This window comes from Scleropages formosus, chromosome 4 (genome assembly GCF_900964775.1).
Source record: "Scleropages formosus chromosome 4, fSclFor1.1, whole genome shotgun sequence".
Taxonomy (NCBI): domain Eukaryota; kingdom Metazoa; phylum Chordata; class Actinopteri; order Osteoglossiformes; family Osteoglossidae; genus Scleropages; species Scleropages formosus.
Window position 1 is genome coordinate 11,409,577 of NC_041809.1, and position 105,556 is coordinate 11,515,132.

The 105,556-nt window shown below is 41.0% G+C and overlaps 2 protein-coding genes across 4 annotated transcripts; one reads left to right on the plus strand and one right to left on the minus strand.

Moving 5' to 3' along the window:
- Positions 1-11,070: 11,070 nt before the first annotated feature.
- LOC114909055 (pleckstrin homology domain-containing family A member 1-like) lies at positions 11,071-40,603 on the minus strand. Of its 3 annotated transcripts, none has more exons than XM_018749252.2 (13): positions 40,463-40,603; positions 26,370-26,583; positions 24,058-24,114; positions 23,916-23,961; positions 20,702-20,799; positions 18,719-18,850; positions 18,195-18,335; positions 18,021-18,089; positions 14,926-14,990; positions 14,401-14,464; positions 14,132-14,221; positions 12,780-12,820; positions 11,071-11,201 (listed from the first exon to the last, which is right to left on the minus strand). In XM_018749252.2, the coding sequence occupies exons 2-13, from the start codon at positions 26,508-26,510 to the stop codon at positions 11,195-11,197; spliced, it is 951 nt and encodes a 316-aa protein (XP_018604768.1). In that variant the 5' UTR covers positions 26,511-26,583; positions 40,463-40,603; the 3' UTR covers positions 11,071-11,194. The 3 variants fall into 3 exon arrangements, with proteins under 3 accessions (XP_018604768.1, XP_018604767.1, XP_029106632.1); XM_018749251.2 differs by having other exon boundaries at positions 12,750-12,820; XM_029250799.1 differs by lacking the exon at positions 12,780-12,820.
- Positions 40,604-49,272: 8,669 nt separating this feature from the next.
- LOC108932914 (wings apart-like protein homolog) lies at positions 49,273-76,152 on the plus strand. Its single transcript, XM_018749633.2, has 20 exons — positions 49,273-49,430; positions 51,325-51,815; positions 59,202-59,901; positions 60,348-60,643; positions 61,398-61,519; positions 65,627-65,722; positions 66,169-66,330; positions 66,586-66,722; positions 66,817-66,928; positions 67,173-67,400; positions 67,729-67,840; positions 68,222-68,319; positions 68,954-69,030; positions 70,133-70,275; positions 71,336-71,451; positions 71,633-71,794; positions 72,137-72,344; positions 72,949-73,037; positions 73,768-73,863; positions 73,957-76,152. The coding sequence occupies exons 2-20, from the start codon at positions 51,347-51,349 to the stop codon at positions 74,020-74,022; spliced, it is 3,489 nt and encodes a 1,162-aa protein (XP_018605149.2). The 5' UTR covers positions 49,273-49,430; positions 51,325-51,346; the 3' UTR covers positions 74,023-76,152.
- The last annotated feature ends 29,404 nt before the right edge of the window (positions 76,153-105,556 follow it).

The following is a 105,556-nucleotide window of genomic DNA, read 5'->3' on the forward strand; positions in this document are numbered from 1 at the left end:
TGAGGATGACAGAGGTAGAAGCGATGAAAGTTTCCCCCACTGAGGATAACTCTGCATATTATGTTTTAGATTTAAGTACACACAGAACGGGGCGGACATGGTCTAAATTACCTAAATATAAGTACTCAAATCCATCATCACTGCCGGTTGGGTCTTGTTGTATGAACGACAAAAATCAGTTCAAGGTGAATCGATTTTTTTTTTTTTTTACATTTAATAATTAACCAGATTGCTAAAAGAGTTTTTGAATGATCATTGTGTGGGGTTTTAGTTTTGGTCTTTGGTCTCTGTGCAAAAACTGTGATTAACTGATCATGTTTATGCAAAGGCCAGGTTGTACATATGAGGAAAACTAAACATCCATCCCTAGATCCTCGGAGAAGATTTTACTGGGTTGCCACATGCTTGTGTGTGAACATGTAAGACTATGCATTGTGTTACAACTAATTTAATCATCATTTGTACATAAATCAGTCATGCAGGAAAAATATCTATATATAGATATAATACACTTCAGGGTAATGGTAAAATTTTATTTGTAATACAGAAGATTTTAGCATTCCACATATCACATATCGCAGTCATATCCCTTATCCAAAACAACATGAGCTCAGAATACTGGGATTGCATTGCAAGTTTGTCCAGCAGGTATGCAACCACCCTCTTTTGGATGGTAAAAATTCAAATAATTCAAATAGAAAAAGAAATACAAATGCAAATACAAATGGATCTTATATACTGTAGCCTATATAGTGAGTGTATACAATATGTATTTTCTATATGTATGTATTGATAATCCATTCCAAAATCTATTTTTATGCATTTCACAATTTGTCCAAAAAAGTATCAGCTACAACTTGAATAAGGATTCAAAAGATTTTATTTTCACAGTCCAGTCTTCATCTGATGTCTTCTGCTCTGTTTTTAACGGCTGGACCTTGCAATATTGTGGTTCTGCTCTGGCCACATGAAAATATTTTAAATTCCTCATATTGCAGTGTTCCACTTGCCTTCCTGTTTTTGACGTGTCACCGTTCCCAGAGCTGTATCTCTTAAAGTGTGGCATTCTGAGCACTTTGCCTGGACCCAAACGAAGAGCTCAGGCTGGACTACACTGGAATCAAATCCCTGCATGCCCTGTGTTTGCTGGCAGCTCTCCTAGAGCAAGAAGCCAGCAGACCAGGCCACAGAGTCTGTAATGGTTTATTTTACTGCATGCCTTGAGCTGCAGTGGAACAGCGACTTGGTCCCCAACAGCGGGGAATTCTGTCTTATTTCGGACACTTTCACAGCAGCCAAGAAACAATGTCCATTTTAGATCTGGATTTGTTTGCATCAAAGTTAGCACAGAAGCCCGGTGGTCATCTATATCTCAAAAAAATATATACTGTATATTTCTAGGAGGGGGTGCGGTGGCGCAGTGGGTTGGACCACGGTCCTGCTTTCCGGTGGGTCTGGGGTTCGAGTCCCACTTGGGGTGCCTTGCGATGGACTGGCGTCCCGTCCTGGGTGTGTCCCCTCCCCTTCCGGCTTTCCGCCCTGTGTTACCGGGTAGGCTCCGGTTCCCCGCGACCCCGTCTGGGACAAGCGGTTCTGAAAATGTGTGTGTGTGTGTGTGTGTGTGGATGTGTGTGTATTTCTAGGAAAGTGATTGGAATCGTCGATATTCAGAAAAAGCTTCATGCAGCTAACTCGTGTGATGAACATTGGTTCATATGGTGGAAAGAAACTAACCGTACTTTAGAATTGCGCATCTGCATCTAAGTGTTTCTTTCTGCTAATGTAGTGTACACATAGTATTTTCTATGAGATGTACATTGTTGTGGAGAAAAGCATCTGCTAAATGAATACATGTAGGTGTATGTAAATATCAGTTGTGCATGAGATGCCCTGACTGTACAGTTTACAACGAGGCAGCTCTATTTGCAGCTCTAAGGTATTGTTACAACTCAAAGTTCTGCTATTTCTTAAATAAGACTTCTTCACATTGGCCACAACTTATAATTTTACCCATGTGTGTATCAAGCTTTAAGGAATGTAGCACCAGTCAGAAGTTTGAGTGCAGCTGGGCAGTACTTGGATGGACCGAAGAGTGAAAGCAAAGCCCAAAAAGCCTCTTTCATCTTTACAAGTTACTGCAGAGGAGCCGGGAAGATATGTCAGCTCATTATCAGCTCAAACACCACTGTGAAACAAAACTGGTTTCCAGCACATGTACTTGACCGGTAGTATAGATAGTAGACAGGACAGCACAGTGGTACAGCAAGTTGCACTGCTGTCTCACAGCACCTGGGGGGTGTGAGAGGACATGGGTTTGATCCTTGCTCATTCTGTGTGCAGTTTGCAATGTTCTCCCTGTGTCTGCATGGGTTTCCTTCGGGTGCTCTGGTTTCCTCCCACAGTCCAAAGACATGCTGTTCAGGTTCACCCACAGTGTGTGGGTGACAGAGAGAGTGTGTTCCACTGAGGTATGGATGAGTGACCCATTGTAAGTAGTGTATCTAACAGTGTAAGTCACCTTGGTGAATAAGGTGTGTAGGCTGATAACATACATAGAGTTCATTGGAAGTTGCTTTGGAGAAAAGCATCTGCTAAATAAATAAATGTAGGATGTGAGCATATATCCTGAATGCAGCTGTTTCAAGCCCTGTTCTCACCACTGCTGTAGTGCCTTCAAGCAATGTACTTTACCTGAACTGCTCCACTAAGATTCTCAGTTCCATAAAGGGTAGCGTTTGTGAGTCTTTTTCATAGAAGTGTCAGCTATGCAATAACTAATACTGCAAGAATTTTCTCCCAGGGTGCCATGACATGGGCCCTCCTTTATGCCAGACTAGTAATCTTCAGGTCACATGTCCATGTCTTTATTCTGTGTATTATCTTCTGTCTTTCCCGTCAGCTCCCTGATGTGATTGCGGAGCTGCCAAGGAGAAACTTCACAGAGGTTTTTGGAAATATGTTAAAATGACTGGAAAATATACATATATCTGAACTTGGGAGAATCATAAAATGCATTGGTATTAGTGGAACGTTGCATTTTATTCCCTTTTTGACCCAATTTTCACAAAAATGCAGCATAGACAAGATTTTAATTAATATTATCATGGGAAACGTTGCTTTTTAATAGCATTAGAGTAATCGTGCGGAACCTTCAAATAACACACTCAGAATTTAAGACCATTGCTAATTTTTGTGGTTTCAGCACAACATATTGGCTTCTCACCAGCTACGATTAGTCTATATAGGAATCAACTAACTCAGCAAAACAATAAAATATTATAATCAATATAATGTTAAAAAATGAACATAATTTCATTTAAAGACCGTTTAATTGTCATGAATATATGTGCACACACTTTGGAAAGTTTTACCTAACTTTACATTTGTCCTTGTTGCAAAACAAATACAAGCAGACTAGTTAGAGGCAGCAGGCCAGTGTACAGGTTCGATCCTTGCTCTCGAAGGACACAAGTTTAGGACTCCTGCTGTGGTACTCCAGAGAGATACTGACGCTGAATTAGGCCGGACACAGCTGGTAGCGTAGTGGTTTGTCCTGCAGCCTTTGAATCTGAAAGTTGCACATTTGAACCCTAACCTCCAGCTGTTGTACCCTTGAGCCAGATGCTTACCCTAAAAATTGCTCTGGTAGAAATTAACCAGCTCTAGAAGTAATTGTAAGTAGTTTAACATGGCAAGCTACTTTGGAGAAAGTGTCAGCTGAACATAATGTAATTAATGCAGTAAAAATGGGAAAATAACTAAGTAGCTTTGCACGAGGGTAAGTCAGAAAGTATCTGCAGTGATTTGCATTTGACCACATATTTAATACTGTAGGCATATTTTGACTTAACCTCATATGTAAACCTCACATTGCAAGCTGCTTTGGAGAAAAAACGTCAGATAAATGAAAAACGAAAGTGGCCAGCTAGTAACTAGGAGAAAGAATGGTGGCACAGAGAAGGAGGAAATCATCCGGTTTTTATTTTTAGCTGAGCTGAGCTGAAACCTTTCAGTACATGGACGATGAGTGAAATTTGCTAGTTTTCAGCATCACTGTCGTTGTCTGGTACCTTGTAACTGAGGGATGCTGATGAGCATCCATGAGCAGTGCCTTCACCCTCCACACTGATAAGTAAGGTCTAAATTCCATCCCACAGTATTTACTTCACTTATCCCAGTTTTTCTCTGCTTATTAAAAGGGTTAAGAGGACTGAAAAGTTCAGTCTGCATATACAGTACCATACTGTACATAGGACTGAAAACTAGCAGTGTAGGGAGGCATGACTTCTCCAGCAGGCAGCTGGTAGTGTAGTTGTTACAGCTACTTCCTGTGGATCCAAAGGTCATGGGTTTAATTCCCACCTCTGGTTGTAGTACCCTTGAGCAAGGTACCCTAAATTGCGCCAGTAAAATTATCCAGCTCTACAAATAGGTAAATAATTATAAAACGGCTTCACATTGTAAGTCACTTTGCAGAAGAGCATCAGATAAATGTAAATGTTCCACAATACCACTGGCCTCAGTGAATTTATTTTATTTTAATTGTGTGTTGGAGTTGTGGGTGAAAGCTGATTTTGCAGCAGAGACACGATGTTGGCTCTCTGTGACCAAATGCTGTTCCAGAAGTACGAACAGTATCCCCATATGTTACTGTAAACAAACTGCTGGATCTCCCGTGATGGCCTTTCCGAGAAGGAGAACATTCAATGCTCTTGGCCGATCACATTCTGACCAGACCTGTTTAGCATAAACGGAGCAACAAGGCAAAGATCTGCTTGCATTTTATGCTTGTCAGTTTTGTGTTCCAGCTAGTCAGATAATTTTATTAGCATTGATCTCTAAGAGGCCCCAAGGATAAATTGAGGGGAAAAAAAAAGTATTACATTTGTTTTCAAGAAATGTTCTGTTTGTATTGATCCTCATACAGCAACATGCATTACAAATAGATTTTTACTGCATATATTGACAGGATTATAACTTCAGTTGTACATAAATAACACCCTGTGTATTAATTTATCCATCCATCCATTGTCAATAACCTGAAGTGCAGGGGTCCTGTGATCTGGAACCTATGCCAGAAGCATAGGGCCTGAGGCTGGGTACACCCTAGATAGGATGGCAGTGCACACACAATTTGGAGTCACAAATTCTCTTGCAAGACATTTTTTTTTTGTAGTGTGGGAGGAAACCAGAGCACCTGGAGAAAAGCCATGCGAACTCCTCACCGACAGAGCCAGATTCAAACCAAAATCCACATGTATAGCATAGACACTGAGAGGCAACGGCACTATCCGCTGTGCTACCCCTTAGAAACTGTGCATTATTGAGAGCGGCAACTTCTAAGTTCAGAAGCATTTCACTACATTTCTTCATGTTGATCCATGTGAACTTTATTTTCTTTGGCATCCATATATATTAAATTACTTGAATATGTGTTGCTTGTGAAGTTTCAGCTCTCGTAATATTTTTAAACGAACTTTGACCTCTAAAATAGGTCATGACGACTGAAACAGACCTTTCCCAGTTGTTTATTTGAAGGACGCAAACTCCACATCTGGTTAACGCAGCTTTCCCTCTTCTGTACATATCACACACACACACACACACACACACACACATTTTCTGAACCGCTTGTCCCAGACGGGGTCACGGGGAACTGGAGCCCACCCGGCAACACAGGGCGTAAGGCCGGAGGGGGAGAGGACACACCCAGGACGGGACGCCAGTCCGCTGCAAGGCACCCCAAGCGGGACCCGAACCCCAGACCCACCCGAGAGCAGGACCCGGTCCAACCCACTGCACCACTGCGCCCCCCCTGTACATATCACTTTTTTCCAAACCGACCTTTGCACTGCTGAAAACTGAGTTCAGATTATAGATACCCATAAGATTTTGAATAACGAGCCTTTCCGATTTAACAAAATAAATAAATAAAACACACACACACACACATTTTTTTTTTTTTTTTGCACAAGCCGAAACTGCCAACAGAAATTCAAGGGTTTTATGATACAAGGGGTTGAAAGCTCCTGCAGTACGTGTCCAAATGTCTATTTCTACACATTTCCTCCCTTGCTTCCTGGAGCTTTTTTGCGGTATGAAATTCTAGTGCAAAAGATAATATTTAGTCCCTCAGAAGACAGGTTGTCTTTCTTAAGAGGCCAGTTTGTGGATGAAAGGTGCTTTTTCTTTGGAAATGGATGGAAGTGTGCAACTACGCATTTGCACATGTGAGGAGACTTGAGAAAAGACACTCCCCTAATTAGCTGGCATCTTCTTAGTGCTTTCTCATTTACTGAGGCTGCGGTAAACAAGTTCTTTCTGTCAGCGCAATAAAAGATGGACGGGCACAGCATTGTGGTGCCAGCACTGTTCATCGCTTCTCCAAAGTGTCACAGCAACAACCATGTGGAAAAATCTCTGCCCTGCAATAAAAGCACCTGTAGGGGGCAGTATAAACCTTAGCTATTGGCCACATGTATCGGTGGTGAGAAAGCCCTGTGTGAGAGCACAGCAAATGAAACTCAATAACATACACCCATCAATCAACAGGAATAACCAAAAGAACACGAAAAAATATGCAATGCTGTCATGCATATAGCAGCGGATAAAAATATACTTTGATTTTTCCGTCGAGACTGATGTGGCCTTGAGAACCTTTTGCGTTCTTAAAGATCTTAAGGATTTTTTTTTACATGTACCAGTATTTTGTCGCAGATGAATATGATTTGCAGGTTTAAATCGGAATAGTTGTGGAGAAATGGATGGTCAGTTCTGCTGGAGAAGTGTGTTACCTTGAAGGGCAGAAGCATATGAAGAGATTGAGCATCCAGGAACACATTGAAAGGAGCTCCAAAAAGCTCAAGTTTCAAAAAAGCAAGACATCAAAAGGGGTTTGTGAGACAAAGGAAATTCGGAAGCAGCCACGTATAAAAGTTAATTCATTTTTAAGTGAGTTTTTTTAAAACAGGGAGTTTTGGAAGGAGAAGTGTGCATGTTTCTGCCGCCTCTACACAGATAGGTAGCAGGATGATCTAAACCCATCCGTGAAAAACGGATGTCCATCTCTGCTCGCAAAAACAAGTGAAAAAGAAGACCACTATATTTATTCATTCACAGTGCTGCTTGTAAGTATGCAAACCCCTTGTTTCCCCTAGTTTTATCCCAAAATCACTATTTAATGGTAAGTATTTCTCATCTTACATAATGTGTAATGACCAATTCCATACGATGCTTTAGAGGAAATCATGTGTACAGTAGGAAAACAGCAGTGCAGGTGGAAAAATAAGTGAATATGTTTTATAAGTGATACTTTTCACCAAAGCAACTTCCAATGAGCTCTATGTAGTGTTATCAGCCCACATACTTTATTCAGCAAGGTGACTTACAATGGGTTACTCATCCATACATCAGTGGAACACACTCTCTCTCTCTCACTATGGGAGAATCTGAACGGCATGTTTTTGAATTGTGGGGGGAAACCAGAGCACCCAGAGGAAACCCACACAGGCACGGGGAGAACGTGCAAACTCCACACAGACTGAGCAAGGTTGAACCCACATCCTGTAGCAACAGCAGCGCTATACATTATGCCACCGTGCCACCACCACTACACTACACTACCTGATACCACTGGACCCAAATAAACTGATTTGTTAATCTGATTAACAATTTGCAATATTGTTGTTGGAAGATATGTCTCCGCAATTCAGAACAGTCCTTCTTGGTCCAACTTGACATCAGATGTGATTGACATCGTCAAACTTTATCTCAACAAATTAATGTTTTTCTCAATATAGACCTATTTAGAGAGCACCATAGTGGTGCAGCGCGTAGAGTTGGTGCCTTGCAGCTCCTGGGCTATGGGTTCGAACGTGGGCTCAAGCATGTGTGTTCTATGAGATGTACGTCACTTTCGGAGAAAAGCATTTGACCAGCATTTGCCATGGTTTCCTCCCTCACTGCAAAGAAGCGTTTCAGGTGAAACTGATGTCTAAATTACCTGTGAAATTACCTGTGTGATTGCCCTCTGATGCAAGGTGTGCCCCTGCCTGACACCCCTGGCTTTTGGGAGGAAACTGCACGCATACTGAGCTTGATTTGAACCCAGAGCCTCAGTTAAGCTGTGGAGCACCAGGTCTATTTGATGCACCACCGTGCAACAAAATAGAGTAAATAAAAGGAAAGGGGATGTAAAAAGGAGCACAGATGTTTTGTGTAAGAAATCTGAGTTTTATTCCTGAATTACAAGGAGTCTGCAACAGTAATATGCTGGTCTTGGGTTTTATTTGATTTTTTTTTTTTTTTTTCTTTTAAACACTGCAAAAAAAAAAAAAAAAAAAAAAAAAAAAAAAAAAAAAGATATTTCTGGAATTTTGAACCTTCTGTAGCTCAGGAATACATTGGCATTTTAATGAGTGATAATTAAGGTCGTTTTAGGAAAATTCACCTGTCGAACACATTTCAGAAACAAATTATGCTCGTTATGCAAGGGAGGCTTGTAATACTGATTTTGCATAATTCTGGTATTTTAAAATTGCTTCACTTGTCTAACTTTACCAAACATGAATGCATAGGTCAGTCATTTAAAGGCACAAAAGATGACAAATCTATCCAAAATCAAATGGCAGTTTTTAAAAAAAAAAAAAAAAAAATGTGATGAGAGTGACACCAATCACCAATTAAAGCCACTTAAAGTTTACATTATAGCTGTGGTTTATCCAGATGTTCCCAGCAGCCTGAACTGTGAACAATAATACAACTTGACAGCTGTTCCATCAGCAAACACTGGACTGGAAAAAATTTCCAATACACTATTTTAAAATGGTTTTTATTTGTTTTCAGTTGCAAACAAGGTATGCAGTTATTACAGGTTATAAAAGAGTTACAGTATGTGTACAGAAATAAAGTAAACCGGTTAGAACCAGCACTGAGTTTTGCTCTCAGTATTACAGGTCAACTCAACACCAGAGTTTCAAAATGCCTGGCAGTGCAGACACAGTGATCATCTCCAAACAACATCCAGAGTGATGCAGACAATTGAAATGGTTAGAAACAGAAATGGCCCTGGCTGGTGAAACTGACTGCTGACCGTTTCCTCCTTTGGCAGCTCACAGCGGTACTCGACCTCGAGAGTTGTGCTAGCGACGTCTCCGTCTGTTAAGCGTGTCAAAGGCACAGTCGCAGGATGTGAACTGCCTATGTGTTTATTGCTAGGAACTACAGAACTAGTGGCATAAAAATAAAAAATTATTTAAAAAAAAAAAAAAAAAAGCAGCAGGCTTTTCAATCTAGAGAAATAACAGAATGACAGGTCCTGGTAGTTTTGCACTTCACAGTCATGGAGGGGAAAAAAAATAGGGTTTAGCCATTGCATTATTCTTCTCCATGTCACACTAAGTCTTGTACCATGAAAGAAAATAATTCAACCATTCAGCGACACTTGGATCAAGACTGGATCAATAATCAATCACTGCCCAGCACTGACACCAGTGTAAGCTGAAACACAGGGCCATGACCTGCTTACATTGTATGAATATAGCAGTTTGTTTCTGGATTTAATGCAGTTTTAATCTTTGCTGAAAAAAATATTGCTTTCACAAATTTCTCTTGAAAATTTCAGATATAGTACTTTAAGTTGATAAAATCCTTAAAATCTAAAATATATATCTTATTTATCGCTGTGTCTACGGCTGGTATTTTCCCTAAAGTAATCAGCATAAAGAACTTACATTTTCTAGGTGATAAAAAAAAAAAAAAATTCCACAATTCCTCAAAAAAAGCACAGACTTGAACAAATTCTTTGGGAATTCAGCCTATTTTCTCTAACCATCTTTCCATCTGGAGTGAGACCCTGAAAGAGCTCGGTCTCCCCTTTGTCATAAAAAACTTATTTAAAAAAAAAAAAAAAAAGGGGGGGGGGGGCACACCTTCCTGAGGTTGGCCACTTTCAGTTCCTGAGCTCATCCCTGCATTATGTGAAGGTTTTTCATGCAGATACATTGAAGCCAGAGTGACAAACAATGGCGGAGGACCAAAAAATATATATTTTTTTTTATTTTATTATATATATGCGGCGTGGTGGCGCAGTGGGTTGGCCCGGGTCCTGCTCTCCGGTGGGTCTGGGGTTCGAGTCCCGCTTGGGGTGCCTTGCGACGGACTGGCGTCCCGTCCTGGGTGTGTCCTCTCCCCCTCCGGCCTTACGCCCTGTGTTACCGGGTAGGCTCCGGTTCCCCGCGACCCCGTGTGGGGCAAGCGGTTCCGAAAATGTGTGTGTGTGTATATGTATATATATATATATATATATATATATACACACACACACACACACATATATATATACACACATACATACACACATTTTATATATATATATTTTAAACAGCACAACAAGCCCTTCCGTACCATGGGACAAGTACACTGTGGAAAAAGATGCCTTTGCTTGGTTTAGTCCAAACGGCTTGTTCAGTTTACTTCAAGCCTCCATTCCACTCTCCTCCTTGCTCTTCTTTCAGGCGCTCTTCTTGCGAGTCCCCTGCTAGCCTGTGTCCGTTTTGGGTGCAGGGCTACGGAAAGTAAAGGGGATCCCTTCACACTAGGCTGACTGGCAGATCAACGTCCTCCAGATCAACGCAGGGAAGAGGAGTAGCCGGTGAGCTCTCCCCGAAGCTGCTGCGCCGTCTCCACGGCGACTCCGTGCTGCTCACTTGGACAGCCGTGCCTCCTGCAGGGAGAGGCGTGCGGCGCGCCCCGGCGGCACCCCCCCTGGGACGGGCCGGGGCAGCAGGCTCATGAAGTGTTCGCTGTCCCAGGCCAGGCTGTGCGCAGAGAGGGCGCGTGTCCGCGATGCCGCTGGGCTGGGAAATGGCACCCTGGGCGGCGGTTGGCACGGCGGGTATGGCCGAGCGATGCCCGGGAGCACCCTGGTCGCTGTGGTAGAAAGTGGAGGAGGAGGAATGGTCACTGAGCTCCTGCAACGAGTGGCGTGTGCCCAGAAGACAGAGAAAGAGTCAGGGTGCGAACGGTCAGAAAGGTCAGTGAGACACACACACTGTGCCAGAGGAGGCGGCGGCGGCAGCAGCAGCAGCAGCTGGAGAAACAGCAGCGCTAATAGCAGGAGTGGCACTAATGATGGAGGGAGGAGGAGTGCTTGGTAGTGCTCATTTCTGGAATGTTAGTATTTCAGTGTCCGATTTTACTCTCTGAAAGACATAAAAACAACACAAAAGCGTCAGCAAAGTAGCACCAGAACGCGCAGTCATGCAAAGCCCGCAACGCAAAAGCAAAAAGTGCTTAAACACTTTTGTATGTCCTGCTCATCACTGACACCTTGGCAGCAGAACAATGTCACTTGATGTTGCGCTAAGGGTCAATTCAACCATAAAAAGGTACTTTGGCAGTTGGTCACGGGAAGCCACAAAACTTCCAGTACATTTGCCACACATTTTCTCTAAGAGGAACCGCTTTTACATTCAAACTGCTTTCCCAGCATATTCCTTCTGATGTGACATGAGATTAACTTGACTCCATAACTATGACAGCAGTTAAATTGGTTAGTCCCAGTACCAGTGTAATAATTCTGGAAGCCACAGGATACAAGAGCTACAACAAATCCAGCGGAAGGTGCTCTCAATATACGAGCGGTTCTAAGGACACAATTAAATTCCCGTATTGATGAGAACATCAAGCGAGTGTGGAAAACAACACTCATTAGGATGATGCATCACAGCTGACAAACAGAAGGACAAATAAAATTCTCGTTCTTTTGCTTAACAGGGTGGAAACGTACAGGTTCTGGAATATAAATGCTCTAAAAAAATATCCATAAAGCAAGGATTTTACCCTATTGGTCTATAACGCATCAGGACCTCCTTAACGTGTGACTGCCATTATAAAATGGTGACGGTAAACCCTTCAAATTCGATCTGAATGCACAAAGCATTTCATAGCTAAAACTGATTCAGAAGTGTCAGAAGAGGACCAAAAAAAAAAAAAAAAAAAAAAAAAAAAAGTTTCCCATTGCTGCAAGTTGGGTTGCTGTTCTCCAGTCTTCACTGCAGCAATTCACTGGGCATTAAATCACCTCACTAGGTATTTCAGGTGTACATGAGGTGCTGATTAATAAGATTTCCCAAAAGTCTGCAGGACACACCCACTGAAGGAACAGAAATCACAGAGGAACTGATGAGAGGTCTTTGTGCGAGCGCCAATACGATATGCTGATGGAGATCTGGACTGGCAAAGGAATGGAAGCTGTGGCACGCCAACTTGGGTGATTTGAGGGCACGGGCACAGTCAGCGTCCAATTCTGGTGAGATTTGAAAGGGAACTTTCTCGCTGGCACACCAAAGCAGACAACAAGAACGCAATGAAAAAGTGGGAGGAGTCTTCAGGAGCACTCAACAGAAGTTTGCCTTAGAAGACCCCATTCAAAAATGCTCAACCATCGTTCTTCTCGTACGCTAAAGGGAGGAGATGGGACACTGATGACAGGTCCCTGATGGGGGAAAGAAAAAGGTCAACGCACAGGCATGGTGAGGTTGGCAGGAGAGAACAGGTGAAAGTGGGTGGGGCATGGGACAGGTGATAGTGAGATGCAGCTGAACTTTAGTATGGGAAGGTGGCTTATGTGTATCTTTAGGAAGCACAATCAAAAAAGGAAAAGAATAAGCCCTGAATCTATGCAACCGTATTGTGACTGCTCATATATGACAGAAAGAGAAGCTGTTTTGGCATGAAAGCTCACATACGTGCTGCATTTGCCATTTCGGGATGTATACCTCTGTATACATGGGTTCGACAGCCGCCTGGCCTGCCGCATCTGCAACAACACATCGCAAAGCTCCATTAGAGGGGAGAGGAGTAGGACCACTCAAAGTTCTGAGGGTGGCAGGGAACTTCTTTGGGTCCTACGTTGCCGTTGACAAGTAATCTCTTCGAAAGGGGACCACTGGCACAGATGGTTAACCTTAAAGCCCAGTGGCTGGCGATGGGCGTCCGAAACATACTGCTTACTTCACACTGCTAAAAGTAAGCTGCTTGACATGGAAAAACACGGAAAGCGTTTCACTCAAAGTGCTTCTCGCACTGCAAAAGCGGACATAAGAACCTGTCGCGGCAACTACGGCTAACGGCGCATCTCTGACTGCACGCCAAGCTCTATAAAGTACAAAGAAAGACATGTTTACATACAGCCATCAAGCAGACAGTTCGGAGGTTTCAAGGAGACAAAGAGATGCGTTCAGATTCGCCACCTGGAACATTTTAGGAGCATCAGTCTAGTCGCGCATCGCTGAAAACATTCTAAAAACGGGTTATTTGCTGAATCTCTGCATCAACTTATGATACACACTGGCTCCTAATGTTACAAACATGAGGTATGCAGACGGTGCCAACATTTTCCCCATTTACTTACTTCTAAGTATATTTTCTTATTTTATAAACACTGTTGCAGAGCAAAAGTGACCTGTGGTTACACACCCAGCTAAAAGTTGGCAGTAAAACACACCCAAACAGAAGAAACATTTAGGACCGACTTATTTCAGCTCAATTCTGCCGTTTATGACGCATGTTTGGCGCTTATAAATACTGTTGATCAGTAAGAAGATGACGGAGAGAGCACTTTAAAGGGGTGTATTGTCAGCAACTGACAATAAACAGGAGTTTATATTACATTGTAATGTAGCTCAGTGTTAATAAAATACTAAAATAACCTCATACAAAGTACATTTATTGCAATATATAACCTAACCTGTAAAGGGAGGCATGTCTATTATTAAGCTCTTGTTGAGCGTCAGTAATGAAGTTGTTGCCGTCAGCTCGTGAACGTCGTGCACATTTATGGGATGAATCAGTAAGCAACTGCGACAGAATATGATGTTGTGGAAATAATTTATTTTCAGTAATTTAAAATTAGTCCTAACCGTAATGTTTTTTGCACTTCCGGTCCCCAAGGCCTGCATGATTTTATGAGATCCATAATCGTTGTGTACTATGCTTTTGGTCATTTTATCAATGTTTCTAGTGAATTGAAAGCTAGCGGAAAATACGACCACAAACAAGAGCCAATCTGAAGGCACCTCAGGTCTCTCAGGTCCCAAAAGATGGTGAGAAGAGGGTTATAGGTACATACAGTGGCTGCACATCGGCCTGGTCCTCGCTGGGCCACAATGGCTCCTGACATTGCCTTGATCCAGCTGTGCATGTCCTCTGGGCTTTCCGCCTGGCAGAGGTAGAGTACATACACACACAGACAACAGGAAGACACAGAGTGAGGAACTGTACAGAAAACTTAAAGGATTCTGCTTGAACCAATACCGGACCCACTTATAATGGTCAAGAAAATCTGTCATGGAGCACAATCCTATTGGAACAGTAATAGCTCAGTTCCCTATACCTCACCTGTATATAAAAGGTCCTAGAAGTGGTAACAACTTCAAATAGGTTGTCCCTCATCAGTATGTCGCTGGAAATAAACAGAAAAATTAATTTACTCGTCTATGCATTTGCTCACAGAAAACATACGAAAACAAAAAGCAAAAGGTAATATTTATATTTATTTATTTTGCTCACACTTTGCTCCAAAGCAACTTAGGGTGGTACTTTAGTAATTTTTTTTCTGGAGCAATTTAGACTAGGTACCTTGCTCCAGGGTACTACAGCATGAGATGGGATCTGAACCTGCATCTTTTATGTGCAAAGAAGCAAATCTAACCAATACACTCCTGCTGCCCCATGTAATTAACAGCAATACAAGGATCACATGTGATCTTTGCACAAGTATTTTACCTGAATGTTTTGGAAGGATCATTATCTCTTTTTAGACCGGCACCTTTTAGTCTTTCCACAGTTCATCACACTTGGATGAGGTGATTAAACTCACAGCACAGTGGGTCATGCACATAAATTATAAATTCAGTAAAATACCTTTGCTTGCACTCCTGAACTTTGTGGACTTCCTTCAGCGGGATAACACGCAGGGGGTCCTTCTCCTGTTGAAAAAGGGTACAGTCACAGAAGCCCAGGTGCCATCACCAACAGCCACCCACCACCTCAGCGTTCCCTGAGACTCTAGTCCAAAGTCTTGACAAATTAAAATCACTGCTGCAGCTTCCATCACATGAAAAAGATCCTCTAGTAAACTCCTTTATGTTAAGAAGATATTGCAGAGAGCTGAGGGGGTATCCCACGGTGGGATCACAGCAGATGGTGGAGCTTCTTTTGATAGGCAGTTCCCAAATACCAGTCCCATTAAATTTAACATAGATAATGACCAGCTGCCTTTAACGAGAGAATGAAATGAATACCTTACAAAAGGCAGCTTGTCTGCAGCTGACAATAGACATTACATTTATTCATTTAAATTATGCTTTTTACCCAAAGTGATTTACAATATCAGCATTATAATACCAATGTACTTATAACAATTTACCCATTTATGTAACAATTTTTTTTACTGCATCAATTCAGGGTAATATGGTGTTTAAGTGTATTGCAGCAGGGCTAAGTTTCAAACCCAGGCCTTTTTTAATTATTTGAATGTAAAGGCTCCAAATGTTACTCTACCTGCTACTAAAGCAAAAAAAAAAAAAATGAAGGGGACCTACAGTTCCCAGATTCAGATGTCTTTGTGCACTGTTGCTTTGAGTTGTGTGGTTATTTTGGGCACTAGTTTTCACTTTTGAGAGCTAATTTAGTTGCTTTACAGGAGCCACATCTCCTTTTTCTGTTTGGATCTTTGTAAATGAAGCCTTCCATTGTCTGAACCCTGCTGTCCTTTACTTTTATCCTGCCTTTGCGGCTGCCTCGACCCCAAGAATGGTCAGTGTTCATCTTTGCTTGTCACTGGGGAAAGTGGGCGAGCACAGGAAGTTTCCACGTGTAGTTGCACAGAAATGTAATTTAAGTAATACAGTCATGGTAGCCCCTTAATTATAAAGCTGAGGGGTGGTTTAAGGACAATTGTGTCCTCTCCCCTTCCAGCTTTGCGTCCTGTGTTGCTGGGTTAGGCTCCGGTTCACCGCGACCCCACTTGGGATGAGCATGTGTGTGTGTGTGGAATGATTTAAGATCATTAAATACAAGGGTCAACCCCAACTGCAAACATGACCCGGCTGTACAACAAGGGACATAGCTGGAAGTCAATTATCTCTACCATGATTTCCCAGAGGCTTCCTTTTCTTTTATCATAAATTCCTAACATTATTTTGAGCAGAGCATTTCATGCACAACCAGGCTGTTTCTAATAATAGTAGCTACTATGAAACAACCTCAGAGTTACTCAAATGGATATTTCCTGTGCTTTCATTCACTCAACGCAATACCCTCAGTCTATATTGTGTTCTGTATTTGTTATTAACCATTACTTAGCAGACACTTTGTCCAAGGCAGCTTACAATGTTAGGATTGTATACTAAGCTAGTTAATATTTACATTTATTCATTTAGCAATTGCTTTCTCCAAAGTGACTTACAACAAACACCATGTAGTATTTAGCTGGCACCTTCCTCATCTCATCATCCTGGAATGTCCATACAGACAAAGCAGGGATCAAATCCACATTTTCTTGCACCATCAGGGTACTGTATTTAATTGGAGCAATTCAGGCTAAGTACATTAAGAGTACTACAGTAGCAGCAAGATAAAGCCACCCTTTCCATTTACATTTATTCATTTAGCAGATGCTTTTCTCCAAAATGACACACATCTCAGCAAAAAGACTATTTGTGCATTACATTAGGAGAAAGACAGTTGCAGACATGCAATTATTCTTCTTTCCATCTTTCGTTGTTTCCATCCATGTCCTATTCTCATCCTAGAAGATCTTCAAACTGAACCGCAGTCAGAGTTAAAAAGAAATTAAAAGACAAGACATGAAATTGAGACTTTTCACTGTTTTTCCAAAGCATGGGGAAAAATTGTACTTGAGAGAAACAAAACCACTGCAACAGCCCCAGGAGTGACGCAGTCAACCGCACAATAAAATAATCTAGCAGGGTGTGCAAACAAGGCTAGGTTAGTGTTACAGATTGTGTATGCTGTTTACGTGACCCTCTGTATATACAATATTGTGTAACTGCCACGGCTCGGTGTACGAGAGGGCTGAGCATTCATGATGAGACATGTTCTGCATTTACACCAGGCTGTGTACAGGAATGCAATCCAGGAGACCAGATCTCAGACATGCCTGGGCAGAGTAGGCAAAGCGAATGGCCTGCTGGCTACGTAATGAAGAAGGATCATGGGCTGGCTGCTGGCGAGGAGCCCGTGAACGGATGGATCTCATCCTCCTACACCACTAGACTTCATGTCCTCCTGATGAATCTCCTTCCTGCACCAATTCATTTATTAGATACTATATCATGCTTCTGAGTGGTTTTTGGCTCAGGGACGGTGTTAATGTAATTGGGGGGGAAGACTAAGAATTCATCGGACACAAGAAAGAATCAGCTACGGAGGACATTTCCCAAAGCCATTTCCATCACCAGCTTGACTCCATGATCAGGCAAAAGTGTGTACAAACAAAACATGTTTCATATCATATCAGACAAAGTGTTTACCCATGTTGGGTAGCACAGTGGGACGACAGCTAGAGCTCACAGCTCCTGGGCTCTGGGTTTGATTCTCATTTACTCTGTGAGGAAACTACATGTTCACCTCATGTTTGTGTGGCTCCCCCCACCCACCCAAAGTCCAGAGACATGCATTTAGGTTAAATCAGTGACTCTCAATTGTCAACAGTCTGTGTAAGTTTCAGTACAGGAGATTGTTCTCTGAGGGACTGGTGTCCCTTCCAGGCTGACACTATACTCTAGGATGAGCTCCTGACCATTGAATGGATCAATGTGTGCACATGTTCATATGTGTCAGAGGAAGATCATGGCCTGTTTTATGTACAAGGTGCATCACTGCATCGGCCATCACTGGGTACTGAGAAAGCCCACAAAGGGGGAACTGCCTCATACTGTATCTGTTAACAGAACCCCTTCACGGTGTACAACGGCGAATTGGGAAAAACTTACCAAATCCGACTTGAAGTAACTCATTGAATTTTCATCCAGCACAAAATATCTTCTCTTCCAGTTCTTCATCTGAGAGATTACAAAAAGGAACAAGTGAGAAACCTAGGAAACCTGACCACTGTAAAGCACCCCCCCGCTTGGACTGTATACTGAGCACAGATGTCCAGGACTCACCACAGCCCCTTGCTTCACGCAGTAGCCCGCCTTGATGATCGAGTTATCCTGCGCTGACTTGCCCAGGAAGTATGGGAGCTGGCTGTGAGACCTCTTCAGACCCTCATGATCCGTCCCATTCTGCCCATCACCCCCCTCCTGCTGTGGAGAAGAAAACAAAGGTCTCAGCAAAGTGCAGTATCTGAGAATCTGAAATAGTCACCCAGTGGAAACACCACATGATTACTCCATATAACTCTGGGAGCTGATGACATTTTTCATTTAGTGTAGCCACCGCAGCAGGTCCCTAAGACTGCTACAAATCATTAACACTTAATCCACTGATACAGCCTGATAGCTTTCCCAAAGCAATCCACTTTAAGTGACTTAAAGGTGTTGCAGGGTTACGTAAACTCTCAGGACTCGAACCAGAAACACCCTGGTTGCAAATAAAATAAAACTTCCTTTGGTGTACTCCCCATTCTTTTAAAAAGGGGGGGGGGGGGGGACCCAGTTCTCACTGACTGACTCAGAGGAACGCCAACCTGTGTCTGGGTGACGATAGGGACACCCCCTATGATCTCAGTCCTGTATGACACCTGCTTCTTGGCACCCAGAACATCCAAGAGGGCCTTCTGATTCTCAGAGTTCTGCTGAGCATCACAAGACTTTGGCACCTAAAAAGAAGAAAATAAACTGTCTAAAATCCAAAGCTGAGTAAATGCAAGTTGGTTAAGGGTCAGGTTTATGGATAGTATGTCTCGGAGCTTTGCAATTCTCTGCACTTCAATACGGGAAGTCATGCAAAAGTAAGGAAGTAATGGTGACATTTCCACTAACAATACAGAGAGAGTTTCATCTTTATATTGTAGTGTCACTGGGATGATGCATTACCACCTTTTCCATTTGAGCAGGTCTGGCACTTTAGGTTTCTCAATTAAGTAATAAATCACACTCCGCCAACAGTATATCTGTCAAAATGATACACCTCTTCAGAGCAAAACATATTATGATGTAAACTATGAAATGCATATACCTTTTACTATGTTGAATACACACACAGACACACAAACACCATAGATAAACTTAATTTGATTTACTAGATGGTTGATTCTATCACTGATGACATGAAGCCAATGGGACCACCAGTGGGTACAATACGTAACAGACCACTAACATCTGCATTCAAGCCCTAACTAGTCCCATTATTGCTGCTCTGTATGAAAGGACCCCAAAGCCTGTGGAATGCACTGAAGCCATTTCTGGAATGCCAGCGAAAACTGGGGGATAAATCCACAGCAGGAACAAGAGCAGAGACGCACAGGAAAGGCATGTTCCACATTTTACGGACTTTGATGCTACCAGAAACGAGACAGAGGAACTGCAGTTTATGTCTGAGTACAATGCAACATGAGGAATTTGTTCATTGCAGGTATTCAGACTGCTGGTTTCTCCTCCCCTCTGCCACTTTAAACAAGCTGGCTGGATAGAGGCTAAACAATTACGGATTTTAACTGACTGCTTAAACATGCATAATGAAAAGGTACGTCTATTACAAACGACAATAGGTGCATTGGCATGGAAATCAGCAAAGGCCGGGGTTAACTTTAATCAAAAAAGTGACCTCAATACAGACAGGGGGTTTTGTGGCTGTAAAATATGGACCTTACTCACTGCTAGAGTTAAAACAAACCGATTTCCCAAACAAAGGGACAGGACAGATGACATGTCCACTGGCCATTAGCTTCCACGGGGGGGGTCAGTATACAAGGTCCCAGCCTATTGATCAACCCTCAATTGAAACAGCCCAGATTCCACAGCAACGACCAGGCAGCGATGCTCTCATGCAGAAGAAACTGATTAAAATGGAAAGTGCAGTGATGGGGGGGGGTAATAAAACTGTGCCCAATAGTCCCCTCCTTATAGAAAGGCTGCGGAGAGTGGTGGAACACATTTCATTTCTGAACCAAGGTGCCCCAACCTGATCAAAGCAGGGCAGAGACCTGCAGCTTCTACAGAATTCATTTAAATTATCATCTGACTCAAATCTGAAACACGAGGAATCAGAATTACCAAACAAATTTATATTATAATTATTATTCATGTGAAAAGTGAAGACAAAACAGGAAAAGGGGATTTAACTGAGGGGGAATTCATCTTTAGTTTTATTTGTAAATCAGAGATTTTATTTACAAATATTTTCACTATTTTATTTTTATTTCAGGGGTTTTACCTTAAATTCCTATGCAGAAAAAGTACGTAAAATGTGGCACTGCAGCACAAGATTGATCAATCTGATCATAGGTGAAGTAATATAATATACAAACAATTCCTTCTGACAAGCAATTAGAAGCCAAGTTCTCTTTTTTTTTTTTTTTTTTTTAAAAAAAAAACAAAAAAAAAAAAAAATCACCACAATCTACATCAGGCTGAGCCAGTATTATTCAATGGGATGGGAACAGGACCCCAAATATAACAATTCCCATATGTAAAATGCATCCTCTGGAAGCCTGAGCACAGAAACTCACTGTGATTTTGGTGGCCTTGTTCAGCACATTCACCCACTCCACCAGGTCCTGCTGGTCGTCGGCCTGCAGGAAGAATTTCCTCATGCCAGCGTTGATGACTTCAGGGATAGCAGAGGGACAGAGGGAGACAGAGATCATGAGGCAGACATCCAGCTGGCTATTGAGGGTGAGGCCAGACAGCCCAAGCATAAAAAACGAGCTACAGTGATCTGGCCAATTAACTGCATTTCTGGAGCAGCTGGTCCAGCAGGATAGGGGACTAATGACTGTGACGAAGCCTCTAACCACATGGAGCTCTTCATATCAAACAACAGCACACTTACACCCTCAGTAAAGCAAGAACACAGGGGACGTAGAGTTTATACACATTCCCTATGGTGTCAGCATTAGCTACCTTTTTTTTTTTTTTTTTAAACCGAAAACAGAACACCCCCATGTATAAAATACGTCATCCTTTCATCCATCAACCTTGGCCTTCATAGCTCGTCCATGTCAAACTGGTGTAAATAATACTATGGTGGTGTGGACTGGATGACACAGAGACTGAAATGGTCCTCTCTCACGCTGTCACTCTCGAGTGCTATGAGGTCTCCAACATACAATGCCCGCTTTCTTCCTCAGCGCTCAGAAGGTCCAGTTGCTCCTCCCCAACAAGGCCGCAGTGTTTCGGCGTGCCCGGCGCATTGAAGAAAGGCCATGAGCAAACTGCCCCTTCCCAACAGACCCTGACTCTACAGGAAAGATTAACTCATCCAGCACTCATCCCGCTCCATACGGACGGCTTAATCCACATTCCCAACTCCCCACCGTTGGTGACACTCAACAGCTGTGACACAACCAAACACACCGATCTCGCTGCATAGGGAAGTAGCCGGAAGGAAATACATCAAACACTAACTGGGTTTGGGTTTAGACCAAAGAAACACAGCAATGGCAGCGATGGAATCTGCTGCTGGATGGCACACTTGTACGCTTGTAGACGGAAAGTTAAGTAACCGTCCAGCTTTTCAACTGTTTTTTTTCCCCACCTGCTGTTTAGAAGAATCGGGTCTAGTCTGGACTTCATTACCCTCTTTTGGCCATATCTTATTTTTCCCCTGGAGAAAAACACTTTGGGGTAGATTCCCAGCTGCCATTGCATGTGGTTCCCCCATGCATCTGGCAAGCAGGTCTTTCCCACCGCACTAAAAAAGCTAGAGCTGGGAATCACACGGAGGCCTTGGCTTTTGTTACCGCAAAGCAACCTCGAGAACAGCGCTCCCAGACACAGTGAAGAGGCTTCTACTCAAAAGACTAAACAAGGGCGCAACGAACATTTAGCGAGCAACCATCTAAAAATACCCGCATGGGTTCCGATTCCGGATCTGGCATTGTGCCGAGGAGCCGGTTTCCCTGGTGACATAGGCGGCTTTGCCACTGCGGGTCACCCTACTGCTTCCTTCCATTGAGTACCGGCAAGCAGCGATAGGACAAAGGAGTCTTCCTCGGAGTCACGTCCTTCAGGAAGGCTGCACAGGGAAGCTCTAGCAGATCTGCAAGAAGCGAATTCTTGACTACTGCAGAAGTTCTAACGCTTACTTGTGAAACTTCACCAGATGAGCATGCCATCAGACCCTGTAACAACTCAATTTTTTCTGTCATTTGTACTGTCACAATCAGTAAATACTTTAATATCAATATCTTGATTTATTCACAGGTTCTATAAACATTATAGACCGTTCTAATAAATAAAATTACCACTTTCTGCAAGTAATCTAACTTCAAGCTACATTAAAACTAATTAAAATAACTGGAAATTTAAATTCCTAATGTCAGATGGTGACTGATCCATTCCATAAATGTGGGGTTACGGGTTACTCATTAAAGCCACGCATGACTGTAAACACTGAACAAGAGTAGAATTAAGGTAGGCTCACCCTCCTACACTGGGCTCTTCACTGATACCTATCAGCCAGGTGTGCAAACACAGGTCATGTTTGCATTGTAACATGGACAAATTTTACTCAGTCACTTCCATTAATCGTCCATCCTTGTCAGGGTCATGGTGGTCTGGAGCTTATATTGGAATCACCGGGCATACACACTATGGGCAGTTCGGTATCTCCAATTCACCTGAACTCTATGTATGTGGCCCATGTGAAGAAAAACAGAGCACCTAGAGGAACCCCAAGCAACATCCAAACTCCACATAGACCAAGCTGGATTTCAACACATGCCTGAACAGTCCAGGTGCAATAAGGCAGCAATGCCACCTGTTGTGCCACGGTGTTGCTTCAAGAAATTTAAAAAAAAAAAAAAAAAACATATTTAAAGACGAAACAGTAAAATGTTAACTTATTTTGAAAATTAATAATTGAACCATTCTAATGAAAGAAGCTGGGGGTAATTTCTACATAGTTAGAAAAACCTGATTTAGAATGGATTCATAATTAATGATTTCCCTCTACTGGAACATACTGCATCTCATGACAACTGGAATTCATGACCCCTAGAACTCATACTACAAATTCAGTCTGGAATATTATGTGCCTCAATGAATACAGAATTGAACCTACACAATGAAAAGCTTCTCGACCCCTGACGGGAACACCAGAAGTTTCCATGGGCAAGAAGAGGAGGAACATTTCACAAGTCAACAAGTCAAGTCAAATCAGCCTTACAGAGGGCAAGGTGATCAACAGCAATGCAGAAGATCATACCATCAGGTACAAGGAAGGCAGATTTTCAGAGGTGAGAACACAAAACAACAGAAAGAACCCCATTTGGTCCAGGTTAGGGTTCAACAGTGCTGCCGAAACCTCTGTGTATATTCACTGCAAAACATTGGCTGGGGGTCAGCTGTATCACAAAACATGTCACAGCATTACCTTTTACCATGTTCTTTCACAGTATTTCATCCAAGAGTCACACAAAGACAATATGGAAAAACACCACCTGTTGCTATGCAACATGTTCCTAGATGTTAGGTTGAAGGAAACACCAAACTCCATCAGGTAGAATTTAAACAGGCAGCGCACCCAAATTCAGACATGTTCAGAGTCGCTTCATGAATGTTTAGCTGCATCACAAACAAGTGACTTGGCAGTGAATTCACAAATCATGACAGTTATGATCAGATTAACAATTATCCATGAAATCCAGCATGTTTCCAGAAGCAGTGAGTTAACCATCTGAAAGAAGATCGAGTCCAAGACAACGAGGGGGGGGGACTTACCAAAGCAAAATTCAGCCTTTGGCCTTTGCTTGGTGGCATCACTGACCTGCAAGGAAGGAGGAATCAGGAACTAAACATTAGCTGGTTTCAAATAGAAAAAGGGGGGGGAGTACAATTCTGACAAGCAAAATCTACCAGTGACCTTGGAAATGTAGGTGAGCTTGAGGGAGCCAACGCATTCTGTTCCTGGAGGGAGGTTCTGGAGAACAGGGAGGACATACAACTGATTAAGAACAAGTTCTGCAAGTCTTTACAGTTGGGCATGAGAGGTTAACAAAATGAGCACAAATGCTTTTAAAAAAAAAAAAAAAAAAAAAAAAACTTCAAGTGTCTTCACTGTCAATAAAATTACAGCTATAATGTTATATAGGCCCAACACAAGCCATACATATCTTGCATTTATATACAGTACTGTGCAAAAGTTTCAGGCACTTGGTTGGGGAAAAAAAAGCTGTAAAGTGAAAATGCTTCCAAAAATAATGCTCTTAATTAATAAACTTTCTACAAATCTTAGTAACCATCCATCGTCATCAACCGCTTGTCCCGAGTGGGGTCGCGGTGGGCTAGGCTGGGTCCCGCTCTCTGGCGGGTCTGGGGGTCGAGTCCTGCTTAGGGTGCCTTGCGATGGACTGGCGTCCCGCCCTGGGTGTGTCCCCTCTCCCTCCAGCCTTGAGCCCTGTGTTGCTGGGTTAGGCTTCGGTTCGTCAAGACCCGGCTTGGGACAAGTGGTCTCAGACAGTGAGTGTGTGTGCGTATATATGTGTACTTTCTTTAACGACATACAAAACCCTTACTGTAATACTGTAACTTTTTGCAAAAGAATCCTTGGAAATCTAAAATATGCTCTTTCCCATTGACATTAATGCAGAAGACAGTAAATCATCTAAAACAAATATTTCTGTGAAACATCTAAGTACCTAAGACTTTTGCAGAGTACTGTATTATACATTTTTTTCTTCTAGAAGCAGCTAAATATTTACCGGAGAACCTTTAAGAAGCTTGTTCACAGGTAAAACAAGAGACCCTCCAGGGTCTTTCAATGATGGCTACAAGTGCAGAACGCCAGTGATGTCATACTGCCTTGGGTAAATAGTGTTCCCAGATCCTCAGCCTACAGCAAACTTCAACAAGGCCTTGAAAAGAGATGCAAACTTGTCTGGGACACCAGTTTACCCAGGAAAGCCAACGTCACACAAACAAGGAGTAACTGGCAGGTGGAACGTGAAGATGCTGATTCATTACCACTTGAGCAAAACCACAGTGACCACAGAGGACTCACAGCATCCTTCAACCCACCTCCCCACCCAGACCCTAATGACAATTCATCTCATTCAAGTGCCACGACTGGGAGGAAGGCATGAGCGGATATCGATACAGTGCCCCGAAATACCGAACACAAAACACTAATCATCAACTCCACACCTGTGACCACCAGGGAAGTGTCAGAATCAGGAGCCCATCCCCACCAAACACATGCTTTTCAGGTAATTGAAATGCATTGATTTGGTCTTCTCGGCTGCTGCCAGACACCTGGTAGAACACCTTCCTATGGAGCACAGACACACTTGTGTGTAGTATAACCTTTATAACCGGAGGGCACATGTTAAAACCGGTGCCTTATGGGAAACAATGTACTCAGAGTATATCATACAAATTATCATACATGATGTGTACAGTAAAGAAAAGTAATTTAATTGATAAGTTAACCTTTCATTCAAATCAAAACCTGCACACACAGTACTGGTGCCACACAGCTCATTGGCTGTACGAGAGGACCTGGGTTCGAATCCGGCTCATTTTGTAGGGAGTTTTCATATTTCCATTGCATTTACATGACTGTACACTCGTGTACATGTTTCTTTCATGCAGATGCTCTGGTTTCCTCCCACTGTCCAAGACGCGTTTCACGTGAACTGGTTCTGTTCAGTTGCCCATACTATGTGTACGCATGTGCTCTCTTTCAGAAAAGGGTGCACTGTAGTGACTTTAATATATATAGTTTCAGCTAAATACTAGTCACTCGGGAGGAAACTATGCTAAATGAATAAATGTACAAGTACAACCAGATACCATCAACAAATGGGAGGTCTTCCAAAGTGCAAGCAACATGTTTCGTTTTATTTTGAAGCAATTGTGTTATTATTACTACATTCATACAACTGCATAACTCTTGCATTGCTCCAACAGACAATGAGATACAGATGCAGACAAATGATTCACAAAGTACAGTCACTTAGTCCAATACCACCATTTTTGCAAGAATATTGCACTAATGGCTGCATATAGAATTTATGGGGAATATCCCCCCCCCCCCCAAACACATTAAAAATTTATGGAGCAGATATGAGATCGGGAGCAATGTGGGTCCAAAAGAGACTTTTCTAGAATGTACTATTAATTACTGAAAACTAGTATTATTTTTCATCAGTTAAAGTGTGTGAGGTGTGTTCCTACCTGTGGGTTGTCCATATACCACACCAGGCTGCCCTCCTGCGTGTCCAGGATGAAGTAGCGGCGCAGGAACTTGCCGCTGTTCTCATTCTCCTCGATGTCCAGGAAGCCACAGATGCGGTTCTGCCGGTCCACGTAGGGCATCTTCCGAAGTCTTGTGTCTTCTACTGCGGCCCGGCGGATGCAGCACAAGGCAGGTGGTCAGGGAGGGGGAGGCCTGGAGGAGCCCAGAAGACGGTGAGCGATGAGTGGGTGAGCGATCGGCTCTGTGGGCCTCGTGTGCGGCGACGCCTGCCCTTCTGTGACTCGTGGAACGCGAGTTTCAGTGCACACTCCCCTCTGCTCTCTTCTCCTCCCTCCAACCCCTTCCCCCACCTCATTCCACTATCCTTCCTCACTTGCCCCCCCCCCCCCCCTTCCCAGTCACATCTGGCAAACAAGGACAAGAGGCTCCAATCCTGAGATCTGCAACTTATGCAAATGACAGAAGCAGGTCGTTCGAATCTTAACGGAAAAGGACAGGAATCGTCTTCAACGCTTTTAACCTCAGCAGACGTTCATCTATCGAACCCCCCCCCATTTAACCTTATCTGCAATTTTTTTTGTGCTATGCCACGCTTCTGAAATGACAAGCAATCTGGTCTGAACATCAGATCTGCTGCTGCACCCTCACGATCTGACAAATACGACTATTAACCACGATCCTCCGTGGTGGCGGCGACTCCTCCCGTATGAAGGGGGGTGAAGTCCCTCGAGAGCAGCGTGATGTCCATTGTGAGCAACGGCAAGCAGCGGAGCTGCGAGCCAGGGTTCGGGGATTTTCCCAGCTCTGCCGTGCCATCTCTCCCCTCACGGCTGGCTGCACCCGCCAGCGTATGTCACGCACAGCTCCGAGGGGGGGTGTTTCACTAATGCTGGAGAGGAGAAGCGTCCTCAGCAATCCCAGATGGGCCCCAGAGAATACATCGCAGCCCTTGCCTGGGTCACTCTCTTGCACGCCAAACCCCCCCCCAACAAACAATCGTTCATTAATGGACTTATCATGCAAAACAAGTACCAGGTGCCCTATGAGGCCTAACACACTGACAGAGGCACGGTGTGAAACCACAGTGGTGCACTCTAACACGATGAGCCCAGCACCCATTAAAGAAATAAAAGTGGGCCCTGCAGAAGACCAGGGTGCAAACATCTAAATGAATAAATCTAAATTTAATCAAGAAGTTTGATCCTGTACTATTTTTATTACTACAAGTCAATATTTGCTGAAACTTCTGACCAAAGTGACTTATGAGAGATGATCGGCTTTACAATTACTTTACTACATATTCAGCAGGAAATCCTCTCTATCCTTTCCAGACATCTTCTTAATCTGAGATCTCTGTTCAAAGTGATGCACAATGTAAGTAAACTTTGTAATATACCCATTTATACAACAAGGTATTTACATTCATTTTGGGGTAAGTACCCTGGAGCAGGAATTTGAACCCAGGGCATTCAATTGGAAAGTGGTGGCTCTAACCACTAGATGACCAGCTAGTAAGAAGATCTTATATTAATTGCTGTGCTTTCCCAATGTTATGGGGTCGTTGCTTACCTAATACGGCAAAATATGGAACCGCCTTCAACTTCCATTCCAGATGCATAAATAGGCAAATTATGTTAAGTAGCTTATTACAGTACAAATTATTGCAAGTCACTTTGGACAAAGGTGTCAGCTATATAAAGGCTGCTAGAAATAAATAACAATAAAAATGATTTTATATATATAAAACAAAGTATTAATAAGTCAACATCTGCACAATCAAAGTATAGTAGCCTAAAGGTCCAATAGTTTTCAATGCTGGGAACCATCTATACTGGTCAGACACTGGGGGCAGGATGTGGGTAAGAGAGCCAAGCAGGCTACATGGTTAATGATCAGCTGCCAGCGCACAATACAGGACAGGGGACGGAACCATGGACGGGGGAAGAACGGACTCTTTGCAGACACGGGGCAGCGGATCTCAGCAGGCCAAAACAGCACTGTGAGCGCAGAGGGGGAGATGCAGCCAGCTGGACGAGTGGGAGTCCGCAAAGGAACAGAGGAACATTATTCTTATTAACCACAGAGCCGGGCTGAAAGGTCGAACCCCGGAAAAGGTCAGCACACGGGTCCGATTCTGCAGCTGACTCACTGCCCGGCTGCCAACAAACCACCGATTCTCCAGGAAAACAGCCACTCTCGCTCCAGTGTGAGAGTGCTTTTGTCCACCACTAGCACCATGCCTGTAAAATGCCATAAATAAGGGGCGCATGGGGGTGGTGGGGGGGGCACAGGGCTCCAAAGGCTCGTTCTGGACAATGAAGACCACGGATAACAGCAACATTATCGCCATTGCAACTGGAGGCAGACCAATTTATAGCTCATGAGCAAAAGCGTAAAAGCTCGCCGTTTCAGAAACACGCCACTGTATCGTCTGCAGTACGGGGTGGGGGGGTTATGGGCGTTGTATTAAAGGACAATTCATCTTAACTGATGAATCTTATTCATTTCCCGCAGCCTCTCTGGTTTAAACTGAATATTTGGAAAATTAGGCCTTTGTTTCACTCTGCAGTGCTACATGGTTCATGGCACCAGTTCAGATGGCAGAATGGGGTTGGGGGGGTCAGAAGATGCGTTCTTGGCCCTTTGTTACGAAGTTCTGCAGCCCTGAAGGATGATCAAGGAAAAGGAGAAAAGTGAAAAGCTGTCACATCAAACAGTTATGGTGAACAGCCTCTTCCAAAGAGGGGAACTGCCATTGTACCCGTGAGTGCGCTCCTCTTAAATATGAAATTATGGACGCAAGTAAAGTGTTGTATACATTTTTGTAAAAACACATAGGGTGATGAATAAATAATGGTATGCTAGACCATCAGCGGACCTGCTCCCTGATACTGCAGGATGTGATCACATGGAACACCCCAGCAATACTGCTAGTCCTCCACTTGTGACCCCGAGCTCTTCCCAAGATCTCTTGTGAGTGAACTCCAATGCCTGGAGCTTGTCTACTCTAGAAGGATCTCAAAACATCTCTTTTGGACTCGCTTCTTTCCAGATCTCCGAACTACTCCGTAAACTTGCACATCATTGCCCGTCTACCAAAAAAGCTACGGTACCAATTCCACGTCAAGGTAAAACAGGCTGGTTTCAACAGCGACGTCAGATAGACAGACAACTTTGAGAATCGTACGTATGCGTCTACATCTCTTCATCTGTTGGAGAAACACACTTTTGCTTTCTGTGAGCTGTAAATGAAGAAATGGAAATATACATATACAATATATGGGGTTTCATACCAACTCAGGTCCAAATGCCTCCTCCTGCTGTAAACCCCTAGACCAAGGTACTAACCCCAAATTAATATAGTAAAAATACCCAGCTGTATAAGAGGTAAATAATTGTAAGATGCTTACTAAGTCACTTCGGAGAAAAGCATTAGCTAATATATATATATATATATATGTATGTATGTATGTATGTATGTATGTGTGAATAAAAACTAAATTAAAAAAATATAAATAAAATAAAGTATTTGTGAGTTCCACCCCCAAAAGAAACTCCTACAGGGATGTAGAGCATGAGAAGCTCTGGAACAGTTTGCCAGGTGCTGTCCTATATCAGGCCCCTTTCTGTCTCATAGTTACGCCAAGGAAGTTAAGCATAAAGCATCAATAAATAAAACCGAGGCCATTTCAATATTTCACGGGCCCCTCCGAACATGCACAGTAATAGTGTTACTTTGTGAGTGCATTCTAGGGAAATGTGACACGACTAAAAAGGGTCAGTCTTTGGCCATCTTCTGAGCAAACTGTGGCCGTTCCGACCTGGACTGGGTGGATCGGGGCACGATAGGGGGGATGGCGGTGGGGGGGGGGGGGGGACACGGGCAACAGACCGTCTCACACCACAACTATCCCGAAACAAGAAGGAAGCTTTTGGCTGTCCGGTATACTTGTCGGAAGCACAGATAAGACCCATCCGAGTCACACCACAGCTATGAGAACTATGTCTTTAATTCTGTTCAGATGGCGGTGAACAACAAAAAATGAATGTAAGCCGTAGCACAAATAACCACAATTTGGTTTCCTTGTAAAACTATCTTTTCTCTGTGATCGGCATCAGACCAAGGCTGTCTAGGTCAGATCTGAACACACATTTATCTAGATCTATGTCTAGACACACACACACACACACACACACACACAAATATTAATTCATTTAGCAGATGCTTTTCTCCAAAGCCACTTCCAAAGAACTCTGGTGTTATCAGCCCTCACACCTTATTCACTAAAGTGACTTACACTGCTAGATACACTACTTACAATGGGTTACTCATCCATATATCAGTGGAATACACTGTCACTCACACACTACGAGTGAACCTGAAACAGCATGTCTTTGGACTGTGGGAGGAAACCAGAGCACCTGGAGGAAACCCACACAGATACGGGCAGAACATGAAAACTCCACAAAGAAAGAACGGGAATCAAACCCACGTCCTCTTGCATCACCCAGGAACTGTGAGACAGCAGTGCTACTCACTGTGCTGCCCAGGGCTTGTTAGTTTGGATCACACATGCATGTATGGGATCCTTGGACACACAGACACACACAAAAAAGCTATGAAACAGTATGGAAATAAGTAGCAGGAGAGAGTCATGCTCAAGGCGTCCCACGCAGTACTTCAAACAAACTTGGGGGGAAGGGAAAAAAAAAAAAGGGGGGTCATATTTGGGCTCAAATAACACCCCCAAAACTAAATGCCTAACTGTGCAAATCTGTATTTAAAACAGTAGAACTCCAAGTGTTTGCCTAACCAGTGTCAAATATGGATTGACAACTTGTAAAAAAATAGAAGGAATAGGGCAAGAGTACAGCACAGTGAAAGGATCTGAACTCGGATGCCTTCAGCCTCTGATCGCTCCCTAACCTCCACAAACAGCAGTAAGTTCTCCACCTGTGGCTGCTCCATGCTCTCTCTCTGCAGACATCCAGAATCAAAAGTTGGTAGGTTCTCAGTTTTGTCTGCAATACAGTGGAATAAAGTCCCTCTGTCCCTCAGAACTGCTTAATCCCTTTAAACATTCAAATGGGGTCTTAAGATGCATTACCTGTCACAATCACCTTTGCATTTACTATCAGTTCCAGAGGCTGCTGCTGGTGTAATGTGTGCCGGCAAAAACAGTGCTCCTGGACACGCTGCCTATGCTTCAGCAATAAAGTGTTTGCGCCTAAATCTGTCTGCTGCAAAATTTATTTAATCTAAGTTGTGGGTGGCTTTAGGGAACAGTGCTGAAAAATTAATGAAAGAAAATGTAAGTCGCCAAGAAAATTGTGTAAATACAAAGTCTGTGACGTGTTTTGAGTAAATACCACAATAGAAGCTGATGACTACAAATGAATAACTATATGTAAGATTTTTTTGCTAACAGCTGGTGATTATCCTACAGGTTTTTATTTTATTTAGCCAAAGGTTCATAGCAATGTGAAGCAAGCACATCTTAGAACTTGTCAGTAGCATCTACAGACACCCCTCTACTCAAGTAAATTTCATTTACGTAAATCCGGATTTACGTAAAAAATTCCCGGCATACACATTACTTACGGATAGCGCTTTTATTGTACGCAAAACATCTGAAATACGTTAAGTGCAAGCTGGCATAGCCAAACAAGGCAAGAAGCTGCATCTTCCAAGTTCGTGTTTTGAGCCGTGAACACATCTCTTCTTGTTAGCGTAGTGCTTTTGCGTATTTTTTTTTTTTTTTTACCCATTTCATTATTTATAACGCCTCGTGGTGAATGTGCACTTGAAGGAAGACGAGAACCGTCTTGGAAGCACACAGCAATCGATTTGAAGAAGAAAATGGAAAATAATAAGCAAGTGTGAAGGTGGACAAAGACTATCATCTATAGCACGGGAACCATGTTTAGCCAAATCGACTATAAATACAATAGCGAAGGATGCTGCACTTATAAAAGAGCACGTGAAAGGAAAAGCTAGCACGAAAACAACAATAATGAAGAAATGTCAAGCTACGATAACGGATAGAAAAATTATTAATGTTATGTTGAATGGTGGAGGAGGGGGAATTGACATACGTAACTTTTGACTTACGTAAGGGGTTAAAGAATGGTCTATTTGCGTAAGTCAAGGGGTGTCTAATTGATAGCTTAGAGTTTTATTTTGTTGCCATGTATTTTTTTTCAATCATTTATTCAATTTTTTGAATGTTTTATGTCTAATTGATTTTAGAGGAATACACAGAGGTGCAATGCTCTTACTATGATGAAATGAAAATATTGATGCTTTCAACAGATGTTAAGGAATACATACTGATCAGCAAATTAAAAAAAAAAAGTTAAAACATTATTGCAGATACTTTTGACTTACCCTTGCAATGTATTGTGGATGTTTTTATGGATGAAATTTTTATATGTTTTCTTTTACTTGCATTTACTTTAATAAAAAAAAAAGTTAAAAATAAATTAAAATGCTCAAGAGGAATGGATCGAACTGTCCACGTCAAACAAAGAGGTTCATTTTAACCTGGATCACACACCGCGCCCTTGGCTGTCTTGACAAGCCCACCATGTCTCTTCTAAGCAGAGTGTTCTAAAACAACTCCCTGGAGTCTTTCCGCTGGTGAAAGGGCTAAAGGGCTTGTGGGTTTGGACCCAAAGAGGTCACATGGTGCCGCACCCTTAATGGGTAAACTTGTAAGACCTGCAAACAGCTGCTCTGGATAAGAAGTAAACCCTTCCTTCGTATAACGGGGTCCAACAAAACGTTACATTTTATGAAAATGTTTTTTTAAACACAGAAGAACTTACTATTCAGCACAACGCAGTAGTTTTACACCTACAACAAGTGTAACCAATAACAAAATCTACCATAATAACCCTAATTCAAGTATAAGATTGCAAATTTCTACAATTAAGCTTCATAAAGGGATTAGCATGTAGCATAGTGTTTATGGCTTCTGTGTTTGAAGGTCACATGCTCAAATCCCACCTTCTGCTGCAGTTTCTGGTCAAGGTTTATACCCTAAATTATTGCAGTAAAATTACACAGCTGTGTAAATGAGTAAACCATTGTAAGTTGATTTACATAAGTTGTTTTGGAGAAGCGTCAGCCTCGTAAAAAATGCAAATAACTATTCAAATCAAATAAACGGATTTCATAACATGAACACCATTACAGTTCTATAAATAAGGCGTTTCTTCCGTAGTTTACAAGTTGGAGTCTGAAGGTGACACTGATGGTCTGAAAATAATTTACTTTCATGGTACCAGTTTCACAAATTTTTCGATAAGTTACAGAATCATAGGCATATATTATAAAACATGATATTATAATTGTCATGCCTAAAGGTACCTTATATTTTGGATTATTTTTTAAGATGACATTTTTCAGCCAGGAACTGATTGGTTTTTTTTTTTTTTTTAAACTGAAAAAATACGTTAATTCGATCCCCTCACCATGGCACTTGGGCTGATCTCTTGACTCAAATGAAGCTTCTTAGGCAAGGGATGGGTGTATTAGCTAAGCAAACAAAAGCAAAAATGCCTTTTTCTCCCTTGGAAAAGTCGGGGCCCAGCCCAGCACAAAGCCTCTGTCCGCCCCGGATCGTGAGAAGCGCCAATACGTCGCTCAGATTTCCACCCAATCTTTCATTCTACAGCCGTTAGATTCTCTGAAGATGAGGAATGTCAAGTGTACGCAAACACTAGCACTGCATTTATCTTTTATGTTGCTGGAGCTTTGAGACGCGTAGCGTGTGGGCACGATGCTCCAGTTTGTACCGAGAGGCAATGGAAAGTAAGAAGGAATGTCTGCATGCAACTCAGACACCAGCAGCTGAAATATTAATCTAATACGAATTCCCTGTTGGACGACCGTAGAGGAAAGTTTCTGGTGACTAGGCATGAGTTCGCGATAGAAGCGCGGGACACACTGCAAAGTTTGACCCGGTTCTGGCTTAGTTTAAAAACCATCAGAATGGCGAGCTGCTCCCAACAAGAGGAATGATGACTCACCTCTACTCTCCCTGCACTCTTCTCTACCGCTATTACTGCCATTATTGCTATTAATGTCATCATCGTTATCAGAATTATCATTATTTTAAGGCAGTAAATGGCATTGCTCCGGCTTACCTTTGTGAGATTACTGATTCTTATATTCCAGGACGATATCTTCGTTCATTGGATGGCGGTTACCTTAAAGAATTTGTGATCAATAAGACCTCAGTAGGAGGTCACACCTTTAGCTATAGAGCACCTAAACAGTGGAATAGTCTACCAGTTACTGTCAGGAATGCCCCATCTGTCACAGTCTTTAAATCCAGGCTTAAAACTTCCATGTTTACTCTGGCATATCAATAACCAGTGAAATTTTGTTGACTGTGCTTCCCCCTGCGATGGTGCAGTGGGTTGGACCACAGTCCTGCTCTCCAGTGGGTCTGGGGTTCGAGTCCCGCTTGGGGTGCCTTGCGATGGACTGGCGTCCCATCCTGGGTGTGTCCCCTCCCCCTCTGGCCTTACGCCCCATGTTGCCGGGTAGGCTCCGGTTCCCCGCAACCCCATATGGGACAAGCGGTTCCGAAAAAAAAATGTGTGTGCTTCCCCCTCCAGGGGTATTAACTTCTATAATCTCATTAAGTCATCATTTACTAACAATTTTTTTTCTTGTTGACTTACTGAGCATTGTTTTCCTACGACAGGACCCGAGGAGGCCAGCCGGTCATCATACCAGCCCCCTATGCTGACTGAAGGTGATTCCACCTCCTATGATGGACAAGACGCACCTACATGAACTGGAAGATCAAATTATTACTACTCATCTACAATGTTATTATCAGTTGTATAACTTAATTCTTTATAATTCTACAATGCCCAGGAGGGGTTGGTAGCCACTAGCACTTGGACCCCCAGAGGTTGATTTTTTTTTTTTCCTCCTTTGACTTTCAGTTGAGAATTTTTTGTTCCTTTCCTCTGTGGCCAGTTGACATACTTACAGCTTAAATAATTGCATGGATAATGTAGTACTCCAGTATATAGTCAACTGTCTTGTTTCTTTTTCTTATTCCTTTGTTCAATGGTCTGTGTCACTGCGTGAGAAGAACGCGCTACAAAAATAAATTGAATTTAGGTCATGTATAAATTAACATGACTGATATGTTGTATCTCATTCTTCACTAAATTCACACAGTATTCATGTTAAAATAATGTCAATATAAAAAAATAATTTACAGTAGAGCATTATATCTTCATGCTGCACTACACATTTCCAAATCTGTTTTCCTTCACCGTTTCTTTTCTGCAGCACCAGAACACCCACCTTTTTCACTTGCTAGCCATTGTAAATAATAAAAAGAAAAACACCTCAAAGAGAACCACAAACATGTTTTGTAAACAAGAGCGTTTTCACAGATAAAATGCAGTCGCTCATAGACACTCCGACGTTGACTGAGACCAAAACAATAACAAATATGAGGGCCTTGCGGCAGTGTGGCCCGCCGAAATCATTGTACAACAGATGGAGCGGTCGTCATCAGAAGTTTCGACCAAATGTCAGGACTCTAAAGAGTCAGGGTTGCCACAAATTACGTCAGAAGTTGAGAAATACTTATAGTGAGGACTACTTATACTTCCCATATATAAAGCAGGGTATTCTTACTGCAGTAATTTAGGGCAAGTACCCTCGATCAAGGATACAAGAGTTTGAATCAGAGACCCTCAGATTGCCAGGTTCTAGATCTAAGTACTACGGCACCTTGTAAATGAGAATCGCTGTCAAACATCTACTCTAAATACACAACACATAGACTAAGTGTAAGTCACCTTCTTGGTAATGTACCATGTATTCCCCTTACCATTGTTCTACCATGTTAGAAAATGGTAGCACAATAGACTAAGAATATGCCCCAGGACTCTTCCTATGTGTGAAGAGTTAAGGGGAGGTTAATTTTAGCACCTGATGCATCAGGTAATTTGTCTACAATGGGTTCGCCAGGAGGATCATCAAGGTTTGTAACAACATTTCAAGCAGCTGCAGCAAACAATGTAAACACCATTCCGACCTGTTAAATACTAGCTTGTCCATTCGGGCTTTACACATTCACCAATGCTCTGGATTATTGCATTACAAAAGGTTCAATTATCAAAATGGAAACATTTATTTTATACGTTTACCACCTTATTAAAACAATGAAAGTATTTAATATCTCATAGAAGCAATGAGACCTGCAGCAGAGGCCTATATTTGCGAACCGCCGGCGGACTGAGCAACGTTTATCAAATAATGTGGACGCAAATGAAATTCGTTGTGGCCAAAGCGCGGTCTACTGAGCAGAGATGTGCCGAAGAGCACGGAAGAATTCCTCAGCGATATTTAGAGGAGGCACGTCGAGCCAGATAACAGGAGGGATGGCTACTAAGTGTTAGCGCAAACTAAGCGACGGAGCCACCCACGGAAACAAACAAGGCTTTACAAACAATAGCTCCGAAGCTAGGAAGTTCTGCGTGCTTTAATAAGCAGACCTGTCAATGCAGAAAGAGGAAAAATACTTAGTCTTATCGGTTTCACATGGTGCAAGTTACGGCAAAGTTTCCAAGGTGTTTTTTTTTTTCTCCCCCACAGACATTTCAGGGGTGTTCCTTGCAGGGTCTTGCTAATGGTAGCCAAGAAGTGAAAACATGACTAAAACTTAAAGAGCTCTTGTGCTCCGTTTCATTCTTGTGGGTTTGACATAAATGCATTGTGACTGCAGTGCGTGCACGCGCACGCACGCACGCCGAAGCTTGAGCAGGACTCAGCAGTCAAACAAAAGGCACTAATCAAGTCACCTGTGGGTCACCAGCTCTGCTGAAGGACAAGAGCAACAGGACTTACTCTGCCCTCAAAAAAAAAAAAAAATCCTAACGGCCTATTATGGTCTTTATGAAACCGTTTTTATTCGCTCAACAAAGAGCTCCAGAGCATTTCTCTGCCGAGCCTTTGGATGATAACGTGTGTGTTGTGCAACAATCTCTTTTCCTTAGCTGCGACACCTGATCTGTTGTGTGTGACCTGGGCACTCGGAACAATTCCGCATACACACTTCTACTTTATCTGTCACAGCTTTAATGTAACGTAACCTTCTGGTATTACACACACATCCAATGACATCATATGGCCAAAGTGTAATTAAATACTTCCCTCTATTTACATTTACATTTATTCATTTAGCAGACGCTTTTGTCCAAAGCAACACAGTACATCTCAGCAAAAGCACAATTTACGCATTACATTAAGAGAAGGAGACATAGCTGCAGACATGAGTCTCAGGCAAACCTAGTTTGTTCCCTACCACTTGCTACACCAAGGTTCATCGTTCAAGCAGGTGCATAAGACACAGACAAATCCCCAATACCCACACCATTTTTTTTTTTTTTTTTTATTAAATATTATAAGATACACAAATGAGCAGAACAATACCAGAGTAATGGCTGAATTAAGGTTGTATCTGGGGATGCTTCTGGAGTTACGATGCGTGAACAGTTACACCATAGACGATCTGAAGAGATCTTGGGCAAAGTGGATATTTAAATTACCATATTACTTTATTTTGTATTAACTTTCCTAAATGACATTGGAAAAGCTTTTTAAACTGATCTGTTAATTTCAATATCAGGGTATGAGTATGTGTTGATTCAAGGTAAGTATCGAGAACTAGAGCACTACAGCAGGAGGGGAATATGAAGACTGCAAAGCTACAGCGCTACCAACTACGCTACCTTCGCGACAGCTGGTAGTGTAGTGGTTAGAACTGCTGACTTTGGACCTAGACGTTGCAGGTTCAAATCTCACCTCCAGCTGTAGTACCCTTGAGTAAGGTACTTACCATGAATTGCTCCAGCTGTTTAAATGGGAAAACAATTGTAGGTAGATTAACATAAGTTGCTTTGGAAAAAAGCATCAGCTAAATTAATAAATGTGAAAGCTGCCCTAAAATCCATTTTAAATGTATTAAAAACTGTTTTGCAACCATCTTACATTAAGCTTTAAACAGTGAGTAAAAGATGCAATGTAATAAATCTTTAAAGCAACTATACCTACTAAAGTCGCTGGTAATTATACTGGAGCAATTTAGAGTAAGTACCTTGCTTAAGGGTACAACAGATGGAGGTGGGATTTGAACCCATGACCTTTGGGTCTGAAAGCATCAGCTTTGACTGCTATGCTACTGGCATGTGGCCCTTTAGTTCAGTTCAGTTCAGTTCAAATCATAATGGTGAACAGCACTATGGGTCAATGTAGGTTAATTAAAATTGATCTGTTTCTTTCTGACTCTCTCAAATCTGGCAGAGTACCAAGCTGTTCCTGTACTTCTGCTTATAGGTTCTTTCTAACCCTTGTTTCTCTTTTATGCTTTTGTCTAATCTCGTCTTTCTTTACAATTTAAGAATATTCAGAAGTCAAACGCTGTAGTATAAAGTATTATAGTTCATAAAGTATTATAGTTTTGAAATTTACGTATTGTGTCATAAAAAGTTTGGTCGGTTGTAAATTGTCCAGAATCCGCAGCAAAATAAATCAATTGTTACATTTTACTTTGTTAAATGATTGTGTGTTTTGGGGACTTAATTGTACAGACAGTATTGCTTGTAGCTATTTAATAGTTGGATGAGATGTATTCTGTTAGGAAGAGCTGGTAATGTAGTGATTAGAGCTGTTGCCTTTAAACCCAATGGTCATGGGTTCAAATCCCACCTCCAGCTGTAGTACCTTAGAGCAAGGTACTTACCCTAAATTGCTCCAGTAAATAACCCAGCTGTATTAATGGGTAAATGACAAAGTGGCTGAACCCCAAGTTGTTCTGGAGAAAGCTAAATAGAGAGATAAAAGTAAATGTAACACAATACAAATTGTATAAATGAATGGTGGAGAGTATTAACATAAAAGCTCCAAGTTTAACACTCAAACAAATACACTTTCCACTGGATTGAGGTAAAGATGAGCCTATTCTCAGTACTCACTGGATTTATACCTTCTTCATGAGCCAGTGCCCCCCCCTACAAATGACAAGGAGGATCTGGTTAAACAGTCCAGCCCCACACACAATACCCCAGTTTCCTGTGTTTGTGAGAAACCTGCACTCTTGCCTGCTAGAGAGTGCCGTACTTCCTACTAGACAGGTGCTCGTCCTGCTCCTTTGGAGCAAAGACAGGACACCCCCCCCCCCAAACACACAGTGGCACTGCAATAAGTCGCACTCATCTCTGATTTTTATAAACATAAACTACTTTTATGTTCTTTCAAAAGCAGTTATTAAGTAATTCATAACTGACCTTTGATGCATTCATGTCCCATCCAAGGTGCACCCCGTCTCACACCCACCGCCTCCAGGAAAGACTCTGGACCAATGTGACCTTGCAGTGGATAAGCAGTGATTGCGAAACATCCTTTCTATTCATCTTAAGTCAACTGCACCGCAGTAACAACATCTGAGCTCCTCACATCATGTGTCTCATCATGGGCTCGCCTTTGGAATCGCTTGTTCCCAGAGGAGGTCAGGGCGACATCATCATGGATGATGGAGCATGGATGGAGCAGAGATGACTGAGACACGAGGAGCTCATCCTTCACCACGCACGTCATCACAGATGACCAGTGGCACACCACCAATCGCTGTTGTTGGTCACTGTCACCAGTCACCACAAATCACTCTTCATTTACAAACACAGTGATCGCCGCTCACTCATCACTTATTATCATCACTCATCCATCCATCTGGTCACCAATCATTCATGGAGCTCCATTACCAGGCAGTAGAAGCTAGTAAATAAGAAGTCTCGCAAAACGTCGTCGTGCGCTATTCAAACTAAGCACTGGAAATCCACTAGATCCTCCACAGATCTCATGTTAATAAGAAGAGCCTAGCTGCGAGCTACCGAGCAGTCCGACTACCCGCGAGAACTAGTCACACGCCGTCCGTCCTCACAAATCATGCGTTTCCGAAATACACACTGACTCACTGCGAATCGCGATCAGGCCAGGGCAGGGGGTGTAGCGAACAAACCGCACTTCACTTACCGAGTTTGTGTTCTTTCTGCGAGTTTGGAGCGAACCTGCCGCCGATCTGTGGATCAGCCCATCGCCCTCCGACTTCCTACAGCCACACAGGCGAGCAGGGTGGACGAGCGGAGCGCGAGGAGCTGGGCGTGGAGACTAAACTTTCTGCTACTCTGCAGAGGATTGTGGGAAATGCAGTTTTTTTATGGAAGGGGGAACTCGGCGCGACATGAACGCAAGACGGAATCAGAAGGAATTATGGGCGATGAAGTCTTTACAACTGCCGGCGATATTGATTAGTGAAATCATAGATCAGAAAGAGTCACGGGAGAAGTCATTTTTAATGTTTAAATGAGAAAGAACGTGAGAAGAAGGTATCATGAGAATTTTTTTTAATTTTAATAATAAGTTACTTAATTTGTACAAATAACAAAGTTTAGTCATTTATAAATGTGAAATTTCCACCTGATACCATGGTTTAAAGTTGCGGCAGCTGGTTGTTACTTATGTGCTGTATTATTTGTTTGATTCTGTTAAAATCCTCTTCTTCAGATGTGAATGCAGGTGACTAACAGTGCAGGTTTTATTTGCCGTTAGTGGATGCAGAATTCTATGATGGCCCTACTAAGACTAACAGGCCTCTTGGTGTCTGGCTCCACAGTTCTGGGATCAGGCCTTTGAAGGATGTGGAGGCACAGTGGTGCAGTGGGTAGTGCTGGTGGCTCAGAGTTCTCGGGCTGTGTGGCTAGATGTAAGATCAATCTCCTCCTCGGTCTATGCAGGGTTTGCATAGAATACTCATGTTTCTCTGGGCTTAGTGTGGGTGCTCTGGTTTCCTGCCACACTCCAAAGACCACTGTTTCAACTGAGTTGTGGACTTCAACATTGCTGTATTATATTAATAAGTGAATTGTTGTAGGCCGTTTACCATAGTGTATCTAACACTCTAAGTCACCTTGAATGAAGGTGTCTGCTAGATACTTTTTTAATAATTTTGTACGTCACTTAGGGGAAAAGTGTCTGTTAAATTCAAGGGGGATGAGTGACCGGTAAATAATTAATTCATTATCAGTAACCAGCAAGACTGCAGTGGAATGACAGGACAGTCATGTACACTTATTCACTCATTCATACACACACCAAGAGCAATTTAGAGTCACAAATTCCTGGAATAAATATGTGGATGAGACCCATGCAAACTCCATACAGACAGTGTCGAATTCGAACTGACAGCTGAAACCACAGCCCACAGGCGACTGTGCTACCCAATGCACCACCGTGCCAGCCATAAATATAAATTAAGAAAAACTTTATTTCAGAAGTCATTTTTTGGTATTTGTATTCATTTGTCTGCCTTTTTTTTTTTTTTTGCATAGTGACTTACAGTCCAGAATGAACATATTGTGCAACAGACAAAAGGCTTCAAATACAGGCACACAGCCAACAAAAGCACAGTTTTTTTTCTCTTATGTTTGCACTTCTACGGGTGCTGATTTCTGGCATGACTGCTAATAATACTCCGAGTTCAGTAAATACAAATAGAAACGTAACATCATTCTGCCACACAGAGACCTGCGTTTTGTGTTCAGGAGATTTGTCACACACTTTTTTGGAACTCTGACAATTTTTTAAATGCAGGGTTCCCTGAGTAGTTTCAACACAGCTGCTAAATTTACTCCAAATACTGTATGATTATATCAAATGCCAATTTATTTAGTAATGTGTTGCCTCTGGCAGAATTTGCTGTTATGATATTAAGTCATGAGTTTGAAACCTGACTGAAGGCCTCAGTGGGGCTCTACTTTTTGACCTTGAGCAGGGTACTTATCTTGACCTGCTCCAGTAAAATGCACAACTGTACAAATGAATAAAGTCTAGAAATAGTTTTGGATCAAATCCAAAGTGCATCCCAGTGTTTATGCCTGGAGTGTCTGTTTTCTCACATTGAATTCTGCACCTGCGCCACCTAGCGGTGTAATGTGAAATAACAGCATCTGGCCCATTGCACATGACTACAATTATAACAGCGTAAATTCATACTTTAATACCTCATTTTACTCACTGTTAAAATAGGCCTTTCTGCAAATTTCAGATTTGGCCACTACAGTCTGTCAAGGTCTCAATTCAGTGTGATCTCTTTGCCTCAATGACATTTTTACCTGCTCTGTGTGTTTTTAAATTCAAATATATAGTGTTATACATAGTATCTCTCTTTTTAAAACTGGGTCTATTAATGTCTGTTGAGACAGTGGGGATTTCAGTTCCAAGCAATTAAATTTGAAAGGTTTCTTTGCTTCAGGTGTTCCTCTCTGAATGTCATTTAATTTCTTCAATGACACCTGCTGCCCCTATTAAAAGAAATTATATTAAAATTATAAAAGAAATGCAACCTTTAACATGTGCATATGTTCTAGAAGTCAAGGTAACTCGCTCAGTGACACAGCAGGTCCCCTCCTACAATTAAAGTCCATAGTATTGTGATCACACAGCCAGGTTAAATTCCTTGATCCTTTAACAGTATGATTTAAAGATTTTTCAAATAGACTGCTAAAGCTTGTAAGAAATAAAAAATGTACATGGTAATTATGCTGATAAACCTTTTATTAAAAATACTTCCCGGAGGACAGATTACACAATCAGCCAGCTTCGTACAGACCAGTCTGTCTACAACAGCTATTCCCGCTGAGCAAACGAAAACAAATTTAACAATAGAACACTGCAGAAAACCAAATGAAGGACCAACATACTTCTTCAAGCAAAAGATATTAAATGCAATGCAAATGAAATTCACCTGCTGTTAACATACAGGTTGTGTAATTAATTTTTATACCAAATAAGGCAAGAAATGCAACATGGTAATCAAGGACTTTTCAAAGAATTAAAACATTTATGTACCTCTTCACTGCATTTAATTTAACAATGTGTGGATTTTTTTTTAAACCTGCGGGTTGTTTCTTAATCAGGTGACTGACATTTTTTTTTTATTATTTCTTCAATGTTTGTACATGCTATTCTATGAAAATTCCAAAATTCTCTGTATACTTACAAGCGCATACATTTTTTTTTGGAGATTAAAGTCATGTGGGCATCAATAAAGTGCATTCTTCTTCATTTAATACATCTCCAGATTTGAAGGGTGTGTTTTTCAAGCCAAACTAAGAAATATGAGTGTGTTGTTTTATTTTCTTAACAATTTTACATCCAAATGGCAGAATGGCAGCTTGGGCCATTTGGGGGCAATCCAAGGAACACAAATCCCAGACCAACTATCACTGCAGGTTAACAGCATTTGAGTCTTTTAACATGAAACAGAATATTTAATGCTTAGTACAATTAGTAATAAGCAACTGCAGAGAATCTGTACATTATCCTACTTCATTCCATCAGCCAAAATAAAAACATTCATAAACAGCCCTAGGCTGCCCTAAAATGTTATTTATAATATCTTGGCTTTCAGATATGTATGTGGTGGCCAAGACAGCCATACTATGCACTTATATGGCAAAAAGTCTAAAAATGAAACAGCATTAATCAAATACACAATGCACGTTCTCCCTGACATTTTTTTTTTTTCTGGTGAAATGTTACAAGCTGTACTTAAAAAACTAATATATTCATTGTACCCCCATTCTTAGTTTCTGATCTCTGTACATTTAACTTAATGAACTTGTTCAGCTTGACAGCATGAGTGCGTTTGCTATTTTTGGTAATAGCATGGACTGTATTCAAACCGCCTTGAGCTTCCCATGCAAACGTCACCGAGGCCGTCATCTCGGTGACATATTGGACAGCGAACCTTGCAGTCTTGCTTCATGTCCAGATAACACACCCTGAGCTAACAAGCAATGAAACCACCCGTCCCAAGCAGGGTCACAGTGGGCCAGATCTTTGCCCAGCAACACAGGGCGTAAGGCTGGAGGGGGAGGGGACACACCCAGGACAGGACATCAGTCTGTCGCAAGGCACCCCAAGCAGGACTCAATCCCCAAACCCATCACACAGTGAGTATAGTTCATACCTGCCGCACCAGAGCTAACAAGTTACTCAACAAAAAGACTGATGATTATCAAAACAATGTGTTGTCACCCTAGGGCTCTATGGTGAACCAGAAGGTAACACTGGTAATAATAAGTGACAATACACTGGAAATAATAATACATTTAGAAATATTAACAAAATGTATTTGCAGTTAACATGTAGAATTACATTTCTTATTTATATTTCTTGGATAAATGAGAAATCTTTTGGATACAGCAGCAGAGTTATAAAGGCAGAAGAACAGCCATCGCCAAAAAGGTCAAGACGAGATATCATATGACCCTTCTGTTGTGCTAGAACTTTTATGGTTGCTCCCATTGCACACTCAAGCCCTCTCCCCCACCCATATATTTTACATTTATTTATTTAGCAGATGATACAGGGAGTGCGGTGGCGCAGTGGGTTGGACTGCAGTCCTGCTCTCCGGTGGGTCTGGGGTTCAAGTCCTGCTTGGGGTGCCTTGCGGCGGACTGGCGTCCCGTCCTGGGTGTGTCCCCTTCCCCCTCTGGCCTTACGCCCTGTGTTGCCGGGTAGGCTCCGTGACCCCGTAAGGGACAAGCGGTTCTGAAAATGTGTGTGTGTGTGTGTGTGTGTGTGTGTGTGTGTGTGTGTGTGTGTGTGTGTGTGTGTGTGTGTGTGTGTGTGTGTGTGTGTGTGTGTATATATATATATATATATTTAGCAGACACTTTTCTCCAAAGCAACTTCCAATAAACTCTATGTAGGGGTATCAGCCCAATCACCTTATTCACTCAGGTGACTTACACTGCTAGATACACTACTTACAATGGGTCACTCATCCATACATGAATGGAACACACTCTCTCTGTCACTCACACACTGTGGGTGAACCTGAACAGCATGTCTTTGGGCTGTGGGAGGAAACCCATACAGACATGTGGAGAACACGCAAATTCCACACAGACTGAGCGGGGATAGAATCCACATTCTGTCACACCACCCATGTTCTGTGAAACAGCAGTGCTACTTGCTGTGCCATTATGCTGCCCATTTTGTGACAAATATGTATAAAATTCAATTATTTGATATCAGTAACATTCAGTCATAAAGGGCAACAGGTAAGATGGAACCCTTAAATCCACTGAAAAACCGAGTTGCTGTTAAGTTACATCCTATAATTTGCAGCATCTACAAATCACAGCGAATGTAGTAAAACTGCGGTCCGCTTCAGTACGTTACCGTAGATGCAAAGGATGTTAATTTCTTCTGAACTTGCAAATGAGCACATGTATAGTTTTGAACTTTCCTAGTGGAATATACAAGAAATTCTTTTCTACTTTCCTTAATTATGACTGCTTTATACATAAAGAAGTAATCAGTTTAATTGGCCAAATAGTCCCTTCATTATGTGTCCATCTAAGTGTGCAGACTCAACTCTCATAGTCATTCCAAATTTCATCTGTCTCCCCAGACAGAAAAGTCAATAGTTCACTAACAATTCATCACAAAAGAGTCTTTCAGATGAACCACTCTCAATGGCCCCATTGACATTCAGCAAAATGTCTCCTATGTGATTTAGCACAATATGTTAATGGTACAGTAGAGCACTAGAGAGGCATTTACATGTAAATGCTTTTTCTTTCTTTAGCATGACATTTTCCACTGTGAAGTTGTAAAACAAAAATTCACATTTATAGAAAGCAAATGGAGGGCATGTTCTTACAGAAATTACATGCCAAGGACACCTAATGTTTGGAGAACTGTATATTTCTAATCAACTTGAACTTGTCTTTCAATATTGATCACTCAGGTTCTTTGCTATTTGCTATGCAATAATTTCATATATTGCTGTATACTACTAGTTTCTACTTCAGGTTCAAGTTTAATTTTTATGATCCTCTCAGTTGAGCACTAAGAAAAAGTTGTAAACTCAAACCTTCACTGATATATGCAGATGTAACATACATGCTCAGTATTTTAGACATATATATATATATATATATATATATATATATATATTTTAAGGAAAGCTTCACAATCTGATCACCATTTGCAAGAGATAAACTTAAGTCTTTTTTTTTATTTTGTCCTGCTAACTGGCAATGAAATGAAAATACAATTGAAATTCTTCAATTTAAATGTTATTAAAATTTCCTTTTGATAAAGTGAGCTGCAATGCTGTGGTGTCATCCTGTATTTTCAAAGGAGTGAGTAAGAGGGGAAGATAATGGGCAGTAATTAAAAATGACTACATTTTGAACTGATCCCAAGAAACATTAACGCTACCAGGGCTGCTGTCCGTGGTAAAGTAAGAGACATTAGTCTAATACAAAATTGCCCAAATTGCCTGAGAAATTAAACACAGCACAGGATGCTGTATGCCTTGAAAGAATGCTGGCAAATCCACAGAAAAAAACATCCTTGACATTACATTTATTTATCAGACACTTTTTTCCAAAGCAACTTCCAATGAACTCTAGATAATGTTATCAGCCCATACACCTTATTCATCAAGGTGACTTACACTGCTAGATACACTGCTTACAACAGGTCACTCATCCATATATGAGTGAAACACACTCTCTCTGTCACCCAGAGACTACAGGTGAACCTGAACAGCAGGTCTTTGGACTGTGGGAGGAAACCAGAGCAAATCCACACAGACACAGGGAGAACATGGAAACTCCACACAAACTGAGCAGGGGATCGAACCCACATCTTCTCGCACCTCCCCAAGTGCTGTGAGACAATAGGACTATGCACTGTGCCACCATGCTGATCACATTCTGCTTAAAGGCAGAATGTCAAATATATCATCTTTAAGTTACATTTAACTCAATGTTTTACTTTCGATGTAGCAACTCAGCTGTGCAAGTGGAAACAATGAAATTTGCTAGTGATAAACTGAAAATATTTTCTCAACAAAAATGAGATGCTTGATGTCTAATGTGTCCAAACCCAGGCGCAGAAGAGCACAGCATGTGTTTCCTAGGAAAACTAAGTGCCCCCCAGGGGGAAGATCTGTACCAGCTCTAAATAAATATGGACAGCTCAAAGGCTTGCTTCACCATGATGAACGGTGAGCTTTCACCACAAAATAGCCAACTGAGCAAAATATCCCCATCCTCCGATGTGGGCAAACAGCCCGTGGCATACGGGAAGCATTATGTTGGCTTCAGTCCTGCAGCAGAAAATGCACTCCAAGTGTTTAATGGGATTTTTATTCTCTTTCTTTTGACAGCACTTGGTTTTTGGACCAGGTACTGGAGCTGGTGGGCCTTCTCTGGGTGTGGCATCCTTGTCATCGTGAATTCGCCTCAGGCAAAGAAGGCAACCGAGTGAACGGAGACGGACCAAGAGGGAAAGCTCGTCCAACTGGATGCTTTGTATAAATACTGCAAAGCGATGCAACCGCAGGACATATCCGGACACCTGTCTCTTCCAGCACATCCTGGTTTCTGGGCTCGAAATTGACTCATTGGACAGATTCATTTTGGTAAGAAAGGTACTAACCAAAATAATACTAACAACTGTAGGGTATGTATGGTGGTGGTTGAACGCCTTTTCCTTGGACACACATCTCATGGAAAGATTGTCTAACAAGATGTTTATTGACTTGGTTTCATTTTCTGCTGTCCAAACTGTCCAGAAGAAGCCCTGACCTGAGAGTTCCTGCACAGTCCCCACAATATCCACTGGCACACTTTCTCTTTATTCCAGTAACAAACCCATGAAACCAGAATAAAGAAACTATTCAGGTTAATCAAAACCACAAACAAAACACAACACAGTAATTTCTGGAAAAAGAACATAAACATGTAAATATTAACACAAGATTAACTACATGATTTAAACAAAAAAAGTGTAACCATTAAAAAAAAAGTTACTTGAATGACAGTAAAAGATGAGTTAACATAAACAGTACTCCATTCCACATTAGTGACATTCTGTAACTCGTAACAGTAGGCCTAAACAAAAACCATAGTAAAAATGTACCCCTTCCCTACAGTTTTACAAAGACAGTGTCTTAGCACAGATACAACACTTAAATAAAAATACTTTGAACTAGCACGCTGCATGCAAGTCCAATCTGGTACTAACATTAAAAAAGACAGTGAAGGCACAGTGGCAGTAACTCAATAATTAACTATAAAATAATCACCGCAAAGCATGCTGGGAGACCACAACTGAAACATTAAAGCGTGCGTACCACTAGTGGCATTAATTCCGCTTTGTTCAGCCCTAATGAAATGCAAAATTCCGTCATATAAACTTTTTTTTCTATCGGAAAAGTAACACTTACAGAATCACAAGTGATTAAACGTAAGACAAAACACTGTGATGTGCATATTAATCCAATTAAACGCAATACTGTAATGTATTTTAAATTCCATTCGTGTTGACAATTTCCAAATAACGCATTGACTACAATTCCCTGCAGCCCATTCGACAGACATCCGGACATTCGTTTTGAGACTACACCCAGTTTTTCTTTTCGCCACACCTTCTACTTCTTCTTCTTTTTCTGGTTAAACCCGTATTCGTCCCGTTCTCCCCAATCCAAAATCGGGGATTAATATACTCGCAGGATTGTACTGTCATTTGACAGTTTACATGTCAATAACAGGCAGTCCTTTCGCTGATTGGTTTACGAATTGTTGCGGCACGATGACGTCAGCTGGTAGCGACCGACGGTGGGAGTGGGAGCCTCAATGGCCGGGATCAGCGGAAGGAGATATTGCTGTACTGTGTGTGTTGAATAAATAGACAGGAGCGCGACTCCCTCCCCCCTCCCCACCCGGCCACCCACCCCCCCCTCCCAGCCTCGCTAGTTAACTTCATGTCACGGGCGTTTCACGTATTCATTTGCTTCTCAGCTGTCTCTTTTTCCAGAAGTTGCCAGCTACTAGTTGGTCGCGCAAGCGCAGCCGGGGAGGGCCCGTCGGATGCGGGCTGGAGGAAGAGGCAGCCGCGCCGGGATTTGAGAGAGGTGAGTCCGGTGCCGTCCGCGGAGTCTTGGCCCTGGCCTGGGCAGCTCTCTGCGGCGCGAGGGGGTCCAGCGCAGCGGTCGCTGGGGAGGGGTTGTTTCCCCCGGAACTGAACTGAACTGAACTGAACTGAACTGAACTGAGCTGAGCTGAGCTGAGCTGAGCTGAGCTGGGCTGGGTTCGCACACAGACACACGCGTGTTCGCGTGAGTGGAGGAGCTGACAGGACGGGACAGGCCGAGCCGAGCCGCCCGGGGGGCCGCCGCACGGACACACACCACCCGTATGCGCATTATTTTTAGCACCATTCATTCAGTGCTTTTTCAGTACCGAAAATTTTAGTACCGGCGGCGTGCGTGCGATGCAGTTTTGCTCAGAGATACAGGTAAACACCTCAGCTGACAGCTCTCAGTCTTTCTCATCATCCGATCCGTACTGAACTTGGTGAGTCTCTGTCTCTCTCTGCTTCACACTTGCGTCGTGAGGCGACCGCACCGATTTTTTTTTTATTATTATTATTATTATTATTGTAGGGGGCGTTATGATGGCATGAACTTGTATCTCAGCTGATAGTGATTAATAGGGCTGTTGCCTTGGAGACCGAAGGTTATTGGTTCACATGTGCACTCCTGCTTATGTACAGGTGCTATTGTGCTTAGCCAGAATTGCTACCCTGAACTGTTTGAATAGAGAAATCACTGTAAAGCTGATTTGTCCAAGATTCTAAATTGCTTTGGACAAAATTACCTTGATCAATGTAGTAATAGTAATCATTACTTTGAAGTATTAATAAGTATAGCATTATAACATATACTGCTTAGCCTGAATCACTCAAGGAGAAAATGCCCAATTATTTACTATGTCAAATACTGTAGGTCTTCTTCTTGGGTAGATGTGGTAAGCAAAGTTTTCATAACTGTGTTTACAGGTGTTGCTGTGTGGTGCCCAGGTTATGAATGGAAGGACAGAGCACCTTGCTGGTTGAAATTTCCTGTATGTTTTTCTGCAGGGCAGTTTTCCTGGGGTTGAACCTAGAAGGTCACTCCTGTTTGATCTTTAGAAGGCCATCTAACCCAGTTTCCTTCAGTTCATTTACATTTATTCATTTAGCACATGCTTTTCTCCAAAGTGACGTACATCTCACAGAAAATACAATTTCTGCATTAACTTAAGAGAAAGGGACATAGCTGCAGATGCGTGATTCTTAAGTACAGTAAGTTTCCTTCACCGTGTGCACCGACGTTCATCACACAAGTAACTGCATAAAACTTTACCAGAATATTACCGATTCCTAATCACTTTCCCAGTAGTTAGGTAGATCAGTAGATCCCAATCAGTGTGTTTTGCATGACCTTTTTGGCTTTGTTGATCTAATTGATGGTAGTAAGGGGCAGAAAATGGGGCACTTGTTCGAGCCACCCTTGCAGTCAAAAGACTAAATTTTGAATTTGAATCCTCTTGCTGTAGTACATTTGACTAAAGTTACCAACCCTGACTTGATAGCAGTAAAATTTACCCAGCTATATAAATGGCTGAATCAGTCTAAGTAGCTTAATAATGTCTCTTTGAGGAAGAGTATTAGCTAAAACCTGGAAAGGAGAACATGGCTCATCATGTTTACTGCTAAACAGTCACTCACCTCTTGACTTTGTTGGCTTATTGTGATTGTGCTGTCTCTGCTACAGTGGATTTGCTTTTCATTGGATATTTTCGGTATTCCCCATCATAAAAGAAGTATGGGAATTGTTAAGGTCTCAGACAACTTCCGAATAAAGTTTCTTTAAGCAATGTTTTTCAGCTTCTTAGAAAATTGTTTCATGAACAATGCAGTTATTAAGAAATGGTGGTTGGATTAATACATGTTAAGTGTGAAAATTATGTGCTTGTCCTGTGCAGAGAATATGTGCCTGGAACAACAATGACATCAAGATTTGGTAAAACCTACAGCCGGAAGGGCGGTGACAGCAGCTCCAAGTTTGATGAGGTGCTGTCCAACAAGAGAGCCACTCTCAGCACCAAATGGGGTGAAACCACCTTCAAAGCTCAGCTGGGCTCCAAGCGGCCTGGCTCTGGAGCCGAGGTGACCGATACAGCCAAAAGGGCCAGGCTCACTGAGGAGGAGGCCTCTGAGGACCCGTTTGGTTTCGACAGTGATGACGATTCCAAGCCCGTGACCTCTCGTGTCACTCCGCCGGTCAAGACTGCACCCGTAGAACCTCCACGGCCGGAGAGATCGAGCCTTGCACAGGAACACGACACCCATGTCAGTCATCTGGTTAACAAGGAGAGCGTCTCTCCAGTTGTGCACTCCTCCATTCAGAGCAGCAGCAGGAACTCCTGTAAGACAGAGGACTGTAGCAGTGGCCTTCTCAACAGCACACCTGCAGGTAAGGGCGACATACCAGATTGCACTGCTGTGTTTAATAACTGCCTGACGGTTTCTGATCGTGTGAACCTGCTTGTCAATTTAGATGCATGTAACCCTTCATTGCATTTCACAACATATTCATTAAGACTTTAGACCTATTTCAAAACATGAATTAGTGTCGTGCCAAAGTCTTGCCTATTGGCACACTCAGCTGTCATCTGACTGCCTGCTTCCCAAGGGTTCTGATGAGCTGTTTTTTGTTTCTGTGAAAAACAGAATCCCATGGTTGTAAGAAATACAGCTCATGATAATTTTGGAATTTTATGCTTTAAAACATTCGTTTCATGTACAGGCAGTAAGAAGAGAACCGTTAAGAAATGAGATGATTTATAGAAAATCCATTGGGGGGCAAAAGGCAATAATAACAAGAACAGAAAGAATACAGCATTATTGGCTAAATCTAATTTGATTTTATTGTATTCTCAAGACAATCTGTAAACCAACCAAGTGAAAAGGAGAGCAGCACTACATTATAAAGTCAGCTGTTATAGCTAAATTTTAAAAGAAAAACACCTTTTAATCTGTTTTACAAAAATAGATGTTTAAGCTTTACGATGCTTAACACATGCAATGATGTTGCTTTCTGTGCTCATTTTCACTGCTCAGTTGATATTGCTAAAGCTAACTTTCATAGTAGCTAGATGTATGTTTGTGTCGTACACCAATAACAAACCAAATAGGAAAGGACAGCTGGTAGCATGGTGGTGAGGGCTCCTGCTTTTGGATGCAAAGGTTGCAGGTTTGAATCCAGCCTCCAGCTATAGTACCCTTGAGCAAGGCACTTGCCCTAAATTGCTTCAGTAAAATTACTCAGCTGTATAAATGAGTAAATTGCTGGAAGTAGCTTAACAGTGTAAGTAGCTTTGGAGAAAAGCATCAGCTGAATGAATAAATGTAGGTATTTTTACACAGGTCCCTAATATAATTATTTCAATACTGTGCAACGAAAAACACTTAAAATATGTTTTCAGGTGTCATCGAGTCCATCTTTGTAATCACATGGACGGAGTGTCTCAAATGTTTTGTTCTCCACTTGTATCTTCAGGCTTGAAAGGGGTACTTGCATTGCCGATGTGCCTTCATCCATCTAGTTCCTGGCTACCCTCCTCATCTTCAAGTTAAAAATATACCCTGTAGCTAAATATTGTTTTCAAAGTGTGAAATTCAGTGCAATTATTGAACCCAGACTAACCATTTGAAGTAGTCTGGCCTGGATCACATTAAGAACAGTTGATTCTTCTGTTGCATCTCTTTCATGATTTCATAGCGTGAAACTTAGGTGCTGAGAAGGGAATGGGATAGTGAATGCAGTAGAGGTACCAGGACATGCTTCCATGTTCTCTTCTGTACAAATGTGTCTCTTTGAGTAAGTACGTATATGGAGTGTGGCAGCTGATTCAAGCTGTCCCAAGAGGTAACCAGGCAAGGCTGTAAAATGGGGTTTTAGCAGGTTCTTTCAAACTCATTGAGTTTGCACACAGCCACACTGCTAATATTTTGTTCATATTATTAATGTTAGCTGTTTAGTTGACCCTTGTTTTATCCAAGGGGGACATACAATGTCAGGTTTGTATACTTAGCTACTTACAGCGATTTACTCATTTACACAGCTGGACAGTTTTTACTGGAGCTATTGAAGGTAAGTATCTTGTTCAAAAGAATGAGACTGGATTAGGGATTTAAACCTGGGAACTTTGATTGTGATGTCATGACTCTAAACGTTATGCTGCTGGTTGTTCCCGACACGCACTTAGTACTTCCCTTATGAATTTTGGATTAAAACACTATTAGTAGTGTGAGAAACTACTCTGCTGTACTGTATGGTGCTGTAAACTGTATTTGGTCATCTTGTGCACTACCTGAGATTCCACACAATATTAATCAATTTTCAAGCTCCAATTAATGATCAGTGTTTGAAGGTTAGACTGTAAAATATTACATTGCTTGTGTGTATTTATTTTGCCATACATTAAATGGTGTGATAATGTATTCAAAACCATTAAAGCTATCTTGTGAAACACTTAAACACATACATGGGCAGTAGATGCCAGAAAAAATGTTTCATGTGGCAGCACATCTTTGAATCTTTTGCTAGAGGAGATAATTTTTGAGAAACCTGTTTTTGTAAACAGTTGATTTGAATTTTCTAGTGTCTGCTTGATCTGTAAGTTATTAATTGATTTAGCCGAATCTTTTCTGCAAGACGGCTTACAATGTAAGGTTTATGTGTTTACCCATTTATACAACTATATTGTTTTCATATCATGCAGTCTACTGTGAATTCAAAACAGTAGCAATTCAAAATGTCAGTGATGAACAGTCATAACGTTTTAAATATTAAAGAAGCACAAATATCAGTAACTGCTTCAAATGATTTCTCGATTTTTACCTTTAGTAATCCCATTACTGGTCAACTCCTTCACTTTAAATTTCCGTAGTTACCTAGTTAAACATCCAAATAGAGAAGTAATGTCTGCAGAGAATTCAAGATGTGGATGATGTTTACACAGTATGGAGATGGTGTCAGCTTGAAAAATTATTTTTGAAAAATTGTTCTGTTTTTGTCTGAAATCAGTTAAAAACAATTTTTGCCTTTTTGTCGAATGTTTATTTTTAGACGTAGACCATGCATGGTGCAGCGTATGTTTTTCCAAGGTAGCTGTCCTCTACTAGTGGATCTGTGCAAGGCTGTGAGATGTGTATGGCTCTGCCTCCAGTTCATTCTGCAGCTGGTGGTTTTGCCTCCTTTCTGATCCTGCAGCCCAGTGGGCTTGGGTGGGATTTGGAACTGTTGCCTCATGGAATCTTGAATTGCCCGAGTCATACCCCTGGAGTCCTACTGTCCTACCAACACCTCTCACTTCAGTCTTGCTGTCCTATTAATGGAAACAGAACCATAAACCTATATAGAACTGAGACGCCTCCATGCAGGGGCAGTTCTGCTTCTAATATTTACCCACACTAGAGTTTGACCGGGGTGGGTTGGAATCTATAACAATCAGTAAAGCATTTTCAGTCCATCTGCAGAACAGCGGGCAGCCACTGGGGAAAAATACATTTATATATTTTTGTGAAATTAAAAATCAGCAAATACACAAAAATAGTCATTAAATTCAATAGAAAATGTACAAATACAGGTGTACTTACTTAAATCTGTATGTTTTTATGTGTCTGTGAGTTGGCGGGTGGAGGGCACAAATATTTGCAGACCGTGCCTTCAGACCTATCACAGCTTGTGTTATATATCAGCCAGTTCTAACACGATCCAGGTTCAGTGCCTCCCCCTTCACAGTTTGCAAGAGAATGATAATGTTATTTATTGAAGCAAAAAAAGTTTTCCAATACCAAATGGGCCTGTGTGAAAATGTATTTGCCCCCGTTGTAGATTTCCTCAGATCTATGAAACTGTATTCATAACGGGGTTCAGCGGGACTACATGCAATCAGGCCTGATTACTGTCAGCCCTGTTCAATCAAATCAACACTTAAATAGAATTTTTTCAACAGCATGAAGTTGCTTAAAAGGTCTTATGCAGTAGTACACTATGCCAAAGTTGAAAGAAATTCCAGAAATGATGAGAAAGAAGGTGATTGAAATACAATGGTCTGGGAAGGGTTACAAAGCTATTTGAAAGGCTCTGGGACTCCAAAGAACCACAGTGAGAGCCGTTATCTCCAAATCGAAAGAACTCGGCACAGTACTGAACCTTCCCAGAAGTGGCTGACCTTCCTCAATTCCACCAAGAACACAGCGATGACTTATCCAGGAAGTCACAAAAGAGCCAAGGATGGCATCAAAGGAACTACAGGCCTCTCTTGCATCAGTAAAGGTCACTGTTCATTACTCCAGTATCAGAAAGATACTGGGCAAAAAAGGCATCCATGGAAGAGTGGCAAGGCAAAAACCACTGCTAACCCAGAATAACATTAAGGCTTGTCTGATTTTGCCAAAATACCTTGATGATCCTCAAACCTTTAGGGAGGATTTTCTGTGGACTGATGAGTTGAATGTGGAACTGTTTGGAAGACAGGGGTCCCGACATCTGATGTAAACACCGAATTGCACAAAAAACATCATATCTATGGTCAAGCATGGTGGTGGCAGTGTGATGATGTAGGGCTACTTGCAGTACTTGAGGGAAATATCAATTCTGTTCTCTACCAGAAAATCCTAATGGAGCATGTCTGGTCTTCAGTCTGTAAATTGAAACTCAAGCGCAGCTGGATTATGCAGCAAGACAATAATCCAAACATCCACCTCTGAATGGCTCAAAAAAGGCAAAATTAAAGTTTTGGAGTGGCCTAGTCAAAGTCCTGACTTTAACCCAACTGATACACTGTGGCAGGACCTTAAACAGGCAGTTCGTGTTCGAAAACCCTCCAGTGTGGCTGAACTAAAGCAGCTCTGCAAAAAAGAGTTGGCCAAAATTCCACCACAGGGCTGAGAAAGACTGCTCTCCAGTTATTGGAAGCGTTTGATTGCAGTTATTGCTGCTAAAGGTGGCACAAACAGATTTTCAGTTTAAGGGGGCAATTAGTTCTTCACATGGGTGATAGGTGTTGGATAACTTTTTTTTTTTTTTTTTTTGGCTTCAATAAAAAAAAAAATCAAAAATGTATTCTGTGTTTACCCAGGTTGCCTTTGTCTTATGTTGTATTTTTTTTGAAGATCTAAAACCATTCAGTATGAGATATACACGAAAAAAGAAGAAATCGAGATGGGGGCAAATAGTTTTACACAACACTGTAAATACAGATATATGTATACACAGATATTTATGCTCAGTGTTTTTTGTATGAAAACGTGAACAAGTATTTACAAGCGGGTGGGTGCAGTGGTGCAGCGGGTTTGGCCGGAGCCTGCTCTCTGGTGGGTCTGGGGTTTGAATTCCGCTTGGGGTGCCTTGTGACCGACTGGCGTCCCGTCCTGGGTGTGTCCCCTCCCCCTTTTGCCTTGCGCCCTTTGTTGCTGGGTTTGGATGACAAGCTGTTCCAGACAGTGTGCGTGTGCGTATATCATTTATATGTACGCGTATATATGATTAGTACAAAAAATACAAAATGTTGAGATTTTCTAAGCGATAGACACTGCCTTCCCCCATACGGTAACTTGAGAACTGTAATAGTGTAGTACCATCGCCAAACCTGTCGTTTGAGGTGATCGGTTTAGAGTATATGCTTATGTTTTTTTTTAATACATTTTTGGCTTGCAGCAGCTAGTTTGAGGCAGCAGGTAGTTTAGGGTTATAGGTCCTTTACTGTGATATTGTGAACCAAAATGAAGTTACAAAGATGCCACTAAATGGACCTGACAGCTGTTACCTGAAACTATTTAATATCATCTCCAATGTTAAACATTACCTTGCTGCCTTATTCAAGTAGTCTACTGGTTAGAGTTGTAGACTTGCAGTTGAAACGCTCAAGTTGGAGCACTATAGTACCCTTTAGTAATGTAACTACCCTGAACTTACAGTGAAAATTACCAAGGTGCTATATAATTGTAAGTAGCATTGTACGCAAACCTAATATGTCTTTGATGAACAAATGTAATAGGTGCCACTTTGAGATATGCAAAACATGCTTACTGGCAAAAGGGAAATACATGTAGCAAGTTTGTGTTAGATTTTAATTGGGTTTTATTTATGCATTTATTTAGATCTGATTGTTGGCAGCAACATTCGTCATTAGGCTTTTTTTCCTTCCAATTTCAAGTTACCTCCTTATGAAAACAATCAATACTGACAGAAAATGTGATTGTTCTGTAGACATGAATGTTTTCCAAATTAATTATCTTTATTATGGAGAATTGCAAATAAAGGGTTTTATGCTGCCAGTGAACCTACAATGTAAATGTATGGAAAACAGTCATGAAGTTAGTGTATAACAATTTGAGAAAGTGAAAGCTGCACTGATTCTTTTCTTTTTATATAAATTCAGAATGTGGAAGCTGAAGAGGTTCTGTGGTCTCAGAAAGCAGGAAAGCTGTCAGAGAGTGGGCGGGGTGATGACCAGTCTTGTGAGAACTGTCAGAGCGTTGGCGTTACTTCTTGCGTTGTATAGTCTTGATCTATCAGTGCCAATATATATACCCTTGGTGCAGTTACCTTTCACAATGAATCTGACAATAATTTGTTGTTCTTGCAGAAAATTTAGAAGCCGTCAAGCTTCTTTGTTCTGCAAAGCAAACTCTACCTGTGAATCCTTTCACGGGTAGGATGTGTTCCGTCAAAATGGAGATGGTTTGACTCATCCCAGCATTAGACTGAGATTTCTGCAGGCATACATGACCATCTGTTTACTGATGGTGACAGCCAAAATTTGCAAAAAAATTTGTATATGGTTTTGAAATGTTCCCAAAAATCAAAGATACATGATGTATTGTAGACCCTTACCCAGCCAACAACATCTGAGTTGGCAAGACCTTACTTTTTGTTTATGAGCTACTTGACCTGGAGATACCTTAAGAGCAGTAAACTATAACTGTAAAACTATGGCATAATAGAATGTATGAGGGCCATAAACATTGTGCTACAACATTGTGCTCCTTCATGAGGATATGAAATGCACAGAGAGGGAGAGGGACATCATATGAAAACGCCAGAATCCTGCAATTGTGATGACTAGCAACACATAGACAGGTTGAGGGGTCTTTTAAACCACCATAGAAGGATCTTTTTCCTGCTTTGGTTCTTTGTTTCTTGCCATGTCAGCACATGTAAGCCTCCCTTAAGGGGAAGATTTATTTTGTGTTTTTGTGATTTTGCGCAATTGACTTTTTTTTGTTTAAACAAAACATTCAACAGAATTTTATACCCATGTTTTGTAAGTTTTTTTTTTTTTTTTCTTTCCCCCCTTTTTTTCCCCCCCTTCTTCAGGGGTTATCGTTTTTTTTCCTCACAAACCATTAACTTCAGGAAATAGTTCAGTGGCTGGATGTGAGCTTTTCTAGGCACGTAAAATAGAAGTTCCGAGTTAGCTTGTGCCACGGTAACCAGCTGTAAGTACATTTGTCTTTTCTGATCTTCGGGCTGTAATATTTTTTTTGTGTTTAATTTAGACCCAAGTTTTTGAGAACTTATGAGCAGTTATCAGTATTACGTTAAGCTCATTAATTGTGGTAAGGGTGAATTTTCTTTTAACATTTCCATAATTTTGCTTCTATGCTTTTCTGGCTTTAACATTTTGCATGGTAGGTGCGGTGCTGCCGTAATGTCCCCGGAGGTATCTCTGTAAAAGATGAAGCTGAAACATGGACATTTTAAGCTAACTTACGGAAAGCACAAATTTGGTTGTAAAGTCCTGGGTTGTATAATAGTTTTCTCTTCTTGTTTTCTCCCTTTCTACAGACAAGACTGTGCACTCATGGGGAAGTGAAGGTGCTGAGAATAACAGCAACTTGTGGTACAAGAATGCTTCTGAGAGGGAGAGGAGACCTGTTTGTCAGGCCTCCAGCCTGAAGACGGAGAGCAAGGACTCCTTGGAGAACTGGCAGTCTGCCTCTGAGAGGCCCACCCTCCACTGTTTGGAGAGCATGAAAGTCTGTGACTTTACGTGGATGACTGGGTTTTCCCAGGAAGGCAGCATCAGTGGGCAAGACAGTGGGGAAGAGCTGGTATGTGAGACACACACTGAATCTTCTCATGAGTTGAAAAGTAACGAGCCCCTGCAGGGTGCCCCAGAGCCCCCACCAGAACCCTTGGATCTGGAAGCCCTGGCCCAACCGCTTTCCAGGCCCCCTAATTGCCGGACGTACCGGCGCCCCAACAGATGTCGACACCTTGCAGCCGGTGGGAATGGAGAGGGTGTTTTACCCGGCACCCAGGCAGTCCCCACGAAAGTGGTGACAGAGAGCCAATCGGGTGGCAGGGGGAGGACACGGGACTATACAGTGTTGCATCCGTCCTGCCTGTCTGTGTGCAACGTCACCATCCAGGACTCCATGGACCGCAGCATGGAGGAGTTCACCACAGCCAGTGCTCCAGCAGACCTCGGGGAGGCAGGCCGGCTGAGGAGGAAAACGGAGACACTGCCCAGCAAACCTGCAAGGTCTCTGTTTGCTGTTTTTCTACACCTTTTTTTATTTTAAATAAACTGCCCATCTTTTATTACTCCTTACAACCGAGGCTGAACTCAACTTGCCTCCATACAACATTTACACTGATGGCCTCTTTTATTTTATGCACACATTGTTCTCATATGCAGTTGATCTGTAAGTATACTAAGTAAATAGTTACAATGTTTCAATGTTTACAGTGTGTGCTTACCCTCCAGTACTGCTTATACATCGGAGCGACAAAGTTTAAAATGAGTGTGGCAGTGCTGCTGAGAAAAAATGTCATAAATAATATATTTGTACTTCCCTTTGATTTACGTACAAAGTTCTTTGCAATTTAGAGTTCTGCAGCTTCCGAAACCAACAGCAACTACTGAGAAAGCACTCCAGCTCATGTAAAGGAAGCAGTGACAGTACCTCTCTCCTGTTTTGACCTCAGATTTAGGCCCACCCAGAGCAAGTCCAAAAAGGAGACGAAGTTAGAGTTCTTTGGCTTCGATGAAAACGAGGGTCAGGAAGCGGACGGCGATCCCATGCCCTCGGGTAGCACGAGCTACAAAATCAAGTACTTTGGCTTTGATGACCTGAGCGAGAGTGACAGTGATGAGGACGATGATGCGGCTGCAAAGAGGAAGGCAAAGAAAATTTCAGCACCGGCAACCACAGCCCTGTCCATGGGTGTGGATAGCCCACAGCCCAGTGACTCCCAGGACAGTCAGGCCAGCGCCAGTACAGGTCAGACACTAATCTGGTGCCTTCTGTACCACACTGTTCTGATACAAAGCTTTACCATTTTACATCATCTCTTGATGTTATAACATGATTGAAAAGTTAATGCTAAAACTCTTTTCCTGGAAGACCTCTTTAAGTAGATTGGTTCTTTGTCATTTCCAGTCTATGGTGTGAAGTCTAACAGGGTGCAGAACAAATTCAGGATTCTTACACAAGTATGAAGAAACAATATTGAGTGTAGTTTTTCCATTGTAATACTTAAATCTCCAAAAAGAGAAAGAGACTATGGTGTTCCATGAGGCGAATGTGTGGTGCAGGTTTGATATTTTCAAAGGGGGCAAACTCTGCTGTAGGGTGTCATAATGATTGGAAGATAGGGTTTTCGCCTCAAAGTGGTCGTTACAGTTCTAAAAGAGGGGCACCACTGCAATTTTGTTGAGTACCGTACCTGAATTATATAAATTATAGTGAAATACTTTGTTATGCATGGATCAATTTGATCCACTTTAAGGAAGATGTATAAGTCAAGTATGAACAATAGCAATTAGAATAGTGCTACTGTTTCTACTGTTGCTAATAATAATAGGAGTAGTAATAATAATAATCGTTACTTTTATTGATATTGTTGTTTTTGTTATAAACAGGCCTTTGGAGTGTAGTGTAGTCAGTTTGGTTCAATGGATTATTCTGCTGCTTCATGGGATACTGTGAGTACCTTCATGGTGTAATTGACACTTTAGTTTGTCATAAACTTCAGATATCCTTGAGTTCTCGGACGACTCATCTCCTGCTGTGCCAGAAATCCCAAAGAGGGCCCAGGGAAAGCAAGTGGATAAATCCAAGGACAACAGCAGAAGGATTTTCAGTGCCCCCAAGAAGGTAATTACAGTGCTAGATTTTGGGTGTGTAGTACCGTTTATCCTTCTGTCGCTGGAGCAAGACAGTGCTACAGTAACTGTGGTTAAAGACATCTTGATTAAGGATCACCATTATAAGGGAAGATTCAAGATATTTTTCTTTGCTGACTACAGCATTTTGCCAAACTCTAGCCCATTATTTCACAGGACTGGGCTGTCTAATGGAATAGGACATTTCTTTTTAATACATTGTGGAAGGATTAATTTGTTTTTGGTATGAAAATCTATTTGGTCTTTACATACAAACAACAGAGCTTTAGGTGTAACTTAGCAGGCTTGCTTTCTGTTTATGTTTTTCTGAAGAAATGTAACCCTGGCTAACAGAAGCAACACTTGCTCTTTCTAATGTATTCAGGCTTGTCTAGCTCCCATATGGTTCAAAATAAAATGAAGCCATAAGGAACCTTGCAAATTCCATATTTTTGCTTGTATGCCATGCCTTGTCAGTATTTGGACTGAGAAAGGAAAGTCCAGCCGTGCCAATATCTTGCCTCTGCCATATCCCTTGCTCCTCTTTTATGTAATTTGATAACACTGCACTCTTGGGCCTTACGCAGCTTCAAGGTATTCTATTTTAAAAGCCTGCTCTACAATATTAGTTTTATATTTACAGTATGCTGAATATTACCCCACACACACACACACGCTAAAACCGCTTGTCCCAAGCGGGGTCGTGGCGAACTGGAGCCTAACTCGGCAACACAAGGCTAGAGGAGGAGGAGACACACCCAGGATGGGATGCCAGTCCGCTGCAAGGCACCCCAAGCAGGACTTGAACCCCAGACCAGCTAGAGAGCAGGACCCAGCCAAGCCCGCTGCACCACCGCACCCCCTGAATATTACCAGTGAAATGGTTTTCTTACATTGATAACCCAAAGTTTTTTTAAGCCAGATTTCTATCATGGAAGTCATATGTCATACACAGTTTCAATATTGCAGCTGGTATAGTAAAATGACACCTTACTTTAGCTGTCATAAGATTAGGGAAGATATACTGGCTTCTCAAGACACAGTCAAGTTGCAAATCTGCAAACGTACATTATTTTTAGTAGCATTTTTTTTTACTTAACTGTTTTCTAAAATTTTTTATTGCTGCAGAGTGAACACAACCTGTTCTTACTCACTGAGGTGGTAGATGTTAGTTAAATGAATCTAAAGAGAGCTGGAATGTGGGACTACTTTAATTCATCTCATTTCAGGAGGATTTCTGCTCCTGATTGGTTTACCCTCAGCGTCAGTGATCGATAAGATGACGATCGTTTAATGCTTATGCAATGAATTTTTCTGCAGTTAGCATTGAATTGAAGTTTGTAAAAACAGCATTTTTCACTTTTAAATTGACGTTAATGTAGCTCGGTCAGCAAAGAATACTGAAGCAGTATCTTGCAGTTCTTGTTAATATAAGTATATTGAAGGTTTTTACAGCAGCTAAACCTAAACCACAAACTGAGGGACATCTGTATCATTAAGGTTTTATTTATTGTGATTGAGGGGTAAAAGTTGCTTTGGAGTGACCAATTAAATGAGTTGCACGCAGGCTTCCAATTTCAGTTGTCTCTGTAATTTGAGGAACCAGTGTGCTGATGAGTTTTCAACCGGAAATCTGTTTTTGGGACTATGTTTAAATAGTAACATCAGAAATGAGATGAGAGCCTCACAACATTTATTTCTTTGAAATGTACTGTGTTGTGTTGATAAAAGTTAAAGCATACCATTTCAACACTGACATTTGACATTATTTTCAGTTTCTTTGATATTTCCAGTTTCTCTGTTAAAATTGTACAAAACAAAAAGCAAAGCAGAAAGTTTTTTTTTTTTTTTTTTTTTTAAAATAAAAAAACAATACTCAACTGGAAAAACTGGAATTGCTAATATTTCTGCATTTTTCCAAGACTTTTCCTCCTGTGAGTCACAAAATTGCATTCAGTTATCGAGTTGATATAATCGTGAGGTCTGTGGGCTGAACTGCCTCTATTGTCATGGTATGGGATTAGATTAAGCTGCCTTCTTAAGATCACCTATAAATTTTACTGCATATAACAATATATTGCTATTTTTTGCTCAGCTTGCCCTGACTGGAATAAAAGAGGTTTTTGTGAAGTTATCTACCTTCTGAGTCACCATGGTGTTTCGTGCATTGAAATTATGCTGATTATACAATTCACTTCAGGAGATCAGAGTGTTATTTGAAGCAGTACAGTGTTTTGTGCAGATCTTCTGGTGGGATAATTGCTAGGAAAACTGCAGGCTTCTCTGCAATTCAGATAGAAGTATACATATTTGTGATGCAAAATTGCATTCTGTTTCATAGGCAAACTGGGGTTTGTTGGATTGATTTTCAGCATGTTATTTTTTCTTCCTTTTTTGCATCATTTTTGGTTGTTGCTTTAGTTGGGAGAACTTACCAAAAGCATTGTCTTCTATTCACTGAAAGTGAAATAATATTATAATTCAACCTTTATTTATAAATCAGTATTCACTACATTCAGTAGTTTTCTTGAGATAATGTAATGTTTTAATAGCCTTATGTATTTTTTTCTTCAATCATCTTTTAACGTGACATGTATTCACAGAGGAAGTCATGTTGTCCAGGTATATACTGTATATTTCATGATTTCAGAAAGATACAAGGTAATTCATTTTGTTTTATATATCAAAGCTTCTGAAGCACTCTGAAAGCTCAGGACTTCTTATATTAAATTATATGTTCTTCTGCAGTGCAGTTTCATATTGGAGTTCTTGGCTGCTTTTAGTCAAATAACAATTCAAACTTAATCACATGAAACCAGTCACAACTGACCCAAAGTCGACTGTAGTGTACTTGTTTTCTGTTTGAATAAGTGTACAAAATCTCCAGTGTCCAGAGGTGAATAATCATGTGCTGTATTTACTCTGCTACTTAAGCAGTTTCTGTAAAAACGATACTGATTTTCACAGTACATTTTGCCATCAGTACTTTTTACATTTTCTGAAGTACATGTACATTTACCTTTTCTTCACTGTTACATTTCTGTCTCTCTTTTTGTGATACTAGTAAATTTTCAAAATTTGTCTCAACAAGCAAGTAGTATTACTGCGATCGCATCATCTCCTGTGGATTTCATTGGCTGTTGACAGCTGTCATTCAGAGTCACTTTTAGAGTGAACCATTAATCTCTTTGCTGTCACATGACTTAATTTTTCATTTTCATTGACCATAGTTTGGTTGCAGTCAGACCAATCAGAATCTTTTACTGTATGTTTTTTTGAGGTCTGTATTTTATAACTTTATTCTAAGTAGACTGAAACCAAATAGTTTGTACATCCAGGCCACATGAGGGCACTGGTGGCACTGTGTACCGCTATAAAATTAACAGTAACCAGCAAAGGAACACTGTTTAATGAAGGTTTGATCTTCCTTCAGTGCTTGGTGCTATAACTTCTTATGAACTAGTTGTCGACATTTCAGCTTTAATAACAGCACAGAAATCTATAATGATGATTTAATGAGACGATTTAAGCAAATGTTGTGTTTTGATGTATCACATTGAGCCTCTGGGTAATGCTTCTTGACTTCTGTATGTACTATTAATCATTTTCTCCCTAGTTTTGAGGTAGATTTTGCTGTACTATGATACTTCGAAAAACATTTTTTTTTTTTGTGCTATATATTTGTATCTCTCCCCTTCTGTTGCACGAAAGAACACTATGATGCTGCCTTTGGCAAATTTGACTGAGATTAATGCCATATTGGCAGATACTCTTGTTTGCTTCTTTCAGTGACTTATGCATGACATTTTTCTGCTTTTAAATAGTTACTGCTGTAGATGTGATGCATAAAGGCTCAAGAGGAGAGGATGCAATGCAGATTTAGAAAAGAATCAGATGTATTCATGTACTGTTAGACGTTCTCTTTATGGCTTTGGCAGCAGTGAAGTCTTGGTCTTGGTGTTGGTTTTTACATAAAGTTACTTGCATACCAAAGAAATTCTACCGAACAGCATATTAAGTATGACTTAAGTCTTTTAAGCATATGAACTGGAGATGAATTTTAAATTAAATGGTTCTTTTTCCTCCACTCTTCTCCAAGACTTCTGCAAAGGCTGTCTACAATGCCAGACACTGGAACCAGCCAGAAGCTGAGGAGTCACCCATGCCAGCGCTTTCCCGATCCCAGACTGCTCCGGTAAGCACCCAGTGCACTTCTTTTTGTCCAAACATATAGAAATATGCAACCATTCTGACCTTCAGGACATGAAGCACTTCATATATTTAGGGGTGATACAGTTTTTAACCCATTTTTGTTTGTTTTTGAAGCAATTTTCTGCAATTACATATATATTTTTCTATCTGCTCAGTTGACATGAATGTGTTTAGTGTGGAGTCTTGGAATTCACTTAAACATATCATTTTGATTGCTTAAGTTGTTTTCCGAAATGATCATTGTTGCTTTTTTATAGAGGAATTTTATATAAACTGATTTATGATTGACCCTTTTCCTCTAGATGTTATGTAACGTGTTTTCACCTTTTTTTTTTTTTTTTTTTTTTATTTTGTCGTGGGCAGGTTGGTCACAGTGAGAAAGAGCAGATTGTTTTATTTATTATGGATTTTTTCCTTTTTTTTGTGCAGGCCGTTTTGTCAAAAGAAACCCCTGAGACAAACTCCCACAAAGATGAGGGGGTCTTCAAACCACCACCCCCACCTCCCAAAGTCACCAAGTGCATCACCCTCCCCACAGAACCCTACCAAGATATTGTCACCACACTGAAATGCAGGACGGAGCACAAGGAGGTAAGGGAAAGCCCTATAGGTAATATTGCAGAAAAAAAAGTAAAATTATGGTTGCTCACTATGAACAAACAAAATCCATATTAAAATAAATAAAAGTTCAAATGAAGCCTAGCGTAGATAAGGGCACTCTCTTGTAATTGGAAGCTGGCTTGTTTCAATCTCAGGAGGTCTGTAGTGCCTTTGAGCAGAACATTTGAACCTTTTCTTTTTAAAATAAGGCTGGAAGTACAAACTAAGATCTGGTGTTCTTTACAGTTGTACACGGTTGTTCAGCATGTGAAGCACTTCAATGACGTGGTGGAGTTTGGAGAAAACCAGGAATTTACTGATGACTTTGAGTACCTTGAGACTGGCTTGAAGAGTGGGCAGCCGCTTAACACCCGCTGCCTCAGGTATGTTCCACTAAACAGTCTCCCAGTGTCACAGCACCCTCAGAGGTAGTAGTCTCAATAGCAATTTCTCTTCAATCTCTCCACCTGTCACCAGTATCATCAGCCTAGCTACCAGATGTGCCATGCCCAGCTTCAGAATGCACCTGAGGGCAAGAGGGAAGGTGGCCCAGGTTTTCAAGACACTGAGTGATGCCCCGCAGCACCCGGTAGGGAGGCCACATCAGTTCCTCTAAGCACACAGCTGCTCTTCTTCGTGTAATATAGTGTAATTCTGTTTTACCTTTAAAGCCAATTGCATTTTTGTAAATCCACTAACCTCATATTTACCGCATGAATATATTCATTTTGCTATTCAATTTTCTTCTCTGCCCACGGCAGCAGTACTGCTGAGTTGCTTTTGAACTTATTATTCTTTTTTTTTTTTTTTCTTTTTTCCTCCGCACCCTGCAGAACCTGGCATTGTGCACAGCTTCTCTAATGTATATTCTCAGCCGGGACCGCCTTAACATGGACCTGGACCGAGCCAGCCTGGACCTAATGATTCGGCTGCTGGAGTTGGAGCAGGACAACACAGCGGATGACCAGCTCACCGCCAGGGAAATGGGTAAAGTGAAAGAGAAGATCCGGAAGTTGTGCGAGACAGTCCACAACAAGCATCTGGACCTAGAAAACATCACGGTGAGAACATCTGGAGAACACCATTGGCCTTGGTTAACTGAGACTTTTCCCACTGTAAATTCCTTATTTTACTGTGAGCTGAAATAATTGTATTGATAAAACTAAGCTTCATTTGAACTTTCATTAATTTTAATAGGGGTTTTGTTTGTTCATGGTGAGAAACCATATTTTTACTTTTTTCTGCAATTTCACACAGCAGCTGTTGCCAGGTCACTTGTTTTCTGGCATTCTTTTGTACAAAAGCCTAAAATCTCTATGTTTCAGGATAATGTGAAATTTTGATTTTCTTCATGGAATGGTAATATCTCAAAGCTTGACGTGTTTACAGACGGGACATTTAGCCATGGAGACCTTGCTGTCCCTGACTTCCAAGCGCGCTGGCGACTGGTTCAAGGAGGAGCTGCGGATGCTGGGTGGCCTGGACCACATTGTAGATAAAGGTGGGTCACACTGAGGTTTACTAATGGCATTTTGTACCTCATTCTCTTGTAAGTCACTCCCTGACCATACTTAGGAAACCAAAGAATAAACAGTGTTAGATGATTTTTGTTTGTCCTTTCTGATAACTTTTCTCTGGACTTTGTTCCCACTGGGAACACTTCTCTGCTCTTTCCAGAACGTGGAGGTTAAATGTCTGCTAACTGGACCGCTGGGAAATTAAGAGCAACCCTGGAGTTTTAGAGAAGTGATTTCATAAGCCAGCCCTGGGTGATGCGTTCTGTTGAAGTGTTATGACTGGGTAGACTCCTGTTAGCCCCTGTTCATGCTGTAAGCTCTCTTTAATGAAGAGGATAAATCTGTCTGTCACTTTTCCCCTTCAGTGAAAGAGTGTGTTGAAAACTTGGGTGAGGAAGACGACAAGGAGAAGCTGGTTGCATCATTATGGGGAGCTGAACGGTGTTTACGTGTGCTTGAAAGTGTAAGTGCAGTTTACTTCTTAAAAGAGCCAAAACCGAGTTGCAGAGGCAGCCTAAAAACAACTGCATTTATTCAGACATGACTCTTTTAGTTCTTGAAAGAAAACATACATTTTTACCTGGGAAAGGCATTTCTTTGGTGCTCTTGGTAGCAAAGTGATTAGGGCCATTGCCTTGGAATCTGAACAACTCACAATCCCTGCCCCTGGTACAGTATGATTGAGAAGATGCTTACCCTGGATTACTTCAGTACCTGGCTGTATAAATGGGTAAATCGTTGTAAGTAGATTAGTGTACAAACCTAACGTTTTAAGTCACATTGGACAAAAGCATTGGCTAAATACTGAGCAATAATAATAATACAAATACAAATTTTATCCTAGAGATATTTGATTAAATGTTTTCTGCAATATCCTGGTGAAGCGAAACTAGAAATAAAAACTTTATGAGAAGTTTGTTGGTGTTAACTTTGGTATAATGCATTATTCATTTATTGTGGCTGAGTCCAGTATTTATTTGTTTGTATTTATCACTGTTTGTATTGTATCAGTATTTGTATGTTGTCATTATAGTTTGTTTCAGATTTCAGACTTGAATAAACATTTTTGCGGTTAAATTTTCTTCTTGCTGTCCTAGGTCACAGTCCACAACCCCGAGAACCAGGGCTACCTGATCGCATACAAGGAATCCCAACTCATTGTGTCCTCTGCCAAGTGAGTAACCAGTGGTGTTGTACTATAAATGTCAGCATATTTAATTTAGCATTTTTTAGTCTGAGCTCTGCTAAAAAATGTACTCATGCTACATGCTAAGTCTGATCTTTTGGTGTAAATGTATAATGCAGGTACCTGAAAGACAGAGGTACAGTGTTGCAAAACTGGATTATATTCAGTAGCTGACCAAGGACTATATATGCAGTGTAAGCTTTGCCCACAGTTGAACCAGAATCAGTGGCTGTTCCAGGTTGAATTTTTTGCAACCTTGCCGCAATTCAGAAGGGAACCATCTGGGATTAAAGGTTGATTCTAGCCAGAGAAATCCAAAATTTTTCCCAGCAGTCCCTGGTGCATCAGACCATGTGCTTGGCTTTATCTTGGACCCTTGGAAAGGTGGCAGTTCTGCTTCCTGTGTTGATGTACTTACACTGAGCAAAATGAAAGTAATGCCTTCATTTAGGAGACTTTTAGCTACTATCATGTTGGTAACTATGGAAACTTATTTTGAATGCTAGGTTGATGGACAGCATCATACTGTTTAGAGCTGTATTTGTATGGAATGTGTGAACATAACACATCCTTTACCTGCTTAATGAGCTGAACAGCTAGCAGTGCTGCTGTCTTGATCCGTAGGGAATCGCTGTTGTGCTGTTCGTGGTTCACACCTTGTAATTTTCTGCCTCACCAGTAAACCAGCAGTTCTCCATTGGTCAGATAATTTTTTAAATGGCCCTTTTCTCATGTAGTGATTTCAGTTGCTCTTGTAGTTATTTCACTTCCCACTTTTTTCTCCCCCAGAGGTGTATTCTGTTGCTTAGTTTAATTAGACTGATTATTTTTGTGGGTTCCTAGACCGTACACTCTTCATCGACTGTTTACTTAAGATATCAGTGTCTGAAAAAAGGGTTTTTACACTATTTAAAAAATTGTGGTAATATTCTTGCTAGGTGGACTACAAGTCTCATAAAGCTCTGGGGCCACACTAAGGTCCCTCTCCATTTCCTACCTTGTGCTATATTTTGTTTTACTTGGGGTAGGTGGCCCAGGTCAGGGCAAGGTTTGAGCATGTCTTCTGTGGTCCCACTGTCCTCTTCCTCAGGGGCTTACGGTGCTGTGAGGCAATGATCCAGCGCTACAGCCGTGAGGCAAGCCACACATCCAGCTGCTGCAACGTGGGCAAGGCCGTAGAGGACTGTATGCGCTCCATCATCGGCGTGCTGCTAAACCTCACACATGACAATGGTACGCCCCTCCATTGTGCTCTTAAACCCTGCTTTTTTGTAAATCACTGTACCAGTCTTACCTTTACTCTGCCACCCTGTAAATACAGAGCATATTTAATCGCGTGCCAGCCCTGTTGTTTTGGAGGGAGTTCATGAGAGTTACAGACTTGAGTATAAGAGACTAAATCTGTGGTCTAGAGCAAAGATAACTAAAGCGTAAAAAATTACTTAATGTGCAGCAGTAAGGTTATCCCTTATCGTACTATACCTTTAGCAACAATTCAAGAACCCGTGGCTGCAGCCAAAAACCTACTTTTTAAAATAAAAATAAATCCCCCCCACTGAAAGGGTTTAGGCACATAGATTAATTGAGCCTTATGTTCTTAGATCAACTTCATGGCATTGAACTCTGTGCTGTGGTTCCTTCAGTATCATCACAGTTAATGAACTTCCTTGTTGGATGGTGCTTTATGACTGATATTCAGAGTCATTAGGTTTGCTGCTAAACCCTGATAAGCCTGCCCTGTAGGTGTGCCTGGTCCAATGTTTTAATTTGAAGGACAGCCGTGCCTTTCTCATGGTTTAGTAATACCCCTTTTCTTAGTGAAAAACACATGCTTGCCATGTAGTAAAGGTTCACGTAGTCACATTGTACACATCTAGCAGCCTACTCATTACAGTGTTTTTTTTCTGTTCCTGTTGTGCTGCTCACAGCAAATAGGTCGAGTGGACCCCTTTAATTTGCAGTATTCATACATTCTTAACCATTTTTCAGGGACTTCCGAATCTTTGCAATTTTTTTCGGCAGTCATGTCATTTCGAAAAGAGGCAGTGTTGTTCAGTGACTCTAAATTATTAACAATATTGCTGGAGCTCTTGATGATGAGCCTGCAGACTGCTTAGGTATTAATGGCTCTCCAAGCCTTTACCTTTTAAAACCTCCCTTCCATTTAAGCACATTAATATTAGGTGAGAAATGTGTAGTTAAGAATGGATTTCACCTTCTGGAAAAATTAAGTGCCACCTCCAGCGAGAAATATCTCAACCCCTCCCTTACCTGGTCTCTCTTTTTCTCTCAGAGTGGGGAAGCACTAAAACTGGTGAACAAGAGAACCTCATTGTCACTGCATTGAACTGTGTGCTGCGGGTCCCACAGTATCTACCTCAGGAGCAGAGATTTGACATCAGAGTGCTGGTAAGCCCGCTTTTCCCATTCAGTAATAAAAAATCCAACAGCTCAATAATAATTCCGACAGGAGCCATTATTTAAAGCTGTTCCCCTCTAGTTAGTAGAACATGTTCTTCCATACAACAGACTGACAGAACAAGAAAGTTTGAGGAAATGTGTGTGAATTTATAAATGAGCCACTCTCCAGGGTCTGGGACTCCTGATCAACCTGGTGGAGTACAGCGCTAGGAACCGGCACTGCCTTGTGGAAATGGAGGTTGACACAGAGACCTTCAGCTATGTCTGCCAGGGTGAGGGGGAGGAGCCGAATCCTGTTGGCCCTCTTAATGCCATTTCAGCACTAGTACAGGTAAGAAGTGTGTATCCGGATGTGCGGTGGAGTAGTGGAATATGGAGACTGGCTTATCTCAGTTCCCTTAAATTTAAGACAATGAGTACTGGTCTCTTGGTTGATATGTGATCTTTGTTTCAGGGCTAGTTTCTTTCAAATTCTGTGTTTAATAGAAAACAGTATATAAGCAATTACATCATATTGTTTGCATCCATCTTTCTTTTGCTTTACCTGATCAAAAATGTTAGATTAACAATTTTATCAAAGCTACAGCCACTCAGTAGTAGTAGTAGTAGTAGTAGTAGTAGTAGTAGTAGTAGTAGTTTCTCATTTCTCTAGTTCCTTTCCCCACCCCTGCAGTTGTTTCTCCAGCGGGAGCGTGCAGCCGTGCTGGCCGAGGCTGAAACAGATGAATTCATCAGTGATGGGCCAAAACCTCAGCCAGACCAAGGTGGTGAGTGGCAGGAGACGTCTGGCGAGATCCAGTGGGTGGCCTCTGAGAATAGCACGAATGACAACGAAAAGGAGAAGAAAGAAGAAGACGAAGAAGAGCTAGATCTCAACAAAGGTAAAGTAAGGCCTTGTGGCCACCTCAGTGATCTGAAAGTCACAGGGCCTTATGCATCAGTAGAACAGTCGCAGTAGCGTAGTGTTTAGAGCTACTGCCTTTGGACCAAAAAGGTTGCAGGTTCGAGTCTCGCCTCCAGCTGTAGTACCCTTGAGGAAGGTATTTAGCCTGAATTGCTCCAATAAAAATTACCCAGCTATATAAATAGGTAAATAATTGTAGGTATCTTAACATTGTAAGTTGCTTTGGAGAAAAGCATCAGCTAAATGAATAAATGGTAAATGTAAACATGCATTTGTCAAAATGACATGTATAGGTTTTGACAGCTTGCATCTGTGCCATGCTAGACAGGCATATACGTAAACTCAAGTCTACAACAACAGATCTCTTCCTGAAATTTGAACTCATAACCCTTTTGTCCTCTGTGGGATTTGTAACCAGTAAACCACCAGTTATTCTCATTTCCTAGTCTTTGGATACATTTCATCTCAGCATGCTGTCAGCACCCAGCTCAGTTTAGCAGCTTTTCCGTTGTTGTCTCCTTGGGGTTTTGAGTGCCTTCTTCAGTCTTCTTTAGCGTCGTTTCTGTGTGGTGCTGTTGCAGCTCTCCAGCATGCTGGGAAGCACATGGAGGACAGCATCGTGGCTTCGTACACAGCACTGTTACTGGGCTGTCTCTGCCAGGAGAGTCCTGTAAGTCAAGTGTATGGTCAGGTCTTCCAAAGTGTGAAAGAGCAAAACCACCATAAATCAAGCCAAGCACAGCAAACTTGCAGTAAAGCTCACTTTTAATCCAGATATAAATTATTATATTGCATTTGAGATTTAAATTAATTATTTTATAAATAGGATTTGTATTTGTTAAAAATGCATTGTTGAAATCTCATGGTTATTTTTTTAATTGAAAGATGTGCTGTGATTTAATTTTTTTTATTTGTTTTTTTGAAGTTATAACTATGGATACTGGGTAGAACACTGAAAGTGCCTGCGGCTTTGCCTCATCACAGTTAATGAACTTCCCTGCTGAATGATAGTTTATGATTGATAATTCAAAGTCATTAGCTGTACTCCTAAATCCTGATAAGCCTGCCTTGTAGGTGTGCCCAGCCTAGTGTTTTAATCTGAAGGACACTCACACATTTCTCATGGTTTGGTAATACCCCTCTTCTCAGTGAAAAAATACATTCTCCTTTTTGTCGAAGCTCACCTGAACACATTTTATTGCATACTACTACTACACTGTTTATGTAGCTCCCTTATTTTGCATTACTAACAGTGAACAATTTTTTTTAACTGCAGTTTTCCACATTCTTGTGCATTCTGGAACTTTGCACTTTCTGAGAATTAAATTATTTATTTAGATTATTTTTTTAGCTGTATTATGTGAACATGTGTGCTTAGCTGTCACTGGCTTGTCTTTCAGATCAATGTGACTGCTGTGAGGGACATTTTACCGAGAGGAGATTTCTCAATAATGACAGAAATGCTCAAGAAGTTCTTAAATTTTATGAACCTCACAGTAAGTGTTCTCATTTGACAAGCATGTGCAAATCCATGTCCATATTTCGATCTATAAGCTTGTATTAATTTTACCCCATCTCTGTCTCTGCAGTGTGCTGTGGGAACCACAGGACAAAAGTCCATCTCCCGGGTCATCGACTACCTGGAGCATTGCTAGTGGACCCAGTGGGCCCAGAATTTCGACTGCATCGTGTCTAAATTCAGTAGGCATCCCATGGTACAAATGAGCAGGGAGAGACCATCACAGAGAAGCTGCCAGCTGTCATAATCAGCAACATTTGGACTATTGTGAAATGCTCTCATTTGCATCGAATAGGTTTTAAATTTATTTTAAATTTATATTTTATCAAGCACGGCCCTGTTTTGGGCACCAAAAACAAAAATGGGTTGTGAAGATTATACAGATTCAAATTCAGAAATTGGGAGTCTGTATAAATGCATATATAGGGGGAATATTTATAGTTCTTATGGCATTCTCCTGAACTCTCCTGTACTTGGGAGTACACAAATTATGCTACCCCCTTAAATTATTAATGGTGTGATGTTCAGCAGAAAATTGCTCCTTGGGTCTTGTGTTAGTATTCAAATTCGTGAACCCAGTCTTCAGTTTATCTACAACATCCTTTAGAGTAAGGTAGTATTGGTATTAGTGTGATTAAGACTTTCCAATTATTATTTTTAGACTACATCACTTTCTCTTTGTAGATCAGAAGGTTTTAGGAATTTTTAAGGATTTTTTTGACTACTTTTTTTGGTTATTACTTTTGATATTCATTAAAATATCTGCATTACTTCTGCGCTTGCTAGTCAATAAATTGATCTGAAACTGCCAGCTGTACGTGAAAACAAACCAAGGCACTCTGATATGCAGTGGATGTCCTGAAATTATGAAGAACCAAAGTCAATATTTTCTGTTTTAAGTCAATAAGCTTTTTTTCTGAGGGTTAAGTGAACATGAGATTGATTTCTTTAGACCATCCTTCTACTAGTATGACTAGCAAAACACTGAGGGGCCCAAGGTTTATGGTGTTTGGACACAGTATTGCTTGACTCGTACAGTACTTTTTGGAGTGTTTTTGTTTTAATCCTTTAATTGGTTAATGCTTTTGTTAGTGGAGACTTACAATGTTAATTTGTATATTGCTCATAGTTGGGAGTTTGAACATTGTTCATCTCTTCTCATTCTTTGCTCTTTCATCTAGCCAGAAAGATGCCTGTCATTTAAAGGTGTCTGTCTATGGCAGAGATTCTTCCAATTTAATGCGTTCTGGAGTTCATTGGTGTTAATGACAGCACAGCTTCCTGTTATGAATGTGTGTTATTAGTTTGATATATAAACTGTTGGAAGCAGGTTAAGGACTTCTACCTAGTCTCTTAAAGATGAGAGTAAGACTGTAGGGTTCCTTGACCAGTGTAGGTCATCTTGGCTTCTAAACCTGCAAGGGATTTTGGTCATTTGCTGTAAATGATATAATGTGGCAAGGAAAATATCCACAAACCAAATCTTTTTGTAATTAGACATGAAAGAAATCAGCAGGACTGTAAGACGTTCTCATTTTACTCTTTTAAAACAAATCACTTGATTTAAAGATATAAGTATTTTACGGATAACTGATGACTTTACTAATATGAATTCTTTCTTTGTAAATACTTACAAGCCTTTCTTATCTGTAATGTCTGTCATGAATGGATGGAAGTTGTCAAGGTTGTTGCAGGCCTGTGGGTTGCCCAGTTCTCTAGTGGCCGGAACTTAGTTTGAGAAGATTTTACATGGCATTTTTATGTGTTGTGTTTTTACCTTGCATAGTTTCTGCAGTGCAGAGGCATTTATTTAAGCAACGCTGTTTTTCCTATTCATGAATTCAGTGGGAAGAGATTTCAGTCCCTGAAAATTTAAAAAAAAAAAAAAAAAAAAAAAAAAAACTCCTGCTGTAGAAGCTCTGAGGAAAAAGGAGAGACACCAAGAGCATTTGGTTGTATTTATTTATTTATTGAGTCCCCCAGCCTAAATCGTAAACAACTAAACAGTGATGTTTACAAGCAGGTTAGTAACAAATATGAATGGGAAGATAAATGTACATATGTATGTAAATATCGGTTACTGCGAATTAGAATTCTAGAATACTTTTCTGAATCCAATCATATTTTTATTTTTTACAATACTTCTCAGTTATTGATGTAAAAAAAAAAAAAAAGAAAAATGTTAACTGCAGGAAAAAGTTTGTACCAGTTTCAAGAATGTTATCTGTAAATAATTTTAACTTCAATAAAATTGCTACTTTCAGTATTCTTTACATTTCAATGTAATGCTTTTTCACATATTGAATTATTCACGTTATTGGGTTTTGACATGTTCTTCATCCTTCCAGGTACCAGAATTGTGACAAAGCATTCATGTATAACTTTTAGGTTTAAATATGTGTAAATGTCCAAATTGCAGACAGTTGACTGGTTCTGATGTATTACGGGGGGGGGGGACTGGAAAGGTATCTGCCCCCCATCCAGTTTTCTGTTTTTACAGCTTTTTGACATGACATTCAATCACATCATGACATTTCAATCACACAAGGAAGAAGTTAGAGTGAGAAAGTAATTGTCTCCTAATTTTAATAATCCTAATTGTTGATTTTTATATAGAGCTCTTCTCATGTAGTGACACAGAGCACTGAACGAAGGCTTAAGACAAATAGTTGGCTATAAAATTACTACAGTATCTATGCATTTATTAATGCTGTAAGTGTGCAAACTGGTGATAGAGGAAACTAAGAAAAAACTTCCAACTGTAAGGCAAGGGAGAAAAACACATAGGCATGTCGATTCACACAGGCATTGTCTCGTCCATTATGGCAGGCAGTCATTAGCTTCAGTCGGTATGAGGTGCTGGTATCATGGATGGCCAGCCACCTCAGGTCTATCATTGGGAAACAATGCTCAACAAGAAAGACATTGTTAGTAACTGATGACTTCATGAGATGATAGTTTTATACGGAAGGAAAAAAACAACAACAACAGGAATTACACTGGTTATTGATATGCCAGAGTGAACATGGAAGTCTTCAACCTGGATTTAATAGCTGAAGCAGATGGAGCATTCTTGTCCATAACAGGCAGACTGTTCCAAAGTTTAGATGCTCTATACAGCGATACTTGAAAGTTTGTAAACCCTTTAGAATGTTATTTCTGCATAGATAATGTACATGATCAGATTTTCATGCAAGTCCTAGAACTAAAGAAAACCCAATCATGCCACTTTCAAAGAAAATTTCTGAAGGTCTCTACAGAAGGGTCTAGAGACAGGAGTTACAATGGTTTTTTTAAGAGTTTGAACTTCAGTTGAACCATAGAATCAGAATTATTCTCCGAAAATGGAGAATATTTGGAAGAATGGTAAATGTACATAGGAATGCCCAACATGCCAAAATCTCGCCGCAAAAAACCCGAAAAGGTAATGGCATAATCCAGTAAAAGTCCTGACCTGAATTTTATGTAATAGCAAGATCTAAAATGAGCATCTCATACTTGAAAATCTCCAAATGTTGCTGAGCCAAAGCAGTACTGCATAAAGGAGAGGGCCAAAATTCCTCCAGAGAAATGTAAGACTCTGGTCAACAGTTAAAGGAAGTATATGGTTGCAATCATTGCAGCTGAAGTTGATCCACCCAGTTATTCATTGTCGAGGGGGAATTACTTTTTGACACGTTTACATTTACATTTATTCATTTGGCAGACGCTTTTGTCCAAAGTGACATACATCTCAGCAAAAGTACAATTTATGCATTACATTGAGAGAAGGAGACATAGCTGCAGACATGAAAGTCTCAAGCAAACCTAGTTTGTTTCCTACCACTTGCTGCACCGAGGTTCATCGTTCAAGTAGGTGCATAAGACACAGGATAGACAAATCCCGATATCCATGCCAATTTTTTTTAAATTTTATTAAATATTATAAGATACACAAATGAGCAGTACAATACCAGAGTAATGGCTGAATAAAGGTTGTATCTGGGGATGCTTCTGAAGTTATGATGCATGAACAGTTACACCATAGATGATCTGAAGAGGTCTTGGGCAAAGTGGATCTGGAAACGGTGGGTTTTCAGACCCTTCTTGAAAACAGACAGAGTTTCCCCAGTTCTGAGTAACAGGGGAAGGTCAATCCACCACAACGGACCCAGAACTGAGAACCTCCGAGCATTGCCTTTCGTGTGCAGGACCACCAAGCAAGCAGAAGTAGAAGAGCGAAGGGGGCTGGCTGGGGTGTACCGGTTGATCAAGTCCTGTAAATAGCTGGGAGCAGTTCTTTTGATGCATTTGTATACAGTAACCAGGGTTTTGACACAAATTACACATTTCATTATCTTTTATTATCCACACTAAGGACAAGAATAATGCTGACACTTTCACTCAGGCTACATTCATATTCTGAGTTCCAACAAAATACACACACACATTGACTGAAACCGCTTGTCCCAAGTGCGGCACGGGCATGAGGCGAACTGGAGCCTAAGCCGGCAACATAAGGCGTAGGGCTGAAAGGGGATGGGGCACACCCAGGACAGGATGCCAGTTCCCCACAAGGCACCCCCAGTGGGGCTGAAACCCCAGACCCGCCAGAGAGCAGGACCCAGTCAAACCTGCCACACTACAGCGCCCCCTTCCAACAAGATAAGCGGGTCAGATTAAAGTCTTTGTTTGGAAATGTTTGAAGAAATAGATAAAATTTAGATAAAGATAAAATTTAGATAGATAAAGTTCTCTTGCCTGGGTGGTGCAAAAGAACATGGGTTTGATCCTTGCTCAGTCTGTGTGGAGTTTGCATGTTCTCACCGTGTCTGTGTGGGTTTCCTCCGGGTGCTCCGGTTTCCTCCCACAGTCCAAAGACATGATGTTCAGGTTACCCTTTAGTTTGTGAGTGACACAGAGAGTATGTGTGTTCCACTGATGTATAGCTGAGTGACCTATTGTAAGTAGTGTATCTAGCAGTGTAAGTCACCTTGGTGAATAAGGTGTGTGAGCTAGTAGCACCACATAGTATTCATTGTAAGTCACTTTGGAGAAAAGTGTCTGCTAACTGAATAAATTTAATATGTAAAAGGGTTAAATACTTTGGGGGGGGGGGGCACAGCGTCCCATCCTGGATGTGTCCCTTGCGCCCCATGTTGCCAGGTTAGGCTCCGGCTCGCTGTGACCCTGCTCGGGACAAGTGGCTTTGGACAATGTGTGTGTGTGTAAATACCTTTGACAACACTGTATATGCAGGCATATCATTTTAATTCATCTGAAGAATTTGATAAACTGTGTAATTCCCTAAACTACCTTGGAGTTTTCAATCACATCTCAAGTCCATAAGAGGAGTAAATGCAATGTTTTCAGAGTACAATTTCCTGCAATCTTTTTACTCATCTCTAAGCTAGGAGGGAAAGTGCTTTTGTTAAGTTTAGCCTTGTCTCTTGTATAACTTGACCAGCATGCTTTCAATACCATACCTTTTGGTGAGATGGCAGTTTTCACATTACCTGTTTGCTCATTTATTCATAAATCACAATAAGTGGTGAAAGCTGTCAATTTTTTTCCACTTTTTAAACTGAATCAAAATAAACCCCGCTGACTTTCTCCAGAATTGACAATAATGGTATCAGATAAAATCCTTGCTAACTAATTTAATTTGTTACATTCTTTACTTGATTCTGTGAGTCTAACCTGTATATCTGTGTTTGACACATGGACATATTGTCATCAGTTTAATTATTCTGAATGTAATTATGGGTAGAATGAAGCTTTTAAAAATACTTTTCCTGAAAAAGAAATCAAACAGCTTTGACAGGTAAGCAGTGACCCATTCCATCCTCTTATTGATATTCTTTGGTTTCTGCTAGGCTGAGTTTACACTTCACACATGAATCACCACAGTTGCACTCTTACTTCTCCAACTAGGCAAATTGTTTTTACAGTAAACAAACTATGACTACAGGCATATCTCAGTTAAGTGTCAAGACAATATCCTTGGGCATATTCAGGTAGTAGGGGGTGGTCTTTGATATGAAGCAGCAAGGATCCTTTTTTGTCTCCAAAATGTTGCGAGATGCCAGGTAAACACTGTTGAGTGTTTGGGGTGTTTTTTTTTTAAGAGGGTAGCAGTTTGCATAAAATTAGATCCATGATTGTCAGTTTGTCAATGTGTGCAGTAATGACTGAACAATTTCACAGATCAGATCAATGTCCATGATTGAGCATTACGTTGTACTACACAACTACCTCTAACACAAAAGCATAAAGAGATGTGCTGTTCATAGGTTTCAAATGTTTTCTGTCTAAATCACACAAATGAGTATTTTTCCTTCTTCCTTTAGGAAAGTGGCACATCCCTTTAACAAATCGATTTCTTATATACTCATACTACTGCAAAATTGTTTTTCATCATTACCTGAGTAGTTTCCTGCCAAGAAAACTCTGCCATTTCAACTCACCTAAGATAGGACTGGTTGATCCATGCTTGTTGTACAAAATGGGGCTAAAAATGTTGCTATCACTCTTGGACAACAAAGATATCATTGGCTGAGCAGTTCTTTCCTTGATGGCCATCTAAGACCTGCATTGTGATTCCATTAGCCATCAGAATTGCTGTCTGTGTGATATAGTACAGTATTGGCTTCTTTGTTGCATAAAACTTCAGCTTTTCTGCATTTTCCTGCTTTTCAGTCAGGAGTTATTGAAAACTCAATAAAATGTAGACACAATATGCTTCTCAGCACTGCATGATAAGAAAAGAAGAAAGTTCTCCCTGAAAGATCACTTGGAAAAAGCCTAACAATCCTGGCATTGTTTGAGCTGTCAGACTTTATTTCAAAGCAAAGCATATGGTCAAAGCTGTACAGTGTGTATACAGCCTTTTGCATTTTTATTTGAAAAGTGGAAGGAATCAAAATACAGTCATACGCCGCTTTGCGACGTTTTGCTTAACATCTGACCGCATATACGACTGTGGTCCCATAAGATTATAACGGAGCTGAAAAATTCTTGTCGACTAGCGACATCGTAGCCCTCGTAACAACATAGCACAAGTTGTTACGTGTTCATGCTGGTGTAAACAAACCTACTACACTGCCAGTCATATAAAAGTATAGCACATACCATTATGTACAGTATATAATACTTGATAATGATAATAAACACCTGTTACTGCTTTCTGTATTTACTGTACTGTACTTTTTATCATTATCTTACAGTGTACTCTTTCAACTTCTAAAAAAAAAATTACTGTAAAACAATATGCTATGTTACACCGGTAGTCATAAATCTCGTGTTTACTGCATCTCTTGACTGCATTGAGGTTATAACATGTAGGTTTGTATAAGTACACTCTATGATTGAGGGTATACCATCTAGGTTTGGATGAGCGCACTCTATGATGTTTTCACAACGTCGAAATCGCCTAATGATGCATTTCTCAGAACGTGTCCCTGCTGTTAAGTGATGCATATTTGTACTATGGGACTTGGTCAGAACATTGAGTCGTATTCTACTTAAAAGAATTCCGCAACATGGTCAGCCTCGCGTGTTGCTTTCTCCTGCGCTCTTGGGACAGGTTAAGTAACCACCCAGCTGCTTCACGATTCAAGCTGACTGCGAGGCCTTATAAGGAGGCAAGGCCAGGCTCCACTGTTCCAGCTCCCGGTGTTGTACGAATAATCTTGAATTTCACAGTTTCCCCAGAAGTCCACCTTTCATACCAGTAGGCTTTGCCAAAGGGGACGGTCGTCAAGATAATGACTTTTCTTGCTTTCTTTCTGGGCCTCTGTGGGTTGCGTTGGTTTTTTTGTCTGGGAGGAAGAAAAATGTCTAATCCTGACTTCATCGAGCTCTTGTTTGCACAGGGTTATTTCTGGTTCCTATTTCATACATGCACTCATTCTTGACATGGCAAGGTTAATTCATTCTGTGTAATCACAGAATAAGCTGACCTACTGATCATTATTTCTATGGCAAAGTGTGACACTAATGTTCATCACACAAGTAGGTGCACAAAACTCAGGATAGACTAATCCTGATCACCTTCATACACTTTTTTTTTTAAAAGGTAAACACACATTTACATATAATACAGGAGTAGTGGCTGTGTAAAGGCTTATCTAGGCATGATCATAAAGTTACGGTGTACAATTTCACCATAGATGAGCTGGAGAGATCATGGGTGAAGTGAGTCTGGAAAAGGTGAGTTTTCAGACCCTTCTTGAATGTAGACAGAATTCCAGCAGTTCTGAGTGAGAGGGGAAAGTCATTCCCCCACAACGGAGCCAGAACTGAGAACCTCCGTACTTCACGTTTCGTGCGTGGGAACCACCAAGTGAGCAGAAGCAGACAAAAAACAGCGGTCTCGTTGGGGTGTAATGGTTGATCAAGTCTTGTAAATAGGTAGGAGCAGTTCTATTGATGCATTTGTAGACAATAACCAGGGTCTTGAATTTGATCCGAGCAGCTATAGGAAGCGAATGTAGATAAACGAGTAGGGAAGATACATGGGAATGCTTTGGCAAATTAAACACAACTCGTGCAGCAGCATTCTGTATCAGCTGCAGAGGTCTGATGGCAGTAACAAGAAGGCCACACAGAAGAGAGCTGCAGTAGTCCAGATGGGATGTCACCATGGCTTGGACAAGTAGTTCAGCAGAGTCAGTTGGTAGGTAGAGATGGATCCTACAAATATTGGATGTATCTGTAGGAACCGGTTGTGGCTTCGATGTGTTGAGAGAAAGACAGACTCGAGTCATCGTCACTCCCAGACTCTTAGCCGAGAGCGTAGACAAAATGAGTGAGTTGTCCAGTTTGATCGATAGATTGTGACAGGAGGACAGGCCAGCTGGGAGGTGAAGAATGTCTGTTGTGGAGAGGTTGAGTTGGAAGTGGTGATCAGCCATCCTTGCAGAGATGTCCAACAGGCAGGCAACAATGCACAGAGGAAGAGCTGGGTATCATCATCATAGCAGTGGTATTTGAATCCATGGGAGGCTATGACCGGGCCGAGGGAGGAGATGTAGATGGAGAAGAGCAGAGGCCCCAGTACTGTGCCCTGTGGGACATCGGTTGAGAGAGGCAAGAGGCAGAGGAGAAGAACGAAGGCTCCGCCAGACCACTTGATAGGATCTGTAGGATAGGTAGGACTCAGATTATCTTAGTGCTGCTCCTTCGATGCCAAGCTGACTAAGAGAGGAGAGTAGAATCCGGTGGTTTACGATGTCGAATGCTGCAGACAGATCGAGGAGGATGAGGACCAAGGAGAGGGAAGGAGGCTCTAGCAGATTGGAAAGCATCAGGCACCACCAGAAGTGCTGTCTCAGTGGAGTGACCAACTTGGAAACCAGACTTATCTCCATCGAGGAGATGGTTCTGGGTGAGGAAATCAGACTCCCGCTCTAGAGTTTTAGGAGAGGAGGGAGATCGGTCTATAGTTTTGGACCGAATTTGGATCCAGGAAGGGTTTCTTTAACAAAGATGAAATAAAAGCAGTCTTGAAGGCAATAATATAATCTAAGTAATAATCTGTATGTGATTTTTTTTTTTTTTAACAGAGAAATTTACAGTAAATTAAGTCTGTTGTAGGGGGCCGTGGTGGCGCAGTGGTGCAGTGGGTTGCACCAGGTCCTGCTCTCTGGTGGGGCTGGGGTTCGAGTCCTGCTTGGGGTGCCTTGTGACAGACTGGTTTCCTGTCCTGGGTGTGTCCCCTCCCCCTCCAGCCTTATGCCCTGTGTTGCCAGGTTAGGCTCTGGCTCCCTGTGACCCCGAATGGGACAGGCAGTTCAGAAAATGTGTGTTAAGTCTGTTGTTCCAGATGCAGTGAATGTCAAAAAATTCAGAAAATACACATTCAAATTCAAAAAAATTCTCTGATAAAATGTCTACAACAACTTGTCCTGACGATCCAGAGTCTAACCCGGCAATACAGGACGCAAGCCTGAAGGGGGAAGGGACACACCCTGGACATGATGCTAGTCTGCATTACACCTCAAGCAAGACTCAAACCCCAGACCACTGCACAGTGAGTCCCAGCCAAACCCCCTGTGCCACAATGGCCCCAAGAAATAAATAAATGAATGAATAAATAAATGAAAAATTAGATTAACTTTGGAGTCCTTAGTCCTTATCAACCCTGGGGGGCAGGGTTGTCGTGGATGTTGGGGAGTAATGGAGGCAGCAGCTGGCTTTTTGTTTTTTATGGCAGGGAGGGTGTGATGGAGTCCACATCTCTGGGAAAGAAGCTGTTCCTCGGTCTGTTGGTGCAGGGTCGTATTGTGTTATATGACTTTTGATTTCAAATTTTGCAAGACCTTTGAAGCTGCTAATCAGAAGCTTCCAGTTATTAAATATGATTTGACAAATAAACTATTACACAAGGATTACAACATTCATATGCACCCAATGTAGAAATGTAGCTCTTAGATGTGAGGAAAAAAGAAAAAATAAATTAAAACTTAGGAAGTTAAGGAATGGTTGAAGATGTAATACCTCTCAGTATTATAATTTTCAAAATACACATATAAATCTTTGACAGTTTCTTCTGCATTGTTTTTAATAACAGGTAAAGAAACACTCCTAAAACAAAAGAGCACAAGCTGAGCATTTTATATTTTATTCATGTGTTGTCAGAATATGACATACATTTACAAATAAATCTAATTTACCTATACATGCAGTCCTAGCTTTACTCTGCTTATTATTGCACCTGAAATTGCTAAATTACTAATTAAGACCTGGAATATTAACTGAATTGCTTTTAATCCACAAATCCCCCCTTTCACATAACAGCTCTAACTGTACTGTGCAGAATATTACATGGAGCATACAATATCAGATATTCATGCTGAAATAAGCTGTCATCCTCCCATAATTTAGTCGTTAAAATTACCTTTGAACATTCTTTGAATTGTAATACCATTAAATTTCAAAAAACAAGGGCTTATCTCCTGGTAGTAATTGGTTACGAAAAGGAATGTGCTATGAATTAGACAAGAGAAAAAAATCCTAATTACAGTTTGAAACATTTTCCAGTTTTCAGTTTTCAAAACCAGAATAAATGTTGTGCAGTTAGTCAGGTATAGCTTAATGATGGAAGAGCTCATCATTCCCAGTCAAAAATAAATTGGTATTTCCCAGCGATCAACAGTAAGATTTTGTTTTCAGAAAGTGTAAATTATACTTGATTAAAATTTAAGGAAATTAGCTCCGTACACATATTGATTTTAATTAGTGCCCAGATGTGTGCCACTGACCTAAATGCTGGATAAATCTCCTACACATTGTTTTTTTAGTAAAATTATTTTATTGTGTATAGCCACAAATTAGAGAATTAAAATATTTTATTAAGGAGTTCAGAATTTGATTGATACATCCAAGTGCAAAACTGCATGACGTAATTTAAAAAGGCTGATTAGCTTTGAGGGAAAAGGGTTGGTCGATGGCTCATCAACTTATACATCAGATAGACATTTAATGAAATGATGTCTACTATAAAGTCTAGAAAAGAGGAGTAATTCTAAGGGGTCCTATCCTATATCCACTGAGGGAAGAAAAACTTCTCAAGGGGGCTACATGCTCCCGTAATAGTTCTCATGTGAACATATTTCTCTATAATAGTACTTAGATCTCCAGGCAATGCAGTCAGGAACAAGGACTAGGAATCACAAAAAGCTCATTTATATATTGGTTGTGCACATTTATTCTTTATGGGAAACACTTTCAGATGGCTGCTTCCCAGGACAGTTTAATATCTTATAACTTGTTCACCTCACAATTATTCAATACTTGGTTGTCTGAAAGGAGCAGAAAATATTCTGGGTTGGTTACTGTAATGCTTAAAAATAATTGTGAGTTTGTCAGCATATGAACTGCCCTTGGTAATTATTTATCAAGCTTGGAAATATTAGTTAGCCAGAATAACTCTCTCTGATGTAACCTTAATAAGCTCAGTTATGCAGTTTCCATAAAATTTGTAGGTAGCCTGCAGCATCAAGATTTATAGCAATATATTATGCCAAGAGATAATGCACTTTTTACAGATTTAGTTTTATCAACAGCATGTTTTGCATAAAAATACTTTGTGGGAAATTAAAGAGAGACTTGTTTACAATATCAGTAAATACTTGTCCAAACCATAAGAAGGGTCAAGGTGGCCTGGAGCCGATCCCACACTTATGGGAATTTAGGGTCGACAGTTCATCTGAAACCAGTTTGTCTTTAGACTGTGGGAAATCCAAGCAAATACAAAGAGAACATGCAAACTCCAGACCAAATGAACCAGGTTCAAACCAATGTTCAAACCCACAGCCCAAAAGCTTGGAGGCATCAGTGAAACCCTTTCTCTCACTGTATCCCCAATTTCTAAAATAAAAATTTTGTGTACATGGGAAATGCCAAGATCCAAACTGATAAACAGCCATAGCTGCTCTGTGATGTTGGAAAGGCCCCTGAAACACATGTAAAAAAAAGTCGCACTTGGCCCCTGTGTACAATACCATCGCAAACAGAGTGGAAGCCTGCTACATCTGGTCATATTTGGCCCACATGATGTTCTGCAATGTGAAAGTAAGCCAGCTGGGTTGATTTGCTGCCAGCTTTGGCCCACACTGGTTTGATATATTGGCCATGTGGCATTCTACTATCCCTTCCATTTCATGCGTTTTTTTATCCCCGAGAAAAAAGCAATCAGAGAACTCCAAGTTGATCGTACCTTTGAGGGAACACTTAAAATGCAAGACACATGTTTTGAGGTTTTCTTAGTTAGAGGCTACAACCTTATTGTTCCCTCGCTGGGCTGTGGAGAGTTTATACATATTGTTGGCTGACCACCCCAGGAACTGTGGTGATGCGGAGCACAGGAAAATATTCAAATAAACTAATCGGTTGGGCCAGAGGCCCGACAGCCAGAAGGAATTTTCTCTTGGTGCAGGTAGGATACCAAAATACAGCTGAGTAACCTCTTGTAACTTGTGAGGAGGCTTAAAGCAATAGCTACTGTGCTAATAAGCTTGGTGACAAGCACACCTGCTTAAGTGGCCATCAAGAGTTATACCCTCATCAATAGACATTAAAGCATTACCTTGGACGTTTTGGTGACTAATTCATGCTCTGGCTATCTCGTGAGGCTGTAAAACTCACTGTATCAACACTTGGTTTGCTATCTGGACAGGTGAGAGAGTTGTGCGGAGGGTGGAATTGCATGTGCGCGCACACTTCCTCTTTTTCGATACAGACACCTCTCTACGTAAATTCGACTTTCGTAAACCCAGATTTACTGAAAAAATTCCCTGCATACACATTATTTATGGATAGCGCTTTTGTTTTATGGAAAAAATCTGAAACACGTTAACTGCAAGTCGACGCAGGCAGGAAGGCAACGTGTTTTTGTTCCCACGTGTTTTGAGCCGTGAAATCATCTCCTCTCCTTAGTGTAGTGCTTTTTTTTTACATATTTTTTACCTATTTCATTATTCATAATGCCTGGTGGTGAACATGCACTTGAAGGAAAACAAGAATTGTCTCTTAGGTGTACAGCAATCGATTTGGAGAATTTGAAAATGATAAGGAAGTATAAAGGTGGACAAAGATTATCGTCTATAGCACGGGAACCAGGTTTAACAGTATCGACTATAAATACGATAGTGAAGGATGCTGTACGTATAAAGGAGCATGTGAAAGAAACAGCTGGCATGAAAACAACAATAATAATGAACAAACATCAAGGTGCAATAACTGAGATAGAAAAACTATTAATGTTATTATGTTGAATGGTGGAGAGGAGGGGGAATCCGACATACGTAGATTTTGACTTACGTAAGGGGTGAAGAACGGTCTATTTGCATAAGTCAAGGGGTGTCCGTAGACCATCTCTCAGAGTATGTATATTACACTCCATCATATCCAAGTTCGTAATGCTATATCTCCTGACTCTCCTTTCCAACAGATGACTTCACTGTGCTTACACCTGGGCTAATTTCCCTGTCACTGTCATTTTCTGTAAATCTATTTGAATTAATCTTCTTAAAAAGCCCTTTCGTCAAGGTAGTCTTTATCTCTTCTTCCTTACCTCAGATACCTTTATCACAGTCATTCACCCTGCTGGGAAATAACTCTAGTCCAGATGAAAGATAAACCATACCTAGTTAACTTTAATTTGCTTTAATACTGTATGCTAAGGAGTATGAAAAACCTGACTTAATAAAATAACAAAACAAATAATTTTGTCTCCATCCTGAGCTCCACTGAAATATTTGAAGGACTTACAAATTACATAAAAGCTCTGTTTTTTTCTGCTCTATTATACACCAAACACAGTCTCTTTCACTTCTGAATTTTCAGTTTCTAACCCACAAACTCAAAAGTCGAAAACTCAAAAAAAAAAAAGAAATCAAGGACTAGTTACTCTGATCCTTTTCTAATTGCTGATAGTGAACACACACCAAAACACACTCCTTGCTGGCTATGTTGCATTACTTATACTCTACACTGTTAGTACCTGGAAACAGAATTCATTAAGTTTCAGGTGCTGGAATATTTACTTTCAATTTTATTATTTAAACATACCCACACCAGACACTTTATTAGGTCCTCTCTTTGCACATACAGCCCCAGCACACAGTTATTGAGTCACATGGTTGTGACTTGGTATATAAAGCATGCGGACAGGATTGAAAGGTTCATTTACTGTTTGCATGAATCTTAGAATGGACATGATGTGCGATCTAAGCACCTTTGAATGTGACATTATGATTTGTGCTGGCTGCATGGGTTCCAGCATCTCAGAAAGGATAATGGGGGGGGGGGGGGGGGGGTTTGCATGCTACAGTATCAAGGATTTACAGAGAATAGTGTAGTGTGATGGCCAAATAGAAGTTCAGTCACTTGCAATCCTGTGGGTGAAAAATTGTAAATGATGAGAGAGGTCACATAAAAATGGCAAGACTTATATGAATCATCATGCTGTCTCAGAATGTACAGCCTGGCAACCCTTGAGGTCGATGGGGTACAGCAACAGAAGACCATGCTGGGGCTTTCTCCTGTGACTTCAGACAAGACTCTGCTGGACACGTGGTCACTAAAGCTGGTCTACTCAGGAGAGGAAAAATTTGCCTTGTCTGTCAAATCCCAGCTTCTGTTGCAACATGTTGATGGCAAGTTCAGAAATTGGTGTAAAAGGAATGGATCCATGGACCCATCCTGTCTTATGTCAGGGGTGCAGATGGTGATGATGATATGAAGTAGGAAATGTTTTCTTTGAACAAATTTGGTTTTGTAGGCTTTGGGTTACCCTTGTTTATGTATCAAGTATCAAGGATGGTATTGCTGACCATATGGCCGGTATAGTCTTTCTCAGTCTGAAATTTCTAGCAGGATAATGTGTTATGTCACAAATCACACATCGTCTCAGGTTGGTTCCACAAACACCATGGTGCCTTTTCTTCACTCCAATGGCCTTCACAGCTCCCTCCCATGGCAATAGAGCATTTTTGCAATGAGATGGAATGTGAAACTAATGCAATAAATGTGCTGCCAAAAAATCTGTACAAACTGCATGATGCTACCAAGCGTGCATAGACCAAGAACCCTGCAGAATGTGTCCAACATGCTGTTGCTGAATCCATGGTGTTCTGGAAAGAAAAGAAAGCGAGTGCAAACTTTTCTTATGTTATATACCCACTCATTATCGTTAATCACTTATCCAAGTCAGGGCGGCAGTGGACTGGAGCTCATCCTGAAAGCACATGGTACTACGCTCATCAGGGTACAACCTGGATAGGACACTAATCCATCACAGGGTAGCTTTACATGCACACTCCCAGAGACACACACTTATTTTATTGAGTAACCAAGCAGTAATCAGTTAACCTGAAATCGTTGTTGCATTGTGGGAGGAAACACACACAAACAAAAGGAGAACATGCAAGCTTCACACAGACTGAACTGGATTCAACCCTATGTTTGAACAGCCCAGCCATTAAGACGCAGGAGTGCAACAATCCTTATTAATATATATTTAATAGTCAGAATCAGAATACAATTTATTTGACCAAGTATGCACACACATACAAGGAATTTGGTTTCGGTTCCCAATGGCTCATGGTGTAAAGTAGACAAAAAAAAAAACAAAAACACAACATACATACACACACGTAAACACATACATGCATACAACATGTGTAAAAATGCATTGACATTGCTGGAAAATAAGAGGAAATAATGAGGAATGGAATAAATAAGAAGGAGAAGCTATTGCAAGTAATACTATAATTACATTTTTAAGTAGGATAGGTGCCATTGAGCCAAATTAACCTCATGGACAATTGCTTACTTGGTTTGCAAAACTACTTGCATGGTTTTCTCTGCAAGGAAATGGTTTAACCTTGTTCTTCTCCCACATATGTCTTGGACAGCAAACACAAGAAGGATATGTAAACTCTACATACACTGATCTGGATTCAAATCTATTCTTGAATGTGCAGCTAAAGCATTGTGAGGAACCAGCATTACCTGCTGCCCCACAGAACTGCTGTATTACATACTGAATTATGGATTTAATTAGGCTGTGCTAAATATTCAACATGTTTGCTCAAAGAGTACTCGGCTTTCTTAGCCATGTCCTGTAATCCCCATTAATCTTCCTATGTTACATAGAGCATCAATACACTGAGACTCTAGTCTTCTTAGCCACTGATTTTACAATCCCTATGGTTAGAGAACTGTTTTATTGTTTTTTTAAATATAGATAGCACAGCCATATCTTTTTAAAAAGTGTTTTATTAATCCTATGATTTCCATAAGAATATATAATATATATATATATATATATATATGTCCCTGTAGAAACACATATATGTTATATACAGTATATATACATAGCCTTATATAATATGGATACAATTAATTTACTTGTGTTGTTGCAACTGAAATAGTTGCTGCTCTTTTTTTTTTGTAATTCAATTTAATACAAGTTTATTATTTTTCTTTTCAGTTGTGTCAGGTTTTAAAGCAGACATTCAATTGGTGCATCTTTACTTGTAGAGACAGTTTTCTATTAATTGATTTCTGTTCTGGAATGTTGTGTATTTATACTTAATTTGTGTATGGCATGCCATGTCGTTTTGTCTGGACTGTGCGTCACGAAAATTCTTTTGCTCGATACATTAAAAAGCAATCCCCATGCAATTGTACCTGGTCAACTGCACTGCATGATGTTAATTGACAAGTTAATGTGAGGACCTTAGCCAACTTGGCGATCGTTTCTCAGAAACGGATAGATATCATGACCAATCAACAGCATCACTAATGGTAATGGACAGCACCACCCGTGGTCCTCATTAGTCTCTCAAACCAGAAGGGCTCTCCCTGTGGTTAGCTCTGACCGCACTCCTCAGTGGGACACATGACGAATTGCTGACCCATGCAAGCCAGCTGCGCAGCACAGGGCGAGTCTTAATCAGTCCTGCAGCTCCACTGATGAAAAACGCACTGCCCTACCCATCGTTTCAGTGGAGTCCTTCTTTCCAGCCATGGGAGCAATGTCAGGCTCTCCAGAGGTAAGAAAAGAGTCCAATTAAGCCAGTACAGTGGCCAGTACAGTAGTTAAGGGGTTCTACCCTGATATTTGCTTGTTCAAGTCCCAGGAGACGTTTTGCTATTACACCCTTGAAGTAGAGCTCCTTATCCTGAATTACTCCTGGTCTGTTACAATTAAGAATAATATTTTTTAGGCTAACTGATGACTGTAAGTAGCACATAGTGTACGGTATGTCTGCATGGATGGATGTAATGCCCTGTAATGGATAGGTGTCTTGTCCAAGGTGTACCCCACATTTTACATTTTACCCCATGATACTGAATGGTAATGATGGATGAATGGATGAATGGAAGAACTAACATTTTCAAAAGAAGCCCCCTCCCCCCCCAAGTCAGTGCTATTGTCAGCTTGTTAAAATGAAACTGATCTCTTCCTGTTTTTCTAACAAAATCTCCCATAATCAGAACTCCTCCAGTGTCAGATTCATGTTAACTCAGCTGCTATGCCTTCCTTCACTGAGCAAGAGGGTCATTAAGTTGGATTCTAATGGAGGACATTCCCTATATAAACACAGTTCTGATATTTCCATTAATGAAAGCAACAAGGACAACATTCAAAATATCACATAGCTATCATCAATTTCATTCCAATAATACAAAAAAAATATTTCAGTGTTAGTCATTATTAAGCAGGTTGGATAAAAATGGAAACGTAAGTGAGCTCTGCAGTGCTTCTGCGTTGAAGTTGTCTGCATCTAGTAGCAGAAGCTGTGACCTTATGAACTCTGAAGAATATTTGCATATTTGCGATAAGCATTTCCACTTCAGACATTCAGGAATTTGTCTAAACTAATATGTTTATTTTTATGTTCTCTCTCTCATCACATTCCTCTTCTCTTTATCATTCACATCCAATCGAGTGTACTGGATCTCTGGTATGAAGGGGTATTTTGGGTGTCTCTTTATACCTTTGGCCCAAAATCTGGGAAGACTCAGTATAATGAGTCTATTTAGACATAGGCAGCAGGATGACAGATTGATTGAAAGACTGAATCGGTACTCAAACAGTATATTCATTAATCAGGGTGAAAACTTCTAATGATATAAGCGCACACACACACACACACACACACACACACACACACACACACTTTCTGAACCACTTGTCCCATACAGGGTCGTGGGGAACCAGAGCCTACCCGGCAACACAGGGCGTAAGGCCGGAGGGGGAGGGGACACACCCAGGACGGGACGCCAGTCCATCGCAAGGCACCCCAAGCAGGACTCGAACCCCAGACCTACCGGAGAGCAGGACCTGGTCCAACCCACTGCGCCACCACGCCCCCCATAAGCAATCAAATGTATCTTACTAAATTGTAAGGAAAATGTGATCTGAGACAAGTGACACAAAACACAAATACAAAAGGCGGTAGCTTGGCTGGTTAAATGTCATTAAGGTTCCTCAAAGTTCCGTTTGCCATACCAGTATGATGGTGTTATCTGTAAAATGATCACAGGTTCAGGTTCCATACAGCATATACAATTTGCAAAATTAGATGGAACAGTAACTACATTACTGACAGTATCTAGGATAGATAGCTGTCAATGCTGAAAAAACTTCTATATGTGTACTTCAAAATTCAAAGACATTCTCAGGTCCACCCTGTAGTTTTTGTCCTCTGGGACATCCAAATGACAGGCAATCTCAGGTAAGAACGACTGAAAGCATCGATAATACCCCACATGGGCCACAAATCAGTCGAACGTAGCAGATGCGTGTGGTGTTTGTGAAAATTTCTTGTCATCATAAATAAATGCAGCACTAAACTGTAGCCATGTAGCCTTGATTAAAATGCTTTGTTAAATGTTCATTAAATGACATGGTCACTGAATATGTTTCCAATCACTGTGCGAATTAGGACATCAGTTCTGCTACAGTGACACTTGCAGGTGTATGGCACAAGCATAAAAACAGTGCAGTTTTGATGATCTAAGCTTTAGAGTAGCACAGAAAACAGAACTGAGTGGAGAGAATGGAATTTCTGAATACAATTCAGTGTTCTGCAATAACTGTGGGCCACATAAGCACCAGTTCACAAAACATACTGAAAATCACCAAGAGTGCAACCCAGCACATTTCATTGTGAATACACAGAAAAAGAAAATTATGAAGCAATTGTAAAAAAAAAAAAAAAAAAAAAAAAAAAAAAAAAAAAAGAACCATGATTGCAGACACTGTCCTACCCAGAGCGCAGCTGCAGACAGCATTGCTCTACTTCCACTTTTCCATCAGTTTTGGACTCAAGGCAGTGATGTCAGCCCATATAATAATACTCAATAGACACCCCCTAGTTCTCCCGACACAATGGTAGTTTGATTAAGTATGCCTTCCAAAAGCAGTATCCAAAAATATAAAATCTTGTGTTTCTAACTAGATGCCTTAACTCACAGCATGCTTACTATTGTTGCATGTAAAAACACCAGTTTATTTCTTAAAGCAGTCAATAATGCTTCAGGCGTTATTTAAGAGATATTTTTAATGACAATTTTGGACCATGGTTATTGTAGTTGGGTGGCACAGTGGTGCAGCGGGCAGTAATCACATCTCTTGGGCTGCTGATTGGACATAGGTTAGAATCTTGCTGAGTCTATGTTGAGCGTCTATGTCTGCATATTCTCCGCATGTTCACGTGGGCTTTCCTATGGGTGCTCTGGTTTCCTCCCACAGTTCACACATGTGCCCCTGGTGAATCTGGGACTCTGAATTGCTCTTAAATATATGAGTGTGAAGGAGTGCATGTGATTGCCTTATAACAGGGTGATGTCCCATCCAAGGTATACCTTACTTCATGCCTTATGCTTTCAGAATAGGCTCAGGATAACTGACCAACATGACCCTGCATTTGACAAGCAGCTATTGATAATTTATAGATGGAGTTATTATATTGCTTGACAGCTGACATCTGCATTATTCAGCACCTATGCTTATGTGCTTTAGGGCTATGGTGAGGCCTGTATGTGTATTTATTCTGCCACAAGAAGAGAAAAAAGAGCTCATTGAAACTGAGGAATCGGTCACACACTGGACCTCAGGTGGAAGACAGTGAAGGACAGGCAAAATTAAGTTAAGCATTAATGCAAAAGATGGCTTCAGAACACATAAAACAGTTTTCTGAAAGTGCCTTTCTTCTGTCTGGATCTGTAAGTCACACTTGCGCAGTAAATTAAGACTCTCTCCTTGTCTGTGGGAACTGCTGGGCTGTTAATGAATGGTCACAGTCCTTTGGTCCAAGTGCACTCTGTTTTTCATGTGTCCGTCCATACTCTTAAATCATTTTTCTGAGACTCACTCACAAACCGACAGACCTGCTCAGACATGCTGGATGCGAAGAAGGCCAGCTGAATATGTGATCATCAAGCTTCCTCAGCTCATACATACCCCACCCCACCCCAAACCCCAGACAAGCCTGTGTTCTAACGGCATTAAAAATGAATGGGAACATGCATTACACCAGAGGTTCTGGATGAGATTTGACCAGGAATGTCAGCAGGCAGCAGCAGAGGATGGAGAAGAGAGGAAGGCCAGCAAGAGACAGCAGGATCGGGAGATGTCATACCTAGAATAGCTGGCAGAAATGTCTGTTCAAAGCTCACGTTACACAGAGATGAAACAACTCATCTCTTGTAGCCTTATTTTCTTGCTCTGTCACTTCATTATTATATTTATACCATCTACTAGCACTATTATTAAAACCATCTATTTACTTAGCCCAAATAAAGAGCCCGTGTCATATGACACAGAATTTGGCTTAATGGGAGTCTATTGAATTCTGAGTGCATGCCGGTGAGTCAGGCATGCAGAGGAAGACAACCTCAGCGGATGGTGGATGCTGGTTGCTTTTCTGTCTTGCCCCGGGCGATGCATCATTCGGTTAGGTGGGTGAGAAGAGGGGAGGGAGAAGAGTTATTTGTGACAAATCTCACAGTTGTGACATGGTCGGGGGGGAGGTGGTGGATGGGGGGAGCTCTCCCTAGCCCATAAATAAGCCCCAGTGAGGCGGTCATGCTCCACAGCTGCGATTACCTCTGGGACAGGGTCGTTTCAGGGGAACAACAAAACACATTCTGTTTCCTCAAAAAAGCATGTTCCAACCCCTGACCTGATGTGCATCAGGATCAGCAATAAAAGAATTCTTCACGCTAGCCTTGAGCCATTAAGAAGAGCTGAGGACTTGGTGCAGACGAGTGTCCTAGAACAGGCTGGAATAGGCAAGAGAACAACCGCCACATCTTTGCTCATTTTTCTTATGCTCAGCTCATCTAGGGCAGCAGGTGGCGTAGTTGTTAAAAGACACAAACTAGGGCAGCAGCCTGGAAGAGTGCTCTGCTATTTTACCCTCCTCAAGTGTCCTTAAACTCACTTGGTCATGTGAGATTTCCAGCCTCACGCCACTCCTATGCTACTATGGATAAAGGTGTCAGTTAACCAACACAATAGTGAAAAAATCAAGATACTTGACAAGTGCGAGAGACCTTGTTTTTATTTATATCAGTCCACTGAGAAGGTAGATCTCTAAAATATGGAGGAGACTGCTGGTTCTGGTGTCTTTCTTCCCTCGTGACGAAATTTTCCAAGTGTTTCCGCCACCTTTGCCAGAGCGATTCAATTTCCATTCCATTTTACAGCATGAGTGCTGGCGCAGGTACTTTTGAAAAATTGACAACCGCAAATCTGAATGCGACCAATCTCCTGCGTTATAGATCTTGGCGCATGCACACACACACCCCCCTCCACACACACACACACACACACACACACACACACACACACAGACAACCTTTGAGTAGGGGGTATTCTGGTAATGAACTATTGTAGTGTTCCACGAAATATTTGCATAGCTGTTTTGTCTCTTTTCTGAGGACTACGGAAAAGATGTTGCTGTGGAGGTTTTCTGAAGGTCATTTATCTGCCACAGCAGTATAGCCGCAAGCATCAGAGCCTTTTCTCAGGACAACTGCTCATAAAGAGCAACGAATTTCCATTCCCAGCAAATTGTATCAGTGCTGCCTATTAGGTAAATAAGGAGAAAAACAAAGAGGAATAGGCTGCACACTGTACGTGTGAGGCGCAGCGTGTGGTTTGAAGAAGGAAGAAGGAAACAAGATTTATGAAAAGAAGAAAACAGACCTTAAAGACCCATATTTGCATTATCTTGCATAATTGAATGTCTGTGAAATGCAGCAAGAATTAATATTAATCCTCCCCTCCGGCACTTTGCGCTGGGCATGGGGAGTGCAGACAGGCCTTGCCAGAAGCATCGGCGCTCTTGCATATCGTGGCTGCTGCTTCACGCTCAGGGATGGATTTGCTTCCTTGTGAAATGTATCTGATAGGCATTTTTAATGCTATGCTTTTTTTTTTTAAAATGTATTTTTTATTTTACTAGACTTCTTTACGTTATTGAACCATGTTTACATTTGAAGTTTAATGATACACACAGTTGTACTGCCTACATACTACTACTACTACTAATAATAATAATAATCATCATCATCATCTGTTGTGTTTAGGAGGAAACAGCTTAATACAGTGCAAAAAAAAAACACAATCACTTAACAATTTAGAACATATTTGAAGCAATGCTCATAAAATAGTGATGCTACTTACTGCAGCACAGCAAAAATTAATAGGTGCTGAAAAAAGTAAGAAAGTGTGTAATACAGGTCTGTTGACATTGCACTGCATGAGAACCAAGTTTCTGTACACTGGGCATTATATAGTGGTTTATCCGCCACAGTGCATTGTTAATCCCTACTGCTTGTGGGGAGTTCTGGGCTGGAACGGTTGCTAAAAGTGCTTTAGAAAAGGCAGAAACAAGGATGAGAGCAACATTTCAATGTAAACGAACACTATTAATTCTGCAGTAAACTGGGTTGCAAAGTAAAATAGCACAAAAGAAATAGCACACAACAGAATTTGTATGTTTATTCCAAACACAACCAGCTAATAATAAAAAAAAACACATTTAATTAATTTAGCTGAAACTTTCCTCAAAGTGACTGACAACTTAAGCCACCTACAATTATTTGACCATTTTTGCTACTGGGTAATTTTTCTGGAGCAATTGAGTGTAAGTACAATAAACAAAGATACTGTAACAGGGGGTGGGATTCAGACCTGCAATCTCTGAATCCAAAGGCACCAGCTGTAACCACTGCTCCACCTGCTGTAGTCTAAAGAAAGTTTCAAGATGGTGAGAAGATTTCGATTTATAGGTTTATTGTTCATTGGAGAAATACCCTTTCTTCCCAGTTTCTGCAGCAGAGCCAATATTTAATCAAGTCAGCTCAGAGGAAGTTCACATGAAGTTTATCCAATTAACTGATCTGAGTTCAATTAACAAACCTTCCCTAACAGACACCTCAGCTGTCTGAAAACCATTCTTATCTCCCATGAAACACAGGTCTGTTGGCAGACAGAGAACAGTAAGCTGGGGTATCTTCAACAACATTTTCCTTTTAATCTCACCAACTCCTTGCTTCCCCCACCTCCCCGAGAAGAAGTCTCTTGAAAACTGCCAGTTTGCATACCTTCACTTAAAACCTCCAGCAGATTTTTGAAATTCTGAGCCTAATACATGGAATACTAATTTTTGCAGAAAGGAAAAATATTACTAGTTTTGCTTTTGACTTCCACTTGTTTGTATATCTTGCCGCAACCTCTCACACAGAGGCTAAGAACTTAATGAGTGCAACACCTTTACAACATATTGCAGTAGCCGCTGAATGAGGCTTGTGCGTGCTGGAAGGTTACACTGAGAAAGCAGAGTGAATCTACTATTCCTTCCTCTTCCGTCAACAGAGGATGGCAAAAAAAAGGAAATAAAAAGAAAAAAAAAAGAGCTTAGGGGGTTTAGAATCCATGTAGGCAAACAGTCTCTTCCTCTTCTATTTCTCCTCATACAGTATTAATGGAGAGACACGTTTTAATCACCCTCTCCATCATTTCAATGACCTACTGTCTATGTCTTATGCGTGGCTGTAAGGCATTTTACCCCTCTGTGAAGTTGGAGATCTGATGTGGCATGATCAGCACAGGCCTCAATAAAACAACAAAGGTGGAGTCATCATTTTGGACGACTGTGATCATTAACTATTGACTAGCCACTGGATGGCACTATGCGCCCTAAATATGTATATAGGGCAGCAGGGAGTAGGGCAGATGAGGACATAGACTTCCAACTTTAAGGTCATTGGTCTAAGCATTATTCTTCACTTGCACTATAGTACCCTCAGACAAGGTACTTATCCATAATTGTTCTAGTAAGCAATGCTTAGATTATTTGAAACATCTGGAACAGCTGGTCGGAGTTAGAACAGGTTTAAATCCCACCTCCTGCTATACTACCCTTGAGCAATGTACTTACCCTAAATTGCTCCAATAAAATTCCTCAAGTATATAAATGGGCAAACAATAATAAGTCGCTTTGGAGAAAAATGTCAGCTCAGTGAATACATATAGAAAAATACAGATGCAAGATGGACAGTCAGTGTAGATTTCACACACTTGTTGGCATCTCCTCTTCTATCCTCAGCTTGCCTCCTGTGTTCCTGTTTGCTGTCCAAAAGGTCCACATAGATCTGAAGCTCTTCAGTAGTCTAGCCCTATGAGAGACTATGAGAGCACAAGACAACTACTTCTGCTTTTCAAGCAAGGAAAGATGGCTCACACCAATCCATTGGTCACTGTGGTCCTGCAATAAATCTGCAACCCTACAAGGTGAAATGGGAATGGTTTTTCATCCCATCAGTCATCACTCTTTTCAGCCGAGGAGGCTTGGGTGGGACTAGTTTGTTAGAAAAAGACAGAACACAAGATATAAAACACCACTATAACAAAAATAACAGGCATACATGGTGGTATCATACTGAAAGAAATTCACTTGTGACCAAAAGGTTACAAGTTTAAATCCCAGTAGTGCTAAAATTCAATGGAATTTGTTACCTAGTTTACAGTTTTAGGCTGTTGGGTCCTTCCATGCCTACTTATGTACCAACCAATCTCTTCAATAGACATGGAATTTAAAATACTGACATTTAAATTATATCCTGTAATACTTAAAAGGTAAAAGTGTGTGAGGTGCTGCTTATGATACAAACACATTGTTTCTGTTTTTTGGATGCTGTTTGTGCCCCATTTACAACACCATATAAAAAAACATAATTACCTTACTACAATTACAAACATGTTATGCATATTTCTTGATATTAATCATTAAACACACAAAGACATTTAAAACACCCAATCACTTCAAGTCAAGTGAGAAGCCCATTAAGAGGACAGTGGAAAGAAATACCTACAGTCTCCAACAGAAGAGCTGTGAACCCCTCACCCATTTTCACAATACACAAAAAGGGTACGTGGACAACTTTGGAAACAAATGTCTTCTAGCATAGAAGTAATATATATAAACCCCTCCAACTTACATTCAAATACATTCAAATGTTTCTCCAGAAACTCATGCAGGGGGCAGTTACTCATTAGTGGAGTTGCTGTACCAGTGTAATTGATACACTACAGCAGAGCAGCAGTGTCAGCACTGGTGCTGATGAGATGACCAGGCCCACCTCCTTGCTACATCCTCCCTCCCCTCCAACTGTGACACCTGCTATTACACTCTTAAAATACTCTTTGTGGTGGGGTGTTCATTGCAGGCGGCTTTTAATTAAGCAAGTCAATCTGTCCCTATCACAGCTCCAGATTCTCCTGTGATGCTCCAGCGCTGTGCTTTTCATCACTCGTTCCTCCCCACTAACACAGCAATGAGAGTCAGCATGGCCCCACCATAGACAGACCACACATTATAGAGACTACATGCTTCCTCCTGGGATGGGATGAGCAGTACTATGTGGCTAAACATGGGAAACTTATTAACACATTAGAGAAACACAGGTCATTTCTTTCCTTCCCTCAAAGCTTGGTTCAACAGACAAGTCTAAATTGTGAGTCAGCACCCATATGCTAAACCCAGAATTCATTGCTAACAAATGAAAGAATCGTGCTACACTGGAGGTATATGTTTAAATTAAATCACATACTGCTTTTCAGAATTAAAAATGAACAGTCTGTAGTGCTGATTCTAAAACTGAATATCTGGGGAAAAAAAAGGGGCAGGATTTATATTTCAGTTTGTTGAATTTTCTTGTGACAAAATTTTGCTCCGTGTTTATTTTCTGAAAGATGATTGGTTCAGTCCATGGCAGAGATGCTCATTTGCCAGTTTGCTTTCTGTGCTGGTGATTAATCAAGGCAGTTTATGAGGAAATTGACTAATAAGACCTGGAATCAGGTGTTGCTGCAGAGCAGTCTGTCCAGGAAATTGGTGGAAGGTGCAAAGTCTACAAGGGAAATAAGCCTTGGTGTAATGGGCTGCTGAGTATTTGAGTACATTGAGAACGTTAATCTACATACAAAATCCAGCTGAGCCTCTCTAGAGGTGAACTATGAAGTCCCTTGATTTACCTGGATGGCCACTCTGGCAGAGACTGAACATCTGCCAGTCCGGGGGCATCTGCATCCCTCAGTATGTGAAATAAATTTCTCCTCATTGTTGTCTGCTGAGAGTCTTCTTCATGCTGCTGTGTAGAATATAACAATAGTTGCATTTTTTCACTTACGCCCTGTGTTGCCGGGTTGGCTCCGGTTCCCCGCGACCCCGTATGGGACAAGCGGTTCTGAAAATGTGTGTGTGTGTGTGTGCATTTTTTCATACTTGGCCCCTCTGGGTTCATGGCCATCATTATAGAAAGTATTAATTTCTATGATCCCTTATATTCCAGGTATCTTGGTTTTAAAATAAATAGTAACATCGCTTTGGTTACTTTGTATCGCTCATATTTTTGTTAGCGTTATTATTTATAATTTTTTTACTAATCTGTTGTCCAGTTCATCATGCTCCAGAGCAAACCCGGTAAGGTGCAAGAAAGAGTCCAGTCTGGATGGGGCATGAATAAGTCACAAGGCAATATCAAGAGCAAATTAGATTCGCCAGTTCTCAAGAAACAGATATCTGGAGCTTGGGAGGGACCAGAGTATCCACTGTTCACTAATAATTAATGGATAAATTGTACTTTTGCTGAGATGTATGTTGCTTTGGACAAAAGCGTCTGCTAAATAAATGTTAATGGAAATAATACAGAATGAGTAAATACATCCATTAAAAAAAAAAAGATTTCTGTGAGTTTCCTTATTGAAATCTAAAAGCAGTCTTTAACATCATTCAGTCAATATTTGTCTGTTTAAAAAGTAATAACAGGCATATACTTACATGCTCAGCACTACAGTGTTTCAATAAAACATGGATTCAAGTGCAGAAAAAGAAGTGATATAACAATTTATCTGGTAAATATGTTCTATTGAACAAGTTTATGTACCGACCAGTTTTACTGGTGATTATCAAGGTGAAGTAAAGCATGCAGTAGTCTCTAGGGGGGTGAAGATTTCAACATCATCCTTTCAAGTCCTCTTGAAGAATACTGCCTTGAAGGAATGCTGTACTTTTTTGGCAGCTATGGCTTGAATGTCTCTCAAAATATCAGAAAACTGACCCTGCCACTCTCCCCTTCCCAGAGTACAGAGAGAAATTTGACTTAATCACTGGAGGTTCTGGAAATAATCTGTACAGTTTGAGTGTAATATGAAATGAAGAGAAATGTTAATACAAATACAGATGGTGAATCAGTTACACAGCTCCCAGTGACCCACTGGCAGAAATGCTTAAACATTGAAGTATTTTGAAAAGCACAGTCACATAAGGCTCTGCACATTTGAATTCAACCCACATAGAAATATGTGGAGAGGAAGCAAGGCCACACTACCTCTCTTCAACAAATAGAAACTGCTTCAACCTCTCACATGTACAGCCATTTAGATAAATTGGCTGAGCCTTACCTGTACATATCCATATTTACATACTTACCCAGTCTCTTATTAATACATAACGGGGTTCTGTCATGTACACGAATGACTATCTCAACATTAACTGTTATGCATTTAAAAGAACGTCATTACTGAGCTTTTTTTTATTCACCTCCAGGGGTAAAGTAATGAGGAGAATAACTGTCAGGAATGTTCATACAGCATGTTGAACAAATTAATGTTTTTGACAATGTACAGAAAGGAAAGGTGAAGTAAGGGGGGTGGTTGCATTAGTTCTTTGTTTTCTATCAATTGTTTTATATGCACCAAAACTGATATTTCAGTCACAGTTTACTTTATGAGCTTGCTATAAAAAAATACAGTAACTTTCATTCTTGCTAGGTTGTTAAGTCTAAGGACTTAAGCCTAAAAAGTAACCTTAATTAATTCTAAGGACTAAGCCTTACTCCTGTAATGTAACGTATAGGAAGGTGATCAGGAATTGTGGATATTCTGATAAAGTTTTATGCAGCTACTCGTGTGATGAACATTGGTTCATATGGTGTAAAAAACAAACTAACTGTACTTTAGAATCACATGTCTGCATTTAAGTGTGTCTTTCTGCTAATGTAATGAACATATTGTGTTTTCTATGAGATGTATGTCACTTTGGAGAAAAGCATCTACTAAATGAATACATGTCAATGTAAGGACTTAGCCCACCTAAAGTACTTGGTAATCACATCAACCCCCTAACTAACTGATAGGAAACAGTGACGGGGGTCCGCCGCAGGATTTTGCGGATTTCCTTTTAACCACCCTTGAGGTTCATACCTACCTCTGTCAATGTGCCCTCCCTCTCTATTTGCAGTTTTTCTCCAAGCCTAATGGTGTGTTGCAGGATCCCCCCAGAGAATTTCTTTTTCCTTCTCAGTACAGTGTTTGTTACTATGGTTCAGCTGCAGGTTTCTGGGTTACACATAATAAGTGTGGGGCTGTTTTATCTCAGCCTTACCTCTCACATGCCATGAGAAGCGAAGTATGCTCTGTATGCAGTGTGTCAACAAATGCTTGATTTTGTTAGTAAATCCACCCAGAAAAGTAACTGCTGCCAGGAAAAATAATGCATTCACAGACATTAGAAAATGTAATAATGTACAGAAGATATGCAGCGGATAATTTACTGAAGCAGGGCAACCAGTAATTTGTAGGGCCGAGTTCTATCGGTAAAGAGCAGTGAATCTCATCAGGGGAGCTTATGTGGAATAGGCTCTATGGCGCTGAGGGAAAGCTGTTGTGAAGGTGTGCTGATACAATTAAAGAATTCCCAGTGACAGGTGAGGTGCACTCTGGTATGGTCTGTCCCTGCAAGTTTTCGCAGTACAGTGAAATGAGGAGCATTGCATTTTTTACCATGACTGCCCATTTTGTCTTTGTGTCTGCGTGAAAACTCTTGTCCGCATGCAAGTGTCAGGAATGGAAAATACATGATTAACAGTGCCAGTCAGCATATGGTGAAATAAAATGTTAGAAATAGCAAATTGGTGCGCCTGCATGCAAAGCACACATAAATCGGAGTACAACACACTTTCTAGATCCCAGAAGATGAACCCAAAACTTGACTGAATAATTGGACGCAAAGACACTTTTCTTGGGAAATGTGGTGTCAGAATGGTTTTTTTTAATGTCTAGAATTATTCCTATTCTAAATCACTCAGACCATCATACTGAAGAAGACTACGGTCCTTACTTTGGTTGGTATGCATGTTCTATCAAAATCTGTGGTCGGAATACAAAATATCTGACAGTTTTATAGTCCATCTTGTCTGTAATCAAAGTTAAAAAAAACAAAAAAGAAAACGGCAGTAAACCCTCAATAACCGCCCCCCACCACCACCACCCAGTATGGTGTCCATATAAAAATAATTCTCTGTACCATCAAAAACAATCTGCAGAAGAGTACAGCACTAGTACTATCCCTGCCAATGCTCTGAGAGAATACATTTGCAATATATCACATTGCATTTAGTGTAATAATGATGGTAAAGGTGAGGAATTTTAATAAGTAACTTTTAAGGGCAAGATGAAGCATTTGGTCCTTATTCAGCTTAACCCCTGTTTCTTCAATAGGTGATTTTTATTACACAATTCATTATTCATGATGCATCGATTGGCTTTATGTCAAAGTGCAATAATTAAAGAGCTGAAGAGCTGTCCAATAAAATAGGTAGATCATGCCTCTAAAGTACTCAAAGAAATAGATATATTACCTATTTCTGACTATGGCTGCACATCTGGAAATTCATTAACGCCAAAACTTAGCGTAGTGGTTATTCAGAATTGCTACAGTAGTTATTACCAACTTGGCAAAATGGGTAAACTACTCCGAGTAGCTTAGTGTACAAACAGTGACATATTATAATGTTCATTTTGGAGAAAGTAACAGTTATTCATGGTATACTCCATGTATAACTGGAATGCAATCCTGCAGTTTGGTACTTGGGGGGTGTGGTGGCACAACGGGCTTGGCTGGGTCCTGCTCTCTGGTGGGTCTGGGGTTTGAGTCCCACTTGTGGTGCCTTGCAACAGACTGGTGTCCCGCCCTGGGTGTGTCTTCTCCCCCTCCGGCCTTACGCCTTGTGTTGCTGGGTTAGGCTCCGGTTTGCCGTGACCCTGATTGGGACAAGCAATTTTAGTCAATGTTTGTGTGTGAATTTGATACGCAGGTACACGTTATGTGCAAGTAAGGAAGTCTAGTTTAGCATAAAAACCTTATTGCTGATGTGTGCTCAACATACTGTATCTTGTGCTCCCGTGCTGCACATTTCAGCTCTGCAGTACAGCATAAAAGGGTTTACTGTGTACCTGCAGGTCTTTTACAGATTTTTCCACAAAAATCCATCCATACTTAACCCTTCAGCAAATGAAAATAATACCTGTCAGCACATGGACTTTATAATATAAAAAATATATATAAAAAAAACTTGAATTTTTCAGATGATGATTACAGCGAGCAGGGGGCACAGTGGCGCAGTGGGTTGGACCGGGTCCTGTTCTCCGGTGGGTCGGGGGTTCGAGTCCTGCTTGGGGTGCCTTGTGGCAGACTGGCGTCCTGTCCTGGGTGTGTCCCCTCCCCCTCTGGCCTTACGCCCTGAGTTGCCGGGTTAGGCTCCGGTTTGCCGCGACCCCATATGGGACAAGCGGTTCAGAAAGTGTGTGATTAAAGAAA

Bases quoted from the DNA above. Each gene is read 5' to 3' on its own strand.
- LOC108932914 (XM_018749633.2), top strand. From the start codon at position 51,347: ATGACATCAAGATTTGGTAAAACCTACAGCCGGAAGGGCGGTGACAGC. The intron at 51,816-59,201 runs GTAAGGGCGACA...CCCTTTCTACAG, and splicing joins TCTCAACAGCACACCTGCAG to ACAAGACTGTGCACTCATGG. The intron at 66,331-66,585 runs GTAAGGGAAAGC...TGTTCTTTACAG, and splicing joins GCAGGACGGAGCACAAGGAG to TTGTACACGGTTGTTCAGCA.
- LOC114909055 (XM_018749251.2), bottom strand. From the start codon at position 26,510: ATGCCCTACGTGGACCGGCAGAACCGCATCTGTGGCTTCCTGGACATC. The intron at 23,962-24,057 runs GTCACTGGTAGA...CCTTCCTTGCAG, and splicing joins AGCTCACCTACATTTCCAAG to GTCAGTGATGCCACCAAGCA. The intron at 14,991-18,020 runs GTAAGTTTTTCC...CTTTTTCAACAG, and splicing joins GTTACTTCAAGTCGGATTTG to GAGAAGGACCCCCTGCGTGT.